At 44.3% G+C, this 119,878-nt stretch overlaps 2 protein-coding genes and 1 non-coding gene across 14 annotated transcripts; 1 reads left to right on the top strand and 2 right to left on the bottom strand.

Annotated features, from left to right (window-relative positions):
- Positions 1-28,227: 28,227 nt before the first annotated feature.
- On the bottom strand, positions 28,228-28,300 carry TRNAR-UCG (transfer RNA arginine (anticodon UCG)). The gene has a single exon. It is a non-coding gene; the product is annotated as a tRNA-Arg (tRNA).
- Positions 28,301-29,213: 913 nt separating this feature from the next.
- Positions 29,214-46,758, top strand: POLG (DNA polymerase gamma, catalytic subunit). Of its 3 annotated transcripts, XM_054450364.2 has the most exons (22): positions 29,214-30,278; positions 33,074-33,269; positions 34,239-34,406; positions 34,518-34,664; positions 34,815-34,894; positions 36,007-36,189; positions 36,293-36,444; positions 36,617-36,743; positions 37,667-37,903; positions 38,879-38,999; positions 39,207-39,293; positions 39,600-39,707; positions 40,199-40,359; positions 41,086-41,139; positions 41,248-41,365; positions 41,842-41,977; positions 42,094-42,340; positions 43,764-43,886; positions 44,016-44,184; positions 44,371-44,579; positions 45,530-45,690; positions 46,244-46,758. In XM_054450364.2, the coding sequence occupies exons 1-22, from the start codon at positions 29,632-29,634 to the stop codon at positions 46,318-46,320; spliced, it is 3,708 nt and encodes a 1,235-aa protein (XP_054306339.1). In that variant the 5' UTR covers positions 29,214-29,631; the 3' UTR covers positions 46,321-46,758. The 3 variants fall into 3 exon arrangements, with proteins under 3 accessions (XP_054306339.1, XP_063508992.1, XP_054306340.1); XM_063652922.1 differs by lacking the exons at positions 44,371-44,579; positions 45,530-45,690; positions 46,244-46,758 and having other exon boundaries at positions 43,990-44,178; XM_054450365.2 differs by lacking the exons at positions 41,086-41,139; positions 41,248-41,365; positions 41,842-41,977; positions 42,094-42,340.
- Positions 45,935-119,043, bottom strand: FANCI (FA complementation group I). 10 transcript variants are annotated; one of them, XM_063652919.1, is made up of 40 exons: positions 116,752-117,167; positions 115,590-115,673; positions 113,718-113,820; positions 102,582-102,654; positions 100,499-100,629; positions 99,599-99,755; positions 99,462-99,519; positions 97,866-97,907; positions 97,313-97,436; positions 96,775-96,860; positions 92,874-93,000; positions 87,953-88,045; positions 87,131-87,267; positions 84,564-84,744; positions 82,685-82,772; positions 80,159-80,289; positions 79,624-79,694; positions 78,214-78,328; positions 76,232-76,354; positions 71,148-71,216; positions 69,719-69,820; positions 68,569-68,745; positions 68,370-68,491; positions 67,432-67,596; positions 66,323-66,502; positions 62,848-63,014; positions 62,430-62,515; positions 61,375-61,491; positions 58,908-58,959; positions 57,576-57,703; positions 57,411-57,479; positions 57,122-57,215; positions 56,623-56,810; positions 55,293-55,346; positions 55,152-55,211; positions 51,038-51,169; positions 49,866-49,934; positions 48,355-48,450; positions 47,681-47,788; positions 45,935-46,674 (listed from the first exon to the last, which is right to left on the bottom strand). In XM_063652919.1, the coding sequence occupies exons 3-40, from the start codon at positions 113,799-113,801 to the stop codon at positions 46,612-46,614; spliced, it is 4,119 nt and encodes a 1,372-aa protein (XP_063508989.1). In that variant the 5' UTR covers positions 113,802-113,820; positions 115,590-115,673; positions 116,752-117,167; the 3' UTR covers positions 45,935-46,611. The 10 variants fall into 10 exon arrangements, with proteins under 10 accessions (XP_063508989.1, XP_063508984.1, XP_063508987.1 ...); XM_063652914.1 differs by lacking the exons at positions 115,590-115,673; positions 116,752-117,167 and adding an exon at positions 117,372-119,043; XM_063652917.1 differs by lacking the exons at positions 115,590-115,673; positions 116,752-117,167 and adding an exon at positions 117,361-117,418.
- Positions 119,044-119,878: the final 835 nt, after the last annotated feature.

The raw sequence follows: 119,878 nt of genomic DNA, 5'->3' as shown, positions 1-119,878 counted from the left end.
ATAATTGGCCCTATATTTTACACCTAGAGGCCTGACTTTAAAATAAAAACTATATATTCTCATAGAAGAACCTAGATTGCTGGTTGTCCAGGGTGGGGAGTGAAGAAGGGGTGGAGAGAGAGAAGCCAGTCTTTCTGAACTGGATGGGGAAGGAAAAACAAAAACAAGCTCTGCGAAAGGGCTCAAAGAGGGAGCCCTATCCTCCTGTTAGAGGAGCCAAGGAGGGAAGCAGCACCATGGAGGGCTAGACACAGGGGCCCAGACACCCCCTCCACTCACTGGTTCCTGTTCTAGCTCCAAAGCCCTGGGGAAGCTTCTCCTGGCCTTGACCGTGTGTGTGTATGTGTGCGTGTGTGTGTTGTGGGGGGAGATGCTCTCTGCCCTGGGCGAAAGCTCAGTTCTGCTCCGGAACCCCAGCCATCTCCTGGAGAACTTTGTCTGATTCTCCTTGCGGTCTGGTAGACTTGGGCCGCCCCCTCCCCCATTTCCTATTGAATTCCTGGCGTCTGGTAGCTGGCGGCAACTAGGGCGACCTACCAACTTTTCCCCTGGGCATTTTCTCACACCCTTCACCCCCCAGTGCTTTCTTTTCTTCTCCCAGCGCTCCTTTTGAAAGGAGGCACCCAGGCCCAGAACGTGTTCTGCAGTTTAACTACTTCCAAATTCTTTGTTCAGGTCACCCCGGGACTCCATTGTCCGCTATTGAGAGCGCGGGCAGGCCGCCGGGTGCGCCTCTGCCGTGCAGGCCTGAATCCATTAGGCCACCGATCCGGCCCCTGCGGCCCATTGACGCGCCTCCCTCGCCCGAGCGCCGGTGGCCCCCCTCCCTTCCCCTCCGCTCCCACCCTCAGCTGCCTTTTGGACTCCGCGGTGGAGTCACAGAACGCTGCGGGTCCGTGCGCGGGGGTTATTTGGGTCTCGCTCTGTCTTGAGGGGCTGGGCACGGTGCAGCCTCGGATGATTCTTGTGGGCTCTGTCCTATCCTGCAAGCCTCTTCCGGGGTGCTGCCCAAATTCTACTGCTTGGCCGCTGGGTACTACTTGGAACTGCAGGGCAGATTTTGAGGGGGCTGCAGCCCCAACCTCAGGAATTGGGGTGGGGGAAGAACAGCCAGCAACATCCTTCCTCCAACTTCTCCAGCTTTCCAGCTGCTCCCCCACAGCCTGGATTTCTGTTCCTCTCTTTCCTCCAGGCCTGCGCCCTCGAGCTTCCAGTGGGGTCAAGCCTCTCCTGAGCTGGGGGAATGAAAGGGGGGCCATCCAGTTTCAGGGGGCAGCACAGCAGGGAGGGCCGGCCAGTTCCTGCCCCAAACACGCGCTCATGTCGCCCTCGAAGGCTGGTCTCCTCAGGAGGGTGACTTTCCCCCAGCTCACTGGAAAAGAGGCAAGAGTCGCTCTGGCCTCAGACGCACGTTCCAGGCTCCCAGGGTGACAGGGTACGGCTAGGGGGAAGAGGCTCAGTCCGCCCCTAAAGCCTCCTCCTTTCCTGCCTCAGGACTCAGGGAGACGCAGAGCTTTGGAGTCCCCAGGGAGCTCAGCTCTGAGGTGCGTGCCTGGGGAAAGTCGAGGTTCAGAGGAGCAGCGCTCCCAGAGCCAGTGTCCAGAAAAGTATGGCTTGCTGTTGCGTATCTTTTTCTCGGCGCCTGAAGATTTCCTTACCCCGTAGCGAACCTGTTCCTCCTGCTCTGGGGTTACTGGGTCACTGAGTCCAGGGCGAACATCGACGCCCAGCCACGGGGCTTCTCGAAATCACTCGGGCCTCTGCTGGGGCCCGCCTTCTCCCGTCTGAGAATCGGCGAAACCCTTCCCGGAAGCTTAATTCCAGGAGAGAGCGGTGGAGGAGCCACGGGGGCCGGCGCGGGTACCAGGAACGGGGGCGCAGGGAAACTTGGCCCGAGAAAGGGTGCGGATGGGGGTGCAGGGCGCAGAGGCGCAGCGCTGGATGGTGGGCGCCACTCCCCGCCGGCAGAAGAGGGAGGGAGGGAGGGAGAAGAGGAACGGGTGGTCTCCGCCGCACCTTCTCCGACCGCTCGGCCAGGACCGCGGGTCGCGGGACCTCGTGGAACCGCTGCGGCCTGAATCGGCGGCGAGGAGCCAGCTAGCGCCCCCTGGCGCCTCCGCCGAGCCCTCACAATGCCGTCGCCCAGTCCCCCATCCCGCCGGATTCCAGACCTGAGGCTGGGGAGGCTGGTGTCCGCTCACCCCCGAGACGTGGCCGGACTACGCCAAGCCTCTTAGAGGACGTAGGAGCTCCTGAAGGTCTCCCACGCTCCAACCCACGGCCTCCGCTCGTCCTCCCCACCCGCCCCGAGTGCTCCAGTCGGCGGTGCTGACCTCGCAGCTCTTCCGCCCCACAAGCGTGGCTCTGCGCGCTGTCCAACAGCGCCCTCTGGCGGGCGCTCCGGGGAGATGCAGGTGAGCGCGGCTGAGGCGGCCACCGATGTCGAGAACGGCTCGGGACCCGCGCAGCGCGGTTGGTGCTTGGGCACCTGCCTGGTGGCTTGTGGCTAAGTGGAGGGGACGGAGATGCAGTAGTCTAAGGAGAGCTGGGCACCTCTTTATCTCCAACCACTACGGGTCAGGAAACAGAATGAGGGACAGGGTGAAAGCTCACATTCTCTTCCACTTGAGACTGGCACCTCTGCTATCCTGGCCTCCTTCAGGAAGGCTTTCTGGAGACTGAAGCGGACGGGGCAGGTTTGGGACCTTACCCTCGATTCTTGCAGCCTGGCAAGAACCCTGCCTTCATGGCAGGGCCAGTCCATTTGAAGCTTTGCCCTCCCCGTCTCAGTGACTTTCTTTTCCGCCAGGGTCCCTCTCATATCTGCAGGGCCTCAGAAAATTAAGAAATAAAAGCCCTTTGTCATCAGATCCGGAGATCCCTTATTCCAAGGGCAAGATGGGAGATGGGCAAGAGGTAATGATGGGATGAGCGAGCAAGGCCCGGGATTTGGAAGGTCTGGAGATGTTCCCCCAGGCTCCCAGCCCCGTGACATGAGTGTCCTTTCAGGCTCGGCATGCTGTTCTGTCTTCAGTCTGGCCATGCATTTCGATGGGTTTTTGACATTCATTCACTTATTCATTCAACATATATGTGCTGAGCTCCTGCTGTATGCCAGGCACCGCTAGGGATGGATAAAGCTCAGAAAGGGTAAGTAATGTGCTCAAGGTCACACAGCTGGAAACTGCCGGAGCCACAATGCAGCCCCAGCCACTCCAGCACCTCCTCTCCCCTCTCACCTGGATGACTTCAGAAGTCTCCTAACTGGGGCTCCACCTCAGAACTCAGCCCCCTCCAATATGGCATCCACACTGCTGGGGAGAGACCTTTGTAAAATGCCGATCTGATCATGTCTCTTCCTTGCTTGAGAAGGGTCTTCTGGCTCCAGGAGAAAGCCTCAAGTCCCTCACAGGCGTACGAACTCCCCCTGAGACTTGTCCCCCTGAGAGCCTTGTTCCCATTTTCAGGAACCCGACACTCCAACCATCCCAGGCGTCTCTCATTTCCTTAAGGCCCAAGCTCTTGCACCCCTCCCTGCCTTTGTGTGCCCCTACAGTGTCTCTGCCTGGAATACTCCTCCCTCTGGGATGTCTTTCAGATTCTTGGTGAATGTCACTCCTCCATGAAACTTTCTGACCTGAACATATCCATCGTGACCTCTCCCTTCACCTAAAGACTGGATGGGCCTAACTGGCCATGCTTGTATGTCCTTCATCCTCCCTCCCCTGCTGACAGCTAATTAATTGAAGCTGGCATGACCACTGACCCCCGAGGGCTAATCCCTGTTCTGGCCTGAATGTACCAGGGTCTGGTCTTGAGCACTGATGTGAGACCTGGACTGGGAAGGTCTGCAGTGAGCAGGGGGAGCTCAACAGCCTCTGGAGTCAGTGCTGTGGTCAGTCCGGGTGATGAGGGGACAAAGAAACTGGGAAAGTGGAGCAGGCGAGTCAATAAGCTAGCAGAAAAGCCCATGGGACTCACAAGAGATCAAAGGCAAGAGAGAGACCTTCTCAGATGGCTTCTGCCCTGCCCTAGCAGGGAAGTCTTGCTCCTTTCCCCTGGCCTGCTTTGCATAGGATTCTGTCCTCTGCTCCTGCCAGCCCTCTGACTCCAGCCCCCTTCTGCCAAGCCCGGCCCTTTTTCTCTGTGTGCCTTCCCGCCTAAGCAGCCCCTGGGCTGCACTGCAGGACAATTAGCACGTCTCACGGTGGCCAGCCTCCTGAAGGCCTGGCACCATTCAGAACTGGCATAATTCAATTTCCCCAGAGCCAGCAGCAGGCACGCCACCACGTGGCAATTGTGACAAACACAGTTTGCAATCCATTTGGACGCCAGCTCAGAATGATGAGTTTATTGATTAACGTTTAAAATGTTTTAGGATTTGCATTTTTCAGATTTGTTCACAGGGTGAGAATTTGCTAACAGTTAACGATTACTGAGTGGGTATGTTGTACCAAACATGACTCCAAGCGCTTTATTATTCATCTTCACAGCTGTGCTTATGCCAGAGCTGCTCTTACTATCCTCACCCAGCACATGGGAAAACCCAGGCACAGAGAGGTTAAGCAATTTGCCTCAAGTCTCAGCTAATCAGCAACTGAAACAGGATGAGAGCCCAGAGTCCAAATTCCTAGACTCTATGTTACACTGCCTCTTAATAATAGTTCAACGCACCACTGCACTCCAGCCTGGCGACACAGCGAGACTCTGTCTCAAAATAATAATAATAATAGTTCTCTATTGTCCCATTCCTGGTTCACATAATCCAAATGTCCATAAAACAGGCTGGCCAGTGCTTATCAGCAGACTCTATTGCAAACTTCTTTCTTTCTTTTTTTTTTTTTTTTTTTTTTTTTTGAGATGGAGTCTCGTTGTGTCACCCAGGCTGGAGCGCAGTGGCACAATCTCGGCTCACAGCAATCTTCACCTCCCAGGTTCAAGCAATTCTCCTTTTTAAAATGCCAATCTGATCATGTTTCTTCCTTGCTTGACATCTGTCGGTAAGGGTCTTCTGGCTCCAGGAGAAAGCCTCAAGTCCCTCACAGGCGTATGAGCTCCCTCTGAGACCTGTGCCCCTGAGAGCCTTGTAATCCCCAGTAGCTGGGATTACAGGCACCACCACGCCCGGGCAAGCCTCTTTCAACTCATCTGCTTCCCCCATATGACTGTGAACCCATTGAGGGAAGGAATGCTGTCTCAATTATCCCCAAACTCCCAGCTTCTGACACAGAAGACACAGTCAACATTTGGTGTATTGAAAAATGGCAACTTCCAGACATAGGAAGCTGTGGAAACACCCAGCATGTTTCTATATGTTTTCTTTGTTCCCATGGCAAATTCTGGCATCTCTCTGAAAAAGTCTGCAACAAAAGCCTTTGAATTTTTCCACACACAACGTCCCCACACAGTGTACCCTGGGGCAAGTTTCAGAGAAAAAAAAATCTAGGGTTCCTATGGACCACAAGTTTATCACAAACAAACAATTTGGTGGCAAGAGTGCTAACAAAGTTAGTTAAATGCCAACCTGTACTGCACAAACTAGAAAAGCAAAACTACTTTACCTAGATGCTCTTCAAACTAGTATTCTGGATATGAATTAGATGCACTAATTAGAAGCAATTTGCAAGGGGGAAGTGAGGCAGGGGCCATCTTCCAGCTGCCTTTAAGCAATGCAATAGAGATGTGGGGCTTTTCCACCAAGATGCTCCAGCATGCAAGTCTTCTGTTTCCTGATAATCGAGAAGCAATGTCATAGTTGGCAGTGGTGACTTTTTTTTTTTTTTTTTTTTTTTTTTTTTTTTAGACAGAGTCTCGTTCTGTTGCCCAGTCTGGAGTGCAGTGGCACAATCTCGGCTCACTGCAACCTCCGCCTTCCGGGTTCAAGTGATTCTCCTGCCTCAGCTTCCCAAGTAGCTGGGACTACAGGTGCGCGCCACCACGCCCAGCTAATTTTTGTGTTTTTAGTAGAGATGGGGTTTCACCATATTGGCCAGGCTGGTCTTGAACTCCTGACCTCAAGTGATCCACCTGCCTTGGCCTCCGAAAGTGCTAGGATTACAAGCGTGAGCCACCGTGCCTGGTCGTATGATGACTTTTTGATCCCTGGACCACAACCACAGCAGTGTGTTCTTGAAGTCAACAGTTCTATGGGATGGCTCTTAGTTTCCTATCTCCCAGGTAGTGATGGAAGTGGTGGCTCTTGCAGCCGGCTGGCTACTGTGTTCTGGGTGTCATTCCTGCAGACCTAGTCCACAACTACTTTTCTAGCCATTCCAACAATTTTGTAATTGCCTAATTCCCTATATTAATTTCCTTTCTGCTCAAAACATCAGCATTGTTTTTATTTCCTGCACAAATCCTGGTTGATATTGTGTTTTTCCTTCCTTTGTTAATTTCCCAGACACTTCTTGGATATGTGGCACAGGTCAGGCAGTGCACTGGGTGCTCATACCAGGACACTGGTAAACAAACAGCTCCTGGCCAGGCGTGGTGGCTCACGCCTGTAATCCCAGCACTTTGGGAGGCCAAGGCAGGTGGATCACCTGAGGTCAGGAGTTCAAAACCAGCCTGACCAACAGGGTGACATGGTGAAACCCCATCTCTACTAAAAATACAAAAATTAGCCAGGTGTGGTGGCGCACACATGTAATCCCAGCTACTCGGGAGGCTGAGGCAGGAGAATCGCTTGAACCTGGGAGGCAGAGGTTGCAGTGAGACGAGATCATGTCACTGCACTCCAGCCATGGGCGACAGAGTGAGACTCCGTCAAAAAAAAAAGAAAGAAAGAAAAGAAAAGAAAGAACAAACTCCTGCCCTTCCCAGACCCGTGTGTGGAGACCACCCTCGGGATGGCTGCTGTAGTGGACAGAGCTGGTTCTCCACCCAGATCCCCTCCCAACCTGCTTACTGGATCTGTCTGTCCATCCCCCAGCACCTGCCACCTCCTTCAGAGGACTGGAGCTTCATCAGCTGCATGAGCAGAGCTGCAAGTGCCTGGGAGTTTACGCCCTGACCCCAGCCCCCAAGCAGCCTGAAGCCAATGATGTCTTGTGCAGGAGTAGGAAAGCTCAGCTCCCTCAAGTGAGGACAAGCTCTAAGGTGCAACCCACACTCTGAAGCCCTCCACAGGATTAGGCTGAGGCTGAGACTTCACTGGAAATCCCATCCTTACCTGGCTTCTGCCCCTTCCCTAGCCTGCTTACCCCACTCCCCAGTTCTCCTGGAAGTCCTTCCCCAATAAATTATCAGCATGCAGATGATTGGGGTCTGCTTTAGGAAATGCTGACCTAAGATGGGTACCATAAATTAAAAGGGGCAGCTGGGCGCAGTGGCTCACGCCTATAATCCGCCAAGGCCGGCGGATCACTTGAGCTCGGGACTTCGAGACCAGCCTGGCCAACATGGTGAAACCCCATCTCTACTAAAAATACAAAAATGAGCTGGGCATGGTGGTGCACACCTGTAGTCCCAGCTACTCAGGAGGCTGAGGCAGGAGAATTGCTTGAATTCAGGAGGTGGAGGCTGCAGTGAGCCAAGATTGTGCCGCTGCACTCCAGCCTAGATGATAGAGACTCTGTCTCAAAAAAAAAAAAAAAAAAAAAGTGTGGGGGAGCATTGAGCGACTGAGTGTCCAGGCCAGTGAGGACTTTGGTCATCAGGCTGAGTGAGTAGACAAGCCTGGAAGGAGTTTGTCCTAGAAAGAGAGGACCAAGAAGGTTCTTGGCCATTTTCTGCAACATCTGAAGGGTCCACCTGTGAGAGAGCAGGCGGAACAGTGTGGGGTCACTTCAGAAGTCAGAATTGCCCTTTGAGAGGGCGGATGGAACAGTGTGGGGTCACTCCAGAAGCCAGAACTGCCCTGTGCTAGTTAATTTCATGTGTCAGCATGGCTAGGCTATGGTGCCAGTTGTTTGATCAAACACCGGTCTAGATGTTGCTGTGAAAGTATTTTTTAGATGTGATTAACATTTAAATCAGTAGACTTTGACTGAAGTAGCTTATTCCCCATAACTTGTTGGGCCTCATTCAATCAAGTGAAGCTTTAAGAGAAAAGACTGAGATCCCCCAAAGAGAAAGAGATTCTGCCTCCAGATTGCTTTTGGACTTAAGAAAGCAAAGTCAACTCATGTTGGAATTTCCACAGCCCCAAAATTGTGTGAGTCAATTCTGTGACATAAATCTCTTTCTCTCTCTCTCTCTCCCCCACTCTCTCTCTCTCTCTCCCACTCTCTCTCTCTCTCCCACTCTCTCTCTCTCTCCCACTCTCTCTCTCTCTCCCACTCTCTCTCTCTCTCCCACTCTCTCTCTCTCTCCCACTCTCTCTCTCTCTCCCACTCTCTCTCTCCCACTCTCTCTCTCCCACTCTCTCTCTCTCTCCCACTCTCTCTCTCTCTCCCACTCTCTCTCTCTCTCCCACTCTCTCTCTCTCCCACTCTCTCTCTCTCCCTCTCTCTCTCTCTTCCTCTCTCTCTCTCCCTCCCACTCTCTCTCTCTCCCACTCTCTCTCTCTCTCCCACTCTCTCTCTCTCTCCCACTCTCTCTCTCTCTCTCTCCCACTCTCTCTCTCTCTCCCCCACTATCTCTCTCTCTCTCCCACTCTCTCTCTCTCCCACACACTCTCTCTCTCCCACTCTCTCTCTCTCTCCCACTCTCTCTCTCTCTCCCACTCTCTCTCTCTCTCTCCCCCACTCTCTCTCTCTCTTCCTCTCTCTCTCTCCCAGTCTCTCTCTCTCTCTCCCACTCTCTCTCTCTTCCTCTCTCTCTCTCCCAGTCTCTCTCTCTCTCTCCCACTCTCTCTCTCTCTCCCACTCTCTCTCTCTCTCCCCCACTCTCTCTCTCTCTTCCTCTCTCTCTCTCCCACTCTCTCTCTCTCTCACTCTCTCTCTCCCACTCTCTCTCTCTTCCTCTCTCTCTCTCCCAGTCTCTCTCTCTCTCTCCCACTCTCTCTCTCTCTCCCACACTCTCTCTCTCTCCCACTCTCTCTCTCTCCCACTCTCTCTCTCTCCCACTCTCTCTCTCTTCCTCTCTCTCTCTCCCAGTCTCTCTCTCTCTCTCCCACTCTCTCTCTCTCCCACACTCTCTCTCTCTCCCACTCTCTCTCTCTCCCACTCTCTCTCTCTCTCCCACTCTCTCTCTCTTCCTCTCTCTCTCTCCCAGTCTCTCTCTCTCTCCCACTCTCTCTCTCTTCCACTGTCTCTCTCTCTCCCTCTCTCTCTCTCTCCCTCTCTCTCTCTCTTCCTCTCTCTCTCTCCCAGTCTCTCTCTCTCTCCCACTCTCTCTCTCTCTCCCCCACTCTCTCTCTCTATATATACACACACACACACACAGACACACACACACGTATGCACACACATACACAGATACACACCCTATTTGTGGTTCTGTTTCTCTGGAACACCCTAACACATGCCCTAAGCCGGGGCCGGCTTTAGGTTGGTAGCAGCCAGCAGGGTTCACCACAGGAGCCCGTCAAGTCAGGGCAGTGTAGACTCTGAATGGGAGTAGGGGAGAATAGGGACCAACACCCCAGAGACATGCAAGTCAGCAGCAGGAACACATCCTAAAGGCTCACTGAGGGCAGACCTGCCGCCCTAAGCCTTAGCTGAGCAGCTGAGCAGACGCCGTGGGGCAGTAGAGCAGGGGGACCAACTCCAGAGCCTTTCCTGGTACCTCCACAGAGAAGTGTGTTGACCTGCTTGGCATCTGCCAAGTGGGGTGAGACTGGAGTTCCTCATCAGCTCCACTGGGGACTCTGAGCCTGAGACCAATATTCTCATCTCTCCGGCTCCCATTTCTACCCACTGCTTATTTTCTGTGGGACTTAGGCCAACTGACAATTTTTTTGTACTTGAGTTTTCTTTCTTTTTCTTTTTTTTTTTTTTTTTTTTTTTTGAGATGGAGTCTTACTCTGTTACCCAGGCTGGAGTGCAGTGGCATGATCTTGGCTCACTGCAACCTCCGCCTCCCGGGTTCAAGTGATTCTCCTGCCCCAGCCTCCCTAGTAGCTGGGTAGCTGGGATTACAGGTGCACACCACCATGCCTAGCTAATTTTTGTATTTTTAGTAGAGACAGGGTTTCACCATGTTGGCCAGGCTGGTCTCAATCTCCTGACCTCAAGTGATCCGCCCCCCTCGGTCTCCCAAAGTGCTGGGATTACAGGCATGAGCCACTGCACCTGGCCATATCTGAGTTTTCATATCTGTAAAATGGGCTAGTGGTAGTCCCCTCCTCACAGGGTTATTGAAAGGGTTAAAGGGGACAGTTTTTAGAAAGCACTGAGAATAATGGCTGCAAGTAGGTGATCAATCCATGTTAGCCACTGGCAGCTGCTATAGTTGCCAGAGATTTTCAGTAACCTGATTTGCCCAGTTAGGAGATGGGCTTCCTGAAGAGTTGGTGAGCTCTCTGTTGCTGGAGGTGTGTAAGCAGAACCACGAGGGTGGGTGAACCAGGCAGGAATGCCCCCAGGCTGCAGGTCATCTGGGGCTTTGGCAACTGCATTCAAGCCTGTGTGCTGGACACCTGACCCGGTGCTGCGCCCTCCTCAGATTCTAACCTTCAGTGGATGCTGGTCTCCGTCTCCTGCTTTCATGCCTCAGTTTTCTGTCTCTGCCAAATCCCTATAACTTGGCTGCCTTTGTATCCCTTTTAGTGAGTACAGTGACCCTCCTGGCTAAGGCCACAGGATACCAACCAAGGTTTGGATACCACCCTCAGGCCTGAAATAAATTTTCAGGTTCCTGCTCTGTCCTCAGAAGGAACCTGGCAGGTACTCTCCCTCTCTGCAGACATCTCTGCCTGTATTAGTGACTGCTGCAACCCCCACACTGTGACAGGTCCAGCTTTGACAGCTTGTAGAGCAACTGTGTTCAACTGGGTTTGCCTCCTGAGCCAGGGACACCACAGACAGTTTTGCAGGTTGGGAACTGCATAACTCTGGGGGGCGCCCTTCACATGTGCCCTGGTCCTTCCCCTCAGCAGTGCATATTGCAAAGGGAGAGGAATTAAGGGGAGATGATGCATATCAGAAGATTTAAGTAAAGAGGAATGCCACTTATTAAAAAGTCCGGCCAGGTGCCTGTAATCTCAGCACTTTGGGAGGCCAAGGCAAGAGGATTGCTTGAGGCCAGGAGTTTGAGACCAGCCTGGGCAACACAGCGAGACTCAGTCTCCACAAAAAAAATTAAAAAAAGAAAATTACGCAGGCATGGTGGCACGTGCTGTAGACTTAGCTACTCATGAGGCTGAGGCAGGAGGACTGCTTGAGCCCTGGAGATTAAGGCCGCAGTGAGCCACGATTGCACCACTGCACTTCAGCCTGAGCAACAGTGAGAAAAAAAATAAAAATAATAACTTTAAAAAATCCTAGCCAGGCATGGTGGCTCACATCTGTAATCCCAGCACTTTGGGAGGCCAAGACAGGCAGATCACTTGAGGTCAGGAGTTCAAGACCAGCCTGGCCAACATGGTAACGCCTCACTTCTACTAAAAATACAAAAACTAGCTGAGCGTGGTGGTGTGTGCCTGTAATCCCAGCTATTTGGGAGGCTGAGGCAGAAGAACCACTTGAACCCAGGAGGTGGAGGTTGCAGCGAGCACATTGCACTCCAGCCCGGGTGATGGAAGTGAGACTCTGTCTAAAAAAACAAAACAAAACAAAACAAAATCCTAAGTTGAGATACAATTTCCTTTGTGGAAAAATGAAATTCTGCCTTGTTTATGCAATGCATCTATAGAAAGTAAAAGTAAGCAAAACTTTTCCTTCTGCTGAGGCCTATGGAGAAGACCTTGATACTTAACGGTGTGTGCAACCAAGGGAGAGGGCAGGAGACGCTTAGGTCTGTTAAAAGGTGTTGGGCCAGGCACAGTGGCTCACGCCTGTAATCCCAGCACTTTGGGAGGCTGAGGCAGGCAGATCACCTAAGGTCAGTAGTTCAAGACCAGCCTGGCCAACATGGTGAAACCCAGTCTCCAGTAAAAATACAAAAAAATTAGCCAGGCATGGTGATGGGTGTCTGTAGTCCCAGCTACTCGGGAGGCTGAGGCAGGAGAATTGCTTGAACCCAGGAGGCAGAGGTTGCAGTGAGCCGAGATAGCGACGCTGCACTCCAGCCTGGGCGACAGAGAGAGTGTCGCTCAAACAACAGAAACTTGTTTCTTCTCGATTCTCATGGTGTTGGCAGGGCTGGCTTCTTCTGAGGCCTCTCTCCTCAACTTGCAGGTGGCCGCCGTCTTCTCGCCAGGTCTTCGCCTGGTCTTCCTTCTATGTGTGTCTGTGTCCAAATCTCCTCTTCTTCTAAGGAGGACACCAGTCGTACTGGATTAGGGCCCACCCTAACAACCTCATTTTAACTTAATTACTTCTGTAAAGACCCTATCTCCAAATACAGTCGTGTTCTGAGGTACTAACTCTGGAGGTTACAACTGTAACACACGAATTGAGGTGGGGGGACACACTTTAGCCCATAAGAGACGGGCACTATCCCAACCCCATGTCCCACCTTGGCTGGTGAACTGCAGCCTGCTGGGGCCAGTGTGGGTTCAGGAGCACAGGAATTGTTACAATGCAAAGACCACCTCCATCCATTTCCCCAAGAGTGTGTTCCAGGCTCACGGGCCTTAGCTGCCATTGGGTCATTGGATCACCAGGACTCTCCTGCCCCGCTGGCTGAAGTCCCCACCACCATCCTTTCTGAAAGCCCATTTTGATCCCTCTCTCCCCAAGAGACCTGCTGTCATGTTCTGACCACACACTCCCCTGTGCCCAGCTCCCACACACTCAGGAACCTGCCATCAGCTCCTTTTAGCCATGAAGTCCCGCCTTTACCTTGGAAACACAGGCTACACCAGGCTGACTCAGCCCTGATTTCAGCCTGACTGGGGAGGGAGGGTGTGTCCTGCGCATTTCTCCTGCCCTGTCCCTACTCTGAGGCCGGCCAGATCAGGGGTGGCATCATCTCACTCCAAGCTAGAGTGGGTCAGAACGTCTGTCTCTCCAAAGGTCAGTTTCCATCTGCCCAAAGCCTTTCTTCTGGAGACAGGATAGTTCTAGATCAGGAGGGATTTTGTGGTGTAAATCAGAGCCGTGTTCCCGGCAGCCTGTGCAGGTGGCATCTGTGGGTGTTCTGTCTCAGCTAAATCGAAACTCAGTGATGCCACCCTTCTGTGTCACAGAGGCGGCTGCCAGCCCTGCTAACGGGTTAGTCATCACCTTAGAGCACATGGATCTGCAGAAACCATCTGGGGTGAGGGAGGCCATGTGTGGCAGGAAATAAATGGAAAACAGCCTCAATGTCCAGGCTCAACATCCCCGCAGATATTATTGGTTAAGGGATCATGCATTGCCACAGAAAAATAATCATATCACGGTGCAGGTGAGAAAAACAGGTTTGTGGGTGCATGGTACATGCTGAGAATTACAAATATAGTAACATCACAAAGTGCCCTCACCAAAATGTTAGCAGTGATTATCTCTGGGTGATGGGCTTATGGAAGGTTTGAATTCTCTTCTCTTTGTTTATCCATGTGGGTTGGGGGATGGATGGTGGTGAGGGCCAGCTTGGGTCTAAGTGGGAATCAAACAGTCCAGGCCGTCCTACTGAATGGAGACAGTTACAGCCAAAAGGCTATTTTCTTTTCTTTTCTTTCCTTCTTTCTTTTTTTTTTTTTTTTTTTTGAGATGGATTCTCACTCTGTCACCCAGGCTGGAGTGCAATGGCACGATCTCGGCTCACTGCAACCTCCACCTCTGGGGTTCAAGCAATTCTCCTGCCTTAGCCTCCCGAGTAACTGGGATTACAGGCACCCACCACCACGCCCAGCTAATTTTTGTAGTAGCTGGGTATGGTGGTAGTAGCTGGGGTTTCACCATGTTGGTCAGGCTTATCTTGAACTCCTGACCTCTAGTGATCCGCCCGCCTCGGCCACCCAAAGTGCTGGGATTACAAGCGTGAGCCACTGCGCCCGGCCCAGAAGGCTATTTTCGTGTTAGCTTTGAGAACTTTCTGAAATTTTATAAAGTCTGTGATAACAGTAATAATAATTGCTAACCTTTATAAGGTCTTTATAAAGGGCCAGGTATTCGCCAGGCGGTTTGCATTAAATTTCATGCATAGGTGCCACTGGTGTCCCCACCTTACAGATGAAGAAACTGAGGCCAAGAGAGGGTAAGTAACTCACTGAGGTCACACGGTACTAAGAAGTGGTAGAGCCAGGATTCAAAGCCAGCTTTTAGCCACTCACTCTGTCCACCCTTCAAAATACCCCATGGTCTCGAGAATGACTGTTTTCTGCCTGCTCACTGGAGGAGCAGGGTCCTCAGGTGCATTCTGGGGACCTGCTGGCACTCAGACAGGCCTCGGTGAGCCAACAAACTGTGCGCCTTGTCTCTGAATCCATGTGAGATGTTCCCAGAGGCTCTGAGGATCATCTAGGGGTGAGGGCTGGAGTCACTGGCAGGAGCCCAGGAGTGAGGATCACTATGTCAAAGTCATTCCAGCTGTATCCACAGGCTGGCACTGCCAGGAGAAAGGCCTAAGGCGTGCAGCCGTTCCTGCTTTTTTTGTCCTTGTACAAAACTTGAAAAAAATTACAAAAATGGCACATGCCTCTGATCACAAAACAAACAATGCAGAGGTGTATAAAGAAAAGATTGGTTGAGCCTAGTGGCGCATACCTGTAATCCCACATTTTCAGAGTGAGACTCCATCTCTTAAAAAATTATATGAAAAAAAGAAAAGAGAACAGTCATTTTCACTCTCCAAATATCCACTTCCATGCTTGACACACTTTCAGGGGTGGGGTGGGAGTGAGGGTTGGGGGGTGTTTGAGTTACTCTGATTCCTCTGGGAGCCACATCTGTGTTACTGCCCCCTCCCCAAAACACACACGTCTGTCTCCCACAGATGGTCCCAAAAGAACTATGGTCCTCACCCAGGCCCCAGGGACTGGTCTTAGGGTGGCAGGTGACCCAAACAAGACCCATCAGAGTCTTGGCCTGGAATTTTGTAAACTGGCTAGAAGAGAGGGTCAGGTCTCAAAGCCGGGTGGATGCAAGGTGAGAGCTGCCACCGCCAGGGACCTGTGACATGGAGGAAGCTGGTCTAATCTGTAGAAAGAAGGAACGAGAGCTGGACAAGACCCCAGTGACGTCAGGCTCCTTTTTTCCCATCCCTTTCTGCCGTTGGGCTGTATGTGCTAATAAGTTCCCTTTTTGTCTGCCAAAATTGGTTTTAATTAGGCTTCTGGTGCTGGTAGCCAACAGAATCCTAAGTGATTTGTCTTCCCCTCTGTAAAATAAGGGGATCGGACAGGCTGGTCTATGGGGGGCCTGTTGGCTCTGGCAATGGGGGGCCCTTGGCCCCATGCGCTGGGATGAGCTGGGATCTGACCTGGCTGTGGTTGTCTCAGCTCAGCGGTAAAGGGACCTCAGCATGTACCTCCCGCTTCAATGTCAGGCAGCCTGACTCAGTCTTGGGATACAGCATTTAGGAGGTGGGGCCAAATGAATGAAAGGCATGTGGCTGCCTCCTCTGGCTCTCTCCTGCCATCATCTGAGCTGCTGCTGGGCTGGCCAGCTTGGAGAGGGGCAGGGAAGCAGGCACAAAACCAAAGCCTCTGCTGAGGAGAGAATCTGCATGTGTCACTGCAGCAAAACCTCACAGGCCCCCTATGAGGCTATCACCTTCCCATTCTAGAGACAAGGATGCTGAGGCGCAGCAAGCTCCCTTGTAATTTGCTCAAGGTCACACAATTTGGATAGGTGGAGCCAGGATTCAGACTCATTTCTTTCAGAGGCCTTCACTTGACTGCAGGCTCTGCTGCTCTTTGGCAAGGACCATGACTCCCTCCAGGGCCTCTAGCCAGACCCGGGGATGGAAAAGAGCATCCTCTCTTGCCCAGTGGCTGGGCCACCAGGGACCCTGAAGCTGTGCCTCCGTGGATGCTGGCGTGAAGCCTCAAGCCAAAAGGCTCAAGGGCAGGGCTCTCAGCGACATCTACCGCCATGTGGCCTCAAGCAGAGGGCTTCCCTCATCTGTAAAATAGGGATAAAATGCCTCCGTTTCTCCTCCAACAGTCAGAGGGGCCCTCAGGTGAGGAAGCCTGAAGACACTGTCCAGCTTACTATCTACCAGTTGTCAGACTTCTGTGTGCCTTTACGAAGAGTTGTGCCCTCCTCCACCCAGGGCCATACTCATGTCAAGGGCCGGGGCCAGCCAGGTTACTGCCACTTTAACTCTGTCCCAGGGACCAGGGTGGCAGATAGAGTTAACAGAGGAGGTAAAAGTCCAATTGCCCCCTCCAATTCCCACCTTTTTTTTTTTTTTTTTGAGTTGGAGTCTCACTCTGTCACCCAGGTTGGAGTGCAATGGTGCGATCTCGGCTCACTGCAACCTCTGTCTCCTGTGTTCAAGCGATTCTTCTGCCTTAGCCTCCCGAGTAGCTGGGACTACAGGTGTGCACCACCATGCCCAGCTAAATTTTTTGTATTTTTATTAGAGACAGGGTTTCACCATGTTGGCCAGGATGGCCTCGATCTCCTGACCTCGTGATCTGCCCACCTTGACCTCCCAAAGTGCTGGGATTACAGGTGTGAGCCACCGTGCCCGGCCGCCTTTTTTAGTGACCAATATTTTTTTGTCTGTTTACCAAGAAAAGCAAAAAATCCTCCCCACCAAAAGATTAAATGTGGAAATTTTAGAAAATACATTTAAATCCATATACAGCTGATTCTCATGATTCAGCATTTGTGAATTTGCCTACTCTCTAATATTTATTTGCAGTCCCTAAATCCGTAATCATGGTGTTTTCACAGTCATTGGAGGGCATTTGCAGAGTGGCCATTTGTGAGGTTGAACAAGGGGACGCTTTGTCTTCTTGTCTCAGCTTTTGTGCTGTAAACAAATGTTCTTTCTGCAGTCTATTCCAGATCATGCTTTTCACACATTTGTGCTTTTTGTTGGTGGTTTTGCTGTTTAACACGGCCTCCCAGCACAGTGCTGAAGTGCTGTCTACTGTTCCCAAGTGCAAGTAGGCTGTGATGTGCCTCCATAAAATACGTATGTTAGATTAGCTTCAATCAGGCATGAGTTATAGCACTGTTGGCTGTGAGTTCAATGGTAATGAATCAACAGTATGTAGTAAATAAGGTGCCTTTAAAAGGTAACACACATAACACAAGGTTATGTAGTGATCAGTTGATTGAAATGTTGTGAGCAGAGGCTCACAGGAACCTAACTGTGTATTTCCTCTAGGAACGATGCTTCCATATTTGCTCATTCAATGGTCATGGTGACTTTATAGATCATAACTACAGCCAATAATGAGAACTGACTGTTTATTCATCAGTCAGGGATGTCCATGATATTCGGCTGAATGATAGCTTTCAGTTACAGAATACTGGGTATCGGATGATCCCATATCTGAAATAAGTAAATAAATAAAGTTTTTTAAAAAGGCCTCTGGGTCAGGTGCAGTGGCTCATGCCTGTAATCTCAGCACTTTGGGAGGCCAAGGCAGGAGGATCACTTGAGGTCAGGAGTTTGAGACCAGCCTAGCCAACATGGTGAAACCCCATCTCTACTAAAAATACAAAAATTAGCTGGGTGTGATGGCACACGCCTGTAGTACTAGCTACTTGGGAGGCTGAGGCATGAGAATCCCTTGAACCTGGGAGGTGGAGGTTGCAGTGAGCCAAGATCATGCCACTTCCCTCCAGCCTGGGTGACAGAGCAAGACTTTGTCTCAATTAAAAAAAAAAAAAAAGTCTTCTGTTTGTGTGTTTTGATGTTTGTTGGAACATGGAGAAAAGAGTGGAGAGATTCTACCTGGCTTTCCTGGGTGGAGGGGGAGCAATGAGAGGGGGAGAGGATTAAATCTTTTCTGTTCTTTTCTTTTTTCCCTTGAGACAGGGTTTTGCTCTGCTGCCCAGGCTGGAGTGTAGTCCAGCTATGGTGCAATCATAGCTCACTGCATCCTCAACCTCCTGGGCTCAAGCGATTCTCCCACCTCAGCCTCCCAAGTAGCTGGGACTACAGGCGCATGCCACCACACCTGGCTAATTTTTTTTATTTTTTGTAGAAATGGGGGTCTCATTCTGTTTCCCAGGCTGGTCTCAAACTCCTGGCCTCAAATGATTCTCCTGACTCAGCCTCCCAAAGCAATGGAATTACGAGTGTGATCCCACTGCACTGCCCCTTTCCTTTTTTAAAAAGTTTTAGTTTAATATACTATTTAAAATATACATATTATATAAAAATAATGTATTATTTTTGAGCAGGTAACAGGTTCACAATTCAAAACTGGAAAGCCACAACAGGATTTAAGTCAGAGTCTCCCCGTTACCATGTCCCACCACCTGGAGGCATCAATGGTGTCAGTTTCTTGTGTTTCTAGGAAGGGATGGAGACTTTGGAGCTCCCCTTAAGAGTTTTGGGGTGGAGGTGAGGCCATGGAGGTGATGAAGAGCCAGAGTTTGCTGCTTGGATCTGGCCCTGGGGGCGCCTACCCCTTGGTGGGTCCAGCCTCCCCTCCCCAGCCTTATCTTCCCATCTGAGCCCAGCAGGGTGCCCTGGTGACCCTCCGTGCTATTCCTGACTGGGGCTGGAAGTGCGTTGACAGCTTCTACCATGCTTTCCCCTCTCTGCCCCCACCTGGTGGAGCTTAGGTTCAGATTTGGGGGCTCCAGCCTGACTATGGCCTCCCCCATCCACAGGCCTCTTCAAGGCCCATCAGACCCAGGGCTGGCAGGAGGCTAGACAGTCTTGAAGGGATCATGGAGTCTGGGCTCTGCCAAGTATAGATGGCCCACTCAGGAGCCCAGGTAAAGATGAGCCAGGACAGCCAGACCCCACCAACCTCCAGAGTGAAGGGTAAGGAGCCCCGTGTTGGTGTGTCAGGGCAGCCACCTTTGCTCTCTGATTCTTGCAATGGGGCACAGTCCTCAGCAGGTTGTTGGTCCTTGTCCCTGCCTCTTGGGCACTGGTCATACCTCAGTGGCCTTTGTTGACATTTGGGAGCCACTGAGTCCCTCTGCAAACCCATGGAGGGGCAGCTGATCCCCATCTTCTCTTCCTGTGGATTCCTGGGGCTACCTGCCTAGCCCAGGGCCACACACACTGGACGCACCCCTTGTCTGGGGCCAACAGGCTTCATCAGTAGTTTCCCACCAGCCCAGGCCCTCTGCTTTGCAAGATGCTGCTGGTCCCTGAGCTGAGGCAATTTAGGCTCCAGCTGCTAGCATTCAGCCCCTCTTGCCTGTGGCCTCTCGACTCCTGAGAGCAGGGTCAGAGGTTGACAGTGGTTTGCAGGAAGTTTTCAAGGGTAGCCACGGCTGGGAGTGGTGGCTCACACCTGTAATCCCAGCACTTTGGGAGGCTGAGGCAAGAGAATCACTTGAGCTCAGGAGTTTGGGACCATAGTGAGCAACATAATGAGACTTCATCTCTATTTTCAAAAACGAAAATATATTAAAAGATGATGTGATTATTATTTTTTGAAAAAGGGGTAACCAGGCCAGAAGCGGTGGCTCACGCCTGTAATCCCAGCACTTTGGGAGGCCGAGGTGGGTGGATCATGATGTCAGGAGTTCAAGACCAGCCTGGCCAAGATGGTGAAACCCCGTTTCTACTAAAAATACAAAAAATTAGCTAAGTGTAGTGGCAGGTGCCTGTAATCCCAGCTACTCAGGAGGCTGAGGCAGGAGAATCGCTTGAACTTGGAGGGCAGAGGTTGCAGTGAGCCAAGATCATGCCACTGCACTCCAGTCTGGGTGACAGAGTGAGACTCTGTTAAAAAAAAAAAAATGGGGTAGTCAGGCAGCTCCTCACCTAAATCCCCATGCCTGCGGAAAACAGAAAACATGAGCAACTCAGCCAGAAACGCCAATGGAGCACTTGTTCTCTGATAGACTGTGCTGGGCACAGGAGGGCCCGAGGTGATGAAGAAACAGCCCCTGCTCCCAATGCGAGGAACCAATGTCTGTATTCCCAGCCCCTAGGCCAGGCAGAGATGACACATGTCATGGCAGAAGTACAGACAAAATAGTACAGCCTTGCCTGCTAGATATTGTCTATTGGAACTTGGCCCCCATTCCCACCCTCTCCTGTGTTCCCCCAGGAATTACAGGGGGTAGAAGGCGAAGGACTACTTTTCCCAGATGCCCTTGCAGCTAGGGGTCTGGCTGTGACTTATATTCCGCCTGTGAAGAACACTCATGTAGCCTTGGCACAGACCAGGAAGCTCTGGCTGACAAGACTCTTTGGGGCTGCCCAACTCCAGGTGTCACTCTCCAGTCGCTGGCTTCATGTGTGGTGGCAGCAACAGTAGCTGTAGCAACAGTGGCCTTCTTTCCTTCAGATTTTGGATCTAGATCACAGCTGTGATGGTGTAACCTTGAAGCAAGTCTCTCTCTGATGTCCACCCCTTCGGCACTTCCAATTGTCTTGATTCATGTAGGTCAAGCCCTGCATTACATCTCTTCTTGCTTGAAATAACCAGAATGAGCAGGGGGCGGTGGCTCATGCTTGTAATCCTAACTCCTTAGGAGGCTGAGGAGGCAGGATCACTTGTGGCCAGGAGTTCGAGATCAGCCCGAACAACATAGCAAGACTCGCGTCTCTAAAAAGATAAAATAAAATAATTTATCTGGGCACAGTGATGCACACCTGTAATCCCAGCTGCTTGGGAGGCACTGCCGCACTCCAGCCTGGGTGACAGAGAGAAGCTCTGTCTTTTAAAAAAGCAAAAGCAGCTGGGCATTGTGGCTCACGCCTGTAATTCCAGCACTTTACTTTGGGAGGCCGAGGCGGGTGGATCACCTGAGGTCAGGAGTTTGAGACCAGCCTGGCCAACATGGTGAAACCCTATCTCTACTAAAAATACAAAAATTAGCCAGACGTGATGGTGGCACATGCCTGTAATCCCAGCTACTCAGGAGGCTGAGGTAGGAGAATCGCTTGAACCCAGGAGGCGGAGGTTGCAGTGAGCCGAGATTGTGCCACTGCACTCCAGCCTGGGCAAAAGGGCAAGACTCTGTCTCAAAAATAAATAAATAAATAAAAATAAAATAAAACAAAAACAAAAAAATCTCAGTCTGTTTCCTAGTTCTTGGTCTGAACTTTGAATGATACAATGGGAACAGAGGCGAAAAAGAAATTTATCCTCACTGGGGTGGTTCATTTAACAAATACTGATTGGGCACCTCCTAGTGCAGGCCCTGTGCTAGGTGCTGGGGATGTAAGAGAATCCAGGCAGAACCCCTGCCCTCAGGCAGCTCCCACTTTGATGGGGGAGAAGGTTAAACAATCTTAGTCCCTGCAATCCATGCACAAGGTGGAGTGGGAGCCCAGAGGAGGGCACTGGAACCAGTCAGCGTTCACCTGCAGGAAACACAGACCTTTCCAGATATTTTAATAAGAAAGAGACGTAGTACAGAAGATTAGGCGCTTAAAAAACTTTGGAAGGGCCAGACAGTGGGTTCTCAGTGGGGCCTCCAGAATGACTTGCAGAACGCCACAGACCTGCCCTCTAGCAAAGCAACAACCCCGGCCACCGTCTCAGCCACTCCTGGGACTGCTGACTTGGCATCACTCTAGTCCTCCAAGCACTGCGGGGAGAACCGCCTGAGCGTCCATGGCCGGGATGTTCTGCCAGCCTCTTCATCACCACATGGTGCAGCACCAGCTCTGGTGACCCTGGGCATCCTGTCCTCTCAGATGAGAATGGCCAGGGTCCCTTCTCACAATTCCCTAAAGAAGGTGATATAAGTGGGATACTTTGTCACCATCTGCTTTGGATCAGCTCTATTGGCTGAGCCTCCCTCATGGATGTTTGTTCTCCCTCAAGCCTGGCTGACGCATGCCTACCTTGCTCAGGCACCTGCCTGTGTCCAGCCTGCTGTGGCCGGGGGAGAATGGCCAGATTCCTGGGAGGTGGGGCATGTGGGAGTGGCAGGCCCTGCTACACCTCTTGGCAGGACCCCACCAGGTAGTTTGAGCTGCTTCCCTCTTTATGCTCAGATAGCGATGATTATGTGATCACAACTAACCTCTGCCGCCTCAAAGTCTTTCTGGAACAAAGCGAGCAGTAAATAAATAAATACAGACCAATCCAAACTGAATGACCCTTTGCAACCAAGCATGTCCATCATTTTCCCTGAAGAAAAAAATACAGAATCTTTCCTCCAAGTCCTGACAATTAAATGAAAAAGCAAAGTGGCTATTTGCTTCCAGACACAGGATGCGGGAGAAGATGCTCCCTGACATGTGAGTACCTGCTCGTGGAGCCTTGCTCTTGTTTTCTTCCATTGCTTGGATAACTTAAACACTTTTCGTTCCTGGGATAGGATGGGTGTTTCCCCTTTCAACAGGAGAACAACACCATTTCCACAAAAGTTGTTGACCCCAAGAGTTTAGCCCAATATATTCCTCAAAAGAAGGAAATACACTACGAGAAAGAAATACACACTTCTCTTCACCCCATTTACACTCAACCAATGTTTTGAGCTGAAAAGCTCCTGTGATAAATAAATTGCCAAAAACCCATCTACCATCTGCAGCAGGCCCCAGGCAGTGGGTTGTAGGTCAAGGCTGTAAGCCAAGACTGACCTTGGCGGGCAGTGCTGTGCTGGGCTGGGCCTGGCTGGGATCTAATAGGTCAGGAGGTGGAATGTACAATTTTGCAGCTGGTGAAACAGGCCACAGGGCCCTGGCCAGGGCTCAGAACCCATGGGTGTTTCAGTCATTCATAAACTGAAGGTTCTGCCCTTCTCTCTGAAGGACACACTGCCCTGATGACATGCTTCCAGAATGGATCCTTCTATTCAAGTGTCCATTTTTTTTAAATTTTTAAACCATTATTTTACAAATTTGTTTTTAGTAGAGATGGGATCTCACTATGTTGCCCAGGCTGGACTCAAACTCCTCTCCTCAAGCGATCCTCCTGCTCAACCTCCCAAAGTGCTGGGATTACAGGTGTGAGCCACCAAGTCCGGACTTTGAGTGTCCACTCTTTTTTTTTTAAGCTTTTGAGACACAGTCTCACTCTGTCACCCAGGCTGAAGTGCAGTGGTGCAATCTTGGCTCACTGCAACCTCTGCCTCCAACCTCTACTTCCCGGGTCCAAACGATGCTAATTTTTTTTTGTATTTTTAATACTGATGGGGTTTCACCATGCTGCCCAGGCTTGTTTCAAACTCCTGAGCTCAGGCAAACTGCCCGCCTCGGCTTCCCAAAGTGCTAGGATTACAGGCATGAGCCACCGTGCCTGGCCCAGTGTCCACTCCTATTGGAACTTTTTTCTTTAGTAATTTATAGAAATGTTACTACTAGAAATCAATATTTGTTTAGTATGTGTAAGTATGCAAAAATATATCAGAGATGGCAGTTTAATTCTTTTGCCTTTTCTGGTGACATACACATGTAGACTGAGATTCTTGCGGTTAACATCAACATTTTCAAAATTAAATTGTCTTATTGACTCAGAACATCATCTTTGTCTTAAACTATGAGACATTAATGGAGTATCACCTTATTGCACATTGCTCAAAAAGTTTCATTCTTCTGACCAAGGAACTTATATTCAGGTATGACTTTTTGTAAGCTGGTTGACTTTCTTACTGGTGCTTGTTATTTTTTTTTTAACACATTAAACTAAATGATATATCAAATGTATATTATATATTTTAATATATAAATTATATATTGTCTAGTTATATGTAGTTGTCTATATTTAAATTGTATGTATGAAAAGTGACAGGAGTTTTCAGTTTAGGGCAGAAATACATCACGTTTCCTTTAAAAATACTTACCTGTATCATAGATACCTCCAGTATCATAGATTGTTGTGGAGCGAAGGTAATATTATAAGTAGTTGCAAACAACAAAGTACAAAGCACAAAGCATTTTGCAAATCTAAGAATCTCACCTACAGCCTAGCTAGTCTCATCTCAGTGAAATTTAGCTGAAGACTTTTTTCAAAAAGTTCATTCATTTGTTTAGCAAATATTTAATAAGCACTCAATCAGTGAGAGCTCTTTCCACCACAAGTGACAGAAAATCCAGCCCAAACTAGCTAAAGCAAAAAGACGCTCTTGCCATTGGCAATTTCAACATTGACTGGATATTTGATGATATGAAGGCAATGCCGTTAATTTTGTTGGTGGAGTGTCCTGATTGGCTCAACTTAGTTAATAAGCCTTGTCCCTAACTCCCTGAGCCAGGAGGCTTGGTCAGGAGCTAAGGAGGGACAAATTGGGATGGGGACAAGAATGACAGACGTCTGTCTCTGTGTGCCAGACATACAGATGACAGGGCACAGTTTCTTCCCATCAGGAAGCTTCCCAATCCTGAAGAAATTATTTGCATTTCAATCAATTTCTTTTTGACCTGTTCATAAACTGTGTGGAGTTGATGGAACCAATTATTCCCCCAGAAATATGAAGCATGTTTTGAAAACAGTCTATGGCTATCATCCTGAATTTCACACATAGGTCACAAGGCCACATTCTCATTTTTTTCTTTTTATAAGTTTTATTTATTTTTAATTTTTTTTAGAGATGAGGGTCTTGCTATATTGCCCAGGCTAGACTGGAACTGCTGGGCTCAAGCGATCCTCCCATCTCAGCCTCCTGAGTAGCTGGGATTACAGGTAAATACCGCCACACCCAGCCAGTCAAAAAAAAATTCTTTATCTTTTTTAGAAACGGGGGTCTTGCTGTGTTGGCCAGGTTGGTCTTGAACTCCTGCCTCAAGCTATTTTCCTGCTTTGGTCTCCCAAAGTGCTGGGATTGCAGGCATTAGCCACCATGCTTCACACTTCTTACTTCAAACTTCTTACTGGAGTCTATCTTCTCTCATCTGTAAAATGAATAATAATAGCACCTATTTATGGGGTCATTGAAATGATTAAATAAAATGGTGCTCTAAAGCATTCAGCCTGGTTCATTTGCAAGTGGTAGCTGTTGATAAAGGAAGAGCAGTGATATTTTCCGTCTGTGGCAGAAATTGCTGGAGTTGGGCTTGGCAAACATCAGAGAAGACCATGAAAGTCACCAGGAAGTAAGCACATGAGAGGGACTCTGGAGGAGCAGGCTGTCACCTGAGGGTCCCTTACTTAGCCAGCAGCAGTGATGTAGGAGGCCACATCAGTCTGCACGTGCAGCGCCTGGCACACAGTCGTGCAGTAGGGATCCTCCGCTAGCATCATAAAGCCGGTATTTGCCGTGTAGTGCAGTTGCTGAGATCCTGGTTTCCATGAATTCAAATCCCAGCTCTACCAATGACCAGCTATAGGGCTTTAGGCAAGCTGCTTTGCCTCTCTGTGCCTCAGTTTCCTCATGGGTGAAAGGGGATAACAGTACCTCTATCCAAGGGTCGATGTGAGGATTCACTTAAGTGACATATGTGAGCCCTTAGAACAGCACCTGGCAGCTAGCAAGTGCCGGTTATTACCAAGCTTCAGGCAGGTCCTGGAATTGAGCTCAAAATAAGACACAAGGTCAGTCCCTATGGGCATTTACAGCAGTGGAAGGGGGAGATTTTTAAAAAGTCTTCATTAGTTACAACTGAGGTACATGCTTTGAAAGTACAGGGTGTTCTGGCCCAGCGCAGTGACTCAAGCCTGTAATCCCAGAACTCTGGGAGGCCAAGGCAGGTGGATCACTTGAGGCCAGGAGTTCCAGACCAGCCTGGCCAACACGGTGAAACCAGTCTCTACTAAAAATACAAAAATTAGATCCACATGGTGGCGCACGCCTGTAATCCCAGCTACTCCGGAGGCTGAGGCATGAGAATCGCTTGAACCTGGGAGGTGGAGGCTGCAGTGAGCTGAGATCACGCCTCTGCACTCCAGCCTGGGCACAGAGCAAGACTCTGTCTCAGAAGAAGAAGAAGAAAAGTACGGAGTGTTTTGACGAGGACAGGGGTCCTAATGAACTTTGCCTCTTGCTCTGCGGAGGGGGAGAGGTCCAGGGAATTGTGGGAAAATGTAACTGTTTCTCAGGAACTACTATCAAGGACAGACTTTTCTAGAAGGACGTGGGGGAGTTCCTAGAAAAGGAGGCAGGGGAAGTGGAGGAGCTGGGTTCAGAAAGGCCTGGAAACAGGGTGTAGCTTGGCAGGAAGGGTGCAGGCCTCCAGGTACCCTCCCTCAGCAGGAATCAGTATCAACCATTTTTGTCCTTGTTGAAGATTCTAATTCCAGGGCCAGGGCGCTAGGCTAGTCTCAAGTAGTCTACCGGAGGAGCAGGCATCTTGATGGACATCTCCTGAGACTGAATCTCAGGGGAGGCCAATCAGGCCCAGCAACAGCAGCCCCTGTGGACAGTTGGGCCAGGGGTTCTTAGCTTTTTTGTGTCATAGACACCTTCTTAGAATAGTGTTTTTCTTTTTTTGTTGTTGTTGTTGTTTTGGTGGGGAGCGGGGAGAGGAGTCTCGCTCTGTTGCCCAGACTGGAGTGCAATGGTGCAATCTCAACTCACTGCAGACTCTGCCCCCCGGGTTCAAGCGGTTCTCCTCCCTCAGCCTCCCGAGTAGCTGGGATTACAGGCGTGCACCACCATGCCGGGCTAAGTTTTGTATTTTTTTGGTAGAGACGGGGTTTTGCCATGTTGGCCAGACTGGTCTTCAACTCCCCAGCTCAGGCAATCCATCCACCTCAGCCACCCAAAGTGCTGGGATTACAGGCGTGAGCCACTGAACCTGGCCTAGAGTAGTGTTTCTGTTTTTAATTTTTTTCTGTGAAATATGTTTTATTAATTTTTATTTCAACAGGGGTACAGGCAGTTTTTGGTTATATGGAAGAATAGTGTTTTTAAGCACATAAAACATGAAGGATTACAAAGGACACCAAAGGTATTGAAATATTAGGACAAATAGGTAAACTTACTAACTAACCGGATCTAGCGGCAGTCTAGTAACCACTGTTATTTTGAAGTACAGATGAGTGCAAACAAATTTTGAAAAATGTGCAGCACTTGTAATGCGTTATGAAAATATCTGTGGTCGCTGGAGGGGACAAAGTCACAGGCACTGTTAATACCACTGTGGCTGACAGCCTACGCTCATAATTGGAGGAAATACCAAGTATCAGTAGGCGGTTAGAAGAAACAAGATGAAAATGTTTTCCCCATTCAGGGACTCCCTGATTTAAGCTGAGAGCCTCTCCTTCCAGTATTTTGTAAAAGTCAACAGTTATGTGAAAAAACAAAAGAGATGAATTTCTGATTGATTGTATTTTTTTGGCAAAACAAAAAAACCACAAATATTAAAACATTGTGTATATTAAGTACATCTAGAAAAGTGTATGCAAAATATTTCATATTTAAATAGAAGGGACCAGGGCTCAATGCTGATTGGCCCGGGGCTTGTCTCTACCTCTCCAGGTGGCAGGAGCAGGTGAGGGTCGGCATCAGCCCGCAGGGCCGGCAGAGGACTGTTTCCCTGCACACCACTCCTGAAAAACGCGAAAGTCAACTTCTGAAGTCCGTTCACGGTGTCCTGGGATCCACGCTGGACGGTGGCGGCCGACTTTCAGCTTGACCTGAATTTTATTCCTAATCAGCTGTGTGATCTCGGTTGGTCCCAAACGTCTCCGAGCCTCCCTTTCATCTGTGCAGCTGGGCCTCCAGACCCCAACCCCCAGGCGGTGCTTAATCCCGTAGACCTTATTCTGCGTGCACTTTACCACAGTTCACCAACCACCGAGCGCTGAGAGCTGTTGAAGCACCTGGAGCAACACAAGACGGATGCGGAGACTGGAAACAGCTGGGGAATGGGACAAGCTCCAGCCGCGCTGTGGGCCGGAGGCTAGCATCTGCGGGCAAATTCAGGTTCAACGGAAGGCAACATTTTTACCCCTCAGAATTGCTCTGGACGAGGAGGCAGCACCGGATGGGCGAGGGAGGGAGCCTCGCTTATGGCTGCGAGCCCCAACTCCTGCCAACTATCAACTGAGTATAAATTGAGATTTCTGTATAGGATGCCCCTCCCTCTCCACTTTCCTCCACCTGCGTCGGGCTGCGAGAGACCTGATACATTTTAGAAATGTGCCTCCGCTGAGACACGTAAACGGGCAATCTCGCAGGGACTTGCTGGGCGTGGTTACTTCCGCGGATCTTAGCGTTCCTGCATCTTTGAAGTGCGGTGAGAATCAGCGGCGATTACGTTCACATTGTCCCCGTACTTCGTTCCTTAGGGGGAATAAACTAAAAGTTATTCACCATCTCCCTGCGACCGCGGCAGGACTCGAACCTGCAATCTTCTGATCCGAAGTCAGACGCCTTATCCATTAGGCCACGCGGCCAACCGGTTGTTACCATCCCTTGAGCAACTCATAAAGATGTCACCTCCGCCCACCAGCTAGCTCGGGACCAATCCACCTGCTCCTTGAGAAGGGGAGGTTGGCCTTTGGTTCGCGCGTTCCGCTGGGAGAGCCCACCCAGAAGTCCCCCTTCTCCCCCCGCGGGCGGACCGCTCCATTGGCGGCCCTCCTATTGGTCGCGCTGGGAGTCTCCCGCTTGCCTCTCGGGTAGCCGCGGGACCTAGCTGGGTGCAGACGGGAAGTTGCGGCTGCCAGCGAAGCGGACCGGCCGGGTGGAGGCCACACGCTACCCCGAGGCTGCGTAGGCCGCGCGAAGGGGGACGCCGTGCCGTGGGCCTGGGGTCGGGGGAGCCGCAGACCGGGAAGCACCGTGCGGACCGAGGTTTCCGGCGGGTTCGGCGGCGGGGAGGCCGGGTCGCTGAGCGACGGCGCGGCCCCTCCCTCTCCAGTCAGGGAGCGAGGCCCGGAGCAGGGCGGCGGCTAGTCCCAGGGCGCACCGCGGCGCCTCTGCCGGGCGCGGGCGCAGGCGGGCGGCGGGGTGCACGGGGGTGGCTGCCGACACTCCCTGCAGGACGCCCTCGGCCGGCTGGGCCGTGGTCCGGGTGTGGGTGGGGGTCCCGGGGGACGGCGGCCCACACTGCGGGTTCGAATCTGGGCGCTGGCACCTCTCGACGCTAGGCCCTAGGGCCGCGCCGGTCGCGGTAATGGCAGCCACCATTTGCCGAGCGCTTGCCAAGAGCAGGGCCGTACGACATAGGCGCCCTGTGTCCCCCAGACAGCAGCCCGGTGTGACAGGCAGAATCCGTAACCCCATTTTACAGAATAGGATATCAGGGCCTAAGGAACTTTGCCCAAGGTCACACAGCTCGAGAGAGCCAGAAGCGGGGTTCAAAACCGCGTCGCCCTACTCCAGATACTGCTCTCTTACTTGCTGCCTTCGGCTTCCCCACGTGGGTTCACTGACGAAGTTGCGTGGACCCCGGTTCCCCCAGGAGGGGTATTGACGTTTCCCAAGTTTTGAGGCTTAACAGAAAATGCATCTGAAGTGCCTGGCACAGTGCTGGGGACGCAGTAAATGCTCAAGGAATGATGATTATGAATACACCTATTAAATATATGGTAAAATAACGCTTTATATCATCTGTCTCCTTTAGGATTTGGGGTGGAAGGCAGGCATGGTCAAACCCATTTCACTGACAGGAGAGCAGAGACAGGACGTGTCTCTCTCCACGTTTTCCAGCCAGTAAAAGTAGCCAAGCTGGAGCCCAAAGCCAGGTGTTCTGACTCCCAGCGTGGGGGTCCCTGCACCAACCATGAGCCGCCTGCTCTGGAGGAAGGTGGCCGGCGCCACCGTCGGGCCAGGGCCGGTTCCAGCTCCGGGGCGCTGGGTCTCCAGCTCCGTCCCCGCGTCCGACCCCAGCGACGAGCAACGGCGGCGGCGGCAGCAGCAGCAGCAGCAGCAGCAGCAACAGCAGCCGCAAGTGCCATCCTCGGAGGGCGGGCAGCTGCGGCACAACCCATTGCACATCCAGATGCTCTCGAGAGGGCTGCACGAGCAAATCTTCGGGCAAGGAGGGGAGATGCCCGGCGAGGCCGCGGTGCGCCGCAGCGTCGAGCACCTGCAGAAGCACGGGCTCTGGGGGCAGCCAGCCGCGCCCTTGCCCGACGTGGAGCTGCGCCTGCCGCCCCTCTACGGGGACAACCTGGACCAGCACTTCCGCCTCCTGGCCCAGAAGCAGAGCCTGCCCTACTTGGAGGCGGCCAACTTGCTGTTGCAGGCCCAGCTGCCCCCGAAGCCCCCGGCTTGGGCCTGGGCGGAGGGCTGGACCCGGTACGGCCCCGAGGGGGAGGCCGTACCCGTGGCCATCCCCGAGGAGCGGGCCCTGGTGTTCGACGTGGAGGTCTGCTTGGCAGAGGGAATTTGCCCCACATTGGCGGTGGCCATATCCCCCTCGGCCTGGTAAGTAGGGGCAGGGTTGGGGACATAAGCAGGCATGGGGGCCCAGCTTAATAGTTTGTTTCAGTGAATATTTTCTGAGGTCCTGTTATGTGCTGGATGCTCACGTAGGGAGCACTGATGTGTTGAATTAGGACTAGACCCCTGTTTATGTGGGACTCACTTTCTGGTGGGAAGATCACAGGCAGTAAGCAAATACCCAAGTAAATGGCAGGCAGTAAAGGCCATGCAGAGAATCACAGTAGAGCGCTGTACGTGAGACCTTCGGGAGGCCACTTAAGATCACCGTGATTTGGTGCCTTTACCCCCTCTCCTAATAGCGTCATGAGAAGTTAGTCTGAAAAGTCATTTGAACAGTGTTTCTATTTGGGGAGCTATTAATTATTTTGGGCAGTAGAAAGCTCCCTTTTGTGGGACTGTCCCAGGCAGTATAGGACATTTAGCATTCCCAACCTTTCCCATGAACGCCAGACCAACACCCCCCCGCCCCCCTGTCCCCGCCGCCAAAGTTTCCAGATGCCCCCTTGAGGTGGCATCTGGTTGACCACCCCTAGTTGAGAAACATTGCTTCCTTCCCCCAGCCTTCCAAGCAGGCATTTTGGTCCCAAACAAGTATATCCAATCTCTCTCTTCTTTTTAAATAACTTTCTAAGTGCTACCCAAGTTTCTTTTTCAAACAATGATGGCAGTACTGTTTCTCCCCTTTTTTTATTCTTCATTCCAGGATTAAAATACTATTTACAACCTTAATGCTTTCAGGCATGGCCAGCAAAAAAGTTGGCAGTTTCTTTATTCCTATTGGAAGCTACATCTTTGTAAAGAAAGCTGCGAAATGTTAAATATGCAGTTGAAAATGGTGAAAACATGGCTAAATAGATAAGGTAGGCATTAATGGCTGAAAAGAGCAAAACTAGATGATTCTGCATTGAGTTCCAGTTACAATGAGAATCACACTACTTAGAATATGTAACTTGATGGTCAAAGTAAAGGGGAATACCGGCCATCATTTGAAAAGATAAAGTAGGCTTTGGTGGCTGAAAGAAAATTAGTGACAAGAAAGATTTGTTTTTTAATCTGTCGGTCATTTTAGGTCAAATTACCTCAAGTCCCCTTTTCTCTTCCTCCTTCTTTCTCTCCTTTTATCTCTCCTTTCCCTCCCTGTCCTTCCCGCTCTGCCCTCATTCTCATTCCATTCTTGCCAGTGGTACTCGGGGCATTGCTTAGTTGGCCTGATGGCAGAAGTCATTGTTAAGGCCTGGACTCATGCTGGGACCTTACTCCTGGGAGTCTGACTGGTGGGTGGGGGTGGGTGCCACGTGGTGCCCTAATAGTGGGCCACTTTGAACCTGGGCATGCCCCTGCCCCTTAGCCGAGTGACATTAGGTACCTGACCAGCCCACAGTTTATAATGGGAGGAGAAGCCTTAGTCAGCTATGAGTCTCCCACAGGGCAGCTTCTTCCCAAAGGCAGTTGGTAAGGGCTTCGGCCATCAGGCTAGAGGGACGTCTCTCCGGCCGTCAGCATTTTTCTAAGATTCACAGTAAAACTAGTATTAATGGCATGGATCCCTACTCATCTTAAATTTGGCTTGCTTCTTTTTAATCACTAGTTTATAATATGGCATCGTGCACAGCTGCAGAGCTGCATCTTGACACCAGTGTGGCTTTTTATTGTAACCAAAGTCCCTGTTTACCACCATGGCCTCAACGGTTTGGCATTCTTTAGCCTTTTTGTCTGCGTTGTTTTAAGGGCTTTGACATGCTGAATTAAAGTGTGGGGGGGTGGGGAGTTCTTTCAGTCCCTTGGCTTATTTTCACCATTTGGAGTATGAGTTAGATTTTGTCAGGTTTAAAACTAGGAACCTCTTTTTGCTTTCTCTTTGAAAGAAGTTAAGTTTTATATGTGTTGAATCTGTTAAGGCAGATACTCCCTTTTCCCTTCCATAAAGGTTGCAAGGAGCTCCTTCGCAGCTGTGTTGTCCACATGTGGCCTTGTCACTCACTTTGATGCTGAGTGGGCCTTGATTGTTTAGAATAATCTGTGGCTTGCAACAGGCATTTCCTCAGTGGCCATTCCCCTACACCTAGCCTTGTGGATCTTGAGCAAACTGCAGCCTTTTCCTCAATCAGTGTCAGGCCCCCAACAGGCAGCACTCATCCCCTATCCCTCCCACCCCAACCCTGTCACATACACATACATTTTCTCATTCTGGCACTTTCCCTGGTTCTCACTGAGGGTGGTTGCTTCTCCAAGGTGTGTGATTTGCTCTTTGTCCCCCAGAATCTTTTCAGCTGTGAGATGATTCATCCTGTACATGTGTGCAGCATTTGTCTTTTTTTTTTTGCCAATTCAATTAAATCTCCACCTTGGGTTCTGTTATTGTCTATCTCCTTTACTAGTACTTTGAACAGTAGCTGGTTTGTGCCTATAGACATGAGGGGTTGATAATGTTCATAAAACCTCAGAGCTAGATGCAGACTCAGTGAACACTGGGCCTAGCAAACACCTTGATAGCCCAGGCTGTAATATAATACCTGCACGTAGGTCTAATAGCCCAGTAGTTCCGTTTTTATGTGCAGAAGTTTAAAGAAGCTTTTGTAGCTCTTGCCCGCCAGCACACACACCCACCCTGCCACACCTGACCTGTGGCTGTTTGAGTTAGGAGCACCCTTTGGTCTCACTTGTGTCCCCAGCTGCCAATGCACCATCTGGCATGTGGTGGTGGGTGTGCAGTGGGTGTTGTGGAGTGGAAGTTTAATGTCTGCATGGTGAACCTGCCTGCCTCTCACCTCCCTCAGGTATTCCTGGTGCAGCCGGCGGCTGGTGGAAGAGCGTTACTCTTGGACCAGCCAGCTGTCGCCGGCTGACCTCATCCCCCTGGAGGTCCCTGCTGGTGCCAGCAGCCCCACCCAGAGAGATTGGCAGGAGCAGTTAGTGGTGGGGCACAATGTTTCCTTTGACCGAGCTCATATCAGGGAGCAGTACCTGATCCAGGTAAGGTTCCTGGGGCCAACTGCAGGTTCTGGCATGGGATGGGCCAGGAGCCCTAATCTCAGTGGTTAGGGAAGGTACTCCTTTCCTGGCAAGTGTCTCTGTTGCCTTTGCTGAAGCCACAAGGCCCATCTGTTGACCAGCTGTGCCTTTGGTCTCTGTGTCTAGCTGTTTTATGTCCCCAGGAAAGCCTGGTATAGGACCTAAGTTGTCACAAAGTAATAATGGCCTTTGTCTCTGTGGCATCTTAGAGCTTAGCATGGGTCTTGAAGGTTTTGAGCCACAGCCTGGGCTCACTTCCTGCCTTAACCACCGATGACTACTGTGAGCTCCTTAACATCTCTAAGTCTTAGTTTCCTTTTTTATAAAAAGGCAGACATAACAGAAATCTCATAGGATTAATAGGAGGGTTGGAACAATGCCTGCATGTCAAACACTCAGTACTCTGCCTGGTGTATAGTAGTGGCAATTCTTAATTTTATGAAAAGTATTTTTTCACTGAATCTTCACAACAGCCTAGAAGATATGCCAGGCAGGGGAGAGCAACCTTACCCTATAGCTGAGGGTGCTGAGGCTCAGACAGCCTTGTTGACATGCTCAGGGCCACAAAGCTTTTGAGTGGCAGGGTTGGGGCCAGACCAGATAGCCCTGAAGGCTTTATTTTGGCCACTCTGTATCTACGTTGCTCAGACCTATTGCTGGAAGCTGAGGAGGACTTGCACATTGGGATTGAGCCAGGCCTGCATCTTAAAGGGTGACTAGGATTTGGGAAGGCAGGCCCCTTACAGGTGATGGGGCAAGCATGAATAAGCATGAAGATTCTGTATTTTGTGTTGAAGGCTGTGTGCTGGGAGGGGAGGCTGTTTGAGGAGCTGAGGTGGGGCTGGAGGTCCACACCACTAAGCAGTGGTGGGCTGACCCCACAGTTGCGGCCTCCCTCCTTCCCTTCCCTTTCCTCCTCCTCCTCCTCAGGGTTCCCGCATGCGTTTCCTGGACACCATGAGCATGCACATGGCCATCTCAGGGCTAAGCAGCTTCCAGCGCAGTCTGTGGATAGCAGCCAAGCAGGGCAAGCACAAGGTCCAGCCCCCCACAAAGCAAGTCCAGAAGTCCCAGAGGAAAGCCAGAAGAGGCCCAGCGGTGAGAGTACACTGCCGGTGGGCAGGAGCATAGTGCTTGGGAGCACCCCTCACCAGCCCGTCTGGCCCGAGGCCAGGCTGATCTGCCGTGTCCCTTGCTCTGGTTCCCCAGGTCTCATCCTGGGACTGGCTGGACATCAGCAGTGTCAACAATCTGGCAGAGGTGCACAGACTTTATGTAGGGGGGCCTCCCTTAGAGAAGGAGCCTCGAGAACTGTTTGTGAAGGGCACCATGAAGGACATTCGTGAGAACTTCCAGGTATGGTGCTGGAGGGGGCTCTGGGGAGATGGGCTGTGGCACACCCCTAGCTGCACTTGGGGGAGATACAGCTGCCAGGCCTGACCCTGAGACCTGGTGGTGGTAATGGGATGGTTGCCCACCTTGCGCCTTCCTGTCACCTTGTGCCAGGACCTGATGCAGTACTGTGCCCAGGACGTGTGGGCCACCCATGAGGTTTTCCAGCAGCAGCTACCGCTCTTCTTGGAGAGGTGAGGGGGAGCCCATGTGGGAATCTCTGGGGGTCAGTGCGTTCCTGGTACCCGGGCCCACTGTAATCAGGTGGCGCTGGTTCTATCTCAGGTTGGGGACCTTAGCTTTTCTAGGCTGAAAGAATGGAGCCCTTCTGTCCAGTGGTGTCCATCTGGGCCCTGGACTCTGGATTTGACAGAGGCCCTGGAGGGGAGGGCCATGGAGTTGTGCTTGTGTTTCATGTGCATGGTCCTGGTTTACTATGCACCTTCTCTGAACTAGATCCTTAGCCAAGGGCTTCGCGTACATCATGGTTATGTTTATTAATGAGTCTGTCTTATGAAGTGACCCTTGTATAGCTGAAAATTCAGGTATATTTGTACCAAAGATATTGAAAGAAAAAAGAAGGGAGGAAAATTTGGGTATAACTTTTGACTCCCTCAGAGCTTAACTACTAATAGCTTACTGTTGGTTAGAAGCTATACTGATAACATGATACATATTTTTTATGTTATATGTATTATATACTGTATTCTTAAAGTAAGCTAGATAAAAGAAAATGTATTAAGAAAATCATGAGGAGAAAATATGTTTACTATTCATTAGGTGGAAGTGGATCATCATAAAGATCTCTATCCTTCACGTTGGGTAGGCTGAGGGCGGGGGTTGGGCTTGCTGTCTCGGGTGGCTAAGGCTGAAGAAAATAAATGTGTAAGTGAACTTGCACGATCCAGACATGTGTTGTTTAAAGGTCAACTGTATTTTACCACCCAAGTTGTGAGGTTCAGGCATGATGTTTTTCATGTATGGGATTATTAGCACAGTGCCTGGCACAGAGTCATTACTCCACGTGTGGCAGCCATTTTCACTTTTGCCATCTATATTTCCCACATTACTCCTGAGGATGGGATGATATTGTTCCCATTTTATAGATGAAAGAACTGAGGCTGTGAGAGATGGGGTTACTTACCCAGGGATGAGTAACAGTAGAGCTGGGATTTAATGCCTTGTCTCTGACTTTTGAGCTGTGCCATGTCAGTGGCTGGGTTGAGGCTTGCTAAACCAGCTCAGGGATTGGGCCAGTCTTGCCTCCTGTGGTCATTTATGGCAGCTCCTGGTGTTTGCCTCCAAGGTGTCCCCACCCAGTGACTCTGGCCGGCATGCTGGAGATGGGTGTCTCCTACCTGCCTGTCAACCAGAACTGGGAGCGTTACCTGTCAGAGGCACAGGGCACTTATGAGGAGCTCCAGCGGGAGATGAAGAAGTCGTTGATGGATCTGGCCAATGACGCCTGCCAGCTGCTCTCAGGAGAGAGGTAGCCAGGCCTTGGGTGGGCGGGATTTAGGCAGGGGACTGGCAGGTGGGCGGCCTAGCCTTCGGCTTAGCCTTAGCCCTGCCCTAGTGGAGTGGCTCTGTAGGTACAAAGAAGACCCCTGGCTCTGGGACCTGGAGTGGGACCTGCAAGAATTTAAGCAGAAGAAAGCTAAGAAGGTGAAGAAGGAACCAGCCACAGCCAGCAAGTTGCCCATCGAGGGGGCTGGGGCCCCTGGTGATCCCATGGATCAGGAAGGTGGGGAGCATGGGCGGGAGGTAGGGTAGGGTAGGGGTTGTTTCTGGGAAGGTCTTGTGATTGAGGGGTCCTTCGAAAGGGTTGCTCCAGCCTTCTGGGGATGAGCAGGTGGGAGCAGATCTTATTGAGAGTTCCTTCTCCTGCTCCTGATTGTCTTCCCCCACCCTCACAGACCTCGGCCCCCGCAGTGAGGAGGAGGAGTTTCAACAAGATGTCATGGCCCGCGCCTGCTTGCAGAAGCTGAAGGAGACCACAGAGCTCCTGCCCAAGCGGCCCCAGCACCTTCCTGGACACCCTGGGTGAGCCCTGCCCACCCCTAGCGGTGTATCTAGAGTCTACCCTTGCACCATTCTCAGGACAGCCCTGGTCTGGGTTCTGGCACAGAGGCATCATGCACATGTATACTTATTGACCTGCTGCCATTCAGTCACACAGTCTTCCAGTCCTATTCTCATTTGCTCACTCTGGACCAGCTTACTGGACTCATTCAGCACAGTGTTGTGAGCACCTGCTGTGCAATGGCCCGTGGCAGCCACTGGGTGTACACACTGGAGCATAGCTCCTCCTTTCCAGTAGTTCTTTTTCCTAGGAGGAGCCAGGCACGTAGACCAGCCAGTGCAGCTAGTGTCCATAGGTAGTTCTGACTCTGCCTGGGGAAATAAATCAAGAAGGCTTCCTTGAGAAGGTGCCCCTTCCTTTGAGCCTCATAGGGTGGCAGAGATGAGAAAAAGGGCAGCCAGGGTGAGCAGCAGGGTGCCAGCTTTGCACTTGCATGACCCTGAGAGCAAGTGTCCTGAGCGCCTTGCTAGTCTCACCCTGGGCTGAACTCTGATGAACAGCCTGCAAGAGAGCACCCAGAAAGACTGGCGTTTCTCTAGAGGGGTGGGGAGGGCAGATCTGCTCCCTCCTCTGGTCAGTTACCCTGGATGAAATGGAGCTTGGGAAGGAGCCCTGCCCTGGGCCAGGGTATGCTTTTGTGTCCTAGCTTCTGACTAGTCCAGTGGGACTGACTTAGTGTCTTCGCTTTTGAAATATTCTGCTAGAGGATTACGTGGGGGTCCTGGCTAAAGCATCCCAGAGGAGGGGATGGTGGCTGTAGGCTGGGGTCACCAGAAAGCCCCAGGGCTTTGGAGGGTGGGTGGGGACACTGTGAGAGAGAGAACCTTCCCCCCAACAACTGCCCTTACCATTGTGACACTGCTGTCTTCCTGCTGGGACATAGATGGTACCGGAAGCTCTGCCCCCGGCTAGACGACCCTGCATGGACCCCGGGCCCCAGCCTCCTCAGCCTGCAGATGCGGGTCACACCTAAACTCATGGCACTGACCTGGGATGGCTTCCCTCTGCACTACTCAGAGCGTCATGGCTGGGGCTACCTGGTGCCTGGGCGGCGGGACAACCTGGCCAATCTGCCGACAGGTACCACCCTGGAGTCAGCTGGGGTGGTCTGCCCCTACAGGTAAGGCTCAGGCCCAGGGGAGGAAGGGGCTGGAGCCTAGGGACCCCTTCCCCTGGCTGGTCAGCTCAGGCTAGTGGAAAGAGTTTGGGTTCAAGAGTCTGGGTTCAGAAGAAGGGAAAACAGGAAAAAAATTTAAAAACACACACACACATACACACACACAAAAGGAGTCTGAGTTCAGATTTTTTTTTCCATGGCTACCCTTACCCTCTGGATCTCGAGCCCTGGGAGGGAGTATGTTGAGATGTTCAGAGTGGGGAGGACTAAAGGCCCTACTCTTGGGCCCAGAAGCACAGCTGCCTTCACAGGAACATGCAGAGGGCTGTTACAAATAGCAGGGAGATGGGCTTTTAAAAAAGTGTGTATATAATTTGAGTGATAATTATGGGCCAAGCAGTGCTTCCCTCATTTGTTCCCCAAGGAGTCCCATGAGCTAGAATGGTTATCCCCATATTGTAGTTGACAAAGGCTTGGTTGACTTAAGATCACAGACCCTGAGCTTTAGACAAGCAGGTGTTGGGGAGAAACTTTTTACAGTGGCCCAGAATTAAGAGTCCTGGCTCTTCAGGGTAGCCTGAGTCTTATGGGGCCATAGGACCAAAGGGGATAAGACTGGCCTTGTTCCTTTGAGCCCAAGGGTAGGTGAGCTGACAGGAGCCAGCCTGCAGCTGGGCCTTTGGTCCTGTCCTCCCCCTGCTGTGCTCTCAGAACTTCTCTTGAGACGGCAGCTTCGTAGTGTAAGAGGAACTTGGATTTGAGTGAGATAAGGCCTCGAACCCCAGCCTGCTGCCAGGGTGCTGTCATTTTCAGTTTGTCAATCAATCCCTGTCTAAAACCCGGGAAAGTGCTGTCTGGTTCCGCCTCAGAGCTGATTCTGAGGACTAAACAAAGGGAATTGTGGAAGGCACTAGCAAGCTGCCTGGTCCAGAGTGGGCATCTGGTAATCAGAGGCTGCTCCTGCTGTTCTCTGCCCAGAGCCATCGAGTCCCTGTACAGGAAGCACTGTCTTGAACAGGGGAAGCAGCAGCTGATACCCCAGGAGGCCGGCCTGGCCGAGGAGTTCCTGCTCACTGACAATAGTGCCATATGGCAAACGGTGAGGGCAGGCTCTGAACCTGAGCTTTGGGGAGGGGCGGTCTCTGTATTCCACCCAGGGAAGGGGCAGCCTTTTTGGGTGGGAGTCTGGCACTGGTGGCTCACCCCAGACTGGCCTGCAGTGTCTGAGTACCACGCAGGGAGGGGCTGGTGGATTGGAGCCTACCCAGTGCCCTGCTTCACTACTTTGGTCCTTGGACCGCTCCAGGTAGAAGAACTGGATTACTTAGAAGTGGAGGCTGAGGCCAAGATGGAGAACTTGCGAGCTCCAGTGCCAGGTCAACCCCTAGCTCTGGTGAGCAGTGCGCCGGCTCAGGGGTTCTCTGGGTGGGTGCTGGGTGGAAAGGGCTTCTTCTTGCCCACTAGTTCTTCCCAGCCAGAGTTCCCTAGGTCTTAGGGGGGTTGGAGATGCCATCCTGCCCCTGGGAGGCCCCACACGTGTTGGAGGCCAAGGAGAAAGCCTGAGTGAGACCTCATGGCCATCTTGTCATTTCCCAGCTGATGACGACAGTTTCAGGCCCTTTTCCCACCCCCTACCCCATGGCCCTTGCTGAATGCAGGTGCTGGAGCAGGGCCTGATCTAGGTGTGTGGCCCTCACAGACTGCCCGTGGTGGCCCCAAGGACACCCAGCCCAGCTATCACCATGGCAATGGACCTTACAACGACGTGGACATCCCTGGCTGCTGGTTTTTCAAGCTGCCTCACAAGGTGTGTCCTGGGTCATGGCCTGTCCTGTGGTGTTTCCTCATTCTGTTCAAGGCCCACAGCAGGCCTTCAGAGTGACACACCTGAGACTATCCTTTTTGTGGGAATGACTAGTAGTGGGACAGAGTGTGATTTCAGGCACATACTGTCATCTCTCAGCTTTTGTTTTTCTAATGAAAGTCGAGTGGCAAGGGGTGTGGTGGTGGAATTAAATGACATGGGGCACGTCGTATGTTTGGTACGACATCTGGTACATGATAGGTTATGCCGATTTGTTATTATGCGGGGAGCCAGGTTTGCTTGTGTCTGTGTGTCTTAGGGGGCATGTGTGTGCACGTGTGTGTGTGTGCGTGCGTGCGTGATACAATCAGGGATTTGCCTCAGACTGCTGAGGTTCTGGGCTCAGTGTTGGTAGAAGTGCAGGTACTCACGTTGGTTCCCCACCCAGGGGTCTGCCACCTGCCTCCAGCCCCTGCTTCCTTTGCTCTGTCTAGGATGGTAATAGCTGTAATGTGGGAAGCCCCTTTGCCAAGGACTTCCTGCCCAAGATGGAGGATGGCACCCTGCAGGCTGGCCCAGGAGGTGCCAGTGGGCCCCGTGCTCTGGAAATCAACAAAATGATTTCTTTCTGGAGGAACGCCCATAAACGTATCAGGTGGGCCACCATGGGAGGAGTCCTGGGATGCCTTTCCCGTCTCTTCCCATCCAGGGACCCCTGACTAACCCTGGATTCCCACAGAGGGCCAGCCTGACTATGGTCTAGAGGCCTGGCTACTTTTGGTCCTGGTGCCATGGACCTTGGGCAGGTCTCCCCTCTAGCTTCAGTTTCCCTGTTAATGTAAAAAGAATGGTGCTGTAGGACCATGAGAGCCCTTCGTAACTCCAACAGAACTTCTTGGTGTAACTGCTGGAGCCATGGGATATGGCTGAGGACCATGGAGAGCTGGTGGCCTGTAAGCCCTGTTGGGGGCTGGGAGCTGGGTCTTGTAGTCTGGAATGGCAAATGTATTCATCTTGAAGGCCATTTCCAAGGTGGTTGTGGCCATCAGCACACTGGCGAGCAGAGTGGGTGTTGGGATGGTGAAGTCTGCCTGTGTGTAGGAAGAGGCAGTGGTGGAAGGAGCGCCTCATGGATGCCTCCAGGAGAGGAGCGGAAGCTCACTCAGAGGCCTGGCCGGTTCCCAGATGGTTTATGCTCTTGATTGGTGCGTCATAGGGCCCCAGGTCTTGGCTGAGCCAGGGCTCACCTTGAGTCCAGTTAGTGAGGCTGGGTCATGGAGTATAGCAGTCCTGGAGGTGGGCAGGTGAGGACCATGGTGGGATGCGGGATACATTCTGCTTCCCGTGGCTGTGCTGAGCCTCACCTTGTCTGTCCCCACAGCTCCCAGATGGTGGTGTGGCTGCCCAGGTCAGCTCTGCCCCGTGCTGTGATCAGGTATGGCCTGCTGAGTGGTTGCAGGGATAGGAGGACTGAGGTGAGGTGGTAGGTCCTAGGGCCAAAGCGACCTGCTAAGACCCATTTCCTTCCCCTGCACCCCACCAGGCACCCTGACTATGATGAGGAAGGCCTCTATGGGGCCATCCTGCCCCAAGTGGTGACTGCCGGCACCATCACTCGCCGGGCTGTGGAGCCCACATGGCTCACTGCCAGCAATGCCCGGGTATGTGACCTCTGCACCTCTGGCCCCTGCTCTTCCTCTCCCAGGTCTATAGAAACTGGGCTCTGAGGGCCTTTAGGTATTTAGCGAGGATCATGAAAAGGACCCTGTGATCTGGATCAGGCAGGACTCTAGTTTAAATCTGGCTTCATGATTCCTGTCCACTCCTTCAGTAAATGTGTTCTGGGCACCTGCTCCTGGCCAGACAATGACAGGCGTAATAGCTACAGCTCTCATGGAATTTAGATAGGACCATGTAGGTGAGGGGTCTGGCATAGAGCTAGGCATAGAGTAGATTCTTTACCTGTCACCCCAATTGCTGATAGGTGGCCATCTCTGGAACTGTGGAATTTGAGCAGTGCTGTCTGGCATTCTCTAAAGCCATCCCCTCAGGAAAGGCTCTAGCTCTTTCTCAGTCAACTCTGGCTCCAGGAATGGGGTAGGAGGAGTCTCATTTGGGTATCTCACTCTTCCCACAGCCTGACCGAGTAGGCAGTGAGTTGAAAGCCATGGTGCAGGCCCCACCTGGCTACACCCTTGTGGGTGCTGATGTGGACTCCCAAGAGCTGTGGATTGCAGCTGTGCTTGGAGACGCCCACTTTGCCGGCATGCATGGTGAGCAGGAGCCGGGGTTGGGGCAGCCTAGCCCCTCAGGTAGCATATTGACAGTTCTGATGAACATTGGGCAGAATGTTCCTGAGCTGCTTTTCTCACTCCTGCTTGTCTTCCAGGCTGCACAGCCTTTGGGTGGATGACACTGCAGGGCAGGAAGAGCAGGGGCACTGATCTACACAGTAAGACAGCCACTACTGTGGGCATCAGCCGTGAGCATGCCAAAATCTTCAACTACGGCCGCATCTATGGTGCTGGGCAGCCCTTTGCTGAGCGCTTACTAATGCAGTTTAACCACCGGCTCACACAGCAGGAGGCAGCTGAGAAGGCCCAGCAGATGTACGCTGCCACCAAGGGCCTCCGCTGGTGAGGGTCCCTCTCCCATCCACTTTTAACACCCAGGACCCGAGGCCTGCTTTACTGTCCTTTAGTACTCTCATCTGTTCTATCTCCTGCCCATTACTTGAACCCTCACCTAGCCCCTCTCCTTCCACACCTGCGTAACCTGGTTCCAGGAAGATTTGTCCTATTGTGACATTTGGTTGCTTTATAGTCAGCCTTAAACAGTTTTTCCTTATGGGAGTAAAGCTATACTTTTGGTATACTGTCACCAAGTGGTAGCATCTTGACAATTCTGATTATGCTGCATAATCAATAATACAGGAGTTGCAAACTCAGATGCCTACAGGGAATGAGAGCAAATGGAGTGGGTGGAAGACAGGAGTTGACAGGAGGGCCCTGTGGCAAACTGGAGCATGTAGGATGATGTTGATACTGGAGAAAGCATTACCAGGCCTCCAGATTACTTAGCCTAGCTCTCCAATTTGTTTCCTCCTATAGTACTGCATACTGTGTGCTCAGGGCCTTAGCAGACTCTCTGGAGGGTTCCAAAAGCATTGAGGGAAGAGAGGTACAACTTCCTTGAGGTACAGTACACTGTCCACATTTAATTAGCTGGCTTATTGTGGAAACTTCACTTTCTCGTGAACAACTAAAAGTTTAAGTATGTGATAAATGATATAGTGGTTGATGACTATAAATGCAGGAAAGGGGAGCTGAGTATCGTCCGGTGGATAAAGTGAGGTCGGGTAAGGCTCGTACCATGAGCAGCGTGTGCTGGTGAAGGCGAGAAAGGTGGTGGGGCTTTAGTTGTGGACACCTTTGAAAGTGTCACAGGAGTTTGGACTGTGGGCGCAGGTGGTGGGGAAGCCATTTATGCAAGTGAGTGATGTGTCTCTGGAGCCTTCAGGCGACAAGCCTTCTGAGGTCTGCAGGTTAGATGGAAGCTGGGAGTTGTCCAGAGTTGTGACAGTTGAGAAGGGTGTAAGCCAGGCCTGGCTGTTGTGTTTTCTGCTTCAACAAATGCCCCCTCCCCTTCAGGGAGTAGCCTATTCTTACCCCTATCCCCCCAAATCTAGAGTGATGGCCCTTGCTGCCTCCTGAATAAAAGGCCCGTGTTGGTCATTGGGCAATTCAGTGTCTAAAGAAACAGGACAGTAGGAATAGTGGTGGCTCCTGTGCTGGAGTCTGTCCTTTATTGGGCTACCATGGGGTGGCCCAGGCTTTGGGGCTACAAAAGCCTGGGCTGCATCTCTTTCTAGCTCCGTGATCCTAGGCAAGGCACTTAGCCTCTCTGAGCCTGTTTCTTCCTCTGAATAAAAGCCTTTAGGGGACTGGCATGATGCCAGCGTTTTTAAAAGTTGAAGTGATGTGTGAACATTCCTTGCCAAGGCACTAGCGTGGCACAGGAAGCACTCCCGTGGAATGATGGTGATAACACTGCCCCCAGGTATCGGCTGTCGGATGAGGGCGAGTGGCTGGTGAGGGAGTTGCACCTCCCAGTGGACAGGACTGAGGGTGGCTGGATTTCCCTGCAGGATCTGCGCAAGGTCCAGAGAGAAACTGCAAGGAAGTAAGAATCTTCTTTGTGTTAAGGATGGAGGGAGGGGTCCGGGCTTGCCCCAGAAGAGCTTGGATGCTTTGTTTTTCAGCTTTGAGATGCTGAAAGACAACAGTCTGCCCTCTGTTTCTGGTCCCTTAGGTCACAGTGGAGGAAGTGGGAGGTGATTGCTGAACGGGCATGGAAGGGGGGCACAGAGTCAGAAATGTTCAATAAGCTTGAGAGCATTGCTACGTCTGACATACCACGTACCCCGGTGCTGGGCTGCCGCATCAGCCGAGCCCTGGAGCCCTCGGCTGTCCGGGAAGAGGTATCTTGCTATCTTTGGAGCATGGGCAGAGGGGCCCCAGGGAGGGCAGGGCAAGGCAGAGCTCCCTGTGGACCTTACCAATGTTTGTAGGTAGGGCCAGAGTGAAGCTTCTCTTGGGGCTTCTACCCTAGAGTTAATTGGTATGTAGCATAGCCCCTTTCACCTCTGCCCACCTTCCCTTCCCAGTTTATGACCAGCCGTGTGAATTGGGTGGTACAGAGCTCTGCTGTTGACTACTTACACCTCATGCTTGTGGCCATGAAGTGGCTGTTTGAAGAGTTTGCCATAGACGGGCGCTTCTGCATCAGCATCCATGACGAGGTTCGCTACCTGGTGCGGGAGGAGGACCGCTACCGCGCTGCCCTGGCCTTGCAGATCACCAACCTCTTGACCAGGTATGCGGGGCCCATGGCCTCTAGCCTGGCCATGTGCTCCTATGTGGGGCTTTGGGTGAGCGTTCCTTGGGCCAGACTGGGCAGTTTTGAGTTTTCATCCCCCTAGAAGTGAATGTTTCAGCTTCTTATTTCTAATTTTTAAAAAGTTATAGAAGTCCTAAAAAGACTAGCCTCAATTTTTAAAAAAAGAGTTCTTGGGTTTGAAAATGTGAAATACCAAGACTGATCATTGAGGAAGCAGTGAGGTTAGGGGAATTGTTCCAAAGGGTGGTACTCACACTTTTCTGTTTTGAAAATCAAATGACAGAAGCCTTTTCTCATTTCATAGAAAATTGAGATGTTTTTCTTTCTCCCATAAATGTTTTCTTTCTTAAGTGCCAAAAGTTTGTTATTTGACTGCTAACAGAAAACACTGTTAATGGGGACACTCAAATGTGATTTTTAAAAATATCTTATATATTTTATATATTGAGTTGTATTTTCTTGTAGTAAAATTCCTAGTTCATATGGATGAATTAAATATTACCGTTCCATGTTGATCTGCCACTCAGAACCAGTTTGGGAACCATGATCTATTCTGATTATTGGGTAAATAACAGATGTTTACAGTATTCAACATTGTTCCCATTGCCCTCTTAATCATCTCTGGGGGATTATGCTTCAAACTCTGGCCCAATTGGAAGTGATTTCGTGTATTAATAAAGTGTACCAAACTGGAAAAAAAAAGTGTGTTGAGTCCATAATTGCATTTCAGTATCTCAGTGGGAGGTTAGGCTGCTGGATGGAAAACAGTGCTGGACCTTCACCTTTCTTGACTTAGCTAAGTGAACAGATGGGGTGTTGGTCCAGGGGAAGCCCTGCTCTAAGGGGTGTGGGGTCATTGCTCCAGGATGATGCGTCTGTGTTCACAGGAGGGGCATGACTGTGAAAGGAGATTGGGTCTCTTTCAGGTGCATGTTTGCCTACAAGCTGGGTCTGAATGACTTGCCCCAGTCAGTCGCCTTTTTCAGTGCAGTCGATATTGACCGGTGCCTCAGGAAGGAAGTGACCATGGATTGTAAAACCCCTTCCAACCCAACTGGGATGGAAAGGAGATACGGGATTCCCCAGGGTGAGCACAACACATTTGTTCCTCATTACACATAGGATCTGAGGTGGACTAGAAAGTGGGTCTTGGAGAAGAGGAAGCTTGGGGCCCCAGAGAATCCACTCTTGACTCATGCTATATTCTAGGCTAATTTCAACTTATAAGGTGCCCTGTGTCCAGAGTGAATGTGATAGGATGTTTCAAAAATGAAGACAGCAGAGCTTCAAATATTCTACCTGTACCTGTCCCCTACTTCAACCACAGAAGAAATGTTTAAACAGGATTTATTCTATAGAGTGCATTTTTGCACTCTATAGGTGACAGAAAAACAAACTGTGCTTTAAATACCAAACAAGTAAATCAGAAAGCTTATTTCCTATTTAAGGTGTATCTAAGACATACTTACTTTATATAAAAAGAAAACAGACCCTCCTAACATGTAATATTACCGTTAGTGGCAATTGTTCTCAACCTTTCACTCTCCTTTTGACCTTAGCATTAAGCTCCTTTGCTCACTTCTGAGCTCTCAGTAACAGTTCTTGAGGTGGCATCCTAACCAATTTGCACTATCTTTCAGGTGAAGCGCTGGATATTTACCAGATAATTGAACTCACCAAAGGCTCCTTGGAAAAACGAAGCCAGCCTGGACCATAGCACTGCCTGGAGGCTCTGTATTTGCTCCCGTGGAGCTTCATCGGGGTGGTGCAGGCTCCCAAACTCAGGCTTTCAGCTGTGCTTTTTGCAAAAGGGCTTGCCTAAGGCCAGCCATTTTTCAGTAGCAGGACCTGCCAAGAAGATTCCTTCTAACTGAAGGTGCAGTTGAATTCAGTGGGTTGAGAACCAAGGTGCCAACATCGGTGTGGACTATAGGACAAGGGCCATCGTTGCTTGTTGGGTAAAAATGAAGCAGAAGCCCCAAAGTTCACATTAACTCAGGCATTTCATTTATTTTTTCCTTTTCTTCTTGGCTGGTTCTTTGTTCTGTCCCCCATGGTCTGATGCAGTACCCTAGAAGGGGAAAGAAGTAATGCTCTAACGTGATAAACCTGCTCCAAGGCAGTGGAAATAAATAGAAGGAAAAAAAAAACAAAACTCTTTATCTTCTCATCAAAGCCTGTGTTAGTCATGCTTTCCCCCCTTTCCCACTCACAGGAGGCAATTATGTTGAAGAGAAAGGAGTCCTCCAAAGTGTAGAGTAAGGCAGTGCCACCTCCTTCTCTTAGGACTTTTGCTATACTGAGGATACTCATGGGACAAAATGACAAGAGAAGAAGCCATTGACATCAAAGCGCTACATGACTCTCCTGAGTGCAGCTGCCAAGTGGGTAAAGGGAGTGGATGGGGCCAGGTACATTAGAGCCTGGAGTGTGATCATCTGAAGAATGCATGTTCAAAATTCTGAAATCCAGGGCACTTGTATGTAAACTTCCAGTTTTTGAAATGGGAGTGGGCTACTGATTTGCTACTTATTAGATAAACCTAAGATGAAAATTTTAGGTGCTAGAAGTAAGGAAACATTGGGTTCTGTTTCAAAGATGGTGCAGGGATGGGGATGCGGTACTGTCACTGGTAAGAGTAAAGGGAGAGGAACAAACCACAAGGGAAAAGGATAAGACATTGGCATGAATTGAAGGAAGAAGCCTTAACCCAAACTAATGAGTGGCCTTTGAATGAGGACATGACATAAGAGGTAAACTAGTTTCTGAGCCAGACTGCTATAGCTGGTCATCATCCAGTAGTTTAAAAGATTAACAGGAAGAGGACCCACAGCAGGACATAGTTTTGTTACCACCTACTTCCTGGAAGTGTTTACCAAACAAGTCGGGGCAACTTCATAGGATTTTGTGTGGTCCAAAGTTTACAACCCTGCTGAGTCCTTGGCTCTCATCTTTGCCTGATCACCTTTTAGCCCTTTCCCAGTCTGTTGCCCTTCCACTAATCTGTGACTGCTCCCAGATAGGCTGCTAACCAGCTAGGAAGAGTGGCTGGGCTCCAGACAGAAGCCAGCACTGACCTCTTCATTTTCATCTTCGCCATCCTCTCGAAGAACCATGTCTAGGATGTTTCCTTTGATCTTGAAGTCTCGTGAGGTGCTGAGCTTCATATGCTGCATCAGGTTCACCTGTGACAGGATTGTAAGCATGGGACATCTCCCTCCTCATAGGTCCTGCCAGAACAGCTTAAGCCATTTTTAGTTCACCTCTGAGAACTCTTTCCATTTCTACCTAAAGCAAGCACACACCCACTTCCTTCTGTATGCTGGGGTTCAGGCCATCAGATCAGGAACAGCAAAGAGGCTAAGTGTGGTGGCTCATGCCTGTAATCCCAACACTTTGGGAGGCCGAGGTGGGAGGATCACTTCAGGCCAGGAGTTCGAGACCAGCCTGGGCAACATAGTGAGACCCCATCTCTACAAAAACAAACGCAGAAAACTAGTGGGGTATGGTGGCATACAACTGTAGTCCCAGCTACTCTGGAGGCTGAGGCCGGAGGATCACTTTAATCTGCACTCCAGCCTGGGTGACAGAATGAGACACTGTCTCAAAAAAAAAAAAAACAACTGGGGGGATGGCAAACACACAAATGGCCCGGAGTCTCTCTTCCTCCATTGTAGTTGTGCTGCTTTAGTTTGCCAGATCTGTCAAGAAGGTAAATGGGAATGGTAGCACATAATAAGAGAATGTTTACCTTGGACTTCTTAGAAAGGTGAATGAGAAATTTTTCATACTGTTCAATGGCAAAGATGAGATTAGGGATTGGCTTGGTTTCCCGAAGAACTCTGGCCTAAGGGCAAAGAACATAAGACTTAAATTTCAGGTTCAACAGTTTTTGAAGTTTTCCTCTGAAGCTGTCACTTACAAAACTGGCTTTAGGGGAAAACTAGTCTGTCTCCCAATCAAATGCAGTTGTACTTGCATACCAGTAATCTAAAATTTTTGGCAGTTCAATCTGGAAGGACCCAAATGCCAGTAGAGATAATTGCACTGATCCATTTCATTTATAATTCCAGTATTTGTTGTTATCTAGAGAATGGCTGAGGAGGGCAGGATCATTTGCAGAAATTTAGTTGCTTTTCTGACTTGATATTCTTAAGCCTATTTTGGCCCTAGCTCTATTTCCTTGTTCTGGTCTGGATATGAATTTTCCCTGCTGGGATTATATATCTTTCCCCCTAACTTGAATTGTAATTTGTAGGTCCTACATTTTTTTGTGTGTATATGTATATATGTGTGTGTGTGTGTGTACATATATTTTTAACCCATGAGGATACTGTACACATTTTTTTTTAACATTATCTTGGAGATAATTCCAGAGAGCTGAACATTTAGATGTTTATTTTTTTCGTATCTCTCCAGTATAAATATACTATAACCTATTTAGCCAGTCCTCTATTAATGGATATCTTTGTTTCTAATATTTGACATTTATAAAGAATGTTGTGAGGACCATCCTGTACACAGGCCTGTATATCCTAAAAGTGAAACTGTTACATCAGAATGTGTATGTTTATCTCCTGGGATTCAGTAGTCATTGCTAAGCCTCTGGAGAGGCTGTACTAATTTTCACCTTTGCCAGCAATGTACTAAGTGCCTCCTTTCCTGTACCCCTGCTGACTCTTACACATCTTTTAGGGAGCACCTTTTGCATTCACCAACTTTACCTAAAAATAATTTCTCCCAATTGAGTATCGTAAGTTATTTTACTATTTCTATTTCAACTCAAGATTTTCTGGTGCTTCCTGAATAAAACATGTTTTTGGTTCAGAGGAAAAATAAGATGCTCCATCTGATCATAAAATCCCTGAATTGAGAAGCAGCCATGTATATAATACACACACACACTTTTTTGTAACAGCTTTATAGAACTATAATTCATATACTATACAATTCACTCACAATGTATTTTTTTTCAGTATTTGCAGAGTTGTGCAACCATCATCACAGTCAATTCTAAAACATTTTCATCATCCCCAAAAGAATTCCATACCCTTTTTAGCTGTCACCCCAGTCTCCCCATCTTCCAACCTACCTAGCTCTATGCTACCACTAATCTACTTTGCCTTTTTAGATTATTTATTCTGGGCATTTCATGAAAATAGAATGATACAACACGTGGTCTTTTTGTCACTGGCTTCTTTTGCTTAATGTTTTCAAGGTTCACTAACAACCATATTTTAATGGTCAGTGTCAGCAGCTTACCATGGCTGTGGCAACGGCAGCAGGTTTCTCCTTTTTCTCTCCCGTATAGTTCAGGCTCTTACTCTTATTCTAAAGAAATAGAAACACATTCTCTTATTCCTGATTTTTTTGTAGAGCTAGCATGTGCTAGTGGTAATTTTTTTTTTTTTTTTTTTGAGACAGAGCTTTGCTGTCACCCAGGCTGGTGTGCAGTGGCGCGATGTTGACTCACTATAACCTCTGCCTCCTGAGTTAAGTGATTCTTGTGCCTCAGCCTCCCGAGTAGCTGGGACTACAGGCACGTGCCACCACACTCAGCTAATCTTTGTATTTTTAGTAGAGACGGTGTTTTGCCATGTTGGCCAGGCTGGTCTCGAACCCCTGGCCTCGGGTGATCTGCCCACCTCAGCCTCCCAAAGTGCTGGGATTACAGGCCTAAGCCACCAGGCCCACCAACTAGTGGCAATTTTCTTAGAAGGTAATTACACAGGGTATGAGGACCAAGTCTGGAGTAAACAGGACTATCTGTGCAACAGATGTTAGAAGATGGGGAAAAAATGTGATGCTTTGTAATCCTCAGGTATTTTTTCTTTTGTAATTGTTGGGAGGTTTACAGTCTGTTCTTAGAGCTGGCACACGGAAGTTGAAGGCAGGACTATTACTGCAGTGGGTCAGCCAAGGGGCTGATGAGGTTAAAATGGGGACTGTCAAGGTAGTAGCAGGAATAGACATTTCTATGTCTATTTTAGCCAGTGGGCTAAAAGGATTCCATAAAGGAGAGGAAGCTGAGGAGGCTGCTGCAGGGCCCTGCAGTCTTCCCACTTACAAGCAATCACCAGGTAAAATTTTATTTTCGTTACTCAGCAAAGCCAAAACCATATATATTTTATGCAATGGGTTATCATGCTCAAGAAGGATTTAAAGGGTCACAGAACACTTCCCTGTGTTGTAAATTATTGGGTAATAAAGAGCTCCTGGAGAGGGATGAAGAACTAATAAAAGGAACCAAAAAGTATAAGATTCTGATAAAGCAAAAGAAAATCAAGACTTGAGTCAGGAGAGACTGGGGAGAAAAACCACCCAAATGTAAGGTACAGAAATGTAGGAAGCTTTTTACCTCAAGGGGAGTTCCAAACCTTCTTAGGAAGGGAACATACCATGCTCCACAAGGACAACAGAATAAAGAAACAGACCTGAAAATACAGAGAGGCTCTGCAGCTGGAGCCATGAGAGACACAGGAGGCTTGTTCCACATGCCACGTTCTGGAAAATAAGGAACTGTAGACATTCCAGGGGGGCTGGTATGCAGGAATCTGTTTTTGGCCCTGGAAGGCAGGGTAGAGGATGGTACAGGGTGAAGCCCTATTAAGTGGGGGCAAGGAAGCAGTCACGGATCGACCTCACTGACCAAGTGGGAAGTGAACCATCTTCCCAGAGGTTGTGTCCAAGATGGGGCCCTGTTGAACTCCTTAGATCAACCCTGTTCCCTGCCCATTCCAACTGATCCGGGTAGGACTAAAATTAGAGCCGGAAGAGAAGCATCTTTTTTTGAGGCAGAGTTTTGCCCTGTTGCCCAGGCTGGAGTACAATGGTGCGATCTCGGCTCACTGCAACCTCTGCCTCCCAGGTTCAAGCGATTTTCCTGCCTCAGCTTCCCGAGCAGCTGGGATTACAGGCACGCACTACCATGCCTGGCTAATTTTTTTTTTTTTGAGAGAGTCATGCTCTGTTGCCCAGGCTGGAGTGCAGTGGCGTGATCTTGTCTCACTGCAACCTCCACCTCCCGGGTTCAAGCAATTCTCCTGCCTCAGCCTCCCGAGTAGCTGGGATTACAGGCGCCTGCCACCATGCCCAGCTAATTTTTGTATTTTTTTTTTTAGTAGAAATGAGGTTTCACCACGTTGGCCGGGCTAGTTTCGCACTCCTGACCTTGTGATCCGCCTGCCTCAGCCTCCCAAAGTGCTGAGATTACAGGCGTGAGCCACCGTGCCCTACTATTTTTTGTATCTTTGGTTGAGATGGGATTTCACCATGTTGGCCAGGCTGGTCTCAAACTCCAGACCTTGTGATTCTCCCACCTCGGCCTCCCAAAGTGCTGAGATTACAGGCATGAGCCACCACGTCCGACCCCTGAGAAGCATCTTTTAAAGGTATACAGTTCTGGGCCGGATGCTAAGAGTTGCAGCAATGGTTTTTGTTGCTTTCTTTCCATTGAGATCTAAGGAACTGGGGAAATGAAGAGGGGGCTACAAGAGAAAAACAGTTCACTGAGAGATGTGGAAAATGCAATCCCCATTTCTAGATAAGGGTTGGAGTTCATGGAACCATGCATGGGCTCTTGCCCAGGGGCACTCATTAAATACATCTCACAAAAACAGAAAAATGTAAAATGTTTGCCTGCAGATCAGCTGACTTGTCAGTAAGGCTTTAAGTCAAATATGGATGGAGGAGGAGGAAAATGCCTAGGGAGGAAATGAAACTGATTACTGTGTAATGAGGGGGAAATAATAGCAGTCTAGGAAGTAGTGATTCCCCGAAGAAAATGCTTAAGAATGGGGTCAGAAATACGAAAATCAAAACCTTCCAACATTTTACATGTCAACAAGTACCAGGTATGACTCTAGAGCAATGGTTGACTAACTATAGCCTATAGTGTAAATCTGGCCCACTGCCTGTTTTTGATAAGAAAATTTCATTGGAACATAGCCATGCTCGTTTATTTGTATGTTGTCTATGGCTGCTTTTATGTTCTAATAGTAGAGTTGAGTAGGTGTGATAGAGACTGTATGCCCCACATTTACTATCTGGCCCTTTACAGAAAAAGTGTGCCAATTCCTGCTATCGAGTCTAACTAGCTGGGTTCAAGTCTCAGATCTGCCTTTTACTCATGGTCTGTTCTTGGGCATTCTGATTAACCTTTCTAATCTTTTCTCATCATGCATATGGGGATAACTACTAATCATAACCTATAGCTAGGATGAATGAGATGATGTGAGAAAAGAGCTTAACATATCAGACACAAGGTAGAGGTTGTCTAAGCATTACCCGTTCTAATAAAATGATTAGACAATGTGACTTTTGAATCATAACAAGGGTAGTAAATAGGATTTAACAGCAGTATTTCCCAAACTGTACTCTATGGAACATTATTCTGCCAAATAGTAACATTTGTTATTTTTTTAAAAATGTTCTTCAATAGGTCTGAAAACTACTAATGAACATACTGTTGGAACTCTCAGCACTGTTTTTATTTTTCTTGAGACAAGGTCTCACTCTGTTGCCTTGGAGTATAGTGGCATGATCATGGCTCACTGCAGCCTTCAAGTCCTAGGCTCAAGTGATCTTCCTACCTCAGCCTCCCAAGTAACTGGGACTATAGGCAAACACCTGGCTTAAATTTTAAATTTTTTGTAGAGATGGGTCTCACTATGTTGCCCAGGCTGGTCTTGAACTCCTGGCCTCAAGTGATCTTCTTACCTCAGCCTCCATTAACCACCATGGCTGGTCTCAGCACCTTTAATATGCAAATGGACACCATGAATCTCTAAGGTGAGAGATATACGGTATGAGCATCTCTCCCTGAATTCCTTTTTTTTTGAGGACTGTCTCAGTCTATATAGCATATTTTGTGAAAGGTGTCTTTATAGGTATCATTAAGACTTGGAGATGAGGTAACTCAAAACCCAAATGTGGGAATGGACAGATACATATCCTATATATAGACAACAGATTTGTTTGACGAATGGCACCCACATGAAAATTTACAAGCATGAGGTTTGAGAAAGCATTCCTGCAAGCATTTGGGTGAGATAAAAGGAGAGGACCGGAAGTAATAGCTTTATGACAGCTGACTACTGGCTGGATGGCTGGATATAGAAAATGGATGATGCATTCCTGACCCAGATCACAAAACTGATACAAAGGCAAGGTGACAGAGAGTCTCAACTATCAGCCCATTACTAAGAACTCCTTCAGCTAAACCCAGATGACAGCCCACTAGATGGCTGATTCTTTATTTTTTTTTTTTTTGAGATGGAGTTTCGTTCTTGTTGCTAGGCTGGAGCGCAACGGTGTGATCTTTGCTCACTGCAACCTCCGCCCTCCAGGTTCAAGTGATTCTCCTGCCTCAGCCTCCCAAGTAGCTGGGATTACAGGTGCCCGCCACCATGCTCAGCTAATTTTTTGTGTTTTTTGTAGAGATGGGGTTTCACCATGTTGGCCAGGCTGATCTCGAAGTCCTGACCTCAGGTGATCCACCCACCTCGGCCTCCCAAAGTGCTGGAATTACAGGCGTGAGCCACCGTGCACAGCTGATTGCTGATTCTTAAAGGGAGGGGAAGAGGCACCCTGAATACACATAATGAGGCAAGTTACTGATAGAATGATATTGTGCCTGTAAGTGATGCAGAGGCAGAAAACAAGTGAAGCATCACTATCAAAGTGGTCACGATCCATTGCTTTAATAATTGGTTCTAGAATCTTGGCTGAGATTGACACTTAGTGGACCTATTCTCTTTGATTCCTCAAAGATCAGTAACAGCCCTGTGATACATTTACTGCATGACTAAGTGGCCTTAGGAGACAGTAGATCTCTAGTTTCTTCCTCTTTCCAACCCGGGGTGATTTTGTCCCTTACGGACAACTGGCAATTTCTGGAGACATTTTTGGCTGTTACAACTAGGGGGCTGCTACTGGCATCTGGTAGGTGGAGGCCAGGGATGCCACTCAACATCCCCAAATGCACAGAACAGATCCCACAACAAAGAATTATCTAGCCCAACATGTCAGTAGTGGTGAGGTTAAAAAACTGGTTTAAGCAAACAGTAAAGGAGATTCAAGTACTGCAGCAATCTGATGGTATTTAGGACCAAATGACACTTACAAAGCCCACGTCCTTCCACTTCCCTGAAAGTGCCCTCACTGCACTGCCCTCTCATCACAGCCCTCCTTCATGTGCTTGCTGCTACTCTGCTCACACTCCCAGAGGATGCCTCATGGCATGGACTTTCAGTCACCCAGGAATAAACCAAGTCCTTGAGCCCGAGCATGCTTGTTCCTTCCTTGCTCCAAATGCAAACATATATGCTTCCTTTCTCCAAATTAAGTGAAACAGTTTTCTTTACATAAATAAAGATCTCCTTGCTGCAAAGCCCTCAAGCCTTGGCTTGGTCTCTGATGGGTACCTCCAGCTTGTGGTAAGCAGGGAAAAAAGTTTATATATGCTCAGTTCAGGTGATCAATAGTCCCCTGGGCATGTAAGAAATCCTTTCTTGAAGACCTATTGGGTACTGCCTCTGAATCTCTTACCTGTACATAAGAAATGAAAGAGTAACACAGGGGGGTCAGATGAGAACCAGACAGCTTCACCTGCACGAGGGAGAAGGAAACCAATGTAACCAGCAGTAAAAAGTGCTTCCCCCATTCCTAGGAAAGGCATTCTCAACTCACCAGCTTTTCCATATTTTTTGGAATTCCTCCAGAGCTCTGACACACCTGGAGATACTAATAAAAAAAGATTCCTAGATTTAGTAGACCATCCTGTGAAACTACAAGTGACTGCTGCAGTGAGCTTATGGAGTGTGACTCATCATTCTGACTGAAGAGGGAAAAGAAAAATTCACAGAGAAGCCAAAACACAAGCTTCCTTATTCCTCTCCTCCAAAGCTCCTAAGCTTCCCAGACAATACGTAATGAAGAGTTTGTTTCTGACTTGCTCATTTCTTTAAAAATTCCTCAGGCTGATAGTCCCTGCATGTAAAAAACCAACAACTTTGCTGTTTTTCCTTTTAAAGATGCCAATAAAGAGAAAAGGCTCTCAGTATTTCCACTACAGCAGCTTAGCCACATGTACCTAGAGCTACACATTCTGAGAGAGCCACACTACTGTGATGCGGGGTGGTCCACATCTTTCTTGGGTTATCTGTGCCTTTCTAAGTATTTAATATGGATCGTTGCTAGAAACATAAACAGTAAGGGCAGGGTATGCCTTGTATTTTTATAAAAAATAATTTTCTTCCCCACCTTAGTACTTGATCTATAAGGCATTTAACACCTACATGGTAAAGGAATGAAAAAAGGAATAAACATCTCTTTAGTGTCCAGACTGGTTAGAAATGGTATAATTTCTATGCATTATGGGCCCAGATTTAATTCTAGGATAGTTATAGATTAAACCTTAGAAGGTATTTAAAAGAGGCATTCATTCTCAATCAGGTGCCACATACATGCCAAAGAATTAAGGGCCTCCAAAAGCAGATTTTTATTTTATTTTTTTAATTTTTGAGATGGAGTCTCACTCTATTGCCAAGGCTGGAGTGCAGTGGCACGATCTCAGCTCACTGCAACCTCCGCCTCCTGGGTTCAAGCGATTCTCCTGCCTCAGCCTCCTGAATAGCTAGGATTACAGGCGCCCGCCACCACGCCCGGCTACTTTTTGTATTTTTAGTAGAGACGGGGTTTCACCATGTTGGCCAGGCTGGTCTTGAACTCCTGACCTCAGATGATCCGCCCTTCTCAGCCTCCCAAAGTGCAAAGATTGCAGGCATGAACCACCGTGACTGGCCCAAAAGCAGATTAGAATTATAAACTGTTTTTCCCTGGCCTGTGGAGATGCCTGCCACCTACTGACCAAACTAAAACGAAACCAGGACCTGCCAAGATGGAGGCAAACGCTCTCTTGTTTAGGGGCATTCTGCAGCAGTGGGCTGCTGCTCCAGCCTCATCTCGTGGCTCACTGGGGTAGAATGGTGGGGCGAATCTGCTTGTCTCAAATACTCACATATCTGACAAGTGCTGTAAGTGTGGTGTACATTTTGCACAAGTCCTTTAACAAGGTGTCCACACAGCTGCCTGATGGCAGAGCTGTCTGCACCAGCTCGTGGAAAAATGTAAGCAGAGTTCCCAGTTGCATGATGATGGCTTTCTCAACAGGCTGATTTGGTATGGTTGCCTGAGAAGAGGCCTCTTCTAAAGGGAAATAAAATTGGCACATTCAAACCCAACTTTATTTTCTAATTAAGAGTAAAGGAGGTTTAGAAATTGATTACCACTAACTAGTAAGTCTTTATGGAAAAACGAACATTCAATATGCAGAGTGAATTAATAATAGTGCTGTGATAAGACATATGATCTTCTACTTCTTTCATCACATAGGAAAAAATCTAGCTTAAAAGCAAATAAGAAATTTAGCTCAGGGGCTCCATTTTTATGCACCGGCCCAATATGAATTTTGACCTTGCTCATGTCAATTCCTGGAATCCCAGTTGAACTTATCTTACTTGATAAGGTTTCTTGGCTCACTTGTCCCTTAAGCTTGGTGATTAGCCAGTCCACTTCTTCTAGAACCTTCTCGGCCTGACTCAGAACAAGTAACTGAAAGAAAAGAATGCCTGGTGTGATTCACTACACACAGCTGTGGGGGTAATATAATAACTGTGGTCACCTGGCCACCTACAGGTGGGTTACAGGCCTCAGGACACAAGCCACTATAGGACACAAGTCACTTCACATGGAGTAGAATGGAAAGAATGACAAAGCTATTCCCCATGGCTCAGGTACAACACTTACACAGACAGTAGGGGCAGCCGTTCTCAAATTCACCATTGCAAAGTGGTTTGTTTTCTCCACCTCTACATCCTGGGGAAAAGAAGAGAGGTGAGACCTAATGACAGTAAGGTCGTTCCCTTGACCCCCATCCCCACACGGTATTGTACTGAAGGCTCATTATAGTACCTGGTCTATATCTCCCAGATGCCCGTGGATATCCTGGGACAAGTCACGCAGCAGAATGACAGGACTCTTATACGAAACATGCAGGCTGAAGAGCAAGTTCATCAAGCTCTTGCAAAACAAGGCATCCTCTAGGAATAGGAAGAAAAGCAAATTAGAAGGTAAGTTATGGCCAAGCACAGTGGCTCACGCCTGTAATCCCAGCACTTTGGGAGGCCGAGGCGGGTGGATCACCTGAGGTCAGGAGTTCAAGACCAGCCTGACCAACATGGAGAAACCCCGTCTCTACTAAAAATATAAAATTAGCCGGGCGTGGTGGCGCATGCCTGTAATCCCAGGTACTTCGGAGGGTGAGGCAGGAGAATTGCTTGAACCCAGGAGGCGGAGGCTGCGGTGAGCCAAGACCGTGCCATCACATTCCAGGCTGGGCAACAAGAGCAAAACTCTGTCTCAAAAAAAAAAAAAAAAAAAGTTAAGTTATAACCCAGTCAGGTCCCTCAGGTATGTGTACAGGGTGTGTGGGGTGGAGTGCCTAAACAGAACAGGAGGTAGCTTGTCATGTCTCAGGCACAACATCCCAGTGTTACACATACTACAGCCAAGCAGCCAGTCTGCAATGATGCCTTTTTATCCATGTGCCCAAAGAAGGCAGACATTTCCCATCATTAGTCATGATTACTGTGTAACTAGCATCCAGATCAAGTACATTACAAGTATTCTAGGGACTCCCTCCTAACTTGCCCCACCAAGGAAACTGCTCTCCTGACTTCTAACATCACAGATAAATTTTGTCTAATTTTGAACTTCATCTAAATGGAATTCTACAGTAAGTACCCTTTCTTGTGTCTGGCTTCTTTTGTTTTACAGTACATTTGTGAGATCCTCTCCAAGTTGTGTGTACGTGTAGTTTGTTCATGCTTACTTGCTGTATAGGATTCCACTGTGTGAATATATCATAATTCTTTTATCCTTTCTACTGCTGATGAACACTTAGGTTTGTTTTTACCTATTAAAACAGTGCTGCTAAGAGAATTCTTCCACATTTTTCCGTTGTGATTGGAATTGTTGAGTCATAGGCATATGTTTAATTTTAGTAGATACTGCTGAACAGTTTTCCAGAGTGGTTATACCAATTTCTACCTCTACCCCAAGTGAATGAAAGGTCCAACTACTCTACATTCTTGCCAACACTTCGACTTGGTATTAGGTGTCTGTTTCATTTTGGCCACTCTGGTGAATGTGTAATGAATGGGGAATACCTTTTCTTTTCCAAATGCCATTGGAGGATAGTGATTTTTATATAAAGCCTTTAGGAAAACATGGCAGGAAACTTACCCCGGCTGTTTTCCTTGCAAATCTTTGATGTCCAGGATAACATCTGCACAAACTAAATTAGAGATCATTCAGATATTAAAGAAACATGCCAGAGATAGACCTAGGTGTTGTCAGAACAGAAGAATTCTAGACCTTTCCATATCTAAGCAAATCAGCTGCCAAAACATGTCCTTAGATCTCAAGTGGTAATATATGATGAAGGGCATAAAAATAAGTCCAAAATTCTAAGAATTATGAGAATAATATATAATTTAATTCTCAATGTCTGTGTCCTTACTGAGGTCCAAAAGTTTTGGGGTCCTTACACCTGAACTTCCTCTGCTTCTACCACAGTGGTCTAGGGCTAAAGCGACCTCTTTTCCTTCCCATGCCCCCAGACTCTCCACTTGAGGATATCAGGTTATCAGAAAGGTGTGGGAAAGAGAAATCCTAGCTATAATAACAGTAGAATTAGCATTTAGAAGCCAAAAGAACAAAAGAGGTTAGAAGAGAGAAGGGCAGAAAAAAGAGAAATAAAAGAGGCAAGAAACCAGACAGAATTTTCTTAGCTAAGTGAAGGAGACTTAAGGTCTTCAGATAGCAAGGTTCTGCATCACCAGACACACAGTCAACTTTCTGCTTCAGCAGTTCTTTCAGCTACAAAGGCACTGAAATGCGGTTATACTTACGTGTAAATGACTAACAAGAATGCAGTTTTGATCTGTTGAGGAAAAAGGTAAATTAAGAGGCTAACTGAAAGCGGTCTACAAACTGATATTAAAAGATCTTCAGAATACCGAGTTCAATGAAGTAAGCAGGAGGCACAACAAGTTTTTGTGTGAAGAGGGGTAGGATTTGGAATAAAACTCTATATTTACTTGGAATAAAGAAGGCTGAAGGACACAAAAAACTAAAGGGTGTTTACTTATTTGGGGAGAGGAGGAACTGAACAGATGGAGGACATGGGTGGGGGAAACCATTTACCATAAATCTCTTGATAATCTCTGGTTTTCAAATCATAGGACTTTATTACCCATTCAAAATTAAATTTAAAAATTTTTGGCCAGGTGCGGTGGCTCACGCCTTTAATCCCAGCACTTTGGGAGGCCGAGGCGGGTGGATCACGAGGTCAGGAGATCGAGATCATCCTGGTTAACACGGTGAAACCCCATCTCTATTAAAAATACAAAAAATTAGCCGGGCGTGGTGGCAGGTGCCTGTAGTCCCAGCTACTTGGGAGGCTGAGGCAGGAGAATGGCGTGAACCCAGGAGGCGGAGCCTGCAGTTAGCCGAGATCACGCCACTACACTCCAGCCTGGGAGACAGAGCGAGACTCTGTCTCAAAAAAGAAAAAAAAAATTTTTTTTGAAGAGACTACCTGAAGTTAAGGGAAAAGGGGTAGGTGGTAAAACATTTAAAAATCTGAAAGTTTAAAAGAAAGAAAAATTTTTTAATTTTCCTGAATATTTTAGCCTTCTTAAATCCATTTATTTTCTCTCAAATTTCCCCCTGCCCCAATTATCTATTTCTTTCCCAGTCCTTTCCTCTTTGCAGCAAAAACAGCAGTATGAAAGAACAATGCTGAAAGCAAAGTGGGGGTGAGCTGTTTGGAACTGGGATGAAGTAACCAAAGGGACTTTCTTTGGGCAAACCTAGAAGTAGGACAACAGGAAGCAGCTCTGCTTTCTAGTGCCCAAACACCTTCATACTCCCAGGCTACAGTCTTTGAGGCAAGGGCTCACATAAAGAGGAGTATACCGCAGGGCTTCATTGTCTTTCCCAAGCCCAGGAAGCAGATGTGGTAGGAGCACACAGTCCTGGGCTCCTGAAGGTATTCTATCATCCTACAGGAAAATTACTCCTGAATGGAACAGACCCCCAACACGTGCTCCTTCTCTTATTCTTCTGTGTGTGAATGCTCATGTGGGTGCACAGCTCTACATCTATGTGTGCACACTTACACAAACATACATACAACCTATCTCTGCAGAGGTGTTTATGCTTTGGGACTACAGCTACACTTTCTGAATTAATCATCTTTCGTTGAATTTCCTCCAAAGTCAGTACCAGGTAATTGTGCTGAGAAAGTCAACTGCTGAATGTCAACTGCCTTCTTCATAATTAACAAACTTTCTTCTTAGAAAAGAAGGGGAAACACCAAGAGTGGCAAAGAACACAGGTTTAAGAAGGTTGAAGGCACCAAAGATCAACACAGGATTCTTTCTGTGGTGTTTCACTCTACCCTGAACAAACAAAACAAAAGCAGTATGTTCTCGCCCTGTATGGCTGCATGTAAGTATGTTGTGGTAGACACATTACGTAGGAGAGAATACATCTTGTAGGTCTTATATTAACTCAGGTGTATAATTAAACATATTATGTAAAATAAGTTCAACTTCAAGAGGACATTTAGATATACACTTTTATGATACAATAATCCTTGCCTTCTGAGGAATGCTAAATGGGATTAAGTGAGTGGTACTAGTACCTGAGGAGAGGAGGGCTCCAGTAGCTTGGACAAACTGGTAAGAACAGTGACTAGCAGGAGGGCTTCTTTGCTATTAAAATCTTCCTCTTGGCTGCTAAGTAAATTCAACAAGGACCTCTGAGAAAGGAAGGCACACACAGCAAGCAATGTTAGCAGACACGTTGCTATCAGGAAGAAGAGGCATCTAGTCAGAGACTCCTAAGACTAGGACAGAAAGAATTCAAAACTACCAAAATTCTAAGAGGATAAAATCTGAAAATAAACCTGAATTGAGCAGTAGTTTCTTAAGCTGTTTTTGACCATAAACCTCTCAGAATTCTCCTGAAAACTGGCTCTTTCCATTCCAACCCCATGCTAAATGTAGATAAGGAACTACGTACCCAATTTCTGGTGGCTCACAGCTCCCTGGAGCCTATCCATTGATCTCGGGCTTAGACCAGGCACCAAACCCAGCACTTCTTATATACCTTCCCTGTTACCTGAAATAACTATGTATTTGATTATTTGTCAGTGTCTTTCTACTATAATGTAAGCTCCATAAGGATAGGAATATTTTGTCTCTTTTGTTCCCTGCTACATCCCCAGCACATAGAACTGTTTCTGGCACATGGTAGGAACTTCAGAATTACTTGTTAAATAAAAAAATCCTGTGATAGAACATCCTGATATTTTGACAACTATTGGTTAGAAACTAACAAGCTTTATTGTCCAGTGTTTACGTAGTCTGTCAGACCAAGCCAAATTATACCACAGACTCAGAAAACAAAAACACAGACTCTATACCTTGAAGACTCCTTTCTGTTTACATCAGCTCAAACAGTGGTCCTTAGAGGTAATGAGTATTGCAGGTTGGGGTGGCTAAATACACATCCTCACTAGGGTCCTTTTAAATACATTATCTTCCATTCTGAGAGCTATGTCCTGTTGCTTGTATGACCCAGAAAAAATTCTTCTCCTACTTGGTCACTGTCTGCCCATTCTTACCAGCTGCCCCTGCTAACAGTTCCTTTGCAAAGCCTCTCAGGCCAGTACAGCAGCTTCGCAAGGCTTCTCACCTGAAATTGCCGGATCTGGAATGCTGTTCTCTGAGTGACACTGATGTCTGCATCTTCTCTCTCTTCTCCTTCCTTATCTGTGACATCTAGGAATGGAAAAGAAACTCTTGTCTTCTTTGATATAAACTCATACTTTTTGGCCTTTTAATAGCTAAAATTTTTGAAAGCCAAAAAAAGTCTAAAGGCAGACTTAAATTTCTAAAATTTTGCGATTTCTTAATACTATATTCCATTTTCCAGCCACTCTTTGTGGTTGAATGTAATCCAGTAGGTGCCAATTCTGAATCCACTAGATGTCACTCCTTAGCAACATTAGGACTGTTCTCAAGTGTCTTCTGGTAGGTTAACAAATGGAATTAAGGGGTTGAGTTAAGGAGAAACCTAAATCAAGCCTATTTATTGATACTGCAATGCTCACCCAGAGCTCTGAGAAACTGCTGAATCTTGGGCTGATAGAACTGTTGCACAGCACTGAATATTTTCTGTAAACCCTCCAAGCACAGCAGTGAGATGCTCTTTCCTTTCTCTTTCTTTCCCGACTCTTCCACTGAAGTAGGAATTGAAGTGTATCTCCATAGCAAGACTCTGAAGCAGGGGAAAGCGGTATTGTTTTTAAAGACAGGTTCACTGAGATAAAATTACAAACAGTAAAATTCTTACCCTGTAGGTGAACAGTTCCAGAAGTTTAAAAAAACTTACATGGTTGTGTAATCGCCCCTCAATCAAGGTATTTCTATCACTCTAAAAGTTCCCTTGTGCTCACTGATAGTCAATTCTCTCCTCCCATTTCCAAGCAACTACTGATCTAATTTCTGTCCCTATGGTTTTACTTTCTACAAAACATCATACAAAAATGGTTATCATTCAGTATATAGCCTTCTGAGTCTGCCTTTAACACAGCAGACTCTATATTTATGAGGGATATTGCTATGCAGTTTTCTTGCAATGGTCTGGGTCTGGTTTGGTATCAGGGTAATGCTGACCTCATTAATTACATGAGGTGGAATATGTTCTCTCCTATTTCCTGGAAGAATGTGCACAGAATTTACATTACTTCTCCCTTAAGTGTTTGGATGAATTTACCACTGAATAGACCTAGATCTGAAGTTTTGTGAAAAAAGTTTGAACCGCAAATTCAATTTCTTTGAATAGAGATAAGATTACTCAGGTTTGTTTTTTGGTTTTTTTTGTTTTTTTTTTTTTTTTTGAGGCAGAGTCTCACTCTGTCGCCTAGGCTGGAGTGCAGTGGGGTGATCTCACTGCAAACTCACACCTCCTGGATTCAAGTGGTCTTCCTGCCTCAGCTTCCTGAGTAGCTGGGACTACAAGTGCACGCCACCACGCCCAGCTAATTTTTGTATTTTTTTAGTAGAGTTGGGGTTTCACCATGTTGGCCAGGCTGGCCTCGAACAGCTGACCTCAGGTGATCCACCTGCCTCGGCCTCCCAAAAGTGCTGGGATTACAGATGTGAGCTACCGGCCAGGTTGCCTATTTTTTGTTGAGTGAGCTTTCAAGAAATCTGTCCATTAAACTTAAAAGTTTACTGGCATAAAATCGTTAATATTCTATTATCTATTTTTTTAGTATCTGTAGGATCAGTAGTGATGTCCCTTCTTCCTCAGTTCTGCTATTTGTAACGTGTCTTATCTTTTCCTGATTAGTCTGGCTACAGTTAATTAAATTTATTGATCTTCTCAAAGAACCAGCTTTCTTTTAATGTTTTCTATTTTAATTTTCTGCTTCTTCATAGTTGTGCTTTTGTCTATTTCCTTCCTTCTGATTACTTTCATTATAATTTGCTCTTCTTTTTCTATTTTCTTAATGTGGAAGTTTATATGGGAGATTTGAGATTTTTAAATCACTAACTGCTTTAATTTCCTCAATAGTGCTTTGGCTGGATCATATGTTTTGACATGTTGTCTGTTTCCATTCTATTCAAGATGTTTTCTAATTTCTCTTACGACTTTTTGACTATGGGCTATTTAAAAGTGCATTTAATTTCTAATGTATGGGGATTATCTAGATACCTTTCTGTTACTGCTTTCTTCTTTAATTCTGTTTGGTCAGAGAATTTCTACTTTTTTAATTTGCTGAGTTTTATAGCCCAAAATATGGCTCAGATATCTTGGTAAATACACCATGTGCACATAAAAAGAAGTGTGTATTTTGAAGCTGCTGTGGAGTGTTCTTATAAGTGTCAATTAAGTCAAGCTGGGTGACAGTGTTGTTCACTTCTTCTACCTCCTTCCAGTAGATTTTCTATCTACTGTTTGTTTGTTTGTTTTCTGTTTTTTGACTACGGAGAGACGGCTGGTTACATTAATTAAGGATTTGTCTATTTTTCCTTCAGTTCCATCAGTTTTTGCTTTAAGTATTTTGACTCACTTAACCATTATGTAATATCCCTCTTTTTTTTCCCTGATAATAGCATAACATTTTATATGTGACTAACAATCCATATCAAAGCAAGACTAGAAGCCCTGGGAACCCAAGAGCTCAAGGCCAGCCTGGGCAACACTGCAAACCCCATCTCTTTAAATGAAAAAAAAAAAAAAAGAAGAAAAAAAAAACAAATGAAAAAACAAAAGCCACAGTGGCTCAGGCCTGTAATCCCAGCACTTTGGGAGGCTGAGATGGGCATATCGCTTGAGCCCAGGAGTTCAAGACCAGCCTGGGCAATATGGTGAAATCCTATCTCTACAGAAAATTAAAAAAAAAAAAAAAAGGGCTGGGTGCAGTGGCTCACGCCTGTAAACCCAGCACTTTGGGAGGCCGGGGTGGTGGATCACTTGAGGTCAGGAGTTCCAGACCAGCCTGGCCAACATGGTGAAACCCTGTCTCTACTAAAAATACAAAAATTAGCAGGGCATGGTGGTGCATGCCTGTAATCCCAGCTACTTGGGAGACTGAGGCAGGAGGATCACTTGCACCGGGGAGGCTGAGGTTGCGGTAAGCCAAGATCACGCCACTGCACTCTAGCCTGGGTGACAGAGCAAGACCCTGTCTCCAAAAAAAAGTAGTAAATAAAATAAAATTAAAAATTAAAAAGTAGTTGGGCGTGGTGGCATGCACCTGTAGTCCCAGCTACTCAGAAAGCTGCCATGGAAGGATTGCTTGAACCTGGGAGGAAGAGGTTGTAGTGAGCTGAGATTGCACCATGGCATTCCACCCTGGGCAATACAGCGAAACTCTCTCAAAAAAAGCCAAAGCAACAACAACAACAACAACAAAAACAGAACGGGGGGGGGGGGGGGCGCCAGGGGAAGGCAAGACTAGAAAAAAGACCCTATGTCAATGACTGCACTTTTTTTCACTCTTTTGAGATGGAGTTTCACTCTTGTTGCCCAGGCTAGAGTGCAATGGCACAATCTAGGCTCACTGCAACCTCCGCCTCCCAGGTTCAAGCAGTTCTCCTGCCTCAGCCTCCCGAGTAGCTGGTATTACAGGCATGTGCCACCATGCCAGGCTAATTTTTGTATTTTTAGTAGAGACAGGTTTCTCCATGTTGGTCAGGCTGGTCTCAAACTCCCAACCTCAGGTAATCCACCCGGCTCAGCCTCCCAAAGTGCTGGGATTACAGGCATGAGCTGCCGTGCCTGGCTTTTTTTTTTTTTTTTTTTGAGAGTCTTGCCCTGTCACCCAGGCTAGAGTGCAGTGGTATGAACTCAGCTCACTGCAACCTCCACCTCCCGGTTCAAGTGATTCTCTTGCCTCAGCTTCCTGAGTAGCTGGGATTACAGGTGCCTGCCACGATGCCTGGCTAATTTTTTATATTATTTTACTCTTAAAATATGTCCAACCTCAAATTACCTTCATCCTCCGTTCCCAGTTTGTTCTCTTGGAGACACCACAGCCAAGTGGAATAAGTTTCTAAGGGGTGGGAGTGGCTTACCGAGTTATGTCACAGAGGTTCTGAAAGATCTTGTCTGGGTTTTGGCCATCAGGGCCACTCACATGCCCTGTTTCCTTTAACTGCTGTACTTTCTGCAGAGCTACATTCACTGCATAGCGCATAAACTCATTGCTGGACCTGAGAACAGAAAGGCTTTCTTGATGGCTTTGGATACTATCCCTAGAGAGAGAGAGAGAGAGAGAAAGAAAAAAAGATTCCCTTACTGCTATTGGTATATGGAATTAAGCTTTCTAGAAATTGTTCAGAACAGCAGCACCCAACAGAGCTTGCCAGTAAGCTCCGACTGGCAGACTCTCTAGGCAGCCCAAGCTATAGTCACTGCTATGGCTGCCCTTTTATAATCGTTATTCTTAGTGGTTCCTCATTTTCCCTCCCTCCCCAAATCCTTTACTTTGATAAAATTTAAATGTCAGTCTTAGTCTTTTAGTTTTTTTTTTTTGTCCCTTTGTATTTTTAATTCAGTCACTCCCCTACCTTTTTATTTATTTATTTATTTATTTGAGGCAGAATTTTGTTCTTGTTGCCCAGGCTGGAGTGCAATGGCGTGATCTCGGCTCACTGCAACCTCTGCCTCCTGGGTTTAAGTGAGTCTCCTGCCTCGGTCTCCCAAGTAGCCAGGACTACAGGTGCGCACCACCATGCCTGGCTAATTTTGTATTTTTAGTAGAGATGAGGTCTCACCATATCGGTCATGGCTGGTCTTGAACTTCTGACCTCAGGTGATCCACCCACCTCAGTCTACCAAAGTACTGGGATTACAGGAGTGAGGCACCATGCCTGGCACCCCCTACCTTTTTAAATCTGTTATCTTGTACAAGCTACTTATATAGATTTTCTTAAAATACCCTGTTGGAATTCATCCCTATCTTTTCATTTATTAGCCCACTGTTTCTCATTTTTCCTTTAATAATTCAAGGTACCTATTTAAAGTACCTACCTAGGGTTGTCCAGCTTTCATTTCAAGAAAAATAAAACCTCCTGACTTATTTCTTACTGTAAACAATCCAAATGAGGTGAAACAAGTGAGCCTAGGTAGGTATACGATCCTCAGGGACTGGCTGTCTTTAAGCACTCTAGCAGAACCTTACCTGAAAAGAGCAGTGAGAAGACTGGACACAAATTTCATGGACAAAAGACTATCATTTGTCCTGTTGGCCATTTTAGTTTTGCCTTTACCAGCTTTTTCATTAAGGATGTCAGAGAGTTTTTTGTAACACATGAATAAGCTCAGAATGTCCTCAAACCTATTCTTACTGTAAAAAACAAAAAAGAGACCGCTAAGGACAAACATCAGAATATTGTGGTTTACTTTTACATATGATAATAAAGAAATCACAATGTTTCTTTAAATGTCATATTTTAGACATAACATTATAAATGAATAGAACTTCATTAATATAATACTCCCAGGTCACAGCAATCTATCTGGGTTTTGTTTCCCCTGGTGTGACCTCAGCTCACGCAACCTCTGCCTCCCAGGCTCAAGTGATTCCCCTGCCTCAGCCTCCCAAGTAGCTAGGACTACAGGTCCCAGCCACTACCACCTGGCTAGTTTTTACATTATTAGTAGAGATGGGGTTTCACCATGTTGGCCAGGCTGGTCTTGAACTCCTGACCTCAAGTGATACACCCAGCTTGGCCTCCCAAAGTTCTGGGATTACAGGCGTGAGCCACCGTACCTGGCCTCCCATCCCTTATTTATACCAGTCCCTGCAAAGTATTAAAGTCCAATACTACCCCCAATCAAAATTTCCATGTTAAAATTAGGAGTTCTTGAATTCAGGGTCTGGGAAATTCTGAGTAAGTGAAACCCTGCTGGAAGGCTTTCATTTTATAGGCCTGGTAAGCATATACTTCAGTGCTCTCTAGTGGAAGGAACACAGTTTAGTCTTAGACTAGGTGCTCATTTAAGAGATAGTGTCATAGTCTGTGGTCTGTTTACTGCCTAGGATATTGCTACAGTAAAAATATATAAATAAAATGGAGAATTCATCAAATTACAAGTGGAGTTATAGCAATACCTTACCTGAAACTACTTATGGAGAAATTGTATTCTATTAAAACCTCACAAACTCCCATCACAAGAAAAGCACAGATATTATTTTTTATGCCAATACTGGTGCTCTGAGAAAAATCTGCTGATTTATCCTAAAAGACACAAGATAAAAATTAATAAGCTACTAAGGAACTCCACCATTCAATACAGCTGAGGACTTAGCAATTACCAGTTCAAAGTCTTCCAGCTCACTCTTAATCATTCTATTAGTAATGGACTCCAATATATCATCTAGGTCTTCATAGAATGCCTCTTCCTCCTCCTCTTCCTCCTCTCCCTGCTGTAAGGGTATGACTGTATTCTTATACCAGGCCAAACAATGCTGAATACAACACAGCAGATAATCCTGTAGGAGAAAATAAGTAAATTAAATACTCTTGAGTGTGGACGGATAACTTATAATGTTGTTCATAACCAGCAAATAATTCTTATCTATAAGGCTAAAGAAAATGATTCATTAGTGTTACAAATTAAGTCCATCTAAATTAACAGAACTGGGAAAATTAACTGAACAGCAGCATCCTTTTCTAATACTTCCCCCCGAAAATTGGCCTAAGTGGCTGACACCTCAAAATGCAACATTAGATGTGCTATCTCTGGTCTGATAAATAACCCTGGAGCTAGGTGGTGAAGTTAAATCTTCTCTAGTTCATTTGAGTCCCAGAGACTATTCTAAAGATAGAGGTTTATGTTGAGGGAATCTTTAGGAGACCAACACAGCATCTTAGACCTAGGCTGAGGACATCTCATGTCACAGAAGGCACAAAAATGAAGGCAAGATATGACAACTGAAAGACTTCCTCCTTTCTTCTGCCATGAGTTGTAAGTCACTTGGGGTGGGAGTTTCCATTTTTATCCACTTCGCTGTCCTTCTGAGGCTAGATAAGAACAGAAAGTCAACCAGGCCTAGCTCCTCTGAAGGTTCAACAGTGCCAATCCTAGTTCAGCCTAAATCACATACTTCCTCTAGACTAATGAAGCAGGTCCCCTAGGTTCATCTGTTCCTAGGTGACATCATCCCTCTCCCCATTCTAAAGTACATTTATTTAGTGAATGTAATCAAAGATTCATAAATGAGATAAAATATTCTCTGGGGGAAGTGATGGAAGCCTTGATTTAGTAAAGGGCTAACATGGAGATAACTTACCAATAGATCCAAAATGATAATGGTTCAGAAATGATAAGCAGGGAAGACTTAAAAGTAAACATCCATTGGAAGAACCAGGAAGAGAGTTTCACAGGGAAAGGTATCTCTTTGCAAAGTTCAACTCTATCCTTAATACTAAAAATAATGGTTGAAGGAAGAATAAAAGTCTCACCAGTGGTTCTTGTAGAGAGATCTTATCTCCTTGGGTCAGAATACAAGCTTCTAATTTCAGAGGAGGTAGCAGATCAGGTTTTGGCTCATAGAACTGTTTTAACTGTGTATAGTAAGAAAAAAAAGACATCTTGGCACATAAATGCTTTTTACTTTTTTAACTTGTCAGGTGAAAGGTATCTTTAATGTCTAATGCCTTCTAACACACGTTTCCCAACTGTTCAAAGAACAATGCAGCCAAGTTTTTATTTCTTTGGCTCACCCACATCCTGTGCTCTTGCTTTGGATATTTTACAGATTAGGATCATCTTTCCTATTCCAATTCCTTCTATTCCTAAACTTGTACAGGCAATCAACATTTTCAGTTAACTTGGAGGTTAAAAATATAAGATCCAGAGTCAGACTGGCTGAGTCCAAGATCCCAGTACCACTACTTATTACTGGTTTTTATAATAGTATCTGTACCTTGATTCCTCATCTTAAAAATGAGGATATTATTAATAATCATTGTATAAGGATTAAACATGACAATACATGTAAAGTACTTCAAACAGTATTTGGCATATAAGAGAGCCAAAAAAAATATGAGTTATTATTTTTCTCCTTTTAACTTTTGGAATCTGCAGAATTTTACTGGCCTGCATATTAACCTGAGTCAGAAAGTGCTATTCTATGCCTTCAAACATAATTTTCTATTTTTGTTAAACGTGTGAATGTAGATGTGTTGATTACAGTTTGAAAGATACAATATAGCTAACAGAATATAAATTTTATATAGGATCAAGCCCAAGGCCAGATGAAAAGCTTTTGATGGATGGCATGGGAACTTCCAATAATTTCACACATCTGAGACCTTCATTTCAAATGAAACTTCATAACTATCACAAAGCAATGGCATTGAGAGAGGGCAAACAAAATGATAGACTAGGGGTCTAAAGGATCCCTCCTGGTAGAGAGTCTCTATATGAATTCTAGTCTTGAAGATTAGAAGAATTTAATCTTCTAATTTAAAAATTTGTCAACTGAAAAGTGCAGAAAGGAATGTAAAAGACATCCATGTATCCGTTACCCAGATGTAAGAAATAATATTTTGCTATATTGGTTTTGAATTTCTTTTTTCTTTCAGAAATATAACATAATGGATACAGCTGCAATGGTCCTTATATAAATGGTTCTTCAAAATGTCCTTCTGACTTAGGATACAGACTGTTAATTCACAAGGATAACTGCTAGATGATGGTATTATGGCAGACAGGTAAGTGGTGACCAAGATAAGACAACCCAGAACAGCATCACATACCCATAGCATGTTCACAAGTACCAATGTACTAGTTGGGAATTATTTTATATTTTGAAAGGTCTAAAAACCATCAATTGTCTCTCAATCCTTGATTGTCTGTTTTCCATATATTCATAAAAATGTATTTTACCTGTGAGAGCAGAGTTTGCATGACTGAATTAGCCAGCTGAGAGTTCCTTCGAAGAACATCATAAAACCCCTAAGAGGAATCAAAGAGAATAAATAAGTGCTTTAACAGAGATACTAGTGATTTGGACAATCATAACTTAAAAATAACACTTTCTTTATCCTCTTCTCAGTTTTTTCCTATTTAGAGCATATGTGATGGTCCTAAATGCCCTAATATAAATGACCGTATTTTTTTCCCACCCAAAATGTCCTAGTCTTAGTTAAGAACTGCTCAGAGTAAAATCCTGGGGAAGCCAGGTGCAGTAATTCACACCTGTAATCCCAGCACTGTGGGAGGCTGAGACAGGCGGATCACTTGAGGCCAAGAGTTCGAGACCAGCCTGGCCAACACAGCAAAACCCTGTCTCTCTCTACTAAAAAATACAAAAATTAGCCAGGTGTGGTGGCACATGCCTGTAATCCCAGCTACTCGGGAGGCTGAGGTATGAAGGTTGTAGTGAGCTGAGATCACACCAGTGCACTCCAGCCTGGGCAATAGAGCGAAACTCTGTCTCCAAAAAAAAAAAAAAAAAAATTCCTGGGGAGAACTTTCTTTCTGGAACCTGGAAAAGAAGTTATACAGTTCATCTGTGAGTAAAAGCAAATGAGAATTGATCAAAATTTTTTTTTTGTTTAAAGAAAAGAAAGAGGCCAGACACGGTGGCTCATGCCTGTAATCCCAGCACTTTGGAAGGCCAAGGCAGGAGGGATCACCTGAGGTCAGGAGGTCGAGACCAGCCTGGTCAACATGGTGAAACCCCATCTCTACTAAAAATATAAAAATTAGCCAGGCATGGTGATGCATGCCTGTAATCCCCGCTACTTGGGAGGCTGAGGCAGGAGAATCGCTTGAACCAGGGATGGGGAGGTTGTGGTGAGCTGAGACCCGAGATTGCACCACTGCATTCCAGTCTGGGCAACAGAGTGAGACTCCATCGGAAAGGAAAGGAAAAAAAAGGGGAAAGGGGAAAGGGGAAAGGGGAAAGGAACGGAACGGAACAAAGGAAAATTAATCCTAACAGGAATTAAAATATTTTATGAATGTGTAATAATAATAAAAAGACACTTTGTCTTGGCACAAAAATCTACAGGCAAAATTTTAAAATGGCATACAGAGATACATAGTACATATAAAGGAGGCAATGATGTCTGAACAAATGGTTAACTTGGGGGAAAAGCTCCTCATATATATTATCATACAAATTCAGGATGAATTAAGTAGCTAAACGTCAAAAACAAATGCATTAAAAAAAAAAACCTCAAAGAAAATGTTAGTGAATATTCACTGGAAGGATTTGGACTTTCTACAGATAAAATAATAAAGATGGGCCAGGCACGGTAGCTTATGCCTTTAATCCCAGCACTTTGGAAGACTGAGGCAGGAGGATCGCTTGAAGCTAGGGCATTTGAGACCATCCTGGGCAACAAAGTGAGACCCTGTCTCTACAAAAGGTTTAAAAAAAAAAACAAAACAGAAAAATTAGCTGGGTGCAGTGGCTTGTGCCTATGGTCCCAACCATTTGGGGATGGGGCAGAGGCAAGAGGATTATTTGAGCCTAGGAGCTGGAGGCTGCAGTGAGTTATACTGCACCAGTGCACTCCAGCCTGGATAACAGAGCAAGACTGTCTCTTTAAAAAAAAAAAAAAAAAAAGTAATAGAAGACATCTCAGAGGAAGAAAATCAATAGATTTAGTAACCAAAAATTATTATTTCTGTAAGTCTAAAAGGAACATATTAAAAAAAAAGCAAATGGCAATCTGGCATACACTTGCAACAAATAGAACAAGTTATATCACTACATAAGGTAATTTTATATACCAATGATATACTAAGACTGATGAATAAATGAACAGCAATATTCTAATAGGTTTAAGTCTATGATCCACTTCATGTTAATTTTTTTTACTTTAGAGTTAAATAAGGGTGAAGTTTTTTTTGCGGGGGAAGGGGCATATCAAGGACTGCACAAGAGTTAACACATGAAGTCTAAGACTGCCTATCCTTAGTGCACCTTTGCCAGCTGGTGGCTGAGAATTTAGCTGGTAAACAGTTACTTACACTGACACAAAGCTCACCCTAAAGAAGAGTGGCTCACTGTGCCTTAACTGTTTAAACAATGTGGTTATACAGAATATGGGCATACCTAATTTTATTGCAAGTTGCTTGATTGCACTTCGCAGATACTACTTTTACAAATTAAAGGTTTGTGGCAACCCTACATCAAGCAAGTCTGTCAGTACCATTTTTCCAAAAGTATGTGCTCACTGCATGTCTCTGTGTCACATTTTGGTAATTCTCACAATATTTCAAACTTTCTCATTATTATTGTATGTGTTATGGGGATCTATGATAAATGATCTTTGACATTACTATTGCAATTGGTTTGAAGAGTCACAAATTGTGTCTATATAAGATAGTGAACTTAATTGATAAATGCTGTGTATGTTCTGACTGTTCCACTGACTGGGCCATCATCCCATCTCTCCGCCTCTCCTCAGGCCTCCCTATTCCCTGAGACAAAACAATATTGAAATTAGGTCAGTTAATAACCCCTACAATGACCTATAAGTATTCAAGTGAAAGGAAGAGTTGCACATCTCTCACTTTAAATCAAAAGCTAGAAATAATCAAGTTTAGTAAGAAAGGCATGTCACAAGCTGAGGCAAGTCAAAAGCTAGGCTTCTTGCACCAAAGAGCCAAGTTGTGAATGCAAAGAAAATGCTCTTAAAGGAAATTTAAAGTGCTATTCCAGTGAACATATGAATGATTAGAAAGCAAAACAGCCTTATTGCTGATGTGGAGAAAGTTTTAGTGGTTTGGATAAAAGACCAAGCCAGCCACAACATTACCTTAAGTCAAAGCCTAATCCAGAGCAAGGACCAAACTCTTCAATTCTATAAAGCCTGAAAGAGATGACGAAGCTGCCGAAGAAAAGGTGAAGCGAGCAGAGGTTGGTTCATGAGGTTTAAGGAAAGAAGCCATCTCCATAACATAAAAGTGCAAGGGGCTGGGCGCAGTGGCTCACGCCTGTAATCCCAGGACTTTAGGAGGCCGAGGCGGGCAGATCACGAGGTCACGAGATTGAGACCATCCTGGCCAACGTGGTGAAACCCAGTCTCTACTAAAAATACAAAAATTAGCTGGGTGTGGTGGCATGAGCCTATAGCCCCAGCCACTTGGGAGGCTGAAGCAAGAGAATCGCTTGAACCTGGGTGGCGGAGGTTGCAGTGAGCCGAGATCGCGCCACTGCACTCCAGCCTTGTGACAGAGTGAGACTCAAAAAAAAAAGTGCAAGGTGAAGCAGCAAATGCTGATGGAGAAGCTGAGGCAAATTATCCAGAAGATATAGCTAACATAATTGATCGAGGTAGTTATATTAAACAACAGATTTTCAATGTAGATGAAATAGCCTTATATTGGAAGAAGACTTTATCTGGGACTTTCCTAGCTAGGGAGGAGAAGTCAATGCCTGGCTTCAAAGGACAGGCTGACTGTCTTGTTAGGGGTTAATGTAGCTGCTGACTTTAAGTTGAAGTCAATGCTCATTTACTATTCCAAAAATCCTAGGGCCCTTAAGAATTATGCTACATCTACTGTGCCTGTGCTCTATAAATGGAAAAGCAAAGCCTGCATGATAACACATCTGTTTATAGCATGGTTTGCTGAATATTTTAAGCCCACTGTTGAGAGCTACTGCTCAGAAAAAAAAAAAGATTCCTCTCAAAATATTACTGCTCATTGATACTGTACCTAGGCATCTAGGAGCTCTGATGGAAATGTACAGAAACATGAATGTTGTTTTCATATATGCTACCACAGTATCCTCTGGGTGAGTTATATGCTAATCACAAGTCAGTAGTTGTATTTCTCTTAGCTGCACTGTTATAATAACTAGTGATTTAATCAGACGTTCAGCAAACTGTTGAAAACCCAGTGCAAAAAGAAAAAGAAGTTGCTTTTATAAAAACTAAGTTAGGCCAGGCATGGTGGCTCACGCCTGTAATCCCAATACTTTGGGATGCCGAGACAGGTGGATCACTTGAGGCCAGGAGTACAAGACCAGCCTGGCCAACATGGTGAAATCCCATCTCTACTAAAAATACAAAAATCAGCTGGGCATGGTGGTGCATGGCTGTAATCCCAGGTACTTGGGAGGCTGAGAAGCAGGAGAACTGCTTGAACCCAGGAGATGGAGGATGGAGGCTGCAGTGAACTGAGATTGTGCCACTGCACTCCAGCCTGGGTGACAGAGCGAGACTCTGTCTCAAAGAAAAAAAAACTACGTTCAATGTTTGGAAAGTCAGTCTCTCAAACCAATTTCTGATAAATTAGAGGTAACACAATTGTAAAAAGAGAAAAAACTGAAGCTATCTAAAAGATTTTTGTGCTAAAACTGTATCTGAAGTAGCTTAAAGTTTTTATACCACTTTAGGTAAACACAAATTTGAAACTATAGGCAATAAATTAAGGGTATGGGTTTGTATGAGAGACAGGAAGTAAACTTGTAATCATTAACAAAGCAAAACAAAGGACTTAGTCTTAAGACTGGCAAATTTATAGTATATTTAAATATTTCAAATTAAAATAAAATATTTAAGGTCTATCAACTGTGTTTTATGATTTCTCACCTTAAAAAAATTTTTTTTAGAGACAAGGTCTCATTCTGTTGCCTGGGTTGGAGTGCAGTGGTGTGATCATAGCTCACTGCAGCCTCACCGCTGGGATCCTCCTGCCTCAGTCTCCTGAGTAGCTGGGACCACGGGCGCATGCCACCACACCCAGCTAATGTTTTTTATTTTCTTATTTTTTGTAAAGACAGAGTCTTGCTTGATGCTCCTGCCTTGGCCTCACAAGGTGTTGGGATTACAGGTGTGAGCCACTGTGCCCTGCCTTAAACAACTTTTTGACTAAACATCACTAGCTACTGGTGCTGACTACATCAAATAAGAGCATAGCTACTGTACTTTTATAATCAGGAAAAAAATTACTAAAATAAAAATTATTAGTTGGGGGTTTGCTACATTCCTTCCATTCTACTGACTTACCTCATAAAGCATGAGTCGAACATCAGCTTGCTGGCTTAAGCATCTCCTCAAACTATCCATGATCTCAAGGCAAAAAGTTTCATTGGCGACAGAATTGTAATGGCTGTGAACATCCACATGAACCTGAAAGGAAGACAGGCCAATTCACGTCTATCTTACCAAAGCTTTTTCCAATAAGGAGCTAAATGAGCCTATGTTCTTGGTCAAAAAAACTTAGCTTTCTCCACATGCCAAACCCCAGGGGTGAGACACACAGTATAATCATTACCATGCAGTAGTAAGTGTCACTCTTATTCTGGTTTGGAATAAGAGAATTTTTAAGCATTTTAACAAAATTAACTGTTCCTATTCCTCAAGGTTTCCTTGACAATATCAATTGCTTAGGAAGGTACACTGCTTATTTCAAGCCACTAGAATCCAGTAGTAATAATATACATAATTTTATTTAAAAGGTCTAAGACTTCTTCAATAGCTAGAAGAACCTCACTCTTCCACAAATTCTAGAAAGGTTTAGAGAAAGACAGTCTTTTGTTTAGAAATGGACATGACAAAGAACTGACATCCTTTGTGTAAATTACATAATAAAATCAGCAATTATAGACCAAGAATTCCTAATCCTTACTCCAGGCATCACAGTAATGTAGTTCATACTGTCTGAGGCCAAATCCTTCTTCCACCCCTTCTTGGTTATATAACCTTGGGCAAGTTATTTAACCTGGCTCAGCCTCAGTTTCCCTGTCTTTAAAATGGGGATAATAATACACAAATGATACCTAGTGTTCCTAATATTTAATCTATGCTATATGTTATAGACAAAGCTTTATGTAGTTATACCAAAGCAATAAAGTGAGGATTCCTAGTCAAACTGTTATATATAAATATGTCTCCTATTTATAAATCTTATAGTACATCATTTAAATTATGAAGACAATTTTATTGCTCCAAAGCCTAGATTACCAGATTATTATAAAAAGTTTTGTTTTCTCAGATTACAAGGTGTAATATATGTTCCTGTGCAAAGTAAATACATTGACATAAGAAAATGGTATAATAATAGTATCTAGCCTCAGAGGACTGCTGTGAAGATTAAATGAGATAATAAATGTAAAGCACTTTAGCACAATATCTAGCACCGTGCTATTCAAAAGAAATATAATATGGGCCGGGTGTGGTGGTTCACGCCTGTAATCCCAGCACTTTGGGAGGCTGAGGCAGGTGGATCACGAGATCAGGAGATCGAGACCTCCTGACTAACACAATGAAACCCCATCTCTACTGAAAATACAAAAAATTAGCTGGGCACAGTAGCGGGCGCCTGTAGTCCCAGCTACTCAGGAGGCTGTGGCAGGAGAATGGCGTGAACCTGGGAGGCAGAGCTTGCAGTGAGTTGCAGTGAGCCAAGATCGCGCCACTGCACTCCAGCCTGGGCGACAGAGAGAGACTCCGTCTCAAAAAAAAAAAAAAAAAAAAAAAGAAAGAAATATAATATGAACCACAAATGCAAGCCATGTATATAATTTTATATTTTCTAGTAGCCACATTAAAAAAGTAAAGAGAGATAAAGTCAATTTTAATGTTTTCTGTAACCCAACACATACAAAATTCTCTCTGAAGATGTAATCAATATTAAAAATTATTAGATTTTTACATTCTTTTATTTCAAAATCTGGTATGAATTTTGCATGTATAGCACAACACAATGTTGACTAGCCACATTTCAATCAAATGTTCCATTCAATAGCCACACTGAGGACAGTGGCTACCATACTGGATAGCATAGTTTAGCATACAGTAAATCTGCCATTAATAAGTGTTAGCCAATATCATCAGCAGCAGCAGCAGCAGCACCATCATCATCATCAGACTCTTTAGTTCTAGGATCATTCTTACAACCATAACAGGAATAAAAGAAAACAGCGTGCATTTCATCGATGCACATGAATGATACGCACACACTACAAATTAACATAAATAATCCTTACCTGACTGACACTAAGAGACTGACTGCACTGAGAGGATGACAGGCTGCCTAAAACTTTAAAGTTCTTCAGGAGCAGCAAAAACCCAGCAACTGCAGATTTTCGGGCATCAAGCTGGCTAGCTCAGAAATAGAGAAGTTAACAAACAGTACTATTTCACAGGAATATGCTTCTGGGTCAGAAAAATCCAGCTAGTTGCATACAGAGAAGGCATATGTATAAACAATGAAGCGTAGAGCAAAACAAAGTGAATTTATATACTCAAAATAAGGTATCAGCTGTTCAAAGCAATTTATAGTATAGAAATTGAACTGACTTTTTTCAATACTTAACTCATGATACTCTACTTCCTTCTATCCTGCTCTCAAGTCTATGTGAGGAATAAGAATAAGAGTGCTGAGAAGCTAAAATTGGCTGGTTACTCAAATGTAAGAAATTGCTGATTTTGCCATATTTGAAGGAGTGCTTCCCTTCATATGCTCTCTTTCATCATAGGATAATGTAATATTTGATGCCATGTAAACTGTCCATCCAGAAAATGTCACACTTGTCTTCTGAGGCGCAATGATTAATTCATGTTAAAGATGTTACAACATAATATCTCAGTCTATTCGCTATGCCTTCGGGTGAGGAGTAACAAAAACTGTTAATTCTAGAACAAAGATAATAGCATATGGCTTAGTTGTTCCTCTGGACACCCATGAATATATTATAATATGGCCAATGTGATATTAATTGGGCATCTTATCCTCAAAGTACCAAATGCTTTTCACATATTACTGTCATATTTTTAGGAGATGTCAAGATCATCTCTAGCTTATATACTAAGAAATAAAGGAAGAGATGTTAGGAGGGATTGGCTAAGCTACAAATAGAACTCATTCCCCTCAACAATTACTTTGATCTACTAGCCTCTAGATCATAATTCAGATGTTCACTAAAATGAGATTCTTAAGTATATTCTTCTTGACTAAGGTGCTTTCCCCTTTGGAACTGCTGCCAGCTCAGGTTTCAGAGTATATGACACTAGAACATTACCCTGAAGATTATTCTAATGTAGTAGAGCAAAGTACTTGACATCACAAGCTCTGATGTTAGACCTGACTTTGCATCCTTGCTCTACCACCAACTACTGTTTTACCTTTGGAAAGTCACTCATCTTCTCTAAGCCTAAGTTTTCTTATCTGTAAAATGAGAATTGCAATAATTCTTACTTCATAGGGTTGCTCTGAAGACTGAATGAAAAAAGCACATAAAGCACTTAGCAAAATGCCTTATTTGATGAAATTGCTCTGCGGGGCTAGGAATTCTCATGATCACTGTGAACAGGTGGTACTAGGAGATGGCAGAGATAACTTTAGCTCCAAAATTAGAAGACAACGTCTTGCTATGATATAAAAAGATGCTACATACTTGGCAAACATAGCTTTCCGAAGGACAAGTATCAAGGAGTCTCTCATTGACATGCTGACTTTGAGAAGGGGCTGAAAAAGAATCAGTGGGTAAAAACAGAACAAATTTGCTTATTAGCCTTAGGTCATTTCTACCCAATACTGTTACCATATGGCTTCCATAAGGAAACTTACTTCTGTTTTATATACGTTTTAATGTTTATTACAGTTAACAAGGACAATAGTATACTTTGAAACACTAAAATGAAACTGGTTGCGAATGCCTTTGTAAATCTATTGTACTCAATAATGTTCTAAGAGAGTTTTAATTATTTCATTAACTTGAAAATGAGTTGAGAGAATAGTGCTATGGATAGTAAATAAACTTGGAAAACAGTCTTGCTCAATGCTCTTGCCCTTTTAATGCAAATTTTATGTTTCAGACTAAAGTGGAACAGAATTTCTTAGACATACATATTTATACAGAAATGCATCAGACTTCCACTAGACAGTTAAACCTCAGTTTTGGCAAGTTACTTGGGAATCTGAAGACTTACCTGCACTGCCTTAAGCAGCCTTTGTACAGTCTGAAGGGGCAGAAAGGACAAATAGTCAAAAGCTTCTGTGACTTTAGAAGAACAACTTTGAAGAACTAAGGGTGCATACATGACGATATTTGAAAGCAGGTCTGAAAAACAGAATCTATAATCAGTTGTCTCAAATAACTAAAGATATCTGAAATAGAAAAATACGGAGAAGAAATGTAAAGTCTTTTGTTTGCTTTCTCAAATAAGTCAAGTATACTACAATACAAATTTCTACTGATTCTATATATACTTTTTCTCCAATGTAACCAGGATAATTTTAGCTTTTTTCTATGATAGTTTCAATTTCTATAAAAATTAAACTGCCTAAAAGAAAGGAAGAAACCGATTACACTGCCTAGACATAAGTAGTAGCACACATCTTCTTACTTCTAAGCTAAAATAAATCAATAAATATTTCTGAATTTTTACTACGTGCAAGCATAATATGGTCCTATTAGGAACATAAAGGTATAAAACATAGTCTTTTTTCAAAAATTTTAATAATTTAGTTGGAAGTAAGAAAATTTTTTTAAAGCATTAAAGAGGTAAATCACAGAGTAATATCAAATATCTATTAATTCCAAACATAGTTTATTGCCTACCAAATGGTAAAGGGACAGTTTAAATAGGAGTTCAAAGGAAGAAGAGATCATTATGAGTTGGTATATATTAGGAAAGCAATGAGGAGAAGGAACTTAAACTAGGTTCTAAAAGATGGGGAACATTTAAATGCACAAAGAACCAGAAAGGCCTGCATATATAAAGGGAAAAGTATGAGTAAAGGTATGAGAAAGGTAAGTATAAGACATATTCAGAAGATGGTAGGGAAATCAATGATGCTGGGGTGAAGAATCCAGGAAAGTAAATAACTGACTTTAACATTGGAAAGGTAGGTTGGGATCAACTTGTCAAGCACCTTCAGTGCCAGGATAAAGAGCTGACAATTTGGCCGGGCGCGGTGGCTCACGCCTGTAATCCCAGCACTTTGGAAGGCTGAGGCAGGTGGATCACGAGGTCAAGAGATTGAGACCATCCTGGCCAACATGGTGAAACACCATCTCTACTAAAAATACAAAACTTAGCTGGGTGTGGTGGCGCGTGCCTGTAGTCCCAGCTACTCTCAAGGCTGAGGCAGGAGAATTGCTTGAACCCGGGAGGCAGAGGTTGCAGTGAGCTGAGATCACACCACTGCACTCCAGCCTGGGTGACAGAGTGAGACTCCATCTCAAAAAACAAACAAACAAAAAGAGCTGACAATTTATTAAAGAACATACTGATGATTTTGTAGTCATAAGGTGGTATTTTAGGAATACTAATCTGTGGTAATATGCAGGTTAAATTGCTGCAGGGAGAAGAAAAAGCCAGGAAACCAGTTAGAAAGCTGTGGCAGTAGTCTAAATTCAAGGTTGTAAGAATGGGAATTAGACACTGGATGTGAGGTTGGGAGGAGGAGGGAATAAAAAGATAGAAAAAATAACAGTATGAGGGAGAAAAATGACAGAACTTAGGTACTAAGTGTGTTTGAGAAAATAAAAGGTAATTCTAGCCTCCAGGACTTGGGGAACCATGTTTCAAATAATGGAAATAGGAGCAATGAAAAGGAAAATTTGTTTGAAGGGAACTGTATTATATTTGAGGTAAAAGAAAAACTGGTCACGGGTAGGAAAAGAAGCAAACTCTTATTGTAATCAGAGAACTTACCTAAAAAGTTTTAGGGGAGTTATAAACAGTGATGAATGACATAGAGAAATTTTTAAAATTAGTGATGAAGGCTAGTAAATTTAGACATTAGGAGTTATGTATTAGAAACAGCAAATTCAGGCCAAGCGTGGCTCACGCCTGTAACCCCAGCACTTTGGGAAGCTAAGGTGGGTGGATCACCTGAAGTCAGGAGTTCGAGACCAGCCTGGCCAGCATGGCGAAACCCTGCCTTTATTAATAATACAAAAATTAACTGGGTGTGGTAGTGTGCGCCTGTAATCCCAGCTACTGAGGAGGCTGAGACACGAGAACTGCTTGAACCCAGGAGGCAGAGGTTGCAGTGAGCTGAGACTGTGCCACTGCACTCCAGCCTGGGCAACAGAGTGAAACTGTGTCTAAAAAAGAAAAAACAACAACAACAACAACAAAACAGCAAATTCAGAGGTTACCAGAGAGAAACACTGTGCAGTCCAAATGTCAAGGCTAAAAGGACTAGGAAGTCAATGAGTGGCAGCAGCAGGACAGCACTCATTTGAGAGGTATTAACAAAAAGAGAAAATGTTGAGCAAAATGGAAGTTTTACTTATTGGTTAATTGTTGCTTTCCTTACTAACAGCTACAGCCTTTTTGACAACTGACAATCCCAGACAACATAAATGGATTTGCTTTACTGGCATCCTATCAAAGATACTGCATTTAAATGCTCATTAAAATTTTTTTCCCAGGACCAAATGATTATGACATTTAAATGAAAATATTTCTAAAAACTTTATTCCTTCTGTCAAAGTTTAATACCTAAGAAATGACTGATGGGAGAAGATGCTCTGGTAACAACCCTGTTGAGGACCTGCTCCAAAATTTCTTGTCTGATCATCTCATGGATCTAAAAAGAACAGAATAAATAAAATATTCCTGGGTGACCCTTCAGCTTTTAAGTATATCAATGCATGTCAGGCAGGATGAAGAACCGTTTGGATATGAGTAAAACTCAAAAAATCAGAATATAATGTGAATCATCTGGAAAGACAGAATCACTCAACTTTCCCCTTGTTCTGTGCTTAGATGATTCATTAGTAGGATAAATACCATGTTTATTAGCCTAAAAGTACAGATCACATTAAACTATTGCTACATATAAGGTTCAGCATCAAACAGGATCAATTCTACTTAGGTATCCATTACCTGACAATATCCATATTCCTGACAGTATACATAACTTTTATTCTAAAAATTAAAATGTAAAAGCCCATGAAGATTTCTAGAAACTTAAAAGATCGTCCCTAACCCCTTTTCTCAGTTTCTAGAAGTACAGCAGTTGCCATTAAAAAGACCCATTCTGAATTTTCACTTGAATTTTAGTTAAAATTCTTACTTGAACTTGATTACTTTATGGTACAGACTAATTCGTTCAGACCTCAGACTGTTAGTGACTTAGCAGCAATTTATAAAGATGCCTTGATAAAACCGACATCTACATGAAATCAAATGGAGCCTCTTTAGTTTTGAAAAATAATAATTTAAATACAAAAACATACTCTAAGATAATGTCTTTAACAATATCACTATTAAGCAGGGTAATTTATATCATCAAATACACTGATAACTCTCAAGAACTGTTTTGACATTTACTTCATAGTTCTGGATTAGAACACTAGATTTACATTTAGATCAGCCTCCCAAATAAACATTTCAGCAGACACTCTTGGTGTGTAGCTACATTAAACAATTGAACATCAAGAAGACTTAGAGGAATTACTAGAAAAGTTGAAAAGTTGTTTAACCTCAGATATGATCTAGCATTTTTTTATTCAAAAAAAATAAATTTTTGAAAACTGTTTCAGAAATTAAGATTGAGATGTCAGTGATAATTGGTAATAATGTCAAAAAAATGTACATTTCCCATTTTGGTTTCTTCAGAAACAATGAACCAATAAGTATGATTCTTTTTTTTTTTTTTTTTTTGAGATAGGATCTCACTTTGTTACCCAGGCTGGAGTGCAGTGGTGCAAACACAGCTCACTGTAGCCTTGACTTCCTGGGCTCAAGTGATCCACCTCAGTCACCTAAGTAGCTGGGACTGCAGGTGCGCGCCACCACGCCTGGCTAATTTTTGTATTTTTTGTAGAGATGAGGTTTCGCCATGTTGCCCAGGCTGGTCTCAAACTCCTGAGCTCAAGTGATCTGCCCACCTCAGCCTCCCAAAGTGTTGGGATTATAGGCTTGAGCCACCATGCCCGACCAAGCATGATTCTTTTTTTATTTTCAGTAAAAATTCTTAAGCATGATTCTTTAAGCTTGATGCTCTACAGTGACCTAAAAAAATTTCTTCTGTGTAAAGGAACAGCATTAAAACAAAATAAAACAAAAACTAGAAATGGTTTACTGCTGGAAGAAGGAAAAATCATGAAAAAGCTATCTTATATTCAAACTTCTAGGTCAGAAACAATTGAATTAAGTGGAATAAATGAAAAACTTACATAAAAGAATAAGAAAGTAAGTATTCCATCAAACTGGATCTATAATGTTTCAATATTATCCTAATCTCTGTCATATATCCTCTATCAAACTAAGACACACTCAAATTTCCTTGTCCACCAAACTCCCAGGCAAATGCCAAGCCCTACTTGGATTATTTAAACAAAATTAGGGAGTGGTTGCCAAAATAGTGTCTCACCTTAAAAGTTTCCAACAGGATATTAGCTCCGAGCTTACATGCATGCTGGTTTGGCATTCTAGAAAGACTTGGGCTGGTTTCAATAGTTTTTCCATCAAGAACCTTCTTTGGCCCATATGAATCCATCAAAATGAAACCAAGTTCTACGAGGCCCTGAGTAACATGGTCCCAACTATGAACACTACAAGAAAACAAAGCTTAGTTAAAAAAGAAAAACTTAGTGAGATATTCTTACCTTTATACTCATTGCCCTGTTATACATTTCCCAAATTTGACCTAGATAATCAACGTACTCCGCATATAAACCTTTTCTTTACACACATCGTCTGACAAAATTCTGAATTCCTAAATGTACCATAATGGGAACAGCAGGCAAGTGGTCTCCAATGACACACAGAATTCTGGGAAAATCCAGAAGCTAGAGAGTATTAAAAAATTAAAGATTCCCATTCAAGATTTCATGATGAGAAGTTCATTGCTGCCTCTTCTATTACCCTACAGCACTGACAACGCTTATGTAGAGGCTTACAAATTAGCTCCCTTCCATAGACAGAGATTCTCTAGGAGAGAGGTCATAGTATAGTCATATTTTTACCCACATTGCTTAGCACAAGGGTGGCATATAAAAGACATTCAATAGATATTTATAGTATAAATGGATGAGTGATCTGGTGTCAACAGCATAAGCTAAAACTATAAATAATCTTTTGTAAAAGAGTAGAATCATTGGTGGTTTTATACCACTTAATGTTATACCCCACAGTGGAAATAATGTGAATATAACCTTTATCCACTATATCTACCTGTTAAATTGCAACAAATTATAATGCAGCACTACAGAATGAAGTAGATAGTTATGGATAAATTATAACACTTTAACAGAGTTAACAATATTCATACTCTGAAGAGCCAAAAATTCAATTACATAAAATGGAGAATGCATTATTTAAAGGTTCATTAGCTGACTGGGGCAAGCATGTGTAAACAGCCAGTTATTTTAGAGGATCTAATAAGGCTATCCAAATCTCTCCTGGCTGAGGTTTGGTCCCACCTAGTGGCAAGTACCCACTCCAGGCTAATTATACATGGAGATGCTTTCAAGTCCTATGACGGTTGAGATTTCCAGAAGATGGGAAGCTTTCCAGGAATTTCCTGGTTAGTGAGTACCTCCTTCTTTAGCCCAACTTGAAGAGATTGGGTTGGGAAAATACTGGAGACACAACTATAAACCTCAGGAAAAAGAATAATCAGATGCAAAGATTAAAAAGCTTTAAGGCCTAACAATGGGTAAAACACTCAAACAATAAACTCTAATTTCAAATTTGCCCTACTGCAAAGCTCATGTAAATTCAATCTATTAATAAACAAGAATTCCAGGCCTAGAAGAGACCTACCGTAAATTATGCTTAAATTATGAAACTTTAAAATATATTTAATACACAGTGAAAGCATGACATAGTAAAGACTGTTAAAACAGCTAATGTATGTCCTGAAATTAAAATAAAAACCAGGACAGTTACTGATGTTTTCCATGTGGTTTTAAATGAATTTGTCTAAACTGGCTAATCAATAATTCAATTCCAACCATAAGCTCCAAATTTCAACAAAGTAAATAAAACTCTTAATGTTTTTTACTCACTTTAAAAAGAGGCCATGAGCCAGATGCAGTGGCATGCACCTATTGTCCCAGCTACTTGAGAGGCTGAGGCAGGAAGATCAGTTGAGCCCAGAAGATCAAGTCTAGCCTGGGCAACATAGTGAAAAGTTCCTACGTCTTCAGAAAAAAAAAAAGAAGAAAGGCCAAGCCAGGCACAGGGGTACATGCCTATAGTCCCAGCTACTGAGGTGGGAGGATAACTTGAGGCCAGGAGTTTGAGGCTTTACCGTGCTATAATAGAGACTGTGAATAGCCATTGCACTCCAGCCTGGGCAACATAGTGAGTGAGACTGTTTCCTTTAAAAAGGAAAAGAAAGGGCCAGGACCGGTGGCTCAAGCCTGTAATCCCAGCACTTTGGGAGGCCAAGGCAGGTGGATCGCTTGAGCTCAGAAGTTCAAGATCAGCCTGGGCAATATGGCGAAACTCTGTCTCTACAAAAAACGCAAGAATTACTTGGGCATGGTGGAGCTTGCCTGTAATACCAGGTACTCGAGAGGTTGAGGTGGGAGGATTGCTTGAGCCCAGGAGATCAAGGGTGCAGTGAGCCAAGACTGTGGCACTACACTCCAGCCTGGGTGGACAGAGTGAGACTCTGTCTCAAAAAAAAAATGGAAAGAAAGAAAAGGAAAATAGAGAATTGTAATATCATGGAATAAACAAAAGCACCTAATTCCGTTTTGTATGCTTGCTGTCAAGGTGGCCAAGAAACCAGGGCCTGAGATTCAAGGATATTTCCATAGGGAAAAAGTATGCTCTACCAGTTTTAAGAAACTGAACCTTGATGTGTGACGTGACGTCAACAGCTGTAAGTCATCAGTTTCCCCTCATAGGCTGCAAGTATGATACCACATTGCATTTTCTAACGTTAAACACCTTATAAACCTTTTGAGATATGGTTCACCAACTTACCTATTCTTTACTACTTCCAAGATCATGGTTGAAACATAAGATCTATGAGGAACTAGATTCTGAAGAAATTTTGAGCCTTGGAGGAGTTGAAGATCCTTAAAGCTCTTTACAACCGAAGTCTTTAAAAGATCAAGCACCTTGGGTATAGTTAATAAAAATAAATGAAAAAAAAAAATAAATAAAAGATCAAGCACCTAACAGAGTGAAAGAAATAAGAAAATAAAGCAAATATTATAGCTCATGCTATAAATCTTAACCCTATAACTGTTCCTATGAGCTGCCATTCACATATATCCGTATGACAACTATTTTAACTAGATGAAGATGTTACAAAAATTATGACGTTCAGTGGGAACTTTAAGGAGTTGAAGACAAGCCTTCCTTAAGCAAAAAGGGGGAAAACAGGCTAAAAGTCAATATAAATATTACCCACAACCTGGAACACATATAAGAAAAAAAGTGTAAATTTCATCCTTGCAACTAACCTATTCTTGGAAAGCTACAACATAATAAAACTGCTGGTGAATATCCACCTAAACTGTCCCTTCCTCCAACTTGGGATGTGTGGTATCCTTCCACTCTTATTCCCACCTCACTAGCTTACCACACAACAGGAAACGGAGGAATAAACCAAAAACCTGTAGAAGTCTTCCATCAGCCCCCAGAGAACAGAGGGGACATACATGTCTTATAGCAGCTTTGCTGCTGGCAGGAAGGGGGTAAAATTGTTTAGGAAAGGATACAACAAAAACAGATTTCTGTGATTTTTTTTTTTTTTTTACCAACTACAGAAGGAAACAAAATGGCATTTTAAAAAAATACCTGGTCCTGAAATCTTTGTATTCTTGTTACAGAGAGAAGAAGAGCAATGCTGAAGGGACTTAAGTTATTACTGGAATCTCCTTGCTGTCCTACCTAGAAGAGAGCAACCAAAAGGAAGTCATTACTTACCTTTTTTTTTTTTTTTTAAAAAAAAAAAAAGATTGGATCTCTCTCTGTTGCCCAGGCTAGAGTGCAGTGATGCAGTCATAGCTCACTGCAGCCTTGATTTCCCAGGCTCAAGGGATCCTCCTGGCTTAGCCTCCCAAGTAGCTGGGACCATACCACGCCTGGCTAATTTTTTAATTTTAAATTTTTAAATTTTTTGGAGAGATGAAGTCTCACTATGTTGCCCAGGAGAGTCTCAAACTCCTGGCCTCAAGTGATTCTCCCACCTTGGTCTCTCAAAGTGCTGGGATTACAGGTGTGAACCACCACACCTGGTCCCATTACATACATCTTAAAAGTATAACAGCCTATTTAACAGTAAGTCCCTTGACCAGGTGCGGTGGCTCATGCCTGTAATGCCAGCATTTTGGGAGACTGAGGCAGGTGGATCACTTGAGGTCAGGAGTTCAAGACCAGTCTGGCTAACATGGTGAAACCCCATCTCATAAAGTACAAAAATTAGCTGGGAGTGGTGGCACACACCTGTAATCCCAGCTACTTGGGAGACTGAGGCAGGAGGATCACTTGAACGTGGGAGGCGAAGGTTGCAGTGAGCTCAGATTGCACCACTGCACCCCCCAAAAAAGTCCTTATGACTCAAGAGACATAAAAAAAAATTTTTAATAGTAATAAAAAATAAAAATAGGTCCTTGAATGGATCAGAAATCCAAATGTAAGAGCGAAAATTGTAACATTTTTAGAAGAAAACATACAGAAAAATTTCAAGACCTTGGATTACGTAAAGATTTCTTAGATACAATACCAAAAGCATAATTTGTACAAGAAAAAATTGATAAACTGGACCTCACCAAAATTTAAAACTTTTGTACTTCAAAAGATACCATTAAGAAAATAAAAAGACAAGTCACAGACTGAGAAAAAAATTTGCTAATTATATATCTGATAAAGAACTTGTCACCATTCATAACAAAGTTATTGAAAAAATAAAAAAGAACTTGTCAGTAGAATATACAAAGAATTTTAATTAAGAAGACAAACACACTCAAAAAATGGGCAAAAGATTTGAATAGACATTTCACCAAAGAAGGTATTAGAACAGTTAATGAGCACATGAAAAGACGCTCAATTATCATCAGTCATTAAGGAAATGCAAAGTTAAACCTCAATGAGGTACTGTTTCGTACCCATTAGAATGAATATAATAAAAAAGACAATAACAAATGTTGGCCAAGAGACAGAGAAATAGGAACCCTCACATAGTGATAATGGGAATGTAAAATGATACTGTTTTGGAAAACAGGCAGTTTCTTACAAATATAAACATAAATTTCTCATATAAGCCAGCAGTTCTACTCCTGGGTATATGCACAAAAGAAATAAAACGTATGTCCACACAAAGACTTATATTTGAATGTTAGTGGCAGCATTATTTGTAATAGCCAAACAGTAGAAAAAATTCAAATGTCCACCAGCTGGGAGACTGCTAAACAAAACTCATATATATCTACACAATGGAATACTATTCAACCATAAAAAGAAATGAGCCTGACACAGTAGCTCACACCTGTAATCCCAGCTACTCAAGAGGCTGAGGCAGGAGGATCACTTGAGGCCAGGAGTTCACAGCAAGACCTCCATCTCTTAAAATAATTGTGTACAAATTAGCCAGGCATGGTGGTGTGTGCCTGTGGTCCTAGCTAGTCAGAAGTCTACAGTGGGAGGATCACTTGAGGCCAGGAGTTTGAGGGTGCAGTGAGCCATGATCATGATATTGCACTCCACCCTAGGTGACAGAGTGAGACCATGTCTCCTAAAACAAACAAAACAATAAAAAGAAATGAAATATTGACATACGCTACAACACAGGTGAACCCTGAAAACATTACACTTAATGAAAGAAGACATACACAAAAGACCACATATCATATAATTCCATTTATACAAAATATCTAGGAAAGGTAAATCTACAGAGACAGAAAGTAGATTAGTGGTTATCTGGGGCTGGGAGTGCCAGTGCAGATTAAATGGGCATAAAAGATCTTACAGGGTGATAAAAAATGTTCTAAAATTGGATTATAGTGACAGTTACAAAACTAGGTAAACTTACGAAAAAAATCACTGGATTGCATGCTTAGAATAAAATAATTTTGTGCTATGTAAATTGTGCCTCAAAAAGTTTAAAAAACACATTTTCAAGGCCTAGAAAAGATGATACTAATAGAACAAAAAAAATGTAAAATAAAACATCAATCAAATGGCAAACAAAAACAAAACGAGAGTGGATCAAAATACATAAAGCTGGTAAAAAGGCCAGTAATATAGTTACTACGAACCTAAATTAAAAAAAAGAGTGAACAGATACAGAGAAGATAAAGAAGTTTTAAAGCCTACTCACAGATTATGGTCTTTAAACATCCTTTCCTACAAAAGGGACCCAGGGCTTTTTAGAGACATGGCTGGCATCAGGATGGGGCAAAGAAAGTACTATGGTGAGCCTTGGGCATATCATGCCACAGCTCAAAGACTAAATGGGGTCACATCAAAAGAACACATAAGCTGACCTGAAGGATCCAACTGGCTGAATTTGGGTAATTTTGTGCTCAAAACAAATAATGACAGTAACGAATAATGAGTAGACTGAATTTAAAAAGGTTCATGAGTGCATAATGATATTCAAAACAATAGGGAAAGGAGAGGCTCTTTTTACAGAAGAATGCCAGCTAATAATGCCGAAAGAAAGATGCAATTAAAATTTTCTAATTAAAATTAGAATTCCTTGGGAACAGATTGTGAGGACAAAAAGAAAAAAAAAAAAGATATAAAATTTGTGGTATAATTACTGATTTAGGCCAAGAATCATCAATAGACGGGAAAACGAAAACCATTGTATGAAATGTTGTTGGGAAAAGGATTTTCAATACTATCTCGAACTATGATCCTATAGATTCCTTTCTAATACAAAGGGATACATATATACTTATAAATGAAGAAAATCAATGGTCATTTTCTTAAAAGCAAATGATTTAGCCTCACAAATAGTAAGGTAGCTAATACTATGTTCCTTCTGATGTAATGCACAGAACAGTGGTTGGCAAACTACATACAGCCTGTTGGCCAAATCCAACCCACTACCTGTTTTTGTGCAACCCATGAGCTAACACTGGTTTTTATGGTGTTAAATGGTTGGGGGTAAAAAAAATCAAAGGAACGCCAGTGCAGTGGCTCACGCCTGTAATCTCAGCACTTTGGGAGGCCAAGGCAGGCAGATCACTTGAGGCCAGGAGTTGAAGACCAGCCTGGCCAATATGGCGAAACCCCGCCTCTACTAAAAATATGAAAATTAGCCAGGCATGGTGGCATGCACTTGTAGTCCCAGCTACTTGGGAGGCTGAGGCATGAGAATCACTTGAACCTGGGAGATGGAGGTTGCAGTGAGCCAAGATTGGGCCACGGCACTCTAGCTTGGGTGTCACAGTGAGACTCTGTCCAAAAAAAAAACCAATCAAAGGAAGAATAATATCCCACAATATAAAAACGGAATAAAATTCAGATTTCAGTGTCCATAAATGGGAAAACAGCCACACTCGTTAGTACATTTTGTCTATGGCTGCCTTCTTGCTGCAGTGGTAAAGCTGAGTAGTTGTGACAGAACCTGCATGGCCTGCAAAGTGTAAAATATTAGTATCTGGCCCTTGCAAGAAAATGTACACATCACTTACGAAGTATTCTTGCCAAAAATGTTTAACTTGAACCCAATCGTGAGGAAACAATCAGATAAATCCAAAAATGTGGGACATTACACAAGACAAGTGGGCTGATGCTTCAAAAAAATCAGTCTAAAACTAGAAAGAAAGAGCAACCAAATGCAATGCATGAAGCCTGATGAGAGCCTGGAGCAGAGGAAAAAAAAAAAAAAAAAAACAGCTGCAAAAGACATTTTAGACACAACTGTGAAAATGTGAATAGGGAATATAAATTAAATAATATTATGGAATTATTGTTAATTTTCTTAGATGTGATGATGGTATTGTGATTAATATGTCCTTATTCTTAGCATGCTGAAATATTCAGGCATTGAAGTGTTAGGGTTTGGGTTTCTGCATCTTACTTTTAAATGTTCAGAAAAAGAATATGTATGAGAGAAAAAGTGAGGTAAATGTGGCAAAGTGTCGAATAATTGGTCAATCTAGGTGAAGGGAACATAGGTGTTCTTCATGCTATGTAGTGTTTTAACTTTTCTGAGTTAGAATTTTCAAACTAAAAAGTTGGAGGAACAAATGTATCTGTACACTACTTTTAATATAGTTTAAAACACTTCTGAGTTTTATTTTACTACTTTACAAATACTTCATGATGAATGACTTAGCATCACACACCTCCACGATATACTACTAGATGCAACATCCTAATTCATAAATGAGAAAGCAGAGGCCATAGTTGAAGGTCACATAAGATAGTGACACACAATCTACTTAGAATTAGATTTTGAGTTTTCTGCTGAATAGTTCTCAACTTTTTTCTCACTTTTTTGCATTAGAACTTTTGAGGGTTTTTTTTAATAGAACTTTCTGGCTTGCTTAACGATGTGGTGTACTGCTAAAGTGAGGACATTAAAAAAAAGGGAGTGTGGTAACATCATGTATTTTCCACTTTTAAAGTAAAAAAAAGAGAGATCCTCCACACCCAGGGTCATTTTACAGTATTTATTTCCTGTCATTAACTGGCATAAAAGTGGCTTAAGTTCAAACACTTTCATTCAAAAGAGACCCAGATCACCTTACAAGTTTGGTGCTACCTTTAAGTGTTTCACGAGTTCTCTGCCTAGTTCATAGTCCAATTTGATGGCAAACACAATGTGTAGAATAATGGTGCCTTCCACATGACGAAGTTCACCTGATGGCACAGTAATAACATCCAGTAGCCTAAAAGATTCAACAGAAAGGTATGAGCTATAAGGTGCAGTGGCTCATGCCTGTAATGCCAGCACTTTGAGAGGCCAAGGTGGGCGGATCACTTGATCCCAGGAGTTCAAGACCAGCCACTACTAAAAATACAAAAAAATCAGCCCAGTGTGGTGGCATGCCTATAGTCCCAGCTACTTGGGAGGCTGAGGTGGGAGGATTGCTTCAGCCCAGAAGGTGGAGGTTGCAGTGAGCCAAGATTGCGCCATTGCACTCCAGCCTAGGCAGCAGAGTGAGACCCTGTCTAAACAACAACAAAAAAGGTATGAGCTATGGTTTTTGAGTGAGAGACAAGGGCGGGTGCTATGATGAACAAGTAGACCAACTCAAGCTAAACTCATACAATCACTGAAGGCAGGTGTTTACTAGAAATTCTACTGCCCAATTCTCTGCTCCTGTCTGTCTATCTATCCATCCATCTATCTATCTATGTGAGACAGGGTCTCGCTGTCACTCAGGCTGGTGTGCAATGGCATGATCATAGCTCACTGTGGCCTCAACCTCCCAGGCTCAAACGATCCTCCCACCTCAGCCTCCTGAGTAGCTGGGACTACAGGCATGTGCCACTATGCCCAGCTAATTTTTCTATTTTTTGGTAGAGATGGAATTTCACTATATTGCCCAGCTGGTCTTGAATTCCTGGGCTCAAGTGATTCTCATGCCTCAGCCTCCCAAAATGTTGGGATCACAGGCACGATTCACTGTGCCCAGACTCCGCTTCTTTTTACAAGATTTCATAAAATAAATGTCTATAGTCATAATTTCTCCTTTTTTATCTCACAATCTCTTCCCAGTACAATTCAATTAAATCAGGCTTCTATCCTCTTTCTACCCTCACCCCCGCAATAACATTATTTTCACAAGGGTCACAAATGACCTCCAAGTTGTCAAAAACAATAAAGTCCCATCTTAATTAACATCTCAGATCTGACACAATTAACCACTTCTTTCTTGAAACATTTTCTTCTCTTAGCTTCCAGGGCATCATCACTGGCCTCTTCTCAAAAAAAAATTTTTTTTTTTTTTTTGAGACAAGGATTCACTCCCATTGCCCAGGATGGAATGCAAAGGTGCAATCTCAGCTCACTGCAACCTCCGCCTCCTGAGCTCAAGTGATTCTCCTGCCTCAGCCTCCCAAGTACTTGGGACTACAGGCATGCGCCACTGCACCTGGCTATTTTTGTATTTTTTGTAGAGGTAGGTTTTACCATGTCATCCAGGCTGGTCTTGAACTCCTGAGCTCAAGCAATCTGCCTGCCTCGGCCTCCCAAAGTGCTTGACCTTGAAATGGTGGAATGCCTCTGAACTCAGTCTTAGGTTTCTTTTTCTTCATGCTTTCCCTTGATAATCCCATCCAGTCTCTTGGCTTTAGTTCCTTCCAGTCTTATCCCCAGTTCAGCCCTCTCCCTACTACTCCAGAGTACCTGCTTAATATCTCCTTATGGGACCCTAATATATATCTCAAACCTAGTGTGGTCAAAAGTGAGCTAATTAAAAAAAAAAAAAGTGAGCTAATTATTTTCTCCAAAATCTGATTCTCTGTCAGCTTATTCTAATTTAGTATCTAAGACCACCTTCTCTGCTGGGTATGGCAGCTTGCTCCTGTAATTCCAGCACTTTGGGAGGCTGAGGCAGGAGATCGCCTGAAGCTAGGAGTTCAAGACCAGCCTGGGCAACACAGTGAGACCCTGTCTCTAGAAAAAATTTTTAAAATTAGCCAGGCTTGGGCCGGGTGCAGTGGCTCACGCCTGTAATCCCAGCACTTTGGGAGGCCAAGGTAGGTGGATCACTTGAGGTCAGGAGTTTGAGACTAGCCTGGCCAATATGGTGAAAGCCCATCTCTGCTAAAAATACAAAAAGTAGCCGGGCATGGTGGCACGCACCTGTAACCCCAGCTACTAGGGAGGCTGAGGCAGGAGGATCGCTTGAACCCAGGAGGCAGAGTTTGCAGTGACCTGAGATCATGCCACTGTACTCCAGCCTGGGCAACACAGTGAGACTTCCTCCCAAATAAAAAAAATTAGCCAGGCATAGTGGTGGGTGCCTGTAATGCCAGCCACTTGGGAGGCTGAGGTAGGAGAATCACTTGAACTTGGGAAGCAGAGGTTGCAGTGAGCCGAGGTCACACCACTGTACTCCAGCCTGGGTGACAGAGACTCCATCTCAAAAAAAAAAAAAAAAAAAGTAGCCAGGCTTGGTGTCACGTGCCTATAGTCCCAGCTACTTGGGAAGCTGAGGCTGGAGGGTCACTTGAGCCCAGGAATTGGAGGCTGTAGTGAGCTATGATGGTGCCACTGCACTCCAACCTGGACAACAGAGCAAGACACTCTTAAAAAAAAAAAAAAAGAAAAAAGAAAACACCTCTAATTAATTGCTCAAGCCAAACTAACTAAATTCTTTGTCTCTCGATTTCCATATCCATAAAGTAGAGGTAAAATAGGGTTGTGAGGTTTAAAGTGCTTAGAATAACACCTGGCACAGAATGAACATTCTACAAATGTTTGCTTAAAAAACAAAAAATCCGACCAGGCACGGTGGCTCACGCCTGTAATCCCAGCACTTTGGGAGGCCGAGGCGGGTGGATCACCTGAGGTCAGGAGTTCAAGACCAGCCTGGCCAACATGGTGAAACCCCCATCTCTACTAAAAATACAAAAAATTAGCTGGGCGTGGTGGCGCATGCCTGCAATCTCAGCTACTCAGGAGGCTGAGGGAGGAGAATCTCTTGAACCCAGGAGGCGGAGGTTGCACTGAGCCAAGATCGCACCACTGCACTCCAGTCTGGGCAACAGAGTGAGATTCCATCTCAAAAAAAAAGAAGAAAGAAAAAAACAAAAATCCTTGGCCAGGCACAGTGGCTCATGTCTGTAATCCCAGCACTTTGAGAGACCGAGGAGGGTGAATCACTTCAGGCCAGGAGTTTGAGACCAGCCTGGCCAACATGGCAAACCCTGTCTCTGCTAAAAATACAAAAATTAGCTGAGCGTAGTGGTGCGCACCTGTAGTACCAGATACTCAGGAGGCTGAGGCAGGAGAATCGCTTGAACCTGGGAGGTGGAAGATGCAGTGAGCTGAGATCATGCCAATGCACTCCAGCCTGGGCCACAGAGCTATACTCTGTCTCAAAAACAAAACAAAACAAAACAAAACCCAAAATCCTCTTTCTCAGACATGTCATACTGTTCTGCTTCTGTACTATTTCCCTACTTGAGAATGTTCTCTGATCTATATATTATGGATCTTATCATTCGGGCTTCAGTTAAAGTAGCACATCTGAGAGAGGTTTTCCCTGGCCCAATCTAAAATAGCTATACTGTCAGTGGTAGATCATCCATTTGAATTACCTGCATAGCACTTTTCACTATAATATTTTTCTTGTTATTTATTTTCTGTCCTCTTCTCACTAAAATTGAAGCTCTACAAGAGCAGGGACATTGTCTGACTGGTTCAGCACGGTAGCCCCAAGGCTAAACAGTTCCTGGCAGAGAGCTGACACTTAATAAATAGGTTTTAAACTTGCAGCTTATAGGACAATTATTTTCCTGGAAAGGTGAAAATGAAAGAGCTGAAGAGATCATGTTATTCTCTTTATTACTGAGTAGCTAAGAAAAGATTAGAAAAGTTTTGTGCTGAGGTGAAGGTAGGTGGTGAAAGAGAAGAAAATGAAGTAGCTAAAATACACAATGAGAAGATGAATTTGTAAAAATGATCTTTATCTCTACACTATATTACTCACTCATCACCACTCTGTTCCTCATTGTGCTGCTTATCTAGTGCACTGAAGAAGGCTATGATTCCTTCCAAAACACTCTTTCTGCTTCCCTGAAAACAATACAAAATTGGTAAGGTCTCCCAATTAACAGCAAAATAACCAAGTTGAATTCAAAGTAGTTTTCAGCTTAAAGAATTCTCCAGTACAAATTTAAATAATCTATGACTTAGACTCAAACTAACAATGTATAGAACACTTTCATGTTGAAACAAGATTTGAAATACCGCTTACTGTAAGAATTTATGGGGCCTATAGTCTACCCTTTCTGAGATCTTTATCCCTTTTACCTCCACAAAGAAAATGTGGCAATACAAGAGATAATGCATGTTTTCCTTGGATGAGAAGTATGATCCTTTTACCAGACCAAACCACCATACGTGAAATGAAAGCATCTATGTTCGGCTATGTTTGCTCTGCTATGTAAACCAAGGGTATGAATAAGTTGAATGGCCATAACTGGTCATACCACCAGAACTAAGGAGAAACAATTTTCCATTTGTACCTTGGAGGAGAGAACCAGAAGCTGATAGACCAAAGGTGGTATTTCTTGAAGATTCATCTTGGAGAACATGCTCAATGCTTTTTCCACCACAAATTCCACCTCTTCTGCAGTCAGAGGGACATCCCTGTGGATCAAAGATTCTAAAGGCTATAGACAGTGTCTAACTGCCTTGTTTTCAGAAATTCAATTCAGGGCTTTACAGTGGTTAAAATTCCATTAAACATATTTTAAGAAATAAAACTTGGGAGCAGAGAATTAAAGAGATAATAGATTATTATAACTGTCCCTTTTGATTTTTCTCTAATGAAGAACCTTTAAGGGAACCAATAACCTTACCTAAGCAAAGTCACCTTATAAAAATACAATAAAGTTATGTTTTAAATAAGTAAGTAAAGCCAAAAAGGAGGCAAGAGTGGGGAGGGAATCTGTGAATCTGTAACAGAAAACATAACTACTAATATTCTTACAATCAGGAGAGAGTGATGTTTACGTTTGCTATGGTTTAATTTGTAACAAGCAGGATATACAAAGAAAAGGGAAAGATGATGCTTACTTGAACATGGAGGTGAGTTGGATTACATATTGCTGATCCCACCTGGTAGAAGAAAATGACAAAGTTTATTTCTTTCCAACTTATTTAGATATAACTTTGTAAAATTAATGAGGACAAAAAAATCAGGGCCAATTCAAGTTTGATTTTGCAATACTGAGAAACAAGATCAAATAAATACCATTTAAAACAATGAAATAGCGGTTGTTAACCTACCCGACTCGCAAAATCAAAATTCTGATGATACCCAATGTTGGTGAGATTGTGGAAAACAAACTCTCTTCACATACCATTTTAGGGAATGTATGACAAGCTGGCAGTAGTTATCAACTTTAAAAATGCACATAATCACAGATCTACCCAATTTACTATTTGAAATATATGCCATGTACATGCTTATAAAAGGTCATCTAGATATATAAAGATGTTCAGGCCAAGTGCAGTGGCTCATGCCTATTATCCCAACACTTTGGGAGGCCAAAGTAGGAGGATCACTTGAGGCCAGGAGTTCAAGAGACCAGCCTGGGCAATAAAGCAAGATTCCCATCTCTATTTAAAATTAAAAAAGACATTCATTGCAACACTCTTTGTAATAGCACAAAAACTGGAAATAACCAAATAATCTGACAATTGTAGATTAGCCAAATAATAGATTACTGCAAACCATTAAAAAGAATGATGTAGAGTTGTATATGCTGACATGGACAGTTGTATTAAATAAAAAATGCAAGGTATATTACAATATGTACTGAATCAACTCTTGTGGAATTAAAAACAAATTAATTGATAAATACATGCTTAAAGTGATTTATGTAAGGGATCTTATGTAAGGAACCATAAAAGCAATTATCTCTGGTTTAGATAATCTTGGGTATTCCCTTCTTGTTCTTTTTAACAAACCTACATGCAATCACAGTATTATATAACATACTAATCTCTTTGTTAATTATATGGTAAGAATTTTTCATCTTTGATGTATACATTTCACTTTTAATAGGTATAAATGTCATGGAGTGGCTCTACCTTAACTTACATAGTTTACATGTCTCTATTACTGTATGCTTCTACTGGTCACAAATTTCCGTGTTGAACATGTTCATATGTGAGGATTTTCTTGTACGTTGGAGTCACTCTTTAATGTAGATTCCCAGAAATACAATTACTGGTTAAAGGATACATCACTTGTATATTCTACTCCCTCAAAAAAAAAAAAAAAAAAAAAAAGAAAAAAGAAAAGATGCAGCAGCAGGGTGACTTCCCCAGCTTTCACGACCTTGAGACTCCAATAATGCTTAGATTGGAGCATTAAACACACTAACATTTAATTATGTGTATCTTAACACACTAAATTGCTGTACTAAGATACACAGTCAAGCAAATAAAACTATATGAACAGTCTTAGAGGACAGAATATAGTAAATCATCTCTTTCTCACTAATTCATTGCAGACTAAATAGTTTTATAGTGTTATATTAAAAACAACAAAAAAGAAGGACTTAAAACCTTCACAGACATAAATTCCTGAAATAAAGTGGTGTTTTTTTTTTTTTTTGGCCACTTGTATTCCTAAGAAAGTTATACATATTTAATAAGACTCACCTGCCAGAACACAGGGTGTTAATCAACTGTTTCTTACATTCTTCCCCACTCAGTACACCTAGAAATGCAAAATATACTGAGCAATAAATTTGATTATGTGAATAGAGAAAAAGCCACTAAAATTGGAAGAAAATTACCTTTTCCATAAGCCAGATTTTCCTTTTTGGTAGCCAGGGCAGTGAGAATGATAGGTAGTAACTCCAAAGATTTTCCATTCACTAGGCTGCCTTCTCTGACAGCGCTAATAAACTCATTGGCTAATTCAACCAATAACGGTCCTGGAAAATGGTGAGCCTAAAAGTTCACAGGATAAAGGAAATCTCAAGAAGAAATCCAATGTTTGATATATCTTTCTAAGAAATAAAGTCTTTTGCTGAAATAAAAGAATTGACTGAGATCCAGAACTGGTCCCATAAGGGATTTATGGAATCATTCTGCTCTGTCTGGTACATAGTTATAATTGTGAAGGGCTTCAAAAGTTAGAATCCTCTTATCGGTTCCCTGATGTTTTCAGATATGCCAGCTCTTCAAAGAGATATATGTCCATGGTACCAGAAATGTAATATGTACATCTAAGTGGATTATAACCCATTCATCTGCTTTTTTTTTGAGATGGGGGTCTCACTCTGCTGCCCAGGCTGGACTGCAATGGCACAATCTCAGCTCACTGCAACCTCCGCCTCCCTAGCTCAGGCGATCTTCCTGCCTCAGCCTCCCAAGTAGCTGTGACCACTGACATGCGCCACCAGCCGGGCTAATTTTTTTTCTTTTGTATTTTTGGTAGAGATGGGGTTTCACCATGTTGCTCAGGCTGGTCTCAAACTCCTGAGCTCAAGTGATCCTCACCTCAGCCTCCCAAAGTGCTGGGATTACAGGTGTGAGTCACCATGCCTGGCCTGCTTCTTTGTTTTTTAACAACAGGTCTTACTCATAAATAAGAACTATGCTAGGTTGGGCACTTAAGTTTTCCTTCCCTCAACAAATTACAAACCCCCAAAAATATACCCCCAGATAAAAGTTTTTGTTTGCCATCTTACCTCCAGCATCAGTAATCCTATGATCTCAGACGCTATTTCTTTCTGCAAATCCCCTGATTCCACCAACTGGATACAACAAGTGTATATCTTACGTCTCCTAAGTGTTCCAGCTTCCCCAGAGCAGGGGGAACCTTATTGTTTTAAACAGGGGGTTCAGAAACAAGTCTTACAAGATTGACAGGTAAACAGGAAAACGAACAGGTTTGTAGTTAAATACAAGAAACAGAATTATCGAACAACTGATTACTACGGTGCTTAGAACAGCAATGGTTAAGGGCTTTGAAAAAGTGCTTAATTTAGCCAAAATAAAGGGACTAAAATGTCATCTTTTCTTCATCCACCTATTTTATTAATTTATTTTAATAATTACAGGATGAAGTAACCTTCTAATAGGTCTTACAGCTTTTAAGAAGTCCAGTAACCCAAATTTAATAACTAATCTATTTTCTTTAAACTTCTGCAATAGTTCTTTAAAATCACAACAGTTAGCAAGCTGACTTTTTTAATGTGCTCTATATAAATACTTGTGAACTTTTAATAAGTTGAGTGCTTTCGTTTTGATAACGGGAATCTCCATTTGATATTTTCATTTGTATAACTCATTTGCAGTCTGAAAATTTTTTTTTAGTGCTAATCCTGGAACATATCATTAAAAGTTAATTTTCTTTGCATTTTAAAATATCTGGATCATGAAGAAAAAGTGATGAAAATAAATCAAAACTGAAAAAAAAAAGATAATAACAAGTGTTGACAAGGATGTGAAAAAATTGGCATCCTAATCCAGCCACATTGGAAAACAGTGTGGCGGTTTCTCAAACAGTTAAACATAAGAGTTTCCACATGATCCGGCAATTCCACTCCTAGATATATATCCAAGAGAAAGGAAAACATATGTCCACACAAAAATTTATACACAAATGTTCATAGTAGTAGTATAATGGCCAGAAAATAGATACAACTTAAGTCTTCATCAACTCATGAATGGAAAAATGTTGTATATCCACATAATGGAATATTATTCAGCAGTAAAAATAAAGTACTGATACATATTACAACATAGAGGAACCCTTGTAACATTATAAATGAAAGACGTCAGTCACAAAGGACCATATATAGAATGATTCTACTAAATGAAATGTCCAGAATAGACAGATCTGTAGAGACAAAAAGTAGATTCGTGGTTTCTTAGGACTGGAATGGACTAGGGGTTTGGAGAGGTGACATCTAAGAGATGCAAACCTTCTTTCAGGGGTAATGAAATTGTTTTAAAATCAATTGTGGTAATGGATGCACAACTCTGAATATACTAAAAGCCATAGAATTGCTCTTCCATTTAGTAGTAGTGTACATAGGCAGTTGCTATTGATCTTTCATTATTTCCTTTTCTCTGATATTTCTATAAAATATTTAGCAAGTTTCCATACAGGTTGACTCAACCAATCTTGAAAGTTCTTTCATGAATAGGAAGATGTGTTTTTGTACCCTTGCAGCAGAGATCTAATTTACTTGGGGGAAGAAAAATAAACCAAGTTAACATACCTAATTAAGAGTCCAAAGACACTTTTAATTTTTGCCTTATAAAATTTTATCCTACCAGAATTTATAAAACCACTATAAATCACAATCTGCAACAACTTAAACTAGCCCTTGTTCAAGACAGGAAAACAAGTATGTCTCACCGGGCATGAAGAATCTCTGTATAAGGCACCTTAAGATACCCCATTGCATTAAACCCCAGAGGTTACTCACCCCTTGTTAAGCATGGATTATGTATTAAACACTGCTGTTCTCTTCTCCACAATCTTAAAAGCACAAGTAAACCAAAGCAGATTTTACGAAAAGCACATTCTGTAATTCCAGGCCCCCAAATAAGCAACACAATCTCAGGTAGCCACTTCAAACTCCCTTCAGTAAAATTACTTAAGTCCACTAGACAGGAAACTGCTGCTGTAGTTGATCTGTAGAATCCTCAAAACATGGAAAATGTTCCAGTGGGGCTTCAAACAGTAAGAAAAGTACCAAAACTAAACAAATCTACCAATGAATGCAGGAGACAGACAGAAGTGACATTAATTATTATTACCTTTGAAGATGGCTCTCAGGAGTGCTCCAGCAACTTTTCCTTTCACTGCTTGATTCTGAAGGAGATTAGTCAACTGCAAAGAAAGAAAAAGCTACAAGTCTCTGGCAACAGTCTTTTACCCCAATGACCGAAACACTCAATATGAAAAAGTACTCTTCTGTCACGTTCAGATCATTCAGAGACGCCAAGTATTACAAACACCATAATTTTTAGACAGAGGAGGGTATATCTTAATATGATCCTGGACTGTCAAGACTAAAATCTATTCATACTCATTCTATAAACATTTATGGAGTACTTAGCACTAAGTTGGGAACATACATTCATCGAACAAATACTTTTTGAGCATGTTATTTTCCTTAGGCGTGTTATAAAGATGAACAAGACAGACACAGTAATTTGACTCAGAGTTCATAATAGAGCAGGAGGGGAAAGGATGGTAGAAAAAAAATTGTAAAAGAACCAAATAAGAGGCTGAGATAGACAAGAAGAGGAAAGGAAGGAAATTTCATCTAGGGTAGTAAGGGGAAGCTTCTCAGAAGTAAGGTGACATTTAAGTAGAGACCTGGAGGACAAGAAGGAGCTAATTATTCAAAGGAGTTAGAGAAGGATATTCCAGATGGAAGTATGATCATGTGCAACGGCCAAGCAGCAGCAAAGAACTCGGCATATTTGAGGCCAAAGGCTTGCTTAAAAAAAAAAAAAAAAAATCAACATGGCTAGAGAATAATAAAGAAAAGAGTAGTAGAAGATGAGTTTGAAGAGAAACGGGAAAGGACCAGATTATGAAGAATCTTACAGGCCATGGTAGGAAGTTTAGCTTTTGTCTAACTGCAACGGAAGTTACTAAAGAGAAAAGAAGGAAGTGAGATGATAGATTTTTCAAAAATCATCCTTGCTCCTTGTGTGGAGAATGGGTTATGGGGGTTTAAGAGTGACATGGGGATACCTGTTAGTAGACTGCTACCATGTTTAAGAGAGAGATGACAGTGGCCTAGACCAAAGTAATAGAGGCATTATGAATTGAATTGTGTCCTCCCCACATCCCCAAATTTCATATGTTGAAGTTCTAACCCCCAGTACTTCAGAATGTGACCTTATTTGGAAATTGGGCTCTTGTAGGTGAAATTAGTTGAGGTCATTAGGATGGGTCCTAATCCAAAGACTAATGCCCTTATAAAAAGGGGAACTCTGGACACAGAAACACAAACAGGGGGAATGTCAGGTGAAGATGAAAGCAGAGATCAGGTGATACAAGCCAAGGAATGCTAAAGGTTGCCAGCAAACCTCCAGAAGCTAGGTGAGAGACACAGAACAAATTCTCATAGCCCTCAAAAGGAACCAACCCCAACAACACTTGATCTTGGACTTCTGTGAAACATTAAATTGCTGCTATTTAAGCTACCCAATTTGTGGTACATTGTAACAGCAGCCCTAGCACACTAATACAGGAGATGAAGAAAAGTAGATAGATCTAAGATAAATATTTGAGAACTAAGAATAGAAATTCCTTAGTATGGAAGGGAAGTAGGGGGTGGTGATGAAGGAAAAGAATCTGGCCGGGCGCGGTGGCTCATGCCTGTAATCCCAGCACTTTGGGAGGTCGAGGCAGGCAGATCACGAGGTCAGGAGATCAAGACCATCCTGGCTAACACAGTGAAACCCCATCTCTACTAAAAATACAAAAAATTAGCCGGGCTTGGTGGCGGGCGCCTGTAGTCCCAGCTATCTGGGAGGCTGAGGCAGGAGAATGGCGTGAACCTGGGAAGCGGAGCTTGCAGTGAGCCGAGATCATGCCACTGCACTCTACCCTGGGTGACAGAGCGAGACTCTGTATCAAAAAAAAAAAAAAAAAGAAATCAAGGAGGACTCCTAAATTTCTGGCTTAAGCAGCTAGCTGGGTGGATAGTGGCACCATCTGTTTACGTGGTGAAAATTTGAGATTAAGGAAGCATCTAAATCACCCTGAGAGCTTACTAAAACAAATTTCCAGGCTCTACCCACAGTTTATGATTCAGGTCTGCTGTGAGGCTCAGAGCCACTACTCTGAGATATTCAAGTGGAAGTGCCAAATAGATGACAATGAAATATATGCCAAGTGGAGCATCAATGGAAACAGATGAGACCATCCAGGAAAGAATATAAAGAGAAGAGAAACACCGAGAGTCAGTCATTAAAAAGAGAAGCAGCTGCCAGCAAAGATAATGGAGAAAGTGAGGTCAATAACACTGGAAGATAATCTCGAGAGAGAAGTGTCACAGAAGCCAAGACTAATAAAACAATAAACTATCTCTTCCACAAGTACATGAGGCTGGTGTTTCTAGCTGGAGACCATCTCTCTTAAATATATAATAAAGAAGTACCTGACTACTCTTGCCTATACCTTCCAACAGAGTACTTGGTCCTTGACATAACCCTTAGAGCAGCAGTTCTCAACCAGTGATTTTTGTCCCCCAGAGGACACTAGACAATGTCTAGAAACATTTCTGGTTGTCACAACTGGAAAGATGCTGTTGGAATCTAGTAGGTAGAGGTAAGGGATGCTATCAAACATTCTGCAATGCACTGGACAGCCCACCACGACAAAGATTTATCCGAGCCAAAACATGAGCACTGCCAAGGCTGAGAAGCTGTTGACTCTTTTTGAAATAGTTCAGTTTCAACAGAAAGCAGTGTGGCATAGGAAGAGGGAAAAAAAAAAAGCTGGATCCAGAATCAGAAGCCCTGGATGTAAATCCTAGCTATGCCATTTACTAGCTATATAACCTCAGGTAAGTTACTTAATCTGTTATGTGTGTCCATTTCCCCACCTCAAAGGACTGAGATAAAGGGGAGAAGAATTTGCACAGAGCCTAACACACAACAAGTACTCAATGAATGTTAATTTTCTTCTATTGCCTCTGTCCTCTACTCCCCTTCTTCCTCATTCCACTTATGTGATTTTCAGTCTTTCTCTTGACCATGTTCAGTTATGCTTTTTACTACATTTTAAAACTCAGAAATAGAGCAAGTAAGATTTAAGTATCCCTGTTATCTCAGAAGGCTTTAAAATTTTTAAGTAGCAGACTGGAACTACCAAGTTAACAGCATAATCCAAATAAATTTTAGTTTTTTAAAAAAAATAGAACATTCCTCATTTTGTGTTGTCTGATGTTTCATAGACTGAGTTTCATAGATTGAGTTTATGCAGTCTCACAAGAACACAGGTGATACCGTGTCATTCTCGGAGTATCACATCAGGAAGCACATGATGTCCATCTGTCCCTCGTTGGTGATATTAATTCTGATCCCACTTTATAATTACTTCCCCCACCCTGTCCCTTTGCCACCAGTAAGCAATTTATAGGGAGACACTTTTAAGACCATGCAAATATCTTGCTCCTCATCTAATTTTCTCCCTGTAAAATGGAAAAGCCCAGCAGAAACCACTGTTACCAGGTTATCAAAGTCAGTATCACCAGGAATAACACTGACATCAAGAGCTCAGTGATTTGATACACTAAAAAGGGCATGGTACCATTTTTGTGGTCCTTACGCCAGGAATACATGACACTGGTCCAATCATGAGACACTGCCAAACAGGCCCTAATTGAGACACATTCAGCAAAACAACTAATCAATACTCCTCAGGGCTATCATGATCAACAGAGATAAGGAAAGACTGAGAACTATTGCAGAGTGTAGGAAATCAGGGGGAAATGACAACTAAGAGCAATGTAGGATGCTGAGTGGGATCCTGGAACATAAAGAGAACATTAGTGAAATAATTACTGGGGAGAGGTGGAATAAGGTTCTTAGCTTCATTAATTGTATCGTATCAATGTTTTTAAAGTCCCCCTGGATTTAGCATCCATTGGTATTTCTTGCCTGGTTCAATCTTTACTATGACAATTGCAAAGTAATGATTTTCCAACTCCTGCACTGTAAGCAAGAGAACTCCTTTCTACCCATGTATTCATTCACTTACTTTACTTACCTTACTTAGAGACAGTCTTCTTTGTCACCCTGGCTGGACTGCAGTGGCACAGTCATACCTCACTATAACTTCAAACTCCTGGGCTCAAGCAATTCTCCTGCCTCAGCACCCCTCCAGTTAGCTAGGAATACAAGCGTGTGCTGATATGCCATGCTAATTTTTTAAATTATTTTTTTGTAGAGGTGGGTTCTCACTATGTTGTCCAAGCTGGTCTCAAACTCCTGGACTCAAGTGATCCTCCGTCCTCGAACTCCCAAAGTGATTTATTTATTATTAGTATGGACTTATAAATCTCTGTATTTTTCAATGGTTCATTACTGAACTTATTTTGATGCTCTAATAGTCCCAGATTTGGCCAAAGGGAAACCCTTCAAGCTGGCTCTTCTGTCTTTGTGACATGCCCCCATTGTCTTTTTTGAGCACTTCTTTACTTTCTGGTATAGCAAGATGTTCCAGGGTCATCTTGTATCCATCCTGCCCACGCATAAACTTAGCCATTTCTCTGAAGAGCCCTGGTTCCCTTGAGTGAGGAATGGTTATGAAAGAGCAAAGATCTAGGCGATGGGTGTGTTTGTTGTTACTATGGCATCTTTTTAAAATTTATTTATTTATTTTTTTATAGAGACAGGATTTGACCATGTTGCCCAAACTGGTCTTGAACTCCCGGACTCAAGTGATCCACCCACGCAGTTTCCCAAAGTGTTGGGATTACAGGCGTGAGCCACCGCACCAAGCAACTATGGCATCTTTGCTTCATGGTTCTTTCAGTGGAGAGAGCCAGGAAATGTATGCATGTTTATACACATAAAAATATACATGGGGCCAGGTGTGGTGGCTCCCGCCTGTAATCCCAGCACTTTGGGAGGCCAAGGCAGGTGGATCACTATCTTTCATTTTAATTTATATTTCTCTTATTATGAGTGAAGTTGAGCATATTTTCTTATGTTTAAGGCCATTTTTATATATCTTTTAGTGATTATTCTCATGTTTTTTGCCTTTTTTAAATACAATTTTTTTTATCTCCACCCCCCCAAGTTATTTATGAATTAGGGATATTAATCCTTTATCTGTGATACGTTACAAATATTTTTTCCCAGTTTGCCATTTGTCTTTTGACTCTGCTTATGGTATTTCTGGCCACAAAAACTTTTTAACTTATATGTAGACAAACTTATCTTTCATTGCATCTATATTTTGTATAACAGTTAGAAAGCTTTTCACTGCACTGAGCTTAAAGAGAAATTCATCCATGTCTTCTTCTAACATATACTTATTTATTTATTTATTTATTTATTTTTTAAGAGACAGAGTCTCACTTTCACCCCTGTTGAAGTGCAGTGGCACAATCACAGCTCACTGTAATCTCAACCTCCTGGCTCAAGCGATCTTCCCACCTCAGCCTCCCAAAGTGCTGGGATTACAGGGATAAGCCCCTGTGCCCAGCCCTAACATTTATTTAGATTTGTTTTTTACATTTAAATTTCTGATTCATTTGGAGCTTTCTCTTGAATATGAGAAACAGATCTAATTTCATGTTTTTTCCAAATGTCCATCCAGTTGTTCCACTATCATTTGTCAAAGATTATCTTTATTTCAGTGTTTCAAGATGTAATTATATACTAGATTTTACTTGTAGTTGGGTCTATTTTGAGACTTTCCATTCTTATGCATTACCTGTTCTATTCTTTGTATCCTATTCCGTTTCTGTTCATCTACTCATGTACCAGTACTGCACTCTTATTTATAAAAGTTTTTGTGGTGTTTAGTCTCTGCTATGGTTAATCCTCTCTCAGAGCTCTTTTCAGCTTTTCCCTAACTATTCCTGTGTGTACAATTTGCTATATGAATTTTGCAGTCAGCTTATCTAGTTAGACAAAATAGCTCAATGGGATTTTTATTGGTATTAAATTGATAAATTAACTTTGGAAGAATTGACATTTTCATGATGTTGAGACTCCCCAATCAAGAACAGGGGATATCTTCCTAGTTTTCTACTTTTGTCCTTTAGAAGTGTTTCATAGTTTTTTTTCACATGGGTTTTGGAAATTTCTCAGGTTTATTCCTGTTTTAACTTTTCTGTTGCTATTGTAAATGGGGCTTTCTCATTTACTGTATCTTTTTTTTTTTGAGACGGAGTCTCACTCTGTCGCCCAAGCTGGAGTGCAGTGGCGTGATCTCAGCTCACTGCAACTTCCGCCTCCCGGGTTCAAGCAATTCTCCTGCCTCAGCCTCCTGAGCAGCTGAGACTACAGGCATGCACCACCACGCCCAGCTAATTTTCATATTTTTAGTAGAGTAGGGGTTTCACCATCTTGGCCAGGCTAGTTTAGAACTCCTCACCTCAGGTGATCCACCTGCCTTGGCCTCCGAAAGTGCTGGGATTACAGGCGTGAGCCACCTTGCCAGGCCAACTGTATCTTCTAACTGGCTATTATGTATGAATGCTACTGATTTTTGCATATTAATTTTATATTCTGCTACTTTGATGAATTCTGTTTATAGATGGTTTTATCACAGATTCTCCAGGGTTTTCCAGGTATACTATCATGCCATCTACAAAGAGAGACGTTTTATATTTTCTTTTTTTTTTTTTTAGATGGAATCTCACTTTGTTTACCCAGGTTGAAGTGCAATGGTGCAATCTGGGCTCACTGCAACCTCCACCTCCCAGGTTCAAGTGATTCTTCTGCCTCAGCCTCCTGAGTAGCTGGGATTACAGGCACACAACACCATGCCCAGCTAATTTTTATATTTTTAGTAGAGAAGGGGTTTCACCATGTTGGCCAGGCTGGTTTCGAACTCCGGACCTCAAGTGATCTGCCCACCTTGGTCTCCCAAAGCGTTGGGATTATGGGTGTGAGCCACTGCACTCAGCCTTTATTTTTCTATTATTATGCCTGTGATTGTTTTCTCTAGGTTAAATGCATAGGTTAGCCAACCAGAACATTATATAGTAGTGGAGACAGCAGGCATCATTGCTTTGTTCCCGGCCTTAGAGGAAATGTCTCTATGGTTTCCCACTAAGATGCTGACTCTAGAATTTAGATACATACATTTTATGATGTAAAGGAAACAGCCACCCATTCTGATTTTTGTCAAGTTTTTATTAGGAATGAGTGTTGAATTTTGTCAAAGGCTTTCTCTGATCCATGAAGATAATCGTATAATCTTTATAGTAATATACTTTCAAATACTGAACCAACCTTGTATTCCTGCTATTAAATCCCACTTGATCATGGTGTACTTTTTAAAAATGTGGTGTTGCAATCTGTCCCCTAATATTTAAGACTTTTATATCAATATTCATAAGTTACATTAGTCTATAACCTCTTTTTTCTATGCTATCTTTATGAGGTTTAAGGTTATACCTGATAAAGATAGCATAAAAAAATCAATGTTATATTTGTTTAATTCAATGTTATACTTGCTTCATTCAAAGAACTTGGAAGTTTTCCTTTATTATTTATGCTCTGAAACAATTTATGTAGCATCAGGACTATCTACCTGATCTCTAAAGGTTTGACAGAAGTTTCCTGCCAAACTATCTGGGCCTGGTGTTTTTGTATGAAGTAGTTCCTTCTTAACTTTCTCTTTTCTTCTATGGAAACTGGTCTGCTTAAGCTTTCCATCTCAAATTGGCTCAATTTTATTAAACTGTACGTGCCTAAGAAATTACCCATTTCCTCTAGGTTTTCAAATTTATTTGCACAGGAATGTACTGTAGTCTCACAGTATTTTTTGAGATTTTCTCTGTATTAACAGTATTTCTCCCTTGTCATTTCTCATTTTGTGCATGTTTTTACTCCACTGTTTTGATTATTATATTAATTAATGGTGTTTTTTTCCCCCACCAAGAACCAAGATTTTGATTAATTTGATCCACTATTTTTCTGTTCTCTACTTTATTAATTTCCACTTTTATCTTTAGTAGTTTCTTGTGTTTTTTGTTGTTGTTTACTTTCTCTTTTTTCTAGGTTTTTGAGTTGGGAATTTATTTATTTTCATTATTTCATTTGTATTGATTTCATTATTTCATTTGTTAAACACTTGTTTTTAACATTATTCCATGGATTTTAACATGTAGTATTTTTGTTATCTGTAATTATTCTCCAAAAATCCTGTAATTTCTGTTTGTATCTCTTTTCATCCAAGAGTTATTTAGAAGGTATTTTTAAATTTTTTTATATATATATATTTTTATTACACTTTAAGTTCTAGGGTACATGTGCACAACATGCAGGTTTGTTACATATGTATACATGTGCCATGTTGGTGTGCTGCATCCATTAACTCGTCATTTACATTAGGAATATCTCCTAATGCTATCCCTCCCCCCTCCCCCCACCCCACAACAGGTCCCGGTGCGTGATGTTCCCATTCCCGTGTCCAAGTGTTCTCATTGTTCAATTCCCACCCATGAGTGAGAACATGCGGGGTTTGGTTTTTTTGTCCTCGCGATAGTTTGCTGAGAATGATGGTTTCCAGCTTCATCCATGTCCCTACAAAGGACATGAACTCATCATTTTTTATGGCTGCATAGTATTCCACAGTGTATATGTGCCACATTTTCTTAATCCAGTCTATCATTGTTGGACACTTGGGTTGGTTCCAAGTCTTTGCTATTGTGAATAATGCCACAGTAAACATACGCGTGAATGTGTCTTTATAGCAGCATGATTTATAATCCTTTGGGTATATACCCAGTAATGGGATTGCTGGGTCAAATGGTATTTCTAGTTCTAGATCCCTGAGGAATCGCCACACTGTCTTCCACAATGGTTGAATAGAAGGTATTTTAATTCCAGGTAAAAGTGTCTTTGTTTTTTGACTTTTAGTTTCAGTTTTCATTTCCAGTTTTATTGCATTGTGATCACAGAGAATAGTTTGTAATAATTCTACCTTATGGGACCTACCCATGTTTTCTTTGTGCTCTAGTATATGACACGTGATTAATTTTTATGAACATTCTATGTGTTTAAGAAGATAATATATTCTTATCAAAGTTCTCTGCATATATTTTAAATATTCTTTATATTTTCCACCTCTTTACAATCTGTGCTTTATTTAGTTATCCTCAGCTCTGTATTCCACTTTACTAATTTTCTCTTTAGCAATGTTTTGTCTACTGTTAAACCATTTACTGAGGTTTTCATTTCAAGAAGTTTTCTTTGATGGTTTTCTAAATCCATCCCTTATTTTGTGGGTTCTATTCCTTCATTTACATCTTCAAATATTTTAAATACTAGGTCAGGCAGAGTGGCTCACACATGTAATCCCAGCACTGTGGGAGGCTGAGGTGGGTGGATTGCTTGAGCTCAGGAGTTCAAGACCAGCCTGGAAAGCATGGCGAAACCCCATCTCTGCTAAAAATACAAAAATTAGTTGGACATGGTGGCACATGCCCGTACTCCCAGCTACTCAGGAGGCCGAGGTGGGAGGATCGCATGAGCCCAGGAGGTTGAGGCTGCAGTGTGCCGAGATCGCCCCACTGCACTCCAGCCTGGGCAAGAGTGAGATCCCACCTTTAAATAAATAAAGTTAAATATTGTATTAAGTATTTGCGTTAAATAATTAAAGTTTTTTTTCAGATTGCTCTAAATCCTTGAATATGAATTTTCCCATTTCTGGTTGAGTCTTTCTTGCCACAGGACTTCTTTATGTGTTTTATAATTTTTTACTCTGAGTTCATCTTCTGTGGAACATTTTATCAAATGAACTGCCTGCATATATTACTGACATGCTTAACAAATTTGTAGAAGATAAAAAGGTGATTAATATGGTCAGCAGAATCATACAAAATTATCTTGATGGAGTAAAACAAGATGAATCCAAAAAAGATGACAGTTAACAGATATAAAGTTTGTTGTTCTGGTAGTTGTTTTTAGAAACTGGGTCTCACTATGTTGCCTAAGCTGATCTCGAACTCCTGGCCTGAAGGAATCCTCCCAAAGTGCTGGGATTACAGGTGTAAGTCACCATGCCTGGCCTATATATAGTTTTTAACATGGATTCTAAAAGGACTTCAGAGATAAAGGAAACTTAGCTTAATATCAACATTTACAAAAATAAATATAAGAGCAATGAGACTACAATATAATGTTGCTGCCAAAAAGCTGATTTTGCATTAATGGAAAAATGAGGGAAATATTAGCATTACTCTATCCTAGAGTCAGAAAACATCTGGAACACTGTCTTCAATTTGACAGTGTTCATGCCTTCAATTTGAGGCATGAAACTTCAAATAAATAATTTAAATGCTAGTTTCAATCAAATCTTGTCTATAGAATGATTCAAGTTACAACTCATGCAACAAGCCATCTCAAAAAATAGCTATAAAGGCAATCTTGGATAATTTCAAAGAAAAAAAATCAAAGAGCAACGCTGCATCAATTCCTAGTTAGTATGTCAGATAACACAGACTAAGATGCACCTTGCTTCAATAACTACAACACTAACACATAAAAATTCCCTTAAAAACCTAATACTCATCAATTGACAGAAAAAGGAAAAAAATCCCATGATACTCAATGTCTTTACTTGTTTATACATATACCTTGAAGAGGGATTCTTTTCCAGGCAGGGACCTGGATAGGATGAGATCACTTATGGAAAAAGGAGCAGTATATCAGCTGAGAAAGAACATTAGGAAGAATAAACAGCCTAACATATAAGGCAATTACTATCCCATTTTATAATCCTACACTTATAGTGAAAACAGAGGCCCTAATTTTTACTAATAATTTCAAAATATTTTGCTGCTTATAAACTTAATTTCTTTATGGAAAAATACAGAGAAGCATCAAAATGCAAAACTAATGTCTCAATCAATAATTATAGTCTGGATATTATCTTCAAATAGATTGTTCTAAGGACCATAAAAGTATACTAATTTGCTTTTATAAATACAGTTGTAAAAGCATTCTATTCTTAAGCTATTTCAGGTTTAAATTTGGTCACAAATGCCCTCAAGTTGTCTATTTCTCTCATTCCCTCACCCCAATTTCTTTACATCTATAAATTATTATTAAATAAATCCTTGTCTCCTACAGTGAATGAGGAGTAGATGAAGAAGCAGCATAATTTTTCTTTCTCACATGTCCTTTGAATGTGTCATCATGCCTGACATTTACTTTTAGCAGAACATGCTTCCCAATACTCACATCACCTTCTCTCAGGGTTTGAAGAAATTCTTGCAGTTTGTCTGCTGTTTTTTCTGCTGCTAGAGATAAAATCTTCTGGTCCATTGTTGCTCATATCACAGAACTACAAGGGAAAAACGTCAGAGGTGGGTGAAGATTCCAGAAATAAACTTGTTTTTCCTTCCCTGTTAACGGAATATTTCATACCTATTATGCAAAGGGTGCTCAACAAACTTAGGACTAACTATCTTTGAGTAGGTGATTCTTTTTTCTTCTTCTTCTTAAGCTCAGTGGCAAGATGATTCTTAACCTAACCAAAATAATCCTGAAAATTCCCTGGAATTGCCTTATTAGGAAGCTGTATTCTAATCAAGTGGTTTCATAATTTTTGCCCACACTTGTTACCATCTACTCACCATACTACCTAGAACAAAGCTTCCATTTAACAGCATATCAAGTATGTAATACATTATATATTATCATAAGCATGTAATAAACTATTTGACAAATAAATGAATAAACCAATAGCACTATAAATGCTATGTGCCAATTAAATGGTATAAAAACAAGTGAGAAGGGGAGCCCAAGAGTGTGAGGCCGCAGTGAGCTATGATCATGCCACTGTACTGCAGCCTAGGCAACAAGGTAAGACCCTGTCTCTTAAAAAAAAAAAAAAGAGGCCGGGCACCGTGGCTCACGCCTGTAATCCCAGCACTTTGGGAGGCCGAGGAGGGCAGATCACGAGGTCAGGAGATCGAGACCATTCTGGCTAACACGGTGAAACCCCGTCTCTACCAAAAATACAAAAAAAAATTAGCCGGGCGTGGTGGCGGGCGCCTGTGGTCCCAGCTACTCGGGAGGCTGAGGCAGGAGAATGGTGTGAACCCCGGAGGCGGAGCTTGCAGTGAGCGGAGATCACGCCACTGCACTCCAGCCTGGGCGACAGAGCGAGGCTCTGTCTCAAAAAAATAAAGAAAGGAAGAAAGAAAGAAAAGGTGAGAAGTTAACAAGGTAAAAGATGCAACTGTGTTCTTAAATGTCAAGCCTTCCCAGCAGAGGAAAGCTTGAACTAGAACTTAGAGATTAAATTTAGATAGTCATGACAACTAGGTTGTATACATTATGGAGAAGGGTATCATGAACAAAGGCATTCATATGGGAAATGAGAAATTTCTTTGGGGAAAATGAGTAAAATGGCTGAGGTAGAATCCAAGTGGGAAAACAGTGAGTAGGAAGGCTGGAAAGATAGGCTGGGAGTAAACAGGTTAAGGAATTTAGATTCTATTTCGTAAATTACTGAGAACCATTAAAAAATTCTGAGCAAAAGACAATCTCACAAGATTGCAAGTGTTTGAGGAAACAGAACCTAGCATCTTTGTGCAGATTAAAGTGGGGAGAAGGTAAGGAGAAACAGCAAATGCTAAGAGACCATCTGGAAGTTATTTTAGTGGAAATGATAAAGACCTGTACTAGGGTGGTGACTGGAGAATAGAAAAGATGGGATGAAATGGAGGCACATGAAGCAGATAGAATTCAGTGAGTAGCTATGAAAATAGAAGGGGGAAGTACAGCCTAGTAGAAAGAAAATCTGTTCCTCCTCTTCTTCCTCCTGTGTTTCCCGTCTCCATAAATGGTACCATCATCCACTCAGCTGCTCAAACCAGAAACCTAGGTAACATTCTTAACAACTTTGCCTTCATCCTTCACCACATCCATTACCAAGTCCTGTCAATGTTACCTACTAAATATCTCCCAAATCTGTCTACTTTTCTCCATCTCCACTACTGACACATTACTCCAAACCACCACCATCTCTCACCTGAACTACTGCAATCGTTTCCTAACTTGTTCCCTTCTATGCAGCAACTAAAGTGATGTTTTTGAAACACAAACCTGATTATGTGACTTATCTTCCCTCCATGCCATCCTCATCTTAAAGGTCTTCAGTGGCTTCCATTGCTTTATCAGTCCAAAACCCTTAAGTAAGGATAAAATAAGTCCTGCAAGTTCTGACCCATGCCTACCTCCCTTTCATCATTCTGCTCCAGCCATGCAGAACTGCTTCCAGTCCTTCAAATCTCCAAGTTCTTTCTGCCACAGGCCCTTCCACATGTTTCCATCTGGAACTTAAATAAATATTCCTGCTTCCATCCACTGCCCCCCAATCTTTTATTACTAATTCCAACAAATCCTTCAGATCTCAGCTCAATCCACATCTCCTCAAAAGCTCAGTCTAGGCTGGGCGCAGTAGCTCACGCCTGTAATCTCAGCACTTTGGGAGGCCAAGGCGGGCGGATCACGAGGTCAAGAGATCCAGACCATCCTGGCCAACATGGTGAAACCCCGTCTCTACTAAAAATACAAAAAAAAAAAATAGCTGGGCGTGATGGCACGCATCTGTAGTCCCAGCTACTCGGAAGGCTGAGGCAGGAGAATCACTTGAACTCAGGAGGCGGAGGTTGCAGTGAGCCGAGATCGCACCACTGCACTCCAGCTTGGCGACAGAGCAAGACTCTGTCTCAAAAAAAAAAAAAAAAAAAAAAAAAAAAAAGGAAAAGCTCAGTCTAGGTTAAACGTTCCCTTAGTACATCCTCTCATGGTACCAGTAAACTCTCTTACATACTGTCACCAATTTTTAATATTACATGTGTAATTATCAGATTAACAAATGTTATCTCCCACTAGACTATAAGTCCCCTAAGGACAGGGGCCGTAGCTGGTTTTATCACTGTATCTCTAGCACTTAGCACAGTACCTAGCTCAAACCAGGTAACAAATATTTGTTGAACAAATTATTGAACCCCTGTAATAGGGAAAACACTGAACCCAGCACTTTACATTCATTAACATGACCCCCACACCACCACCTACTAGGTAGGTGTAATATTAGCCCCATTTTAGATGAACAACTTTTGGGATTCAGAGATTAGGGAATTTCCCCCAAGATTAGAAGGCTACCAAGTGGCAGAGACAGAAGTGAAACCCAAGTCTGTCCAGCTCCAGACTCCAAGATCCCATGCTTTTGAACTACCGGACGCAAACAGTACACACCAACCTAAAAAGGTGTCCAGCCAGAAGAGGCAGGCGGCTTCGGAGGGGGATACGTTTAAATTAACCTAGGCACATTTGCTAAAATCATCCTAAAACCAGAGGTAAGACCAGAGGCGGGTGGCCGTGAATTCCCTGAACGCGAAGTAGATTCCTTGCCAAGAGACGCCGGAGAGCATCAGAGATCTGAAGCCAAGATCCGAGAATGGCAGAGCCCCGCCGGCGGGAAATGCCGCGGCCTTCCCTTCCGGGTTCTTCAGTTAACAAGCCGTGAGCGCAAATACAGAAACTATAACACGAAGCAGCTGGTGATGGAGACCGCGACCGGACAACAAATGCAAAGCAAGGTTACGGGAAATTTCTCAGAAGTAAGAGCTGAACCTCGGCCAAGGGGGAAGAATTTAACAGAAGGGGCTCCGACTGAGGCACACCCCTAGGAGGGAACTGCGAAAGCTGAGGCAGACGGCGGGAGACAGCGGAACGCGTCTACTTTCCACGCCAGAGAAAATACCAGAACGCCAAGTCAGGACACGAGCCTCCTTTCCCCCACAGAACCGCTCCCTCCCAGGGGCCCAGTCCCACAGCCCGAGCAACTCGCGAGCCGCTCTGCAGTCACCTCGGCCTCACCTCCGCCACAAACTTCCAAAAATCCCGCTCAACCCAACGCCGCCACACTTCCGTTACCCGTAACAACAAGTTCCGCCCTTGCGGCTCACTTCCGCCGTCCGGGTGCCTGCGGGCGGGGTGTACCATGAAGATTGAAGGGGTGCCGGGAAGCGTGCGGGAGCGTCCCAGCTCACAGTCGGAGGGGGGCGCTGCTTATCCGAACTCGCGCTCGGGACCGCCGATGAGCACGCGCGGTGGGACCTGAGCGTGCCCGGCGCGGTGTCCCGACAGGTTCAGCTTCCCTCGTGTCCTGTTGAGGGAGTAGTCAGTGCGGGAGGGGACTCACAATTGGTGGCCCCGCAGGTCTTGGCATTGGAAAAGCCTGGAAGGCAGAGGCGGATTTCATACTCCACCTTGTGCCAAGGGACGGTAACCCCTCAGATGTGAGCCCTCTGTGGCTAGGGGTCTTAATGGACTTTTGGGAGTTGTGGTTTTTGTTTGTTCTCTGTTTTGTTTTGCGCTCCCCTTGCGTAACCCCAGCGTTTAGTGCATAGCCTGGCAAAAGCAGCGAATGTTTGTTAGATAAACAACTGACAGTGGAGCGAAGACCGACAGAGGGTGGGCCGAGATTCTATTTTGGGTTGAGGGAGCACCTTGTGCAAAGGGTCTGAGAGCGACGAGCAAGCAACAGAGCCCCTGGCCAGTTCAGAAGGCGAAGGTGCTCGGTGGGAGTGGGAAGGCGGGGATTTCTAACTCCTTTTCATATTGGGGGCAGTGGGGAACGGCTGAAGGGGAAGGACATGACTGTGTTCGCATTGTAGAATGCTGTCTCAGGCAGGTGAGTACCGCAGAAACTGTTCAAAAGAGATGAGCCAGGTGGGGCGAACCGAAGGCAGGACCCCTTAGGAGACTGTAAGTTGTCCCAGAGATAGGTGGTGGTGGCCCAACCTTGGCAATGGGGACAGAAAGGAGTGGACCGCATGTGAAAGAGATTAGGAGGTAGAGATTTAGGAAGCCCAAATATCCGGATTTGAGGGGGTGTGGGAGTTGTTGAGGAATGTTCAGGCTTGAGCGACTGGGGTTGGAGGGGGGGAGTTAATCCTGCAGTTGACTAACACAGGGAGCACAGGAAAAGGATGATGGGGTGATGATGAGCCCTTCAGAGTTGTACTCACTAAATTTGAGGTGCCTGTGGGATGGCAAGTGAAGGAATGCAAAGATCAGGGAGCATTCAGTCTGGAGCCTGACTCGACTCCCAGCCCTCGGGGGTAGAACGGGTCTACATGGCCAGTTATCGAAGAAACAGAGCTATTGGAGGAGAATGGTGCCTCTCAGCTGTGTAGACCTGCTCCTTGCTTGTGACCCTTCAGCATTTTTTTCCTTCTACATTTCTGTCCCAATACTGAGCTGTGATGTTTAACTAAAACACGACAGCTTGAGGTAGAAGATGATTCCTGAAAGGAACCCTTTACCTTGCCAAGGAAATAAATGACTTTGCCTCATCTCCCCACAAAATCTCCCAGGCTGCTTCTGGGATTCAGCCATGAATCTGTGGGTCTGGGTAGCTAGAACAAGCTCATTAGCCTCTCCGAGCCTCCACTGACGCATCCCAGATCTACTTACTGAATTGCCTGTGTGTGTACCCACTGGCATTGATGCTTCAGGGTTCTTGTCTCCCCTTGTTGCACGAATGCATCATCTGTGTTTTCCATTTGCATTAATAAGTGTTACGTATGCAAAAGAAGAGAAGAACAGATTCATTCAGATTAACAACAATGGTTTTTTCACGCTGGTGCAGGCTTCCTTAACTAAGGAGCAAATCTTATCCGTCTGGTTCACCGACTAGACACTATACACTGAGAAACTAGTGATACACTGATTCTAGAAAATACAGCCAGTTAAAAACAGGTTTACAGTAATGGAACTAAATGTTCTTCAGACCTTGTCAATAGTACTTGTTTAACAACATTATAGCTACTAATATTTACAGGAGTCCAGAGAAAAAGTACAAATGGAAGCCCCTTAGCATTCCCAACTCAGTCCTGCAGTGTGAGGTCTCAGGCTTCCTATACGTGCATGTGGACACCCAGCCTGAAAATCCACACCATGACTCCCCCACAAAGCTGCCCTGTAGCCACCCTTTGAGTCTAGGGCTGTACATACTAGCAGGTCCACTCTAGGGAGGGTGGACCTAGGAAAAGGCCTATCTGGGCCCTGGAAGCAAATTTGAGGATGGTTAAGTAGGTACCTAGAGCATGATCTAAAGGAAGGTGGGTGGGCACATCCTCTAGGTTCCTTGGACTCTGGGCAGAGGAGGACTAATAAGGCCCCCACCCAGCCCAAGAGCTCCAGTTGCTTGGGATTAAGGGCAGTACTGCTTGAGAGAATGATCAAGGTAACACATATAAAGAGCCAAACTTAGAAGCACATGAAAGTGTTATTTCCTTCCAGCAATCCCACTACTGGGTAAATATCCAAAAGTATTGAAAGCAGGATCTCAGCAAGATATTTGTATATCTATGTTCACA

Source organism: Pongo pygmaeus, chromosome 16 (genome assembly GCF_028885625.2).
Source record: "Pongo pygmaeus isolate AG05252 chromosome 16, NHGRI_mPonPyg2-v2.0_pri, whole genome shotgun sequence".
Taxonomy (NCBI): Eukaryota; Metazoa; Chordata; class Mammalia; order Primates; family Hominidae; genus Pongo; species Pongo pygmaeus.
The sequence above is the reverse complement of the archived record's forward strand: the minus strand, read 5'-3'. Positions and strand labels throughout refer to the sequence as shown.

Coding starts and splice junctions, on each gene's coding strand:
- FANCI (XM_063652914.1), bottom strand. CDS start 113,801: ATGGACCAGAAGATTTTATCTCTAGCAGCAGAAAAAACAGCAGACAAA. Junction 58,960..61,374: donor TGGAGCCCTCCTCTCCTCAG/GTACTAGTACCA, acceptor TCTCTAATTTAG/TTTGTGCAGATGTTATCCTG. Junction 47,789..48,354: donor ACCTTTCTAAGAAGTCCAAG/GTAAACATTCTC, acceptor ATCCTGTCACAG/GTGAACCTGATGCAGCATAT.
- POLG (XM_054450364.2), top strand. CDS start 29,632: ATGAGCCGCCTGCTCTGGAGGAAGGTGGCCGGCGCCACCGTCGGGCCA. Junction 34,407..34,517: donor AAGCCAGAAGAGGCCCAGCG/GTGAGAGTACAC, acceptor CTGGTTCCCCAG/GTCTCATCCTGGGACTGGCT. Junction 41,366..41,841: donor TCACTGCCAGCAATGCCCGG/GTATGTGACCTC, acceptor CTCTTCCCACAG/CCTGACCGAGTAGGCAGTGA.